This window comes from Bufo gargarizans, chromosome 1, assembly GCF_014858855.1.
Source record: "Bufo gargarizans isolate SCDJY-AF-19 chromosome 1, ASM1485885v1, whole genome shotgun sequence".
Classification (NCBI taxonomy): Eukaryota; Metazoa; Chordata; class Amphibia; order Anura; family Bufonidae; genus Bufo; species Bufo gargarizans.
The window spans coordinates 748,524,134-748,663,401 of NC_058080.1; the positions used below are offsets into that span (position 1 = coordinate 748,524,134).

Genomic DNA, 139,268 nt, shown 5'->3' on the forward strand with positions numbered 1-139,268 from the left:
AGAGGGGAGAGGTGATACAGAATGGGGGACAAGGTTCCGTTAATTCTCATCATTGTTGAGGGGCAGGAATACAGTGCTAGGACTAGCTTGAGAAAGGTTTCTGATAACCAAAATTTGCATAATGCTGCTTGCATGTAGTCAACCCGATCAAATGCTTTTTCAGCATCAGTAGATAGAAAGGCTAATGGTGATTTTTTCTGTCTAGCCAACTGAATCAACTGAAAGACTCTGAGGATATTATCTTTGCCTTCCCTGGTCTTCACAAAACCCACTTGCTCATTGTCTACCAAAAAAGGGAGGAGCCGATTAAGGCGGTTTGCTAGGATTTTTGCAAATATTATTTTTTTATCTCAATAATTTTTATTGTTTTGACATAGCAAATTAAGATAGTAGTCATTTGTGGGCGCAACCACACCGGATAGCGACAGATGTAACTAACAAACATGAGAGTGGGCGCAGCCACTGGATAAGACAGTAAACAAAGATCTATCATAACTCAAGTTCTACGGCACCCGCTTGGGTGCTGCCTACGTAGAACAGCGACAAATAAGAACAGGAAACATATGGAGAATAAACACAGAGGAACACAATAACACAAATAAAATTAAATTAAATAAAGTAAAATAGAAATAAAGTACACACGTATAATCGATATGTGGGCCCATCTTCACCAACATGTTGGACTAGAATAAGGCCTTAATCTAGCTTTAAACCTAAGGATTAAAGCATATAGGAATAGGGAATTTTGCAAGCCAAGGAGACCATGCAAAACGGAACTGCCGCAGTCTATTAGCCCGCAGAGCCCACAGGTGTTCATATATAGCATGAGTGGATATTTTATCTTTGAATTCACATAAAGTAGGGCTTGCAGGAGATTTCCAAAGTTTAGCAACTAAAACTTTGGCAGATAGAAGAATATGACATGTTATTAACCTATGCTGACGTGGAATTAACTCAACATCTAAGGAGAGGAGTGCCAAAGCTGTGGATAATCGTATATTGAAGCCAGTTACTTCTCTCACCATTTCTTCAACCTTCAACCAGAAGGGTTGCAATAACGCACAGTCCCAAAAGATATGGATCAGGTTGCCTGGTACATTCTTGCAACGCCAACATACGTTTTCTGAATTGGAGTAGAATCTATTGAGCTTAGCTGGAGTAAAATACCACCGTGTAAGTATTTTGTGATAACATTCTAGTAAGGCAGAACACTTTGTGGCTTGATACGTAATTCTTATCGCAGTTTGCCATTGTGTTATGGAATATGAGCGCTTCAGGTCTCTTTCCCAATTCAAAAAGTGGGCTTTTTTAGTCATTTGCATATCACCTATCACCCTTTTGTAAACCGAACTAGTAGGGAACTGGAAGTCGCCATTTGAACTTATCAGAATATTCAGGAGATCAACCGGAAGCAATAAATCTCTCTGTTGCCACTTAGCTAAAAAAGTGAGCAATCCTGGTATAGTGATAATGAAATGAATCTGGGATGCCAAAAGAGACCTGTAGACTTGAGAAGGACCTCAACACATCATTATCATAAAAATCATTTAAAACCTGTATCCCAGCTTTCCGCCACCCCCCCCCCCCCCAAGATATCTTCTATATAATACTGCAAGATCTCTATGGAATCTGAATTCTTTTCTTTGGAGCTGTCGTATCAGTGTGCTGAACAAGTAGCTTCCATGTATGAATGGATGTTTTCAGAGTCAACGCTGAGGGAGGCGGGAAGCTGGGATCAACAGCGTGCACCAGGAGTAGCGAATAAAGCGATCTTCTCTTATTAAGATCAACTTTTATCTGTTTCCAACTAGGTGACGGACCACGCTCGCACCAAAATCTTAGCTGTTTGAGAAAACAAAGGCTTCGTAGTATCCATAAAGATTAGGCACTCCTAGTCCACCATGAGACCTGTGATTGTAAAGTATGGAGGCTGCAATTCTATGGGGGCCTTTATTCCATATAAAAGCTAGCATTTGAGATAAAAAAAAAATTCATAACTGAGGTGGGAATAGGAATGGGTAAAGTGCGAAATAGGTATAAGATCTTTGGTAGCTCCATCATTTTGTACAATACTATTCGCCCTAGCCAGGATAAGTTTATTTTTGAGTAGCGGTCAAGGTCATCTTGTAGGGAATTGTACAGTATTCCATAATTACATTTAACTAATTGCTTGAGGGGATAGCATATTTGGACTCCCAGGTAAGTAATTGAGTCAGCTGCCCATTGAAAAGGGAACTCTCTTTCAATTTCCGACCGTAGTGAAGGCGCAACCTTTATCGCCAGGATTTGGGATTTAGATTCATAAATTTTGTAATACGACACTTCCCCAAATTCTCATATAATCCGCAGAATGGCTCTCAGAGAAGGAAGGGGGTCAGTTATGGACAAAATAACATCATCCGCAAATAACCCTATTTTATGCTGACGACCACCAGCCGGGATACCCCGTATCAGATCTGACATCCTTATCATTTCTGCAAAAGGCTCCATAACCATTAGAAAGAGGAAAGGCGAAAGGGGGCAACCTTGTCGGGTACCGTTTGTAATTGCAAATGGAGAAGAGAGGGAACCATTCGCTAAAACTCTAGCTGAGGGAGTGGAGTATAACGCCTGGATCGCGTTTTTTATAGGGCCCAGGAAACCGAACTTATCTAATACTGCCGATGCAAATCCCCAATGTATACGGCCGAACGCCTACTCTGCGTCCAAGGTAAGAAGCAGAGAAGGCGATCCCAACCCCCCGGCCTTTTGTAACAGACCTAATATCCGACGTGTACCATCAGGTGCCTCTCTACCTCTAGTGAAACCCACCTGGTCACTATGAATAAGCGTGGGCAGAATTTTCAAGAGCCTATGTGCTATCAATTTTGCGTATAATTTTACGTCGCAATTGAGGAGAGAAATCGGGCGAAAGTTTGCAGGGGAATCCAATGCCTTACCTGGTTTCGGGATGGTAACAATCGTTGCCTGTAACATTTCAGAGGGAAATTGTTCCCCAGCTAGAACCTTATTAAACAGCTTAGCCAAATGTGTATGTAGAAGGGCTGAGAACTGTTGATAATATTCATTAGAATATCCGTCAGGGCCTGGTGATTTATTCGGTTTAAGGGATTTAATCGTAGCATCAATTTCGGAAATAGAGATAGGGGAGTTCAGTTGTGTAATTTGCTCTTTATTTAGAGAAGGGAGATGAACCTTGTGGAGAAACGAATCAATTTTCTCCAGGGATGGCTGGTGCTTGGCTGTGTCATTTTTCAGGTTATATTGTTTAGAATAATAATGATTAAAGGCCTCTGCTATCTCATTTGGGTGCGTGATTCTAGAGGATTTGTCAGGAGCAAGCATGTAGGGTATATTTACTTTTTGAGCTAAAGGTTTGAATTTCCTCGCCATAAATCTACTTGGTTTGTTGAAGGAATGATAATAAGCCATTCGCATAGAGGTTATTTGACGGTCATAATCAATTTGTAAAACGGAGTGGATTTACAAGGATAGGATAGACTTATGGAGAGACGCGGATAAGTCCAATCTAATCTGATCTTCAAAACTAGCTGCCTGGTCCAGAAGGCTTGATAGTTTCGCCTCTCGGGACTTTTTGAAGTATGAACTCTGTTTTATCAGTTCGCCTCTAATAGTAGCTTTGTGAGCTTGCCAGAGGGTAAAGGTATTTATGTTCTCGGTGTCATTAAGGGAAAAATATTCTGTTATTGCGGATTTTATCAGTGGCTTGTATTTAGGATGGCGTAACAGGAAGGTATTATTCCTCCACGATTTCTGTGCATTGAAAGACAGGAATTGGGAAATTGAACATGATATTGGAGCGGGGTCAGACCACGACGTAACCCCTATAGACGACTTAGCAATCCTGGGTAACAATGGCCTATCTGAGAGAAATAGATCAATTCTAGAGAATGATCTATGTCTTGCAGAATAAAAGCTGAACTCTTTTGAGTTTGCATTTAAACACCGGAAAGTATCATAAAGTTGATTGTCTCTCAACCATCGGCCTAAAGATGGGGCTGCTGTCCTGGTAGAACCCAGGAGTCTATCCGGTACTATATTGAAATCCCCACATAATAACAGAAAACCTTTTTGGATACTGCGTGTTTTCCGCAAGATTTTGTTCAAGAACCTTATAGGGGATTTATTGGGGGCATATAAATTGACCAGGGTCAGTGCCACTGAACCTACTAATCCCACTAGGATAATGTACCTCCCACCTTCATCGGTAACCACCTTTTCAATTTGAAAACTTAGGGAATCCTTAACTACGAAGGCCACTCCCGCTTTTTTCTTCTTTGAATTGGCTAAAAATACAGTGGAGAAACCTTTACGCTTGAATTCCGGATGTTTGTTGTGCAAGAAATGCGTTTCCTGGACACATACAATATCAGTCTGCGAGGAGCAAACATCCTTCCAGAGCGAAGATCTCTTATAGGGGGAGTTTAATCCTTTGGCATTAATTGACATTACTTTAACTGCCATTAAAATGGACTTTATCTGAAAGCTGAGTACCTACTAAGAACCCTACGCGTCGTGACCTATGTGATATGGGTATTGCAAGCATGAGACCATCAACAAAATAAAAAGTAAAAGAGACATAAAACATAAACAATAGAAATATTACAACTTGTGAAGTAAGCATAGTTAGCTAAACAAGAATAATTAGGTCTGGTCTAAAAAGAGAGGTTGTATGAAACCAAGACCAGATATAAATGGGGGTTAACAGTTCGGCCTTACTCCGCCATCCCTATCAATAATAACAATTAGACAAGAAGGACTGAACGGAAAATGTATGACATATCACCAGAGTTATTCCCCCACTGAAGACCAGTCCTGGGCCACATGGGAGGTGTTCTTCTTTCTCACTGGAACCGGTGAATTGGATCCTCCAGCCTGCCAGGATTTTAAAAGGGTTTCTCCTTCTTCAGGATTTTTAACCACAAAGGTTTTCCCCTCTCTATGGATCAAAAGCTTCATCGGGAATCCCCATTTGTATGGTACTTGTAGATCTCTTAACGCTTTAGTGATTGGGGAAAGTTGTTTTCTTCCCTGCAATGTAGCCTGAGAAAGATCCGCAAATATCTGGATATCTTGAAATGGAGCAGGCAAGGTGCGATTCTTCCTGATATATGAAACCAGGTCTTCTTTCACACAGTAGAAATGGAAGCGTGCTATAACGTCTCTGGGCACCGATGCTGGAAGATGTTTAAGTTTAGGTAGATGATGAGCTCTATCTATCAAGAGCAACTGGGGATCCTGGTCTGGAAAAATCGCCTTCAACATATCACCCAGGAATTGCTGCAAGCTAGTTGGGGGTATTTTCTCTGAGATCCCCCTGAATTTCAGGTTATTACGCCTATTTCTATCTTCTAGGTCGGCCATTTTGGCTCTCAACCCTGCTACCTCCAGAGAATAGTGGGCATCAATAAGATCATTATGGGAACTTGTTAATTCTCCCATTTTATTTTCGATGTGATTCACTCTGGAGCCTAAATCATCCACTGAAGATGTAATGGAGGCTGCTACTTGCTGCAGCTGTGATATAAGCGAGTGATGAACCGCCGTCATCATGGCTTTAAGTGAGTTCTCTGTCACTGTCTGGTCATTACATATAAAGTTCTGCAGAGGGTCAGCAACTGCAGCTGGTGCAGGGGATTGGGACTTTTGTGAGGGGTTACTGTTGTTTGCCACCTCGCCAGCTATGGAGTCACTCACCGGCGGTAGATTAATCATGGCGTCCCCTTGTTCACGGCCAGAGGCTCCGCGATCCTCTCTGTCCCTTGTGCTGGGTGGCTGGATCCCTTGTGCACGCTCATTCCGACCCATCGAGTCAGCGCTGTTTGAAAACGCAGTAGGAGACATTCTCCTAGACGTTGGGGCCAAGCGTTCATCTTTCCCCTGATCTGTTGGTGATGTGACTGAACGCAGTGGCGGGAAGCCGCCATCAGGCTCCTGCGCTGAGAAGAAGTCTGTGAGGCGACGGATACCTGGACGAGAGGCTTTCTTCCTGGTCATCATGACACTGGTAGGGTAGGAGAAGGTTTACCAGCTCAATTCCTCCTTCCTCCTCTGTTACTGTGCTGTATGTCGCTTAATAGGGATGGTGAACCTGAGCTCTCTCACTAGGCAGCCATCTCGATCGGCAGCAGGCCACGCCCCCTCGATTTTTGCAAATAATTTAACGTCAACATTGAGCTAGGAGATTGGCCGGTAGCTACTACACAATTCAGGGTCCTTCCCTTCCTTTGGTAAGATCGTCATATGGGCTTCTAGAGTTTGTGGGGGAAAGGAGTTCCTGGCAATCAATGAGTTGAAAGTCGAGAGCATGTGAGGGAGTAGGATATCTTGGAATGATGCATAGTACATGGCCGTTAGTCCATCTGGACCTGGACTTTTGCCCTTGGGGGATTCCTTTAGGGCTGATTGTAATTCAGAGAGAGTTATTGGTGCGGCTAGCTGGGCACTTTGTGAATCATTTAGGGATGGCAGGGGTAATTTCTGTAAGAAGACTTGTATCTCCTGCTGGCGAAGTTGCAGTTCCTCTATAGATTCCCCTGATCTCAGATTGTATAAGGCTTCTGTTGAGGGAAGTGTCATATTTAAATATATGTGTATATATGCCTTGACATATATACACATATATTAGCCCTTGTCCATAGGCTCGTCCAGGTGGGATCTATAGATATGCACGGAGATGTATATAGGCCCCTTTTTGGCCTACATCTCCGTGTATATGTATAGATACATGTATTGATGGACTTAGTGTATTGATGGCCCTGTGTGTGGGTGTATATTCATGGATGTGCCCCAAACATCAATGAATATACATATGATCCCCCCCTCACTATGTATATATACATTTATATATATGGATATAGATATATATGTGTATGGATGTGCCCCAAGCATCCATACACATATAGTATCAGACATAATGTGTATGCTGCTGGGGATAGTTAACATAACGCCGCGGGACGGGCGGCCTCGGGAGCGAGCGCTGCTGGACTTAAATAGTCCGGCAGCGCTACGCTGGGCAGAGGGGAACAACCACCGGCATTAAGAGGATCATCCCTGGACAAAACGAGCCCCCCCTGGACGACGAGCAGAGAAACCATAAGTATCAACCCCCCCCCTCTATACCACCAACGATATATAATAATCCTCCCTCCTATACCCTACCTACACCCCCTATATAATCCTCCCTCCTATACCCTACCTGCACCCCCTATATAATCCACCCTCCTATACCCTACCTACCCCCCCTATACCACCAACGCCACCCTCCTATACCCTACCTACCCCCCTATAAACCCTCCTAACCCTATAGAATCTACCCTGCACTATATCCCTTATTTCCCCCCATACCTTGTTGCCCTCCCATAATATACCCTCATCTCTTATACCCCTGGTAACCCTCATTTTCCCTTGACCCAGGTCATGATATCCCCGGTATTAACGTCCCCTGTTCCCCGGTGTCTCTACCCCCGCAACTGTCCTGCTTACCCCAGCAGCACAGTTTATGTAATAACCCCTGATTTTACCCCTTAGGGATAGTATATAGTCAGGCTTGGGTGGGCGACCGTTAAGGTGTATGAATGTGTATGGTCATTGATGCTAGTTAGATCTTGGGGTGGATTTGGGACTGCGTTAGTGTAGTCAGTGCCGTGTTAGTGTATTGTATTAGTGTGTGTATCTATATTATTGTGCATTGTTATAACAATATATATCTATCCATCTGTTTATAGATATATATAGTTATAAACCTATAATTCCTTTATAATTGCAAGGAATCGCTGCTGTGGAGGTAGCATATTGTTGGCACTGTATTACTTGTGTATTAATAAATACTGTGTCATTTGTATCTATTGTATAACGTGGGAGTACTAGCGGTAGTCAGTAAGGCGCATGCAGTAAGTGTAGTTGGTGATTAGACAAAGGTAATCAGCTGTAAATTGTTGTTCTTAAGGCATAAATAGGCGGAATCATCACCAGACGATTACGCCTATTTATGAATATTAATTATTGAGATTTGTATAAATATCAATAATTAATATCCCCTTTAACATTGGCGAGCCAGGCCCACTGCTGTGAGTTTGTATCTGTGGTTGGTTTTGGAACGGAAAAATCGCTTACGCTGTAAACTAATCAGGTGGGAAGGACGCGGTCAGTGGATTCTGAGCGTCCATAGCCTGAAGGTTCGGACAGGTAGAGCGGGTTTTTTCTCGATCAGAACCGGACACAGAGCAAACCCTACAGCAGAGAATCTAAAATCTTTCCTGATCTTTGTGTACTAATATTTTCTGATTCCCTTACACGCCAACTGGAGAGAAGTCATTACATACACCACTGAAGAGAGAACCATCATCATTGAAACAGAAGTCGTCTGGCTGGTCGGGAGAAGGCGTTCCGAATATTGAAGGACCTCCTCCACGCAGCAACACAGTCAACGACACCAATGAAGATGGCCTCTCGTCAAAAAGTGAGTATGAACTTCACCACACTACAACACCTCAGCAAACATAGCACATACAACCCCATCATCCCCACCACTTACAAATCCACTGAGCTGCTATGGTCCACTTTATTGGACCAGGCGTACGCTCACGATAAACTGTGCATTAATCGTAGTGTGTTCAAAAAAACAAAAAAACGACTCCAAATGTTAGCCAAATTGGTTCATACCTTTGAGGATATCATTTGGAAGCCAGAACATCTAGAAACGCTTAACAGCACAACAAAGGCAGAGGAGGTTTCCAACATGGCAAACTTTCACTGCAATTGTTGTGTTGAAAACATTAAACAGTTGCACACATTACAAACACAACTACAAGAGAAGTCCCAGTGTACGGCCGAGAGGGGCAGGGAGATTTGCGTGTTAGAGTCTAGACTCTCGGACAAGGAGAGTTTCTACTCTGACATGGACAAGGAACTGCTCAGACTGTACACTGAGATAAATCAGTTCAGGAACAATACGGTATCTATGGATAGCATGATTGTTCAACTTCGAGAGGACCTGGCTGCAAAAACGCAAACCATTGCGGATTTGCAGCAGGTCATCTCGAATCTGTCACGGCCTGGTGCTAACAGCATGGTGCCCACGAAACAGGTTTGTGTTTCGGGAACGGCACATGGGGAGACAGCGGCGACAGCGCCAATATCTTCCACGGATCAAACACCCGAGGCAGTAGACACCAGGGGACATGTGGAACGGACGCTACCTTTTACCCAAACACCCAGGGAGAATAGGGGTAGCAACCGATTCCAGGAACAGGACAACGATTGGAGAGAGGAAAGTGGTTGGCCATTTACCACTTCCAATCCGCCAACGCGTCCGGAAAGACAGGAAGATTTTTACCCTAACCATTCCAGTATGGAAAGGATAAACTTCCTGTTACGGATTTGCAAGGAGATCCCAAAATATGATCCCATTGTAGATCCGTTTACTTCATGTGATATTTTCGAGGGTCACTGTAACAAGTATTCAGTGGCTCACGAATATCGCATGGAGTTATTCAAGTTATGGTTACCTACACACCTAAACCAAAGGTATGAGGTAACGGGGAGGACACAACCCATGAATGGACAGTTTTATGACAAGGAGGAACGTCTCTCCATACTCATGAGACTGGCAACGGGCCATTGGGACGTCACTCCAGATATCCTGTCCAAGTTCAAACCCACTATACATGACGAACCTTTGTCTATGTGTAGTCGGTTTGAAGCCATGTATAGAAGGGTTACAAAGGATCACGGTGTCGGAATTCCACAGGGTATGATACGTATGTTTGTGGAGAAATTCCCATACCTTGATACTGCAATCCGGTTGAGCGCAGCCAGGGAACCATCCCTCACGGATGCTGCTATGATTATTGAGCAGTGCAGACAGGATACACTGCTCAATAAGAAATTTGTCAAAGTGACGGAGCGTGCGCCTGTACCTGATATATCTCAAGATGATCGGGTACAGCACACAAAGGGTAATTCAACTATTCGCCCCACGGCCCCGCCACTGGAAAGGATGGGAAGCATTCGATGCTTTCTATGTTTACAATACGGGCACATAAAGAGGAATTGTCCACAATGGTCACGTAATAACCAGACAAATCCTGAGAAAACGGGCAATAATAACGGTTTCAAGATGAAACCTAATTATGCCAAACCAGTGGGGGAATATCTGGGACATTCACAGGTCCAGACACCAAAACGTGTGGCTGTTGTGAATGACCCAGCGCGTTCGGTAAGGAGTGTGGAATCCCTGGAATCCACACTAAGGGTCTATAACAAGAACCCACAAGTGGCAGTATGTACCTCACAGGTACCTACTGGGAGTCTGGTAGAAATTGATTGAAGATCAGGGATCCCTAAAGAACTGGCGCCAGTATGTCCTATCATACTGGATTCTTCAGGGAGACCCCACATAAAAGCCAAGATCAAAAATCAGGACGCCGAAATCATGCGTGACACTGGTGCGGAAATTTCCATTACCAATGTAAAACATGATTTGCATCCTAACAGCCCTCAGTGTGTGGTGATCGGATTTGATCACCAACAAGGGGGGGTGAAGGCCCACAGAATAGAAGAAGTAATTGTCCAGATTACCACTCACACGACCCTTAGGATCCCCATGTGGTATTACCCCGGTTCTGACAACATTATTGGAACTGACGTAATGACACAAAATGGGTGGATCCTAGATCTGGCAAATAGTATCGTATGGAAGGGTCCCAGACAATCCAAGGTGTTTGTCATCCAACGCCAGTTTCTGGGACCACCATTGCCAACAGTAGATGACTCTACGGAAGTACTTGAACACAAATGGCCTGAGATCTCGCATAATCCAGATCTTGAGCCTATTGTGTATGAGTACCCCGATCTGTGGGCCCAGGGAAAAAACGATTGTGGTAGACTGATTGGAGTTCAGGTGGATATTCAAGGTCCCGACCCTCCACCTCAACGCCAATACCGCTTTCCGCCAGAAGCCACCCATTCGATTTTGGACACCATCCAAGAATTGAAAACTAGGGGGGTGGTCATAGAGGGCAATTCTAAATGCAACAATGCCCTCTGGCCAGTAAAGAAAAAGGACACCAATGCATGGAGGCTCACCATAGATCTCCGGGTCCTCAACAAATACACCCCAATATCCGCTCCAGTGGTGGCACAGACCACCGACATCATGGCCAGAATAAGCGGCAAAAGTCGCATATTCTCAACCATAGATGTTGCCAATGGGTTCTTCTCAATTGAACTCACTGAAAACTGTAGGTACAAATTTGCCTTTACAGTAGGGGACAAACAGTACATGTTCGGTGTACTCCCCCAGGGATTTCACAGTAGTCCCACGTATTTTCACCAGGCATTGGCGGCCGTTCTGAGTGTATTTTCACGGCCAGAATGCCTTCTGCAATACGTAGATGACCTGCTCTTACAAACAGAAACCATAGAAGAACACTTGGTTCTGTTAAAAGAGCTATTGGGACTCCTGGCCAAGTCAGGACTCAAGCTGAGTCCCCACAAGGCAAATTTGGCCAGAACGGAGGTGACTTTTCTTGGAGTCCAAATTTCTTTTGGAGCCAAAGGAATCATGGCAGCCAGAGTGGAAGCCATGGTAAAGTTACCTAGGCCGGGCACTCTACAGGATTTAAGAAAATTCCTGGGAATCGCTAATTTCATGAGGGAGTTCATAGAGGATTTTGCTGCCAAAGCGAAACCCCTCTATGAACTCCTCAGAGGAGAAGACCCTTCAATCAAAGGCTGGTCTGATACACAGGAAGAGGCCTTTTCTACTTTGAAAAGGGACCTCTCCTCTGCCCCTGTATTGGCTACCCCCCATCCTGAAGGGGAAATAGCCATACAGGCGCATGCAGGGACGGAGTCTATCTCAGCGGTCCTCCTACAGCAGATAGGGTATGACACTAGACCGCTGGGATACTTCTCCAGGTTACTTTCGCCTGTTGAACGAGGGTTCGATGAGTGTGCCAAACAACTGGCAGCCATACACTATGCCGTCAAAACCACTGAGCATATTGTAGGCTTCAGGCCCCTCACTTTGCAGACTCCACACTCTCCATTGGCCCTCCTGCTCCGTGATACACTCCCTGGAGTCTCCCAACAGAGATTCGGGAGATGGATTATGGATCTCAGTGGCCGGAGTCTGCAGGTGAACCACAAAGCCAAGTATGTTCTGTCCCAGTTACTGAACCTAACTGGCACCGAACATGACTGTGGCCAACCAGCGCATATCAACGCGCCACAAATTTTCAGGACCGATAAACATCCAGAAGACAGAGTCATCTTCGTTGATGGCTCTCGATTTTTCATGGATGGGACTTATGTCACAGGTTTTGCTGTGCTGGATGAGACCACAGGTACCCAGAATCTTGTCAAGTTACCGGGTCACATGTCGGCACAACGGGCGGAACTGGAGGCGGTCAAGGAAGCCTTGCTTCTTCAACCCCCAGGGAAACGAACTATATATAGCGACAGTTCATATGTAGTTCGCTCTCTCACCCTGCACCTGGACACATGGAAAAGACGAGGATTTGTGGATAGCCAAAACAAACCTCTGGCGCATTTGTCGGTCCTGAAAGAACTTTGGGAATGGGGCATGGCACACCCGGCGGAAGCAGCCATCATAAAAATCCCTGCGCATCAGAAAGGGGATGAGCCTTTGACGCTAGGTAACAACAAGGCGGATGAATTGGCCAAACTAGCGGCAGTGTCTGGGATCCTTCAGGAAACAGACACTGAGCCGCTACCGGCCTACCAGATTGCAGTTCGTACCAACCTGAGTAAAGGCCCGGTGTCATTTGAGGAGGAACAAGCAAAAGACCCTCTTCTAATGACACACCTCACATCTCCACAGCATCCCTGGTCAAGACAGCAGGGGATCCTGTGTTATGATGCCGGTACACAACAGCTTCCTCTTCCCGTGGTTCCACAGCATCTGCAAGCAGAACTGACCAGATTGAACCACCAACTGTTTGGACACCTGGGCCGGGATAAACTCTTGTCTCTCCTGAGAGACAAATTATACTGGCCGGGAATGTCCAACACGGTAGAGGAAGTAACACAACAGTGCCTGGTATGTGCTCAGGTTAACCCAAGGGCGTCAGCCCTGAAGCCGGTGTTGCAGCGAGTTCCTCCTGCAGATGGTCCATGGTCCGCACTACAAATAGATTTTATAGGACCTTTACCAACAGGAAGTCGTAACTATCGTTACGCACTGGTGGTAGTGGATGTTTTCTCTAAATGGGTAGAAGCCATCCCCACGGTCAACGATTCGGCTACAACCACTGCCCGTGTTCTCTGGGAACAGGTTCTGTCACGATGGGGTATTCCCAGATTGATAGAGTCAGACAGAGGGACCCATTTCACGGGTAAGGTAATGAAAGCGCTTTGTGGTCTTTTAGACATAAAGCAAAGGTTTCATGTGCCTTACCACCCTCAGTCAGCGGGCATCGTGGAGCGGATGAACCGGACCATAAAAACACGACTTTCTAAAGCACTACTGGAGAAAGGCTCCTCATGGGTAACCTCTCTGCCAGCCGTGCTCATGGGAATCCGAGCTACCGAGGCTACCAGTACCGGTATCACCCCGTTCGAACTAATGACCGGACGCAAAATGCCCTTATGCCTGCCCAATGAACCCCTGGTGTCAGAACCAGTGAAGAACGCCATCGCCAGAGACCTGTTTCTCCAACAGGTACAACTAAACCTGAAGGAGTTATTGCCTCATGCAGCAATACGGCTACACAGACCGTATCTACAGGGGGAAACACCAATGCCCTCTGTAGGAGAGCTGGTGATGGTGAAAATCTTCCGTCGGGCCGGCCCCTGGGATGCAAACTGGGAAGGACCCTATCAGGTCCTTGAAGTAATGGGTGACACCATGCTAAAGGTGCAAAGGCCGATGACAACCAAGAAAAAGTCACGTAGGCGACAGGGAGTTTTATGGATCCATATCGACCAGGCCAAGGCCACCCGAGCCTCCCCAATACAATAACATAACCCTCACACAGTTGGGTAAACGGGGGGGGGGGGGGTTTTGGTGGGTCGAGGGTGGATCCATGAAACTAATTACATACACATTGAATTAACAGATCACGGGAGGGAGACTCACCAAGGTTACGACTAGCCTGAAAAGATATAGAAATCCTCTGAACATGGCATATCCCCAACTTGTGGCACTGGTGGTAAGCATGATGATGGCGGGCTCAACCTCTTCGGGGGAGGGCCTGGGAGTTATGAATAAACCCGGCCTTTTAATGGTGGAATGTTTGGAGGGCAAAATAATGAAACCATACGAGAACTTTTCCTTTACACCAGGACAGTGGTATCTGTATGGTTTCCAGAGGGAGAGTTTTGCCCAAGGTGTAATTCAACATTATACCCCTGTGGAGAATGTGTCTGCCATACAACATGATTTACATGCCCTCTGCCTCAAAGAATTCAGACATTTTCGGGACTCTGACCCTACTCCTATGAGTTCCTTAAGATGGGTGTCTAGGGACCCTCACTTACATCCTTACAAACAAGTAGAAGCCAACACTACCACAGTGTTGTGTACCAAGGAGGGGGTTCTGAGCCCCGAGGATGTCACGGGTGCAGAATATAGTGGCTGGTATATCCTTAAAGCTACCTTCATAAGGAGGGATAGCCAAGATGGGCTGAGGGTAAGGACATATTTTGACAGACCCATTCCGATAAAGGGCACCCTAAAAGCTTATTGTATGTTAAGAGATTCCCAGATGATTATCACTAGGGAATCCAGTTATGTTCAGGGACATGTGTCCACAGATTACATACGAACCAGTATAATGATGCTAAAGTTAAACTGCAGTAACTCTGGCCAGGTCCTATGGAATGACCAGAGTGGTCCGGTAAAACTGGAAGGCTTTTACCGAGCCACCATTTTAAAAGTACGGACAGATGCCAAGGATCTCAGGTATGCTCAGTTAAGGGGATCTCCATCCATACGGTCTTTTATGATCACCATCATGAGAGACAAGTGTGTTCAGGAGGTGACTGGATATTATTTCATCACCTATGCCCACTGGGAACAAGATACCCAGATGGTAACCTTGGACACTAATCCCTGGAGATGGGATTTGGTGTGCAATGGAGTGGATACCCCTACAGTGGATGTATGGATGGACGGTACCCCTATGAATGAGGAATACCGGGGGAGGTATGTGTCTTCCGATTGGAAAGACCCCAGTGGCAGGGATATTAACTTTGACATCAATATAGATGGTTCGTTTAGATGGCCTTTTTGCGAGGCAGTAGATGAAGGGTGCTGGACCTTTACACAATGGGTCTATCTGTCTAAATCCAAACCCGTAGGAAAACTAGTGCTACAGGTTGGAGAAAGTGACCAATGGTATCCGTTCAAAGGTAGAGGGCAAGTTTGTGTAACCGTGGTTAGGATCCCCTATGAAGCAACAGGTCTCCAACCTGTAAAAATGCATTTAGACTCTTGCAACGCCCCTATCCATCAATTGGCAGATCCTATAGCTCCTCAACTGTCATCCCCATGGAAGATCATCACGGGGACAAAATTCGTCCTTTTTACTTGGAGAATTTCCGTAGATGACTTCCGAGTCGACCAATGGGATCACAGATGTGGGGAGTTTGTGAGGAACCAAATTGACATGATAAGAGGTTGGATAGAGGCGGGGCAAGAGGTAAGAAAGGATGATCTCATACACAGGAATCAAAGGGGAAGAAGAGATCTGATAGCCATGGGACTAGGCGGAGGTGCATTGGGAGTGGGCGCCCTGAACACTATGGATATGGAAGTCCTGAGAGGTAAACTTGGGGATGTTGCGCGACACGCCGGAGAAGGATTCGAGACCCAGCTTGATGTAAACCACGTCTTAGAGGGTTTGCAGCATTCGCACATAGATGCCACTACCTCTCTATCTTCTGCTTTACGAGAGAAGTTTAGAAGGTTAGTTGTGGGTCTCTTGGAAGAACAGGATAGAGCTCAGCTCGCTCTGGCGTGTACGCAAGTCCAGAGTGAACTCTCAGGCAACCTTAAACATATTGTATCATCGTTGTACGGCGGCCACTTTCCATTTAACCTCCGCCAACGGGTAAGTCCTCTTATATCTCCTTTTGCAGCCAATCACACCAACTGGTGGGTAGTACAGTGGCACGGCTGTAGGAATCTCACTTGCACTGCGTCATCCTTGGCTCCGGTATCTGGTCATCTTAGACAGGGTTACAGTGCAGTTAACCTAGGGATTGTCATAAATAACCAGACGGTGCTTCATCCACAGCTCCCCTCGGGCGTTCTAACCTATGAGGGAGGCCAACCTTATCTGTTAGACACAGAGGGATGCTGGAAGAAAGAGGATGCCATCCTCTGTCAAGGTGGTCAGGATCGGGTGTTAAGACACCAGTGCTGGAGCACCGAGGGGTCCTGTGAGATGAAGGCCAGCCCAATGCCCTCCTCCCCTAAATACTTGGGGCAAAGGTATTGGTGCTGGTACCAGAGGCAAAATATGTCTTACACCATTTATGGAACTAATTGCACCGAGAGAGGAGAACTCCTCCCTGGAGCGTATTGCACCCTTAGTCCCGTCCTAGGTTTAGATGTCGCAGAGCTACAAGGAAGGACACCAATCACCCCGGAGAAGAGACTCGACATCCGCCCTGACGTTCCGGTGAGACTCCAGAGGATTCCTCTGGGTTTTGGGATAGAGCTCAAACACCTCCTACTAGACTTCAGCCAAGAAGACGAAATACTTCAGAATCTTCGAGAAACTGAGAAACGGGCCACCATCCAACTGACCCACGACAAGAACAAAATAACGGCAATCACTACCGCCTTGGACAAAGACTCCAAAGTTTCCTGGTGGGAAAGTCTGTTCGGCTACAGCCCCAAGGCAACATCCTTCTTTAATCTATTGATACACCCGGTGATAGTTCTTCTGGTTCTGGTAATCATCATGTACACGGGACTGTGTCTAATCTACAGGAGGGTCAAGAGACTTGCGGACCAACTAAACCAGAACCAGACAGAGCTTCATGAAGTTAATCGTAGGAGGCTCAGGACTTAGCTCCAACAAAGTCCTGAAGCCAGAGACTGAATGGACATACTGTTTCCTATGAGGATCGGGATGAAAATCCAAAGGACATTCTGTAACCTCATAGCATTATATATATATATATATATATATATATATATATATGTGTGTTATAATATAGTAGAGTTTTGTATAAGGGTTCGGGATGTATCCTAGGCCACTCTGTAACCGTTATACTGTGTATAGATTCATATTGATGATAAGCATGTGAGTTCCTTGTGTGCCCGTGGAGGCTCTGGGTGCAATTGTGCGACAGCCATACTACATTATGGTTGAACGCACACTTGCATCCTATAGTCATTTCCCAATGACACGGAAGTCTGTTAACTACCGGCATCTTTGGAGGTGTAGAGAGATAGGCCAGGTTGCTGGAGCCTCTATGGGTACACACTAAATTGAATTAGGCTGTATTGGGAGGGATGGGACCTGTTTGTGTGAGTGGGGAAGAGTAGATTCCCTAGGGTCAGGCCCCTCATTACCAAAGCATTTGCCACTTTAACATCGACAATGGTGACTTTTCGTAAGGGTTGGACTGAATGGTGGTAGTGCGGGGTTCCTTCCCGCAGTTAGAATTTAGGTACTATGACATCACCTCTCACCAGAAATTCTGTCCTGCCTTATAAATATCTACGTATCTGTCCATGGGAGAACCTCTCGAACAACTACGTTTTCAATCAAGATAATTCGTAATTGTGTTAAAAGGCCAACCTACGGCCGTCAGTACCCCAGAAGAAGGTGCTACATAAGGGTAAAGTCATTCCAGAATCATTGGGAGTGACTGACACCGAAGGACAGGCACTGACATTGCGGGGGACTGACGCCGGGAAAGCAACACTGGCAAAGAGAAAGAAAAGACCATTCACGGTCGCTGAGTGGAATGATCAAAAGACTGCAAGGGTGAAGCCGTTCCGGAGTTTGGGAGTGGCTGTCGCCTGAAGATCATAAGATACCAAGAAAGTTATCCAAGGAGAAGAAGATGGTGTATTCGGTGGATGGAGACCTTTTGATGAGAGGCAGGATGGAGATGTTATACACGATGAGTGATGTCTAGGTACCTAAGAGTCAGATTACTTTAGTCCTCCCTGAACTGTCACCAAGGGTACGATTGAGGAGGCAAATGCCTCCCAACCCTTCCCCCAAAATGTTTATTGTCGTATTCCCGACAACAGGGGGATTGTTGAGGGAAGTGTCATATTTAAATATTTGTGTATATATGCCTTGACATATATACACATATATTAGCCCTTGTCCATAGGCTCGTCCTGGTGGGATCTATAGATATGCACGGAGATGTATATAGGCCCCTTTTTGGCCTACATCTCCGTGTATATGTATAGATACATGTATTGATGGACTTAGTGTATTGATGGCCCTGTGTGTGGGTGTATATTCATGGATGTGCCCCAAACATCAATGAATATACATATGATCCCCCCCTCACTATGTATATATACATTTATATATATGGATATAGATATATATGTGTATGGATGTGCCCCAAGCATCCATACACATATAGTATCAGACATAATGTGACCCCCCCCCCCTCCTGCATCCCTGCAGGGGATGAGGAAGGTCACCAGATGGCTGGACAATCATGTCCAGCCTCTGGTGACATCAAAAGGCATGGGATCAATAGAGATCCGATGCCTTTTGGTGTTTAACTATCCCCAGCTGCTGGGGATAGTTAACATAACAGAGAGAGGGAAACAAACATCCCTCCCTCTGTTATCTGCATACCTCCGGCGCGATAATTATCGCACCGCAAGGTATGCAGAGGACTACAGGCGGAGGATCAAAGGAATCCTCCGCCTAGAAGCGCACTCTGGAGGCGCGGGCCGGCGCGGTGACGTCATATCACCGCGCCGGCCCACGTGTTCGGGCAAGCGGCGCGCATGCGCGCCGCGGGACGGGCGGCCTCGGGAGCGAGCGCTGCTGGACTTAAATAGTCCGGCAGCGCTACGCTGGGCAGAGGGGAACAACCACCGGCATTAAGAGGATCATCCCTGGACAAAACGAGCCCCCCCTGGACGACAAGCAGAGAAACCATAAGTATCAACCCCCCCCTCTATACCACCAACGATATATAATAATCCTCCCTCCTATACCCTACCTACACCCCCTATATAATCCTCCCTCCTATACCCTACCTGCACCCCCTATATAATCCACCCTCCTATACCCTACCTACCCCCCCTATACCACCAACGCCACCCTCCTATACCCTACCTACCCCCCTATAAACCCTCCTAACCCTATAGAATCTACCCTGCACTATATCCCTTATTTCCCCCCATACCTTGTTGCCCTCCCATAATATACCCTCATCTCTTATACCCCTGGTAACCCTCATTTTCCCTTGACCCAGGTCCTGATATCCCCGGTATTAACGTCCCCTGTTCCCCGGTGTCTCTACCCCCGCAACTGTCCTGCTTACCCCAGCAGCACAGTTTATGTAATAACCCCTGATTTTACCCCTTAGGGATAGTATATAGTCAGGCTTGGGTGGGCGACCGTTAAGGTGTATGAATGTGTATGGTCATTGATGCTAGTTAGATCTTGGGGTGGATTTGGGACTGCGTTAGTGTAGTCAGTGCCGTGTTAGTGTATTGTATTAGTGTGTGTATCTATATTATTGTGCATTGTTATAACAATATATATCTATCCATCTGTTTATAGATATATATAGTTATAAACCTATAATTCCTTTATAATTGCAAGGAATCGCTGCTGTGGAGGTAGCATATTGTTGGCACTGTATTACTTGTGTATTAATAAATACTGTGTCATTTGTATCTATTGTATAACGTGGGAGTACTAGCGGTAGTCAGTAAGGCGCATGCAGTAAGTGTAGTTGGTGATTAGACAAAGGTAATCAGCTGTAAATTGTTGTTCTTAAGGCATAAATAGGCGGAATCATCACCAGACGATTACGCCTATTTATGAATATTAATTATTGAGATTTGTATAAATATCAATAATTAATATCCCCTTTAACAGCTTCATAGAATTGTTTAAAGTGTTCTGCAATGTGTTTTGTGTTGGTGGTCCTCTGGCCGTTGGGAGCCTTAATGGATTTAATAAAGGTTTGCTCTTTAGCTTTTTTGGCCATAAGAGCCATAAGTCTAGAGCCCTTATTCCCATGCATATACATCTTATGCTTAGCATAAAGATACGCTTTAGAAGCTTTTAAGTTGAGGATTTGTAGCAATTTTTCCCTTTGGACAGATAATTCCACTTTTGCAGAAATCGCTACTGTTCTTTTGTGTTGTCTCTCTAGGGCTTCTATTCATGTATAGTGAGATCAGATCTCCTTGTACTACTGTTTTATGGGCTTCCAATACCAACGTTTGAGTACTGTCTCGATGAGAGCTTTGTGTGAAGGATCTTGGAGAATCGTCTCATTGATATGCCATGTGAAAGAGGGGGCGGGAAGGGACTTTATGACTACGGACAATGAGACAAGGGCATGGTACGATACTGAAATGTTGTGTATTGAGGATTTACCCATCTCCCTCAAATGATAGGAGGAGAGGAGGATGTAATCTTTTCTTTGGTAAGAATCATGTAATCCACATCATTTGGGTTTTTTGTGCACCAAGTGTCTATTAGTCTGTAGGATGACATGGCCTTCTTAAGTGCTTTAAGTTTCCTGTAGGAGCCATTTTGATTCGGGTTAGAGGAATCAAGTGTGGGGTCTAAAGTGATGTTAAGATCTCCCCAGACAATGCAAATGTCCTCTTGGAAAGATTCCAGGGGTCGAAATGTCTCTATCAACCAGGACACTTGTACGTTGGGGTGTGTATATACCTGCAAATGTAACTGGTGTATTAGCTATGTGGCCTCTCAAAAACAGGTATCTACCCTCAATATCCACTAGGCTAGATAGTAAGGTAAAGGGAAGTGAGTTTTTGATAGCAATGGTTACACCCCTGGTCTTGGATGCAGAGTAGCAGGAATGGAACCATTGTGTGAAATAAGTTTTTTGTAGAGTGGGAAGCTTACCCTGTTTAAGATGGGTTTCCTAGAGTATCGCAACCTCTGTATGTAGGGATCTGAGCAGTTGAAATACTCTGGATCTCTTGGCGAGTGAGTTTAGTCCCGCACATTCCATGATACCACATTAACAATTGACATGTAACCTGCTCTCCTAGTAGCAAAACAAGAAGATGATCAGTTATAAAACAAATATGAAACACAAGTTGCAAGATAAGATGCAATATAACAGCAGCAACAGAACCATTCAAGGAAAGAGAGTAGTGAAAATAGGGGGTAAAGTTGAAATCTCTGTTTCCCAGTTCTGGGGTACTTCAAGGAAAATTCTCGAACCTAGGGACAGGAAAAGATGGTGAGATAGGGCAATAACCCCCAGAGAAAGGCAAGGTTGGTCTCACCGATTAGTCGGTGGAGGGGGTATTAGCGCTAAAGCTCCCTTAGATAGAGCTTGGAGCGGGCAAGGGAGAGGGGGGAGGGACCAGGGGAAATTGATAGGGGGAAAGAATGGGGGGGGGAAAAGGATGGGGGGGGGAAGGGATGGAGGGGAAAGGGATGGGGGGAGAAAGGAGGGGGGAGCAGACGGGTGTGAAGTCGGAAAAAAGGAGGGTTAAAGAGGGGGGTAAAGGTTTTGCATTATAAGCGAAAGGATAAGACCTAAAGCCCGGTACATGGGGGCTTTAGTATGTTGTGAGTGCTGTCTTGAACTCAAAGCTGCTGGATAGAGTTTCAGTCCGGTTTGGCAGCTTGTCTTTTCCTGGTCTGCTTCCTGTTCCATGGGACTACAGTTTGGAGATCTGGAAGATCCGCAACATCGGAGATAGGGTCCCAGGTTGGAGCTTTTGAAGGGTCCAGGTTGAAGAGCTCATAGATAGGAAATAAGTCCATTGGAGATAGTACTACTTTATCTGCTCCCTGATAGGTAAATGCAATTCCAAACGGGAATAACCATCTGTATGGAATGTCCATTTTCCTCAAGATGTCCAGGAAGGGTTTAAGCTTGCTTTGTTTGGACAACGTAACCCGAGACAGATCTTGAAAGATTTGGATTGCAGAGCCCTCATATGAGAGATCTTGACTGTTTCCGGTCGCTTTGATGATTATGTCCCTGTGGTGGGAGTTAAGCACTTTGCAAATTATGTCCCGGGGAGCTTCTCCATCTTTAGGCTTTGGCTGGAGTGCTCTGTGCGCCCTTTCAAGGACAAATTGGTCTCTCATGGTGGAAGGCAGTAATGGTTTCAATATATCTTTGGTGACGTACATCACTGATAACATAGGCACCGATTCCGGCACTCCTTTTAAGCGAAGGTTGTTACAGCTCCCTCTATTGTCTTGATCTTCCACATATGATATTAAATTATTGAGATGATATTAGCATTTTAAGAGGGCTGAAGCTGTGGCCTCTCCAAAGGACATTATGGAAGCTTGGTTCTCTTCTAATTGTTCAACCCTGGCACCGATCTCTCTAATATCTGATTTTATATCTGAAAGTTCTTTGAGGACAGGAGCTATTGCTGAATCAATAATCTGTTGTAATGTTTTCTTTGACATTTAAATAATAGGATCTCCCTCTTTTCAGTCTTCAGATTCTGAGCTCTCACGGTCTGACATCTCTGCGGCAGTTGCCGTGGGCTGATTCACTGGATGGCTGGGTGGGTGAGGAGCTGAGGACCTTTTATGGAGAAACTTTTCATGTCTGGGGGGTGGTGCTAATGAATAAGCTTAGAGCACTTTACCCCTGGTTCAACCCCTATGCATCTGGTAGTATTGTAGTGATCTATTTATAGAGGAAAGGTGAGTCTTTGGCCCGGTATAAGACTAGATGAACTTTTAGACTGTTTCTCTATGCGGTCCACTAAACAGGTGAGGCCCGAGTGGGGGATGGTGGCACTAAAGTGTAGTGTGTGCCTTATGCTGAGAATAAAATCACTGACCGCTGTAGCTTGCCAGGTCTGTGGTATCTGTGGGACTCTGGGTCGTCTCTCGCCGACGTTTCCTGCTTCTGCTGCGGTTGGCACGGCTAGAGTGATCGCAGAAGCCACCGCTTGGCATCAAGTGCAGGCCCCTGTCTTGCTCACGTGCTGTGTCTCCGTACCAGTCCACCTACCTGTCCAATTTCACCGGGCCGAGCTGATCGATGGCCTCCTTATACAGGGCTTGTGATTTTAGGGGAGAGCTTGGTTGTGAAGCGACACGTGTCCCGCTACTTTAGGTCAGGGATTCAAGCATGTTCCAGTTTGTATTGCTGGTGTGACCAGTTTGTGGAAAGTAACTATTCCTGAATCTGGTGGTTCTCGGATATTCTGAAACCTCTTTCCGGATGGCAGAAGCTGAAACAAAAAGTGATTAGGTTGTGTACAGTCAGAGGAAATATTCTGAGCTTTCATCAAACATCTCATTGTAAACGTCTGGTATGGATGGTGGGGAAACTTCAATGATGTTCTGAGCTGAGCCCGCCACCAGGGCATTTGTAGCTAGGGACACAGTGAATATTGAATGCATTTGCTCTGTTCATTCACTTGTGGCCGTCCTCCGTTGTCAGAGACATATTGTGTGTTGCGGGTTACGCCTACTTTTTATTCAACAAACAAGGTTCCATATGATGTTCTTGGGTGGTCCAGTCTGCTCTTCTTCCTCAATGTCCGCTTCTCCAGTTTTACGCCAGTTAACGGCATATATGCAGTCTGTTCCTTGATGCAACTGCCCACAGTTGGTATTGTACTGTGTGTGCCTGGTCCCGGCGGTGATATGTGCAGGATTTTAGAAAGCTCAGCCAGTGACGTAGGGAGGACATTGAAATGTCTTATGGAAAGAAAGGGGAGGAACCGCCAACAGCTACCACAGTGTCCGACTAAACGCTGTTAGTGACTGACTGTTTAATCATGTTTTACACAGTTTTTTGCTGATGTGATATTGTTGTATTGTAACTTTAAATCCATGTTTGTCTGATTCACATGACTGGCAATTCCTTCTGAGATGTAGCTAGTAGGAGGGTTGTCTACAAGCTAGTCCAGCTCCTCCTCTTCCTCCTAGTGCTGGAGTTTACTACAGACTTCTCAGGAAGCAACACTTGCCTGCAAGTTGGTCCAGCCATTCTGACCCCACAAAAGCTCAATTCGACTTCTATGAAACATACCCTGCAGGGGTGGTGCAGGGGTCTGTCTTTGGGAGAAACATAAGTAGTACAGGCCCCAATAGCACTTGGCCATGTATATTGTAATGGTCTCGGCCCTTGGTCACACACAAAATTGCTGGTTGCAGTACATTGTAAAGTTCTCACCCCCTGTTTATATCCTTGCTGCTTGAGAGAATGAGTCTACTGCTGGAAAAGCAGATGGATTATTGGGCTTGTGACACACCCGTCAGCTGAAGTGGAACATATAGAACAGTTTATATCAAAGTGTATCTGCAGCAAGCCCCCTGAGGAGCTGTTGTGGAGGATGGGAGTAGCAGTGGCTCTGGCTGCAGATAGTCTATCACAGTGACTTTCCTCACACCCTGGTTCTGGGGATCCTGCCTGATGGTAGCTTTGGTGCTCATCATGTTGAGTGATTGGAGGGGCTGCAAGGCAGTAGAGTGCAATCTCCAGCATAAAGAGTTGGAGTCAGTAATCAGGTAGTAGAACAAATGTCTCTCAAGTGCAAAATTATAGCTGTAGTACATCCAATGATAGCAAAAACATAGTTCCAACAGTACACAGTCTAGTTCTTTCCAGATAACAATGTATGGATTTAGGCAAGGATAGGATTCATGTCCCTCTTCCCTCTCTCTGTCTGAAGTCTCTTCCTGCAGAATCTATGGCGTACAGTTGTACTGTTGTAATGTCCATTGAAGGATACAATGTTTTAGAGACATGACTGGCCAGGTCATGTCCAGGCATAAAGGGTGTCTTAACAGTGTCCCTCACAGCAGTAAAGTCTTAACAGCTTTAGTAGCAGGTTAGCTTACCGATTCCAATGCTAGGGCATACAGACTCTTAGTTCTCCAGTTGTCTCCATCTTTCTCCTTCTATAGATAATGCAGAGATTGATGATTTTATGTACCTCGAGGCCTCATAGGAGGGAGCAGAATCCACAGCTTCCGTCCTCAACAAACTTCCCCTGTACATTGACTAACTGAGCTGCGGGTGGATCCATCCATACATGGCTATTCTTGGTGCAATACATAGCATGACATCACATTACATAAAGAAATAAACAATTTGCAGATGTGGTCATGTAAAAAATGAAAAAAGAAAATAAAGAAAGAAAGAAAATTGCCCATTCATTGAAGGGTTAGTCATGATTTACACACATATGCAGCTGGCTCGGGAAGGGGTGGGTAGCGTAGAGCATAGGAGTGGTGGTAGTGGCTGGCTATGATCGTGACAGTCCTCCGGCGCTCCCTTGGCCATGCAGTGAAGGGAGGTCATTATTCTTATCTTTAAGGCTCTTACTGGCCAGCCACGCAGTGGAGTACTTTGATGCATGCGATGGGGCATTGTCCTGCATAAAAGTCATGGTTTTCTTGAAAAATGCGGACTTTTTCCTGTATCACTGCTTAAAGAAAGTGTCTGGCCGTAGGTTTAGGAGTTGATTTTGAGTCCATCTTCAACACGAAAAGATCCAACTAGCTCATCTTTAATTATACCAGCCCATAGCAGCACCCCAGTTCCACCTTGCTGGCGTCTGAGTTGAAGTGGGGCTCTCTACCCTCTGTACCCTGATGCAGCCAAGGGCCCATCCATCTGGTCCATCAAGAGTCACTCTTATCTCATAAGTCCATAATACCTTTTAAAAATCTGCCTTCAGATATTTATTTTTGACGTTCACCTACTGTATCTTGTTCAATGGTGGTCGTTTGATGGTTCTGTGGTCAAGCCCCAATATCTTAGCAATTAAAAAAAATGCCTAATAATTATGCTCACCTTATAATAAGGTCTTTATCTCCTTAGGCCACCCCTTCCCTCATTACGCAAATACACATTGCCTGACATGCTTCAATCCAATAAGCATTTATACAGCTTGGAGTTGGAAAATATGCATAAAAATGATGATATGGTCAAAATACTTGCCCAATAATGGTGCACACAGTGCACTACCACCAGTTTTTTCACTGCAGCTGGTACTGGAGATCAATACTGCCTTCCCTTGTATGCCTTCCTTCAAGTCTTCCAGTTGATGTTGTCTAGCGAGCATTTATTTATGTCTAGCTGCTTTTTTGTATCCATAGCAGCCATTGATCCTTGTCTTCCCTGTTCTCGTTCAGCCAGCAGGGACTCCCTATCTTCAGCATTTGGTCTCATGCTAACAGCCCTGGCATGAGCAATGTCGGGAGGTCATCTTGTCTGGAAGCAAACTTAGCCTCTCTTGATTGTTGTGTGACAGATAACTAAGCTTTATTGTTCTTAAAGGGGTCATCTGGGAAATGATAATGATGACCTATCCTCAGAATAGGTCATTATCAGATTGGCAGGGGTCCAAGTCCCGGCATCCCTGCCCATCGGCTCTGGTGAGCGCCGCCGTCTCCCGGCATCTCTCCATGCACAGCATAGTATATAGTACAGCGTACATAGTGTGTTTAGTATCACAGCTCAGCTCTAGTCTATGAGGCTGAGCTGCAATTAGGCCATGTGACCGATGTATGGTGACGTCACATGGCCTAGGAAGAGGCTGCAGCTCTCACGGAGCCTCTTCTAACAGCTGATCGGTGGGGGTCCCGTGTGTTTGACCTCTGCCCTATATCTAATATTTATGAGCTATCCTGGGGATAGGTCATCAATATTTATCACTGGATAACCTCTTGAAGCAAACGCCACCCTTTGAGAAAAGTTCTGCATGGGGGACTTTTTCCTTTGCTAAAAAATAAGACTCCTGTACGGAAACCGAATGGACCCCATTATAGTCAATAGGATATGTTTGGCTTTGTTATGTATTGAATCCAGCACTTCCATTACTTTCATTGTTCTGCTCCTATAAAGGACCAGGACAACGGAAATCAAAAACACCGGTGTGAAAGAGGCTTTACTACCAGTTAATTCAGTCACAGCACAGAAGAGGGGGTATCTTTTTGCTACTGCCATATCTCACTAATGTAACGGAAATCATACATACTCCATTTTGTTCCTGTCTCCTCACATTTGGCTCTTCCCCTCCTTAATTCTTATACTCAATTATGTTCATGCTGTTGCTTGTATTGTTTTTTATAATCTTAAGAATACAATGTTCTAAACTCAAGGCCGAATGTCCGGTCTTCACTTCTGTGAGGAACTCTGTAATAATTCCACTCCTTTCTGGTCTAAAGCCATAATGATATGCTGTTGGTATATACAGTATACACGCATGTTGAAATTAAATTGAAGGTCATTTTATGGAGCACGTACCTCCCTGTGTCTTTATGATTATTTCTTTCCCGAGCCGCTCTACTTAACCCTTCATTTGGCCCCATCGTCACATCGGTAGAGCTGATTATGCTCAAACTAACACTTAAAGGGGTTAACTGGGAATTAATATTGATGACCTATCACCCGGCACCAGGCCGATCAGCTATTAAAAGAGGACAGGCACTCCATGACTGCCACAGCCTCTTCCTAGGCCATGTGATGTCACCGTACATCGGCTACAGGGCCTAGTTGCAGCTCATCACTATTCAAGTTAGCGTGCAGTGCTGTGCTTGGTAAGCGCCTGGAAGGCTGCCTCGTTTACCAGAGCTCCGGTGAGCGCCACAGCTTCCTAAAACAGCTGATTGGAGGGGGTGAGGGACTCGGCGCCCGCCAATGTGATAATGATGACCAATCTTGTGGATAGGTCATCAATATTATTTTCTGGATAACCCCTTTAACATGAATACAGTGGAGTAGATTTATAAAAAGTGTCTCAAACAAAGACTGTCCATAGCAACCACTCACCGCGGGGATCACATTTCATACATAGACATTTTTTGTTTAAGATAGACTTTTCATAAATCTACCCTAGTGTGTTAAGCATTGTCCATTCACAGCAGCACTATATAGCACAGGCTTCTAGTGATGACATTACACGGTTTAAACATGTCTCGGCATGACAAGAAATTAAAGAAGTCAGCCTTAAGCAGCACCCACTGCCCATCATCTTGCTTTTAGGCGAGACAGGAACTCACAGAAGAAGGCACTGCGTGACTCATTTGATGATGTCAGCGGACTCTTTTGCAAACAATAAGCTTACTACACAGGAAATGCCTCATTATGACATCATCTCTGATGTCAGTAAAATGTTGTCAGTCACAGTTGAATGATATCTGATGGAGTTACACGGTCACATTGTCCACAGGTCACAAAATTCTGCAGTGTAAATATGACACTGGCCCATTATAAATTCTGGATGTGAAACCTTGAAGAATCAATGTCTCCAAAACATCAATGCCAGTGAGCTACCAGGAAATATTCTTCAATGAAGGCATTTTGCCAAAATGTTTTCTTCACATGCACAAGCAAAACTAGGGGTAGTTGATATTTACTAACTGAAAAAATAAGCTCCACCCTATTGAGAGCACCTTTCTCTGTAGATACATGACAAATGCTTGTGGTGGGATGAATTAGAGGGGTTGTCCCACAAAAAATATTCTACAGTTTTCAAGCCAGCACCTGGATCTGAACACTTCTGTACCTGAATGTAATTAAAAATGTATCATAGCCCCTGAGTTATTCCATAAAATGTATCTGTATAGCACCACCTGCTGTTTTTTTTCCTTATTTCTTTGACCTGCTCACCGAGAAGGCCGCACATGCTCAGTTTCATCCTTAAGCTGTCTCCTGAGCTGTAATAGAGAGCATGGACACGCCCCCTGAGCTGTGATAGGGAGAGCTGAGACACACTTCCTGAGCTGCAGTAGCAAAGACACTCCCCTTAGCTGCCAGCTTGATATAAATCTAGCAGAGCAATGAATAGGGAGATCTAGGGATCCAAGAGAGGTACAGGGATGGTTCTAGCTTTGTAAGAAAGAGGTTGTCATGTCCTATGTGATGTAGGATTTTATTTTTTTACATTAGTTATGGGATAAGCCCCTGCACTTGGTCAGTGCTCCAGATACGATGATAGAGGCCGAAGCTTCCTCTCCTTCCCAGGAATGACAGTCCACAGTTGTTTATGCAAAACCACATTCAGAACATTAGCACATAGTTCAAATCAACATGGCATCAGACTCCAACAACCCAAGTCGAGTTTTGCAATCAACAAGCTTTTTTCCGGGCCGTATACTTCACTTTTTGGAGGAAAATTAAATGATTCTCACCTCTAGGCAGCATTCCGGGACCAAAGCTCAAACCCGATACAAAGCTCTGAGATATTTGCCTTTACAAGGTGGCAGGATATTTATAAGATTAGCTACCCTGATGACAGAGGTCACCTGTTTCTCTCATGCACACAGTAGGCTCTGTATAGACAACCTCCTCTCCAGGTACACCGAGATCAAATACCTCACCAGATCATGACATCAGCTAAAGGGTGCCAAGAGTCAGACCCCTGTCCATGTTAATATTGGATACATAGCTCATCTATAACTAAATCCCGGGAAACCCTTTTAAGGCACAGTATTAAGAGTATACACTATGGGGAGAATGTATCTAAAACCGTACAAAAGTCGAACAGTTTTGTGAAGGGATCATATTGCTGAAACATTTTGACTTTCTGTAGTTTTCTAACGCTCCCATAACTTTTCGAAGAAATGTGTGGGGCTTAACAGAAGCGGCATGGCCTCCACAGTCCAACAAACTAACTATAATTTCCAACAGAAAGTGGTGCAAATAACAGTGAAAACCATTCATTTTCAGGCACATGGACTTCCAGAAGATGCGCCAAACTTATTACAAGACCCGCGCTACGTTATACATTCGGCACATCTTACACCAACTCACTTCATAAAATACTGCAGTATACAAGGTCCACATTAATAAAATCTCCTCTTTTTCTCTAAACTTGAAAATCTCTGTGCAGTGTCAGCAATTAATACATTAAGAGTACGTCCACACAGGATGTATATGTTGAGGATTTTTGCTACAGCACCAGCAAAGCAGGTGACATTTTAAGAAATCTTATGCACATGCAGCAAAAAAAATATATAATAATCAGTGTCAGTCAACCAGCAGTGTGGTTTTAAATAATGACAAGTTACAGATCTCTATTGCAAATTTCACTATGTGCAACGCACAGAATACGATCAATGGAAATCCACAGTAAAATCCACTATAAATTTAAAACGGAATTTACTTTGCAAAAATCTGCTGCAGAATCTGCTCTTATAGCTGTACCCTAAGAGAGGCCTATACCTCCTGCCTAGATCACTCCACACCATCTAATAAAAGCAAGTGGACAGTGTGTAGGTGAGTACAGAGACAGTTGAAGCTGTTTTCTCTGATCTAAGCACAATTGCTCTTTGGGATCCTCCTGTTTCTCCTCGCCTGGAGGCTCCACCAGCCCAATTCTCCTCTCTAATCTAGGAGCTAGAATATGCAGATTTTAATACAAACTAATAAAATTTACTTTTAAACTTTCGGTTGCCTCCACCAACTCATTACATTATAGGTCTCTCTTTCTTCTCTGATGGAGGAGCTTGTTGTTGAATAGTGACCTCACTAAGGAAATTAAGACAACTATTAAAGGCCCACACAGTGATAAATCTCCTGGACCCCGATGACTACACATTTGGAATTTATAAAGTACTAGTAGAACAAATTAATTGTTGATCTTTCACAAAAATGTCTGTCAAACAGGCTTGGTGCTGGATTCCTTTTAAGGACACTTACAGCAAACTGCTACCCAAAGATGGAGAAATTCCTAATGATTCCAAGTTCATATCAGTTGGTTTCCTTGATGGACCTTGACTTGAAACTATTTTCAAAATGCTAGCTAATATAGTATAGTCTTTCCTGCTTCTTAATATAATCAGTACATCCCAGGTATAATATGCTGGGGGATGAGTGGCTCTTATGAACATCTGCAAGGACCGGACAGCTCTAGACATGGTCGGAAACCATCCTTGGGCTACCTTCACACTTGTGGTGTTAATTCCAGCAGGCTTTTTCAGCAGAGAACAGCCTCTCGGAGTTCACCAGATCCGGCACTGCTGGATGTGGACAGAATGTCCGCCGGCCCCATTAAGTATAAGCTGCAAGCTGTGGATTGTGTCCGGACAATTCTCCATTTGTCTGCTGGAACAGCGTGCCAAAGTTTCACACTGGAGGTGTAAAACTAGCCTCAGTTGGGTGAGTATACCACATTGCTAGCATTACAAGCAGTTTTAATAGTGTAGCTGGGAAGGTTCAAGACAAGTGTGAAGGGCAATTTCAGAGTATTCATTTTGGATCTATAAGAAAATACTACAGTTAACAAATTCCTGCAAATTGTTGAATGGAAGAATTTTAGGCCGGTATTACACCAACAGATATCACCAATATATGTCCTATCAGACCAATAGTTGGTGTGTATAACAAGAGATCTGTATGTGTAATAGGCCATATAACCAATGATTGGTCAGAAAATCTGTCAAATAATCTTTTGGTGTAATACTGGTCTTTGTGTTGCTTCTTGACACTGGACTATCTGAAAGACTCATCCCTTTATCAGGGAATTAACCCCCAAGCTGAAAATGAATAGCACAACTGTGTATGGAAGGGTTAAATTAGTGGTTTATCTACTTTGCTCATCCTAGCGGGGGCACTTAGCCATATAAATAATCCCTGTAAACTTCAAGCAAAGACATTTTTAAAACGCTACCCTGGTTCTTCATTATACACCAACTTGGGTGTTGCTGCAATGAAACAAGAGCTGGCCAAGAACTGACAAGTGATAATTTCTTTACTTTATATGTTTTTTTTATGATAACTGCTGCTGTATCTGCAGGTACCTTTTATATCACTGCTGCAAATCATTTATTCACTTAGACATTGTTTAAGCCTATTGATTCTCGTAACTCAGAATCCACAGTAAAACAGTAGCTACAGAAATCGTTGGGTCTGGAGAGGACATACATGGAACAACACAAAGAAACAACAAAAATTATTTGGCAAAAGAAACTCCTTTATTGTTCAAGGACAAAAAATAGTCAACTATGCATGAGTACACTCAATGGTTTGTTACAGATAACCTTGAGGAACTCTGAGCGTCCTTAATCTAAAGTCTTTCTTGAGTAGTAGATAGTCATGCAGGATTTCACTTTAGAGCAATGCTACAAAGTGTTATCTTCAATATCATTAAAACATAAAAAGCAGTTTCATTCTCATTTCAGACATTTATGGTATATCTGAGAGGTGGGTGCCGACTCTGGGATCTGCACCTTTCTCTAAAATAAGGGCTAGTTTGACCTTGTTCCACTGACTGCCATTTACAAGCTGAAAGATCTGCTTGAGTTTACAAAAACAGCCAAAATCCCTGCCCCACTGTTCCTGTAATGCCCATAGAAGTGAATGGAGGTTAACTACCTAACTGTTTTGCGCAAGCTCAGCCCGGGCTGTGGGAAGAGTACTTAACTGCTTTAGCTGCTGATATCTTCTGAATGGTAGCAGCTAGAAGCATGGAACTGGTCTTGTTTGAAAGCTGGCAATGACAGCATTAGCCCAAGCAACAGAGTATATATCACTGTTAGAAATCGAGTCAGGAATAATCTTGGGTAAAACCTGCTTTCACTTTCAGCAGCATTCACTGCAGCCGAATTTCTAACAGTGATATCTTCCCATATACTTAAGATATTGCTGTTATTCTGCCTTTGTCTGAAAGATTGGAATGTCAGCTTTCAAACAATACAAAGCAAATATCTCTGGTACCAAACCAGAGATATGAGCAGCTAAAGCAGCCCCCCCCCCTCCCTGTTAGTCTGGAGGAGAATGAGGGAGCAGCTAACAGGTTGCAGGAGGAAAGAAAAAATTGTAAACAATATATATATAAATGTGACATTTTCATCAGTGTAGTGACCCACGTAATAAAATTATGTTATTTTTACCACACAGTAAACGCCGTAAATAAATTCCACAAAGTAATGTAAAAATGATTTTTTTTTCTTTCCCCCCTAAAAATAAAAAAGTTATTTAATACACTGTATATACCCGAAAATGGTTCCTTGAGTTGTGCGCCTACAAGATTTACCGCAGACTAGAGTTTTTGCGATACAAAATTTTTGATTCGGTTTTGATACCATGAAAAAGTATTGCGATACTCGATACCATTCGATACCATGCGAAAAAAATAAACCAAAAAAGCCACATGCATTCCGCATTTTTAAAAATGGTGAATCGCGCAGTTTTTATTTATTTTTTTCTGTTCAGGCATTAACCACCTAGATTTTTTTTTATATTTTAATAGTTTGGACTTTTCTGACGTGGCGATATGTAATATGTTTATTATTTATATATTTTATATGTGAAATTGGGAAAAGGGGGTGATTTATACCTCATATTTTGGTGGGGGTTTTTTTACTTATTTTTTTTTTTACACTTTTTATTTAATAACTATTTCCCCCCTTAGGGGCTAGAACCTGGGATCTTTCATCCCTTGTCCTATTCAGCCTGATAGAGCTCTATCAGGGTGAATAGGACTTCACAATGTCCCTGCTGCTCTGTGCTTTGTGCAGGGATGTTACCATGGCAACCAGGGCTTCTGTAGCGTCCTGGCTGCCATGGTAACCGATCGGAGCCCCAGGCTTACACAGCTGGGGCTCCGATCAGAAGCTGCCACTGCACCACCAATGAGGGGGAGGGGAGAGGTCTCTGTGGCCACTGCCACCAATGATTTTAATACTGGGGGGTTGAGAGGGGCCGGCGCACTGCGCCACCAATGATAATTACCCCTTTATACAGGAGGCGGGTACTGGCAGATCAGTGGGTCAGGGGCAGGGTGCCGGCAATGCGATTCTGCTGCCGGCACCCGCCTCCTGTATTATGTGTTAAAGACGGACTACTTTATATGGGACTCAAGACTTTCACTATTAGGCTACACAGAGCGGACTAATGGTGAGTGCTGAGACATCACTGTGCGCCGCTCTGTGTGGGAATAGTCCTATCATTGGTTGTGCAGTGCGCCCGCCCCTCCTCCGCCCCTCTCTTCTCATTGGTGGCGCAGTGCGCCCGCCCCTCCTCCGCCCCTCTCTTCTCATTGGTGGCAGCGGCAGCAGCACAGGGGGGAGGGAGGACAGCTTCCTTCTCCCCGTGCTGCTGAGAGAACATGAGCGCGCCGAAGCGCAGCCCAGTATCGAAAAAACTGAAATCCCGGGACAAAAGTATCGATTGGGTATCGAAATTTCGATACCCGCAACAACCCTACCGCAGACACGCATTTAAAATCTACAATAAAAAACATAAATTATTATTTTTTGTTGGGGGGGGGGCAATTTTAAAGTGACTGTTAAGAGGTTAAAGAAACCGCATAGCACAGTGACCCTGACTATCTGTAACCAGGCCTCCTCTCTCAGCCTGTGGATATGTCAGAAATGTCCGAGATGAGAAAACCCCTTAACTGTAAGATTTAAAATACAAGTCATTAAAAGCTATGGGGGACATTTATCTAATGAGATACCGTCGTTTGTGGCTTTTTTATGTTTAAGATACAAAAAATAGATTAGATCTGGATTAAGGCACATTTACTATGTGCGACTTTTACAAAAGTCACATCTCCACACCAGGCAACCCTCTGGTGTACTTTTAAACATTTAGGTCTAAACCACATTGCCACCATGCCAAATTAATTATTAAAGGTGCACCATTTCAGAAATTTGGCCCAGACACAAAAACCAAAGACAGATTTAAAAATATGACACAAAAGGTACCGCAAATGATAATGTCCCCCTATGTATCTTCCTAGGACTTATCAGATGTTTCCTAGAAGTCGTCATGTGGCATCATTAGAGCTTTTATATCCAAAAATACAACCTGAAATAAACTTGTGAATCACCCAGAGATATGTTGTTTGGCTTTACTGTATAAAGCTGTACAGGTCCTTCTCAAAAAACTTAGCATATTGTGATAAAGTTCATTATTTTCTGTAATGTACTGATAAACATTAGACTTTCATATATTTTAGATTCATTACACACAACTGAAGTAGTTCAAGCCTTTTATTGTTTTAATATTGATGATTTTGGCATACAGCTCATGAAAACCCAAAATTCCTATCTAAAAAAATTAGCATATCATGAAAAGGTTCTCTAAACGAGCGATTAACCTAATCATCTGAATCAACTAATTAACGCTAAACACCTGCAAAAGATTCCTGAGGCTTTTAATAACTCCCAGCCTGGTTCATTACTCAAAACCGCAATCATGGGTAAGACTGCCGACCTGACTGCTGTCCAGAAGGCCATCATTGACACCCTCAAGCAAGAGGGTAAGACACAGAAAGAAATTTCTGAACGAATAGGCTGTTCCCAGAGTGCTGTATCAAGGCACCTCAGTGGGAAGTCTGTGGGAAGGAAAAAGTGTGGCAGAAAACGCTGCACAACGAGAAGAGGTGACCGGACCCTGAGGAAGATTGTGGAGAAGGACCGATTCCAGACCTTGGGGGACCTGCGGAAGCAGTGGACTGAGTCTGGAGTAGAAACATCCAGAGCCACCGTGTACAGGCGTGTGCAGGAAATGGGCTACAGGTGCCGCATTCCCCAGGTCAAGCCACTTTTGAACCAGAAACAGCGGCAGAAGTGCCTGACCTGGGCTACAGAGAAGCAGCACTGGACTGTTGCTCAGTGGTCCAAAGTACTTTTTTCGGATGAAAGCAAATTCTGCATGTCATTCGGAAATCAAGGTGCCAGAGTCTGGAGGAAGACTGGGGAGAGGGAAATGCCAAAATGCCTGAAGTCCAGTGTCAAGTACCCACAGTCAGTGATGGTCTGGGGCGCCATGTCAGCTGCTGGTGTTGGTCCACTGTGTTTTATCAAGGGCAGGGTCAATGCAGCCGCTATCAGGAGATTTTGGAGCACTTCATGCTTCCATCTGCTGAAAAGCTTTATGGAGATGAAGATTTCATTTTTCAGCACGACCTGGCACCTGCTCACAGCGCCAAAACCACTGGTAAATGGTTTACTGACCATGGTATTACTGTGCTCAATTGGCCTGCCAACTCTCCTGACCTGAACCCCATAGAGAATCTGTGGGATATTGGGAAGAGAAAGTTGAGAGACGCAAGACCCAACACTCTGGATGAGCTTAAGGCCGCTATCGAAGCCTCCTGGGCCTCCATAACACCTCAGCAGTGCCACAGGCTGATTGCCTCCATGCCACGCCGCAGTGAAGCAGTCATTTCTGCAAAAGGATTCCCGACCAAGTATTGAGTGCATAACTGAACATAATTATTTGAAGGTTGACTTTTTTTGTATTAAAAACATTTTTCTTTTATTGGTTGGATGAAATATGCTAATTTTTTTAGATAGGAATTTGGGGTTTTCATGAGCTGTAGCCAAAATCATCAATATTAAAACAATAAAAGGCTTGAACTACTTCAGTTGGTGTGTAATGAATCTAAAATATATGAAAGTCTAATGTTTATCAGTACATTACAGAAAATAATGAACTTTATCACAGTATGCTAATTTTTTTAGAAGGACCTGTATATTATGTTGTTCTTGTGCAATTATATATTATATATAATCTTCATTATAGTTTTATTATTCCCCACAGCCGGGGTTTAATGTTATATAGAGAAAATATAATAAAATGTACAGGAAAAACAATTATAAAAATGCGTGTTACAAATGAAATAATGCAGGAAGTGTATTCATTATTCGACAAGCAGAGCCCTAATCTGAGACATACAAGATACTAATAATTCACCAGTATGTCTCCATTCATGTTCTGCAGGTAATAAAGCAGGAGGCAGGATACATATGAAACACATATATGAGCATCACTTGGTCACTGAATTCATGTTGGTATTAATCAGGGGTTAATCAACAGATGTGACATCACAAGCGATTCCTAACACCGATATACAGTCCTGATCAAAAGTCTAAGACCACTTGAAAAATGGCAAAAAAATCATATTTAGCATGGCTGGATCTTAACAAGGATCCAAGTAGAGCTTCAACATGCAACAAGAAGAAATGGGAGTGAGACAAAACATTTTTTGAGCATTCAATTTAATGAAAACAACGAATAAATTGAAACAGGTTGTTTTTCAGCTGATCAAAAGTTTAGGACCACATGCCTTTAAAAGGCCAAATCTGTGCAAAGATGTGGATTAATTGTCATTTTCTGTCAGGTAGTCACACGTTGGGATGGCAAAGGCAAAAAAACTCTCCCTTTTGAACGTGGTCGGGTTGTTGAACTGCATAAGCAGGGTCTCTCACAGCGCGCCATCGCTGCTGAGTTGGGACGCAGTAAGACAGTCATTTGGAATCTCTTAAATGATCCTGAAGGTTATGGAACAAAAAAGTCAAGTGGAAGACCCCAAAAAATTTCATCAGCACTGAGCCAGAGGATCCAATTGGCTGTCCGTCAAGACACTGGACGATCCTCGACCCAAATTAAGGCCCTTACTGGTGCTGACTGCAGCCCCATAACCATCAGACGGCATCCGAGACTGAAGGGCTTCAAAAACAAAAAACATCTTCAAAGACCTCGTCTCCTTGAACGCCACAGAACTGCTCGTTTGGACTTTGCAAGAGTGCACCAAACATGGGACATTCAAAGGTGGAAGAAAGTTTTATTCTCTGAAGAGAAAAAATGTAACCTTGATGGTCTCCAATGTTACTGGCATGACAAGCAGATCCCACCTGAGATGTTTTCTACGCGCCACAGTGGTGTGGGGTGCTTTTTCCTTCAGTGAAACAATGGAGCTTCAGGAAGTGCAGGGGCATCAAACGGCCGCTGGCTATGTCCAGATGTTGCAGAGAGCATTCCACATGACTGAGGGCCCTCGTCTGTGTGGTAACAACTGGGTTTTTCAACAGGACAAGGCTACAGTACACAATGCCCGCAGGACAAGGGACTTCTTCCAGGGGAATAACATGACTCTTTTGGCCCATCCTGCGTGTTCCCCTGATCTAAATCCAATTGAGAACCTTTGGGGATGGATGGCAAGGGAAGTTTACAAAAATGGATAACAGTTCCAGACAGTAGATGGCCTTCGTGCGGCCGTCTTAACCACTTGGAGAAATGTTCCCACTCACCTCATGGAAACACTTGCATCAAGCATGCCGAAACTAATTTTTGAAGTAATAAACAATAACAGCGGAGCTACTCATTACTGAGTTCATTTTGGAAGTTGGATTTCTGTTTTGGGGGGGGGGGGGGGGGTTTAGTTTTTTTTTGGAGGTGTGGTCCTAAACTTTTGATCAGCTGAAAAACAGCCTGTTTCAGTTTATTCGTTGTTTTCATTAAATTGAATGCTCAAAAAATGTTTTGTCTTACTCCCATTTCTTCTTGTTTCATGTTGAAGCTCTACTTGGAACCTTGTTAAGATCCAGCCATGCTAAATAAGATTTTTTTCCATTTTTCAAGTGGACTGTATCCCTCAGCTCCAGTATCTAGATAGGTTTACCATTAAACCGCAGGAATGTACATACGGGGTGTTAATTATCACCGGTCAGATAAATCAGTGATATAGTCATCATGCCACCATTATCACTGTCTCAGCACAGGGGGGATAGTGTGTAGGATCAATGAAGGTCACAGCGCTAGGAGAAAGTATAATATGAGCCAAGAAGAAAATGTCTGTCAGTGACAATGGTGATGCGGTTGTGGAGAAAATAGATTTTATTTCATCTTTGGGCATTTAGTCTAAGTAGTGAATGGTAGCTTTTTTACATAGGACTTATCCTCCCTCACTCCCCCAATGCTGCCATCTGCACTGCACTGTTGTGTGTTCTTCCAACAGGATGTGGCCACTTTTCCTGTTGAGCTGCTTGGACTAAAATGCAGACGGCAGCCTCAGGGGAGCAAGGGATGGTAGGTCCTATGTTAAAGGGCTGCCCCTCACAGATTAGCACTGTTCACTAATTAGATCAAATGCATGAGAACACCTTTAAATACTAAATGAAGATGACATATTAATATGTCCACATACGTTATAAAACAATTACATGGAGCGCCATTACTTTTCTCCATTTTTACTCTGGACTCTCCCACAGTGTGGGTGGAGGTGTGAATACAGGGATTAGAAACAAGGTTCATGGGGACAGTTCATCTTCACTGCTCTAGAAGTAAACAAAGTTTTCTTCTAAGCATTACATTGTTTGATAGAGCCAGGATAATTCTATAAAAAAAAATAACAGCCAAATAACAGCTAAAAAAGCTGCATGACAGCAAGTTGCAGAAAAGTTGCTCAACTATTAAGAGATTTGCTAGGGAGCAACTGAAGTTGCCATGTAGCCCCAACTTTGTCTGTAAGTAACATGGAATTTTTTTTTTTTTTTTTTACTTTTATAGAAATTCAGCTTTACAGTCTCTCTCTGTTTTGCAAATTCGCTCATGTGTAACAACATTTGATTTCTGTGCAAAACCTTTCCCACGTTCTGAACATGAATATGGCTTCTCTCTTGTGTGAATTCTTTCATGTTTAACAAGATCTACTTTCTGTGTAAAACATTTCTCACACTTTGAACAGGAATATGGCCTCTCTCCTGTGTGAATTCTCACATGTGTAACAAGATTTGGTTTCTGTGTAAAACATTTCCCACATTCTGAACATGAATATGGCTTCTCTCCTGTGTGACTTCTTTTGTGTAAAACAAGATGTGATTTTCGTGTGAAACATTTCCCACATTCTGAACATGAATACGGCTTCTCTCCTGTGTGATTTCTCTCGTGTAAAACAAGATGTGATTTTCGTATGAAACATTTTCCACATTCTGAACATGAATACGGCTTCTCTCCTGTGTGAATTTTCTCATGTATGCCTAAAGTTGACTTCTGGACAAAACATTTCCCACATTCTGAACATGAATATAGTTTCTCTCCTGTGTGATATTTCTTATGTATAACAAGATATGATTTCTGTGTAAAACATTTCCCACATTCTAAACACGAATATGGCTTCTCTCCTTTGTGAATTTTCTCATGTGTAACAAGATCTGATTTATCTTTAAAGCACTTTCCACATTCTGAGCAGGAGTATGGCTTATTCCCTGTGCGAGTACTTCTGTGTGTAGAAAGACCTGAACTTTTTGAGAACTCTTCACCCCCTTTCTGGCCTGTACTTGTGGTAACAATCTGTGATTGATCAGTAGAAGGTTCCTCATGATTGGGATTATATGACAGATCTGTGCTGTGAAGTCCCTGATATAAATTAAGGGTAATGAGGTTTTCTCCTGAAGAGCGCAGCATGATATCTTCATCTTCTAAATTATAATTTAGTGATAACATGACATTTTCTTCTAAATTCTTATTGGGATTCTCTGTGAAGATAAAAATTGGAATTTGCGATTTATTTTCAATTGACAGAGAAGACAGACCTATAACATTCCCATTAGGCTTGAAGTTGATCCAGCAGAAACTAGAAGTATACAGTAAGTCATTAATTTTGAATGTACTTCTGGTTTTGGTTAAAAAATAAATAAAAATATGCACCAAAAACTGCATGTGTGATTCCTGCCTTATAAATCTTTCTATAACACTGCCTCACAAGGTCCATGATTCTGGTGTACACCTGCTAACCTTTTATTACACAAGTATACTGTAGCCTAAAAATTTGAAAAGCCCAACTACACATGGCAACCAATCCTGCCTTCTACCAACAAATGTTGTCCTTTAATGACAAGTGAGCATCATATCAATATAACAAATTTACATAGTATCTGTCCCCACATTCCTCAACACAAACTGCATTAATTATTAAACAGATCTTTTAAATCTGATAAAGCTGGTGGTTTCATTAGAAAAATCCATGCCAAAATGCCTACCTAGAGCTTAATTGTCAAGCTGATTCCCTGCTGATACTGAAATCTCATTGGGGGACACAGAAGGCCACGGGTATAGCTACTGCCACTAGGAGGCAACACTAAGCTTAAGTGTTTTCTACTCCTCTCAGCTATACCCCTCCTGCAGACACTGAGCTAATAAGGTTATATGACAGCAGTAGGAGCATCCAGGAGAAACAAACAGAAAACAAGAGTAAGAAGAGAGCTGGAGATGGGTCAGAACCGGTAGGACTCATCTGGAAGAGCCAGCAATGTACTTAGTGGGTGGGAGCTGTGTCCCCCAATGAGCTCTTGTTTGTATCATTGTGGCGAGTACAAAAGACCATGGGACGTTCTAAAGCAGTATCATTGGGAGTGAACAAAAGACCAGAACAAATCTAAGGCTGGCCATGAGGTCCCGCAAATAAATGCAAGGGAAGAATACAATGGAAACCCTGACTAGGACAGGAAAAGCATGTACCAGGAAGGCCAGCCAGAGACAGCGTAGAATACGCAGTGTCTAATGCTGGGCAGAAAAGAGGTAAGCCCAGTTAAACAAAGCCATGGGGCTCGAAAGACTTTAGAAGATGTGGATAGCAGCACAGAATATGCACAAGAAGAATAAGCATTTCTGACAACTGAAAATGAAGCCCGGAAGGTACATCTGGATATCGAGGACCACAGTAATACAGTGGAAGTCCAGACTGGAAATCCAGGATGTCTTGCATGACAATAGGCCCGTGAAAAACCGAGGGAGATCTATCCAATAGAAAACAGTCTGTAGAATCCGGGTACATATGAGAGCCGGCCAAACAGGTGGACCCACACAAAACCTCAACAAATGTGTAGGTTCTAGGAAGGGATATTTCGAAATATTTGTGCACTAATTCGTAAGAGAAGATTTCAATTACTTACCGGTAATTGGTTTTTCCTCTAGCCCCCACAGCGGCACGACAGGAGGATACCCCGCCTCCCCAGGGACAGGAAACAACGTGGAGATCTTTAAATACTCCCCTCCCCTTACCTGCTCCAGTAAATAACCGAGAAAACTCTGGAATGGATGCAACAAAATTAATCTTTATGTGTTATTGAGAATTAGACAAGGATACTCTCCAAGAAAGACAAAACAACTCTTTTCCCTCTTTCATCCTTTTTTTTTTTTTTAAATAAAAGTTAGAATAATCATTGGGAGGGAAATTCCCCGTGCCGCTGTGGGGGCTAGAGGAAAAACCAATTACCGGTAAGTAATTGAAATCTTTCCAAACACCCCCACAGCGGCACGACAGGAGGAATAACATAGGAATCCCATATCAGGGGGGGACAACAGCAGATAACACTCTGCGAGCAAATGATAATTCCCTGTTCTTCAACACATCTAACTGATAATGTCTAAAGAAAGTAGAAGGTGACGACCAGGTGGCTGCCTGGCAAATTTGTTGAACCTCCGCTGATTCAGCCCAAGAGGCTGCTACAGATCGGGTTGAATGGGCCTTTAAGCCTGCCGGGGGAGGAACCCCCCTTAAGTCATAACAAGTCAAGATTGTCGATCTAATCCATCGACTAATGGATGCTTTGCTTGCCGCGTTTCCCTTATTTGGGCCTGCAAACTGAACAAATAGTCTGTCCGTCTTCCTGAGATCTTCTGTAGCCTTTAGGTAGGTAAGAACGGCTCTTCTTACATCCAGGTTATGGAAGCGTCTTTGTTCCTGACTGCCTGATGGGGATCCAAAGGAAGGCAGGGACACTTCCTGAAGACAGTGGAACTTAGAGATCACCTTGGGTAAAAAAGAGGGAGAATGTCTCAGTACTATCCTATCATCCTTGATGGACAGGTATGGGGGCCTGCACGAGAAAGCCTGTATCTCCCCCACCCTCCTAGCCGAGGTGATGGCTATTAAGAAAACTGTTTTAAAAGTAAGCATCTTTAGAGATATTTCAGATAAGGGTTCAAAAGGGCTGTCTGATAAGGCTGCTAAGACTAGATTTAAGTCCCAAGGCAAGGAGGGACAGTGGACCTCACTATTGGCTGTTTTTCTCCGAGCTCCTTTCACAAATCTCTTAACAAGGTCTATGTCTGCTAATTTTATATCAAGTAAGGCACTCAAGGCCGATATATGGACCTTTATAGTGCTTACTCTTAGCCCCTTCTGAAGACCTGACTGGAGGAACTCTAGGACCTTAGTGATTATAAGGGGACCTCTGGTATCCCCCCGTTGTAAATCTTCTGAAAGACTGCCAGATCCTGTCATAGATCTTAGAAGTCACCTTTTTGCGACTAAAAAGAATCGTGGAAATTACCGCGTCCGAGAGGCCCTTCCCTTTTAATATTTCCCGCTCAGTCTCCATGCTGTCAACTGAAGTTGTGTTGTCTTGGGATGCCATACTGGGCCCTGGTGAAGGAGATCCGGGATGTTTGGTAGATGCCACACGTCTCCTGCTGACATCCTCACTAGGAGAGGGAACCATGACCTCCTGGGCCAGTAAGGAGCAATCAGGATCAGATTGTGGTTCTCCTGAAGTACCTTTTGCAGCACCTTGGGGATTAACGCAAAGGGAGGGAAGGCATACAAGTTTACTCTTGGCCATGGGTGGGAGAGAGAGTCCACTATAAGAGGGTGATCTGAATAAGCCAGAGAGCCGAACTTCTCTACTTGTCTGTTTTGACGCGTGGCAAACAGATCTATTTCTGGAAGAAACCATGTTTGTGCTATCTGATGGAATGTCCTTGGGTTTAAGGACCATTCCCCTTCTTTCAAGACATCTCTGCTGAGAAAATCCGCCACTGTATTGTCTTCTCCCCTTATGTGAACTGCCGATATTGATAGTATGTTTCTTTCTGCCCACTGGAAAATCTCACTTGAGACCCTCGCCAAGGATGGGCTTCTTGTGCCCCCCTGTCTGTTCAGATAGGCCACCGTTGTCTGAGAGTATTCTCACTTCTTTCCCGTGGACTTCTGAGTGAAGGGCCTTCAAGGCCTCCCATACTGCCCTTAACTCCTTCAGGTTGGAAGAGGCTAGGATCTGATTTTCTTGCCAGCCCCCTTGTATTACGGACCTGTCTGAAAAGGCCCCCCAACCGTTCTTGCTGGCGTCTGTAGTGATAGTGACTACATCTGTTTGCTGCCACGGGACGCCTGTGTTTAGGTTTTGGTTGATCAACCACCAATTTATGGAGTCTCTTACATATTGAGGGACTCTTACTCTCCGTTCTAGAGAAGCTTTGCTCTTGTCCCATTCCCTGAGCATGAAAGCCTGGAGGGTTCTTGAGTGAGCCTGAGCCCACTTTACTGCTGGGATAGCTGAGGACATTAGACCCAAGATTCTCATTATTGACCTGATTGTCACTCTTGAACTGCTGCGGAACAGCGTAAATTCCTGCTTGATAGTCTGGACTTTTTCCTGTGGGAGGAAGGTCCTCATGAGGCCTGAATCCAGCAGCATTCCTAAAAAGATCTTCCTTCTTTCGGGCTGGAGGTCTGACTTTTCTATGTTTATTAGCCACCCCAGGTCTGTTAGGCTCTGCTTCACTATTTCTATCTGTTCTAATAGGAGACTTTCTGATGCAGCGGCTATAAGGAAGTCGTCTAAGTACGGCACAACTAATATGCCCCTTAGATGAAGATCCGCTATCACCTCTGCCATCACTTTGGAGAAGACTCTTGGTGCTGACGTAATGCCGAAAGGGAGGACCTGAAATTGATAATGGAGTACCCCCGAACCCCGTTGTACTGAAAATCTTAGGAATTTCTGATGCTCTCTGCAGATTGGAATGTGGTAGTACGCGTCGGTAAGGTCTAGGATTGCCATAAAGGTGTTTCTCTGTAACAGACTTATAGTGGATTTTATGCTCTCCATCTTGAACCGTTTGTAGAGTAGATGTTGGTTCAGTTCCTTTAAGTTTATAATGACTCTGTATGAGCCGTTCGGTTTTTTGACTAAAAATAAGGGGGAATAATAACCTGTTCCCTGTTCTACTAGGGGAACTGACGCTATAGCTTCTTTTTGTAAAAGGATTTTTACCTGATCTAGTATTAGAGCTTGGACTGGACCGGCTTTTTTGGTGATGTGGAACACCTCCTGGGGAAGAGTGGAAAACTCCAACTTTAGGCCTGATGAGACTACGTCCAAAACCCATGGGGAATTGGAGATATTCTCCCAGGCTGGAAGGAAGTACTTCAGCCTTCCGCCTACCCTGCATCTGGCGTCATTGCTTTGATGACCTTTGGGAGGAGTCAGAGGGGTTGAATAAAAACCCTCGACCTCTTCCTCTTCCCGAATGCCACCGGGGGGAAAAATCCTTTCTCTTTTGGTCCTGTCTGCCCCTAGATGTGGTAAAAAACCGTCTCTGACGAAAATTCTTTTGTTCCGCAGGAAACCCCTTCTTTCTGTCTGTGGCTTTTTCAAGGATGTCGTCCAGTACTGATCCGAACACCCTATCACCTTCGCAGGGGATGCCGCAGAGTTTGTTTTTGGATGCCGCATCACCTGACCAGGACCTAAGCCACACCGCCCTTCTGGTAGAGTTTGAGAGGGCCGCAGACCTGGCTGCTAACTTAATAGAGTTGACCGAAGCATCGGCCAAAAATTTTGCCGCCTGTTTAAGAACTGGAAGAGAATCTAAAATATCCTCTCTAGGGGTTCCTGATACTAGGTGCTCCTCCAGCTGGTTTAACCAGATAGACATGGACCTGGCTGTATATGTTGCGGCTACGCTAGGTCTAAGGATGGACATGGAAGCCTCCCAAGATTTTTTTAGTAGGGCCTCGCTTCTTTTATCCATTGGGTCTTTTAAGAGACCTAAATCCTCAAAGGGTAAGGCTGACTTTTTCGTAATCTTTGCTACGGGGGCATCCACCTTAGGACATTTGTCCCAAGAGGACGTATCTTCCTCAGCAAAGGGATATTTTCTCTTTAGGACCCTAGATACGCTTGGTCTCTTTTCCACATCGGTCCACTCCTTATTAATTAACTTTCTAATATTAGAGTGGAGGGGGAACACCCTCTTCATTTTTTCGCCTAAGCCCTTAAACATTAAATCTTGTATAGTTTTGGACTGTTTAGACTCCTCTAGGTTTAGAGTTGCCCTAATGGTCTTTAATAATACTTCGGTCTCCTCAATGGAACAAAGAGGCTTCCCGGACTCATCTTCAGAGGAAAGAGGTTCAGACTCTGAGAGTTCCCCTTCATCAAAGTCCACTTCCTGATATAAAAAAAAAAAAAAACATATACCCATAAACCATACCTAAATGGGAGGAAAAAACTGTGCCCTCAGGATCAATAACATCCCAGCCATGCAGCAGAGAGTAATGCAGCATAAGAGTGTAGCCACAACAACCCCAGTCACTGGTCAAAAGGAAGATTGAGTGATTCTGGGCCAAGGACAATATCATGACTGGCACTAGACAGGCTGAGGAAATTGAGCAGAGACAGAGCAACTGCACTGTGAAAAGAGAGCAGGCTAGAACACATGAGAGAGCACTTACGCTCACCAAGAATATCTAGATGTGTCACTATGAGGACACTCATGGAAGCACATCCAAAGTTACGAAACCGCAGCGTACACCACTGCTTAAAAATAAAAGCTCCTGCTCTAACAAGAACCCTAAGTTCACACCTGAGCGTTTTACAGCGCGTTCAAACGCGCTGTAAAACGCTCAACACATGAAAACCAATGCTTCCCTATGGGAATGGTTCTCACCTGGGCGTTTTACAGCGCGTACGATCGCGCTGTAAAACGCCCGACGCATAATCAAGTTCTTGAGCTTCTTTGGGGCGTTTTGACGTGCGTTTGTGGCCATAGGACACTGCAGTCAATCACACAAACGTGCGTCAAACGCGCGTTTACTATTACAAAAAACGCGCATAAAAACGTGCGACAAAAACGCGCGACAAAAACGCTCAGGTGTGAAAGCAGGGGAAAGGAGAGAAGCTGCCTGATATATCACAGAAAAAAAACTGTCAGGACGGGCCAGACCCAACAGTAAGGCCACATGCACTCGACTGTGGTGCGTTTTCCGGTCTGCAAATAGCGTATCCGCAAAACACGGATAGCGTCCGTGCACGTTCTGCAATTTGTGGAACGGCACAGACAGCCTTCAATATAAATGCCTATTCTTGACTGAAAAGCGCGGACAAGAATAGGACATGTTATATTTTTTTAGCGGGGCCAAGGAACGGAGCAACGGATGCGGACAGCACACGGAGTGCTGTCCGCATCTTTTGCGGCCCCATTGAAGTGAATGGGTCCGCACCCGAGCCACAAAAACGGCGGCTCGGATGCGGACCAAAACAATGGCCGTGTGCATGAGGCCTAAGCTGAAGAAAAAATACATGGCGATAGGTAGAAGCAAGGCAGAAACATCGGAGGTGTGTGGACTCGTCAGAGACCATCTACTGCCTTAGTGTAGCAACTCTGCCTGAAGGAGAATGTGGTTATCATAGGAATGCACAAAGTGGCCAGAGATGGGATAAATACTCCACCAGAAGGGTAGTGTGATGTCGTTGTCCAAGGCCACAAAAGTACCAGAAAAAAAATGAATAAATAAAAACAGTGTCTGTGGGGAGTGCAACTACTCGCCTTGTGGAAGGGGAACAAGTAGAAAGGGTGTTACATTTCACCAACGAATCATCTAATAATGGTGACAACAAGTGACAGCACAATCGCTCCTCAGGTGAGGGGGGAGTAATGTAGGCAACTCACAGCATGTTATGTCCACTACAGAAGGACATGTCAGAGCCATTACTCAATCTCTTAAGAGAGGCAATGCTGAAGCTGTCACAGCATGAACTGTTAGCGCCAATGTCGAACTTGTGAAGGGAACAATGCGGTGGACAAGTGCCAGCTGAATAAACCCGTACTAGAGCATACCAGAAGTGAGGGACTCATTAGCTCCTGTATCCTATGCTAATGCAGATGACCAGTGCCATCAGGAAAGACTGGACTTGTGAGCTATGGCAACAAGTGCCAACATAAAGACAACACCTGGCAGAGCTACGGCATTGATTGGTGACAAAGTGAGCAAGATTTCCACCTGAGAAGAAATGTACATACAATCACCATACCTAGAACCAGCACGAAGGCTCCATCTATAAAAGGGGGAATGCGATAGAATCTATAGCATGCAAATCCAGGGCCGAAAACATGGTGTGAAGTAAAAGGCAGTGTGGTAGAAACCACAGCTCCAATACCCATTACAAATGCATCATGGGAGGAAGGAAGCAAGACGGTTGCCATCACTGCTTTCAGGGTGAACCTAAACACTGCACCTGAGAAGGGGTCCATACAGTAGTAGAGAATGTATAAGGCTAACGCAAATACTCCACCTGAGAAGGAGGCCATACAGCAGTATATGAATCTTATGAACACTAAGCTAAAACTGATTAGCTCAGTGTCTGCAGGAAGGGTATAGACATGATAATTTGAATATATCCCAGTCATCACGTATATCAACTGGTCTCTATAATAGAATAGTATCCACCCAGAGCTTAAATTAAGACGTTTGATCAGGGAAAGAGGGAAAAAAAACTGCCATATGCTTATTGCCAGCACCCCATACATACAAATTACATTAATTACATTACTTCAAGCACTGGGGAATTGAACTTTTTTTAGAAACCAATTTCTATTTTTCTATTTACCGTTGTAATTGGGCATCTCAATGCGTGATAGCCGTGTTAGTGAACGCGTTGTACATTGCAGCAAGACAACAGGCAGTTACAGCAACCAACTTAGTTTACATCAGTAATTAAATTTATAACCGGGTTACTAAAGGCATTACTGCATAAGGAGGTGGTCACCTTGTATCATATTGATCTACTTTAAGTTACTCCTAAAAGTAAAGGTCTCAGGAGCCAACCTAAATAGCGAGGTTGGGGCTCAGGGGCTCCCAGACACTATGAGGCACCCAGGTGGATTTTCCATACATTTATGTACCCCAGTGGTCCAATCTGTGCAGTTCTCTCGTCAGTAGATCTGTCAATAGCGCTGCCTGTATTATCTTTATTAACCAGCATATTCTAATAGCTTTAAAGGGGTCATCTCACCTCAAACACTGGAGGAATATCACTAGGATATACCATCAATGTCTGATAGGTGCAGGTCCCAGAGGTGGGACCCACACCTATCTTTAGAACAAAGCCTGCAAAGTAAAGTGCATGCATGGCCGACCTCCATCCAATTCTACGGGACTGCTGAAATAGCCATGTGCTGTCTCAGCTATTTCCGCCAGTCCCATGAAATGTGAATGGAGCGATGGCCACAGTTTCCGAAAATAGCCGAGCTACTTGTTTGTGCTTCATGCCTCCTCATTTTTCTCTTATTCCTCTGCCTGCCCCTCAGCGCTGTATCTCTAGATTCCACCTGTGCACTCGTGTTAACTGTTCCCTCTGCCATGCCAGTCTGTTGCCCTCCCCCTATGCAAGCGAACCTGTACCTTCCCAACCCTCATGCTATGTACCTGCAAGCATAATAAAGAAGACTTTAAATGCTATGGACACCTTTGGGGACAATTTTTTTTTTACTATTTCATTGTACTCATTATGAGGAAAAAAAATATTTTTTAAAATATGGAGTCCTTTTCTCTGTACAGGGCTGAGATGCTCCATTAGCAGGATGTGTGCTTTATCTCTACTCCATCAGTCAGGCAGCTGATGACTCATTATAGCACAACTCTTATCTTACTGATAAGAATGAGGATTAATGGGGTTGTCCGGGTTCAGAGCTGAACCCGGACATATCCCCATTTTCACCAAGGCAGCCCCCCTAACTTGAGCATCAGAGCAGTTCATGCTCCGAAGCTCTCCTTTGCCCTGCGCTAAATCGCGCAGAGAAAAGGCATTTTTGGGAGTTTCGGTGACGTACCGGGCTCTCCATGGGGCTGCTAGGCGGAGGCTTCTGCCCAGCAGTTACCCCGGAGACATCACCGGCACTGATGGGCGGGCTTTAGCACTGCCCTAGCCTGTAAAACGGCTAGGGCAGCGCGCTAAAGCCCGTCCATCAGAACCGGTGACGTCACCGAACACACTGCCGGGCAGAAGCCTCCGCCCAGCAGTGTGTTGTTGTAAAGAAATGAGCCCTTGCCGTGCGCGATCCAGTGCAGGGCAAAGGAGAGCATTGGAGCATAAAATGCTCCAATGCTAACATCAGGGGGGAATCCTAGGTGAAATTATGTGTATATTTCCGGGTTCAGCTCTGAACTCAGACAACCCCTTTAAATAAGCATTTATGACCTCTTAGTAATTTAGAGATAAGGTATATTAGATGACCAGCACAAATTGAAAGCTGTGATCTAAGACACCGAGTAGTCACAGATGAATACAATGGTGGTAAGCTGCTAATTATTTTTATAGAAAACACATACAGTACATCATAATTATTATTTTTTGTTCCTGGATTCCTCTTCATAGAACAGTGTAGTCTATTATACCGGCCTGACAGAAGCCAATAGGAGACCATTTGACATGACGGGTCTTACCTTGTGATATAAGAGGCTGGTGCTCCTCCATCATGGCCTCCTTGTACAGATCCTTGTGTCCTTCTATATACTCCCACTCCTCCATGGAGAAATAGACAGTGACATCCTGACACCTTATAGGAACCTGACAACACAATGACACCGTCATCACCCAGACCCTCTAAGTGCTGTTACTGGAGAATTTCCCAGCATTCCCAGCAGTGTCACCTCTCCAGTCAGCAGCTCCATCATCTTGTGGGTGAGTTCTAGGATCTTCTGCTCATGTATCAGTGGGTGAGGGGGAGGCTCTGTAATGGGGTGAGGTGTCCTGCTCCGCCCTCCTGACTCCTGGAGATGGATGATGGGAGTCACACAGTCCCCCGAAGTCTTCTTCACTATTGTGTACTCCTGTGGATGGAGAGAGACACTTAGGAATAAACCCTTCAAGGGCCATGTGCTCTCCTCTGGCCCTCTCTTCCTGGTACAACGTGCCTACTTACCTTCTCATGGCTCCTATATCACTGGTCACATAATACGTTACTCACCATACTGGGGGCTGATCTTCAGGTTATCCTTCACTTGGAAGGTCTGGAGGCCGTTCTCCAGGACCCTGGACTCTTCCTATCACTTCCTATGATGGATTTTCCTCCCCGATGTCTGACTTGATACAGATAACAATGAAGAGGAGAGAAATCTAGAAAAGTTTACCTCTCCGCTCAGCAGGGAGATGATCTCCAAGGTGAGGTCTAATATTCTTCTGCTGATCTCCTTCCTGTCCATCCTTGGTGGCTTATTCAGGAGAAGGGTCGTATTGCTGGTTTTCTTCATGATGCCTTCAAAAAAAAAAAAAAAAAAGTTATAAAAGATTAATCAGTGAGTTCCATGTACCCTTTAATGAGGGCGAGAAAATGTACAAATCATCCCGCAAAAGTCGATTCGCATAAAAATTTGTTTCAATACTGTACAGAGTAAGCATTCTGTACAGTATTAGAATGTGTTGGCTCAGATTAGCCAAAGTTATTACTTTGTGAAGTCTCGCGAGACTTCGGGTAATAACTTCAAAAATTAATTTCTACTGTTACAACTAGATTTTGTACTTACCGTAAAATCTGTTTCTCTTCCGTTCATTGGGGGGACATGGGCATTGACCATGGGGTATAGCTGTTGCCGCTAGGAGGCAGACACTAAGCACACAAAGTGTAAGCTCCTCCCTCTTCAGCTTTATCCCTTCCTGCAGGAACCAAGCTAATCAGTTTAGTGCAAAAGCAGTAGGAGAAGCCAGACATAAGAAAATCACATTATGTGCAAACCCAGAACCACACAGGCCCGAAAAGGCCATAAACAAAAAAAAAAAATGGGTGGGAGCTGTGTCCCCCAATGAACGGAAGAGAAACAGATTTTACGGTGAGTACAAAAATCTGGTTCTCTCATCAGTCTCATTGGGGGACACAGGCATTGACCATGGGATGTTCCAGAGCAGTCCCTGGGGGTGGGCTTAACTACAACCCTCCTGCCAAGCAAAGAACTGCTGTTTGCAAAACTCTACGCCCAAAAGAAGCGTCAGAAGATGCAAAGGTGTGCACTCTGTAAAACTTAGAAAAAGTATGCAAAGACAACCAGGTCGCCACCTTGCACACCTGAAGGGCCGAAGCCCCGTTAAGAGGCTTCCACTGCCCGAGCCGAATGAGCAGTCACCCGGAAGAGCGGGGCCCAGTCTTTAATGCGGTATGCTTCCACAATAGCCAAACAAATCCATCTGGAAATGGAAGTCTTTGCAGCTGCCAGCCCTCGTCTTGGCCCCTTTGGAATCACGAACAGGGAATCCGTCCACCTGAAAGATGCCGTCTGGGATACGCACTGCACGCACCAGATCCAGAGTATGGAGCGACTGTTCTCAAAGATGAGACGGGTCCGGACAAAATGAAGGAAGAATAATCTCATTTAGATGGAATGTCGACACCACCTTCGGCAAGAAGGACTGCACAGGGCGAAGGACCACCTTTTCCTGATGGAGGATCAGGAAGGGCGACATGACAGAGCCACGAGTTCTGACACTCTACGGATAGAAGTAATTGCAACCAAAAAAAGCCACCTTATAAGACAGGAAACATAGAAACATAGAATGTGTCGGCAGATGAGAACCATTTGGCCCATCACGTCTGCCCAATATACTGAATACTATGAATAGCCCCTGGCCCTATCTTATATGAAGGATGGCCTTATGCCTATCCCATGCATGCTTAAACTCCTTCACTGTATTTGCAGCTACCACTTCTGCAGGAAGGCTATTCCATGCATCCACTACTCTCTCAGTAAAGTAATACTTCCTGATATTACTTTTAAACCTTTGGTCCTCTAATTTAAAACTATGTCCTCTTGTAGCAGTTTTTCTTCTTTTAAATATTCTCTCCTCTTTTACCTTGTTGATTCCCTTTATGTATTTAAAAGTTTCTATCATATTTCCTCTGTCTCGTCTTTCTTCCAAGCTATACATGTTAAGGTCCTTTAACCTTTCCTGGTAAGTTTTATCCTGCAATCCATGTACTAGTTGAGTAGCTTTTCTCTGAACTCTCTCCAAAGTATCAATATCCTTCTGGAGATCTGGTCTCCAGTACTGAGCACAATACTCCAAATGAGGTCTCACTAGTGCTCTGTAGAGCGGCATGAGCACCTTCCTCTTTCTACTGGTAATGCCTCTCCCTATACACCCAAGCATTCTGCTAGCATTTCCTGCTGCTCTATGACATTGTCTGGCTACCTTTAAGTCTTCTGAAATAATGACCTCTAAATCCCTTTCCTCAGATACTGACGTTAGGACTGTATCACTGATTTTATATTCTGCTCTTGGGTTTTTACGCCCCAGGTGCATTATCTTGCGCTTATCAACATAAAATTTTAGTTGCCAGATTTTTGATCATTCCTCTAGTTTTCCTAAATCCTTTTCCATTTGGTGTATCACTCCAGGAACATCAACCCTGTTACAAATCTTTGTGTCATCAGCAAAAAGACACACCTTACCATCGAGGCCTTCTGCAATTTCGCTGATAAAGATATTAAACAATATGGGTCCCAGAACAGATCCCTGAGGTACCCCACTGGTAACAAGACCATGGTCTGAATATACTCCACTGACTACAACCCTCTGTTGTCTGTCCCTCAGCCACTGCCTAATCCATACAATATAGGAGTCCAAGCACAAAGACTGCAATTTATTGATAAGCCTTCTATGTGGGACAGTACCAAAAGCCTTACTAAAGTCTAGATAAGCGAAGTTTACTGCACCTCCGCCATCTATTATTTTAGTCACCCAATCAAAAAAAGAAAATCTAAAATAAGATTAGTTTGACATGATCTCCCTGAAGTGAACCCATGCTGTTTTTTATCTTTCAATCCATGGGATTTTAGATGTTCCACAATCCTCTTCTTAAGTATGGTTTCCATTAATTTCCCCACTATTGATGTCAGGCTTACTGGCCTATAGTTGCCCGATTCCTCCCTACTGCCTTTCTTGTGAATGGGCACAACATTTGCTAATTTCCAATCTTTTGGGACGACTCCTGTTACAAGTGATTGGTTAAATAAATCTTTTAATGGTTTTGCTAGTACACCGCTAAGCTCTTTTAATAGCTTTGGGTGTATCCCATCAGGCCCCCATGACTTATTTGTATTCATTTTAGACAGCTGTTAAGACACATGCATCAAAAGATTCATTAGTCTTCCTTACTAACTGAGGTCCTTTTCCTTAATTTTCCTCTGTAAAAACTGAACAGAAGTATTCATTGAGGCAGTCAGCTAGTTCTTTATCTTCTTCCATATACTTTCCTTCTTTTGTTTTTAATTTGGTAATTCCTTGTTTTAGGAAGCGCATCGACACCTGCTGCAAAGGCTCAAACGGAGAAGATTGGAGAGCATTGAGCACTAGATTAAGATCCCAATGATCCAATGGAGGACGGAAGGGGGGGCAGCATGCACCACCCCTTGTAGAAAAGTCAGAACCTCCGAAAGCAAAGCTAAATTTCGCTAAAAAGGAATGGAAAGAGACGACACTTGTCCTCTTTGAGAGAGCCAGCCCCAAGTCCATGCCCAACTGCAGGAAAGCCAAAAGTCACGGCAAAGAAAAACACGAGAATGACGGGCAGTCCCTTGGACCTGATCTTCCTGAGAAGCCACGGAATGAGCTGAAGAGGTGGGAACACGTAATGAAACGTGAACTGACTCCACGGGATCACCAGTGCATCACATGCCGGGGCCCTGGGGTCCCTGTACCGTGCGACGAAGTCCTCGACCTTGTTGTTGAACCATGAGGCCATGAGATCCACATCCGGCTGACCCCACCTATCGCAGATGTCCCGAAAGACCTGCGGGTGAAGAGCCCACTCGCCGGGATCGAGACCATCCCAGCTGAGAAAGTCCGCTATCCAGTTGTCTACACCTGGAATGTGAACTGCCAATAGCGCCGTCACCTGTTTCTCCGCCCAGCTCCGAGATATTTTCCAACACTCCCCCCCAACCCGAGGCTTGCGTCCGTTGTTGACACCCTCCAACGGAGAGGGAAACACAAACGCCCTGATGTCAATATCGGAGAGGCCATCCACCATCTGAGGGCCCGACGCACTGGGGAAAGGACACACATTGGCTCATTCAAGGAGTCTGGGGAGTGATCCCAGCTGGACAGAATGGTTCGCTGAAGCGCTCTGGTATGGAACTGAGCATAGGGAACTGCTTCGAAGGCAGAAACCATGTGCCCCAAAGCCCGCATGCAGCGACCAATAAGAACCAGAGCTGGCCGCAACAATGAGCGAATCTGAATATGGAGAGTGGATAGTTTTTCTGGAGACAAGAACACCTTGGCCTGACAAGTGTCCAGTACCATGCCCAGATAAGTCAATCACTGCAATGGATAAAGACAAGACTTGTGTCTGTTCACGATCCATTCGAAGTGCTCCAGGGTGTCCAGGACTATGCTCAGGCTGTCTGCCGTCCCTTGGAATGACAGACCCTTCACCCGGATGTCATCTAAATAAGGGATTGCCATGATCCCCCTGGGATTGAGCAGGGCCATGACTGCCGCCAGAACCTTCGTAAATACCCTGGGACCTGTGGCCAGGCCAAACGGGAGGGCTACAAATTGGTACTAAAAATGGGCCCACTGCGAACCGGAGAAACCTCTGATGACTGACGCATATGGGCATGTGAAGATAAGCGTCCTTGATGTCTATTGAGGACAGGTAGTCCCCCGGTTCCATGGACGCAATGTCACGACAGGTAGGTAAGCAGGGAAACAACCAAACATGGGAAAAGAAACTGAACAAAGGACTAGGCCCAAAAGTTAGGGAGAAAGGGTCACCTCCTAGCGATCCCTAAAAACTTTCCCTAAGCTGCTGTGCCCATGTGCATACCCTTAGGGTGGATATGCACATGCCCTTGTACCTAAACCTGAACTCCCTGGGCAAACCCTAAGCAGCAGGCAAAAGGGAAGAGGCAACCTGCTTCTTCAAACCAGGAAGAAGCAAGCGTCTCCCTAGAGGCCTAGTTAAAACACACAAAGGGAAATGAAGGAGAGGACTTATCTTGAGCAGAGCTGGAGCAGACGATCCACCACAAATCAAGAGCTCCCAGGAAAATAACTATAACCCGCACAGGCCACTGGGGGAAGGAGGGATAAATAGCCTCACTAACAATGAAACCCAGTACACCTGAGGGAAGGTGGATCCAGCTCAAATCCAAATCAAAACAAACCAAGACGTCAGACATGTGCAGCCAGTCTGACAGATCTCTGCACATTCACAGGGCAAGGCGTGACACGCAATGACCGACCTCAGTGACTCCATCCAGAATCTGCGGACGCGAAGGAAACGGTTGAGCGCCTTGAGGTCTAAAACGGGACGGACCGCCCCCTCTTTTTTGGGAACTACAAAGACATTGGAGTAAAATCCCTGAAACTGGTCTTGTGCAGGAACCGGGACAATCACACCTTGCTGCAGCAGCGTGTGAATTGCCAGAAAAAAAAAGAATCTGCGGCTGTGGGAGAGGCCGAAGGAGACAACCTAAAAAAAAAAAAAAGGGAAGGAGGGGAGGATTTGATATTCAGCTTGTAGCCCTCTGCAATGATCTTTCTTACCCACGCATCTGAGATGTGAGCCAGCCAAACATGCCAAAACACATGAAGCTGGCCGCCCACCCAAACGGAGGGCACCGGGAGCCGCCCATCATGCAGCGGAGCTCTTAGGATTAAAGGACTTGGAGCCCTGTTGACGGGAATGCCAGGAAGGCCGCGGCTTGAAGGAAGGCTTTCATTTCTGGCCTGCAGTCGACTTATCGGACGCTCCGTTGGGGCCGGAAAAACTCTGAAAAGCATGAAAACCATATTACTTACCTGTAATTTCCTTTTCATGAATCCTCCATGATGGCATACGATGAGAGATGACCCGCCTCCAACCAGGTAGGGACATGAAGTATAAAATAGACCCTCCTCCAGCATATCCTCAGTGTCTTCTGGACCGACAGCCTAGAGAATCTATTTTTCCAAGATATATATATATATATATACACAAAAATAAAAAATTCCACAGCACATCCAAGTAGTAAAAAGTTGAAAAACAACTTTATTCACCAGACATGCGACGTTTCGATGCGCTCACTGGGATCTTTCTCAAGCAGTGACAAAGTGGGCAGTGCATAGTGCATATTTATGCAGCTTGACATCATTAAATAATCAACAAGTCAAGTACATTCATCAAAGTGAATAAATTCAAAATAATAATACAGACAGTACTATCAATGTATTTGTACAATCACATCCTATGACAAGCTTAAATGTGATAATATGGCATCATTCCTTCTTATGAAAATTCAACGTGAACATAAAAATTAAGCATAATACGTTAATTGTGATAATAATAAACACAGGTGTAGGTCTTCTTGATAACCTAAAGTGTACAGGTGTACCTTCAGTGAGGAGATGAGATGGGTCACAGGAGTGTGCGATGGAGTCAATACACGTGGATCTCGGCGTATCAAACATTGCAGTGCGCATGTCAGAGGACCTTTCCAAACACCCCGGTCACATGATCGCGTGTTGATCCGATCCTTAAAGTGCGCATGTCCAAGGACCTTGGAACATGTGATCGTAACATGTGATCACACATCCGATCATGTGATTAGGTGTATCACGTCACAGAGAGCAATACAAGGTTCTGAGTATTCTATAACCCTGTGAAGACATCAGAAGACATGATCGCATATCCGATCATGTAATCAAACGTATAATCGCCTCATCAGAGACATTGTGAGATTATAAAGTGCTTCACAAGTGCTAAGTTACACAATCGCCGAAGTAACTCCTGTAACCCGGCACATGAAATCGCCAATATACACAAGAGGCGGTGCGATTGTGGTCATGGACACTCATCAGTACATTGCAGAAGCCAATAGACAGTTGGAAGACTGAGGTTTATCAGAAATTACATACTGACCCTAGATGGGATATTGAACGGAAGATACAGAGTTTGCTACAAGAGGCCAGCAACGCTGTCATCATTGATGACAAGCTCAAAGAATTCCTTTCAGTCTCACATCCCATGACACCGTTCCTATACCTATTGCCTAAGATTCACAAAAATCTTCAAACTCCCCCTGGGAGACCTATTGTCTCTGGTCGGGGATCCCTTTTGTCTAATATCTCTATCTTTTTAGACAGGGTATTACGACAATATGCAATGTCAGCCCAATCTTATTTTCAGGACACCTCAGATTTTTTTAATAAACTGGCAGAGATTACTTTACCACCGAATGCAATTTTAGCATCGTTAGACATTACCAGTTTTTATACTTCAATCAGACATAATTTTGGGATTGAGGTGGTCACCAAGGCCCTGACTCCACCTTTTCAGCCGAATGTCAGGACTTTATTTTACAACTTTTACATTTGGTACTGACATGCAATTATTTTTTGTTTGGTGATTACTTTTATCTCCAGAGGAAGGGGACCGCCATGGGGTCTAATGTGGCCCCTACTTACACCAATATGGCGGTCTCCTTCCTCGAGGAGACATACATCTATGTATCGCCCCACTTCCGACATGTTCTAAAGTGGTGGCGATACATAGATGAAATTTTTTTGATTTGGACTGTGTCGGAGGACTCACTCATGGAGTTCTTTCAATTTCTGAATACCATTGATGCAGACATTAAATTCACCTTGGAACATTCAAGTGAACAAATACACTTTTTGGACACCGTTGTGACTGTTAAGGAACGTGTGCTGTCGACGGGCTTATATTCTAAGCCCACCGATCGCAACACATTATTAAGTTACAACAGTGCACATACCAGAGCCATGGTCAAGTCGCTTCCTCTGAGCCAATTTTATCGTGCAAAGCGCATAGTGAGCAACGATGATGAATTGTCGGATACTCTAAAACGCATGACACAGGCTTTTATAGATAGAGATTATCCTTTAGCTCTACTAAATGAACATCTCACCTCTATACAGGAGAAATCACGCATTAATCTTCTCAAAAAGAAGGATAAGAATAATAATAAACAAATGAAGAGTATTTCCCTAGTTACTGTCTACACAGAAGACAGCACACATGTTAGACAAATTGTTTTAAAACACTGGCCTGTCTTGAAGAGTGGACATGGGGGAATTGAAGAATTTGCTCTTCCTCCTCTCATGTCATACAAGAGAGCCAGGAACCTCAAAGATAAATTAATTCATACCGATATAGGTCCACAAAAAGAATCTGGCCAGACCTTTCTACGCTGCCCCAAATTGGGAAGTTTCCCCTGTTTGAACTGTATAAATTGTCGATATATGCAGAAAGGCAGTTTCTTTCTGCATCCATTGACACAGAAAAAATATATCAAATACTATTTAACATGTGATTCCTCATTTGTCGTATACATTCTTTGGTGCCCATGTCAGTTATTATATGTTGGCGAGACCTCACTGGATTTTAAAAGTAGAATGAATCAGCACCGATATACTATTCGTAAAAAACGTATGGATCTTCCAGTTCCAAAACATTTCACTGACATGGGCCACAAAGAAGGGGATCTCAAATTTATGTTAATTGACCATATTCCCACTCCCCGTGGAGGTAGTAATAGACACACTTTACTCAAGAAATGTGAGATTCGGTGGATTGCTAGATTAAACACATTGAGACCCCAAGGGTTAAATGTGGACTATAGGCCCTGGCTATTGTCCTGAGTGGTGACATTGGGATTCCTCTCGCCTGTTTCATTACGGAGTTGTATGTGGTAGTGCCCCCTTGTTTATCAAACAAGGTGATTTTATACATTGTTTTTATTACCTTCAGGATTATGGTGAAGATTGGGCTTGTTCTTGCCAGGAGTGAGGGGTGGAAGGCTAACCTACTGGATCATGATGGGACCTGGATTATTAGCATTACAAGTTCTTATATATTTTTTTCAATATACATTATAATTTTTCTCTAATTTTTTGGTTGACAACAGTGGTTGAGCTTTGTGCATTATCATTTTTTCCTGTACCTTGCACATGAATATGACCATGCACAGTATTACTATGGGGTATCTACGATGTCCATTCATGTGATCTGCATATTCTGGTTAGATGTGTGAATGTGCTCTTGGAGTTAGTAATATCAGAGAGATAGGTGACATTAAGGGTTTTCTAATGGGCTCTTATATGATTGCCCCCGTAGTCTAGAGGATGATCCCGGGTCTGTCACGCTGGATTTCCAGGAATGGTATCCCGCGGACAGGGGGGATATTCCAACCTGTGGTTTTGTGGTGACAACACGAGCCACAATGGTTGGGCTCCTCGTTAAGACTAGGGGGTATCTTAATAATAACCATTTTGAGTTAAACACTCGATTTGGTAATTGGCGGTACTACCGCGCATTATGTACCTTCTTTTCCCTCACAGTGACGGTACTTCTGTCTATTATGTCACCTTTCTACCTCCCTGGCTGATTACTGACCCACATCCATATATTTTTAACATCGGAGCTATTATATTGCTGATCGCAATGGGACTTTGTTGAGAGCCATGATATGCTTGTGTATATTGGCGATTTCATGTGCCGGGTTACAGGAGTTACTTCGGCGATTGTGTAACTTAGCACTTTATAATCTTACAATGTCTCTGATGAGGCGATTATACGTTTGATTACATGATCGGATATGCGATCATGTCTTCTGATGTCTTCACAGGGTTATAGAATACTCAAAACCTTGTATTGCTCTCTGTGACGTGATACACCTAATCACATGATCGGATGTGTGATCACATGTTACGATCACATGTTCCAAGGTCCTTGGACATGCGCACTTTAAGGATCGGATCAACACGCGATCATGTGACCGGGGTGTTTGGAAAGGTCCTCTGACATGCGCACTGCAATGTTTGATACGCCGAGATCCACGTGTATTGACTCCATCGCACACTCCTGTGACCCATCTCATCTCCTCACTGAAGGTACACCTGTACACTTTAGGTTATTAAGAAGACCTACACCTGTGTTTATTATTATCACAATTAACGTATTATGCTTTATTTTTATGTTCACGTTGAATTTTCATAAGAAGGAATGATGCCATATTATCACATTTAAGCTTGTCATAGGATGTGATTGTACAAATACATTGATAGTACTGTCTGTATTATTATTTTGAATTTATTAACTTTGATGAATGTACTTGACTTGTTGATTATTTAATGATGTCAAGCTGCATAAATATGCACTATGCACTGCCCACTTTGTCACTGCTTGAGAAAGATCCCAGGGAGCGGATCGAAACGTCGCGTGTCTGGTGAATAAAGTCATTTTTCTACTTTTTACTACTTGGATGTGCTGTGGAATTTTTTATTTTTATACTTTGGAGGTGGATCGCCCCCGCAGCCGCTGGCACTCCGACCGTACTCTACAGATAGTTGTGCTGCCCACATCCTTCTACCTGTGCTATATATATATACACTCACCTAAAGAATTATTAGGAACACCATACTAATACGGTGTTGGACCCCCTTTTGCCTTCAGAACTGCCTTAATTCTACGTGGCATTGATTCAACAAGGTGCTGATAACATTCTTTAGAAATGTTGGCCCATATTGATAGGATAGCATCTTGCAGTTGGAGATTTGAGGGATGCACATCCAGGGCACGAAGCTCCCGTTCCACCACATCCCAAAGATGCTCTATTGGGTTGAGATCTGGTGACTGTGGGGGCCATTTTAGTACAGTGAACTCATTGTCATGTTCAAGAAACCATTTTTCCAGTCTTCAACAGTCCAATTTTGGTGAGCTTGTGCAAATTGTAGCCTCTTTTTCCTATTTGTAGTGGAGATGAGTGGTACCCGGTGGGGTCTTCTGCTGTTGTAGCCCATCCGCCTCAAGGTTGCGCGTGTTGTGGCTTCACAAATGCTTTGCTGCAGACCTCGGTTGTAACGAGTGGTTATTTCAGTCAACGTTGCTCTTCTATCAGCTTGAATCAGTCGGCCCATTCTCCTCTGACCTCTAGCATCAACAAGGCATTTTTGCCCACAGGACTGCCGCATACTGGATGTTTTTCCCTTTTCACACCATTCTTTGTAAACCCTAGAAATGGTTGTGCGTGAAAATCCCAGTAACTGAGCAGATTGTGAAATACTCAGACCGGCCCGTCTGGCACCAACAACCATGCCACGCTCAAAATTGCTTAAATCACCTTTCTTTCCCATTCTGACATTCAGTTTGGAGTTCAGGAGATTGTCTTGACCAGGACCACAACCCTACATGCATTGAAGCAACTGCCATGTGATTGGTTGACTAGATAATTGCATTAATGAGAAAAAGAATAGTTGTTCCTAATAATTCTTTAGGTGAGTGTGTATATATATATATATATATATATATATATATACACACTCACCTAAAGAATTATTAGGAACACCTGTTCTATTTCTCATTAATGCGATTATTTAGTCAACCAATCACATGGCAGTTGCTTCAATGCATGTAGGGTTGTGGTCCTGGTCAAGACAAATCTCCTGAACTCCAATTGTCAGGCTACAATTTGTACAAGCTCACCAAAATTGGACTGTTGAAGACTGGAAAAATGTTGCCTAGTCTGATGAGTCTCGATTTCTGTTGAGACATTCAAATGGTAGAGTCCGAATTTGGTGTAAACAGAATGAGAACATGTATGCATCATGTCTTGTTACCACTGTGCAGGGGATGTTTTCTGGGCACACTTTAGGCCCCTTAGTGCCAATTGGCCATCGTTTAAATGCCACGGGCTACCTGAGCATTGTTTCTGACCATGTCCATCCCTTCATGACCACCATGTACCCATCCTCAGATGGCTACTTCCAGCAGGATAATGCACCATGTCACAAAGCTCGAATCATTTCAAATTGGTTTCTTGAACATGACAATGAGTTCACTGTACTAAAATGGCCCCCACAGTCATCAGATCTCAACCCAATAGAGCATCTTTGGGATGTGGTGGAACGGGAGCTTTGTGCCCTGGATGTGCATCCCTCAAATCTCCATCAACTGCAAGATGCTATCCTATCAATAAGGGCCAACATTTCTAAAGAATGCTATCAGCACCTTGTTGAATCAATGCCACGTAGAATTAAGGCAGTTCTGAAGGCAAAAGGTGAGTGTATATATACCTAACACCTACTTTTTCTAACAGTTTTTGTTTATTTATTTATATAATTTTTTTTTGTGGGGGAAATCCCTGCCGTCATGGAGGATTCATGAAAAGGAAATTACCGGTAAGTAATATGGTTTTTCCCTTTCATCCTCCATGACGGCATACCATGAGATATATCAGATCAATACTAACCTAGGGAGGGACAACGGCTTCTAAAACTCTCGTACCGAAGGAAAGCTCCTGCTTTGACCGAGTGTCTACCCTATAATGCTTTATAAAGGTATGAGGGTTGGACCATGTTGCTGCCCTACAAATCTGTTCTATTGAAACATTAGCCTTTTCTGCCCATGAAGTGGAAATCGATCTTGTGGAATGGGCCTTGTAAGTTTCTAATATTGCTGACTTAATCCACCTGGCTAAGGAGTCTTTTGTGGCTCTATGACCTTTAAATTTTCCTTGGAATTGGACAAACAAATAGTCTGATTTCCTGAAATCTTTTGTGGCCTCTAAATAAACTAAGATGGCTCTGCACACATCAAGTTTGTGAAATTTTTCTTCACCTTCGGATTTTGGATTGGTACAAAAGGAAGGAACCACAATCTCCTCCTGTCTATGAAAATTGGTAACCAGGTAGGAAAGAAGCATCCAACCTAAACACCATTCTGTCTGGAAATATCATGAGAAAAGGTTCCACTATCTTCAGTGCCTGAATCTCACATATTCTGCGAGCTGATGTGATAGCCACTAAAAATAAGACCTTTAGTGCGATATATTTTAAAGACACATCTGACAATGGTTCAAAGGGGGCTACCGTTAACCCTGAAAGGACCAGATTAAGGTCCCAAGGAGAGACATAAGGTCTAGAAAAGGGTTTCAATCTATCTGCTCCTTTTAAAAACCTGATGATCCAAGGGTGGTCTGCGATTTTTATATAAAAAACTGAACTCAGCGCTGATACATGCACCCTTAAAGTATTAGGACGTAACTCTTTGTCAAAACCAGATTGTAAGAATCCTAATACCGTCTGAATGGAAAAAATCTGGCATGAATTTTTTGATTGAGAACACCAGGCACAAAATTTTGACCAGAGCCTGGAATAAATCTTTGAGGTCACTACCTTTCTGCTAGCCGCCATTGTATTAATTATATCATCTGAAAGTCCCTTGGCTTTTAAAGTTAACCTTTCAGATTCCAGGCAGTCAGATGTAGTTTCCCTACCCGGGGGTGACAGATTGGACCATGGACTAGTAGGTTTTTTGTCCAGGGAAGAATCCATGGACTCTATAATGACAGAAGTTTTAACAGAGGGAACCATGATTTTTTGGGCCATAGTGGGGCTATCAGTATTACATGAGCCCTTTCTTGTCGGTGGTGAGGTGATCCCGAAGGGAAGAACCTGGAATTGAAAATGATAACCTTTTCCCCAGAAATACCGCAAACCGCAGATATCGCTGAGCTTCTTTGCATATTGGTACATGGTAATATGCGTCTCCTAAATCTATAGATGCTAAGAAGTCGCCTTTTTTTAATAAGTTTATGGTTGACCTTAGGGATTCAATCTTGAACCTTTCGTATTTTATGAATTTGTTCAATTTTTTTAGATTTAGGATCAACCGGAACTTCCCACTGGTCTTTTTCACCAAAAACACTGTTGAGTAGTATCCTTTTTCTAGTTGAGAAAAGGGTACTGGAATAATGGCTCTTTGAGATGGAAGATTCCAGACACCCTCCTCGAGAGATTCCTGAAGGAGGGATGTCTTTTGAATGGGTGTTACCCTGAAAAAAAATAACGGGGGAAGAAGACGGAAGGAAATATCGAAACCTTCTGCTATGATGTTTAACACCCCTGCATTTTGGATGATATTTTCCCAGTCTTTTAGAAAAAAATTGTACCTTTCCCCCCACTTGAATCTTGGCGTCATTGTTTAGAAACTTCCGTGTTTTTGTGGGTGAACATGAAACCTCTGTTCCTTCCCATATTTTGATATGACCACTATATTTTCCCTTTTGACCACTGTCCTCCTCTGTCTGTTCTTTTAGAATGAAATGGACCCCTTTTCTTTGCCTTAGAAAAAACTGAAATTTTCTTTTATTTGTTTCTTTTGGAAAGGATTTTTTTGAATCCGCTGCTTTTTCTAATATAGTTTCTAAATCCTGCCCGAACATCAAGCTGCCATGAAAAGGCAAATTACTTAATTTTATTTTTGATGCAACATCCCCCATCCAGGATTTTAACCATAGGGCCCTCCTTGCTACTACCGATAGACTAGAGGTTCTGGCAGCTATTCTAACCGACTCCGCTGTCGCATCAGATAAGAAGTCTACCGCTTTTAATAAAAGAGGGAAAGAATCTTCTAGGGTATCATAAGGTCTACCTTCCTTAAGCAGGACTTCTAACTGCTATAACCAATACTGAAGTTTCAGCTAAATTGGGCTTAAATATGGCCGTAGCAGCTTCCCAGGATTTTTTTTTTAGTGGAATCTACTTTCTTGTCCATAGGATCTTTTAATGATCCCATATCTTCAAAGGGAAGAGAATTGGATCCTTAGGGAAACATCGACTTTGGGGCAAGAGGTTAACAGAGTCTCATCCTCATCATTAAAGGGAAATCTACGCCTCATGGTTCTCGAAATAAATAATTTCCTATCTGGAGATTTCCATTCTCTTTTAATAATTTCTAACATTTTTATGTACTGGGAAGACCCCTTTTTTTCTGTGCTCGAGACTCCCCATACATTTCATCCTGAACAGACCTATGAATTTTTTCATCAGAAAGATCCATAGTCGTCCCAATTGCTTTTATCAATTCATTCGTATCTTCCGAAGAAAATAGAAAGCTTCTAAATTCTGTGTCTGAGCCTGAAGAATCATCAGAATCATCACTGTCTGAATCTGAATCCTGATCTGGGTTTGAAGAAAAAGATTCGTAATTTTTACCCCGCGACTTAGTTTTATGCATTGTCGGGTCAGGGTTAGATGTGGACTGTTCCGAAAAAACTGACAGGATCTCCTCTTTAATCACATCCCTTAGTTCCTCTCTAATGGATGGGACTAAGTCCTTGGCCACGTTAGCCGTGCAAGATTTACAGAGTTTCTTGGACCCTATATCTGACAGTTTTGTCAAACAACTTACACACTTCTTAGTATTAAGAGAGGATGTTGGTTTTTTAACCCCGTCTTTATCACTCTACAGGCACACAGGAGAGAGAGAGAGAGACACACAATAAGGGAGGAAGACATTAGTAAAGGTAATACAATTCCATAGTCTTCCCCCACTGGATGTGACTTACTACAGCTGCACCCCTAGAAGGCTCCATCTGTGCTGCCGCAATATCCGATATATTGCTGCTCTGCATGCTCTCTTAAATCTCTCCTTACCTGCAGACTTCAGATCAGCGGACGACTTCCGTCTTGATCTGCCGTGACAAATTAAGCTCCGCCCCTTACAGTCGTCATGCATACCGGAAGTCCCTGTGGAACGCATCGGACTTCCTGTGATGTCATCACTATGCACCGGAGGAAGCGCTGTGATGAGGAACATCTTCCAAGACCGGAGGAACTAAGTAAGTGTCCTGTCAGCACATGGCCCTTCCAAGCCGGCGCGCAAGCAAGGAGGTAAGGAACAGGTTTACATACTTAGACCTTCAGCACCAAAACCAACTCCAATATAGGAGGTTGGTGCTGCCTGCCCCCTCATGTGCCTGCCTACACAGAAGTGGACCCATAGCAAATGCCATGAGTGTTAACCCATCTCCCATCTGGAGGGACAGGAAGACACTGAGGATATGCTGGAGGAGGGTCCATTTTATACTTCCTGTCCCTACCTGGTTGGAGGCGGGTCATCTCTCATGATATGCCGTCATGGAGGATGAAAGGGGGGAAAAAAAAGCTTCCACTTTTTTGCCTTATTAGAACGCCCCCGTTTTGAGGTAAATGGGTGCTCTTACCACCTGTAGCGTCCGAAATGATATCATCCAGGCACTTACCAAAAAGTCTGCTGCCGGTAAATGGGAGGGCCGTCAGGGTCCGCTTTGAAGCATTATCTGCCGCCCAGCATGAGAGCCATAGGGTACGGCGAATAGCCACCAACAGGGCTGGCTAGCAAGCCATAAACCTCCCGAGTCGAGACCCTGACGTAAATTACTTGCCCACTCCCCCATAGCTTTGCTCGCCCATGTAGAGGCAAACACCGGCTGCAGCGCTGTGCCCACTGCTTCATAGGCAGATTTTGCAAACGCTTCCAGCTTCTTATCTTGAATATCAGAAAAAGAAGCCCCATCCGCCATTGGAAAGGTAGTATGTTTAGCCAAGCGGGAAACTGGCGGGTCCACTATAGGTGGAGTCGACCATTTCTTAGTCAAATCCTCTCGAAAAGGATATAGGACGTTAAAGCGTTTTGGCAACATAAAACGTCTATTAGAGAAATTCCACTCCTTGGAGAGAGAGGAATCAAACTTCTGGTGGTTGGGGAAACACTTGTGCGAGCGACGGGACCTTCTAAAGGAAAAACCCAAGCTGGCAGATGATGGAGCTGGATCCTCAACCTGCAACGGCTCAATAACTGCAGTAATTAAATTGTCCACCATGGAGGATTGTTTGGGCGACTGACCCTCCGGTGAGACAACATCCTCATCTGACCCTCACTCTTTGGAACATGCATCTTCAGCTGTCGGAGTAAGACTCTCTAGCAGGAGGAGGAGAGGCCGAGGACACGGGAGACACAGAACCCCTTTTGGGGGAGGAAGTATTGGACCATTTTGTGGGGTGGCCGCGATGGGTACGAGCCCCGTGATCCCCAGAGTCGGACCGGTCAGAGGACTGCCTTGCTGAAAAATGCCCCAATATATCCATAATAGCTTTCTTGGTATTGGAGACATCCTGTACCACCCTAGACAGGGAACGCGCCCATGGGTCCGGAGCCGAGCAGCTTGATGGCGGCACAGCAAGCGCAAAGCAGAGGGAGTCTGACTGAGGGGATTGAAATTTTGCACGACATGCCTGGGTTCAGACATAATGATACCCCTGTCACCCCAATAAGTAAATGGGAAGGTTAGGCCCTGCAAGAAGGGACAAAAAACACTTACCCAGCCTGTGTCCCTCCAAACGCCAGTCAGACCCTCATTTCCAGCCAGGAGCTTTAAAAATCCGGAAGTGGGCGGAGCCCACTCCCCCACTGACAAGAGGGCGGGACGAACACAAGCCCCGCCCAAAAAATGCTGGCGGCTCCAGCGCCCGTCCATCTTTTCAGGCCACGCCCCTCTCTCTCCAGAATCCCCTGCTTTCTCAGATACTGGCCAGGGACAATAAGCCATGGGGGGGGTACCCTGCATGAATAGGCCGCACAGAAGCCGAGGCCTCCATTAACAACGGCCCGGCGGCCCCAGAACCGATGCACAGACCCAGAAGCGGCGCTCAGGGGAGTAAACTCCACCCCCTCCTTTCCCGGTGCGCTCCAGAGGACGCAGTCAGCCCGGGAAGCCGCAGCAGACGTGCGGCGTGTACAAAGAAAGCAGTCACCCTGCTGCAGCAGCGTCCCAGGTAATGTTAACCCTTAAAGGAGATTGCTGCCAAGTCCACACGTGGGGAGGAGAGAATACTGGCCGAGGAGCACTAGAGGTGGTACTTAGGGGGTTACTGGAGGGAAGGTGGAGGGGAGCATTGCTCCTACTCACCTGTCCGACGTCTTCTGCCCCCCTGACTCTAGCCGGATCACCACCTTCAGTGTGGGGCCCCTTGGTGAGGGACGCTACGCCGAAACAGAGGGGACTTTTGCTGGTGTGGCCGTGGTGATGCGCTTGCTGGCGGGAGACAGAGGTCTTTACAGGGACCTCTGGTCCTCCTTTTCTTTTAGAGAGTGGGTGACCCCCTGGTCTCCCATCTCCTGGGTGGGAGTGCAGGCAGTTTTTACCCAGACTTCCCGCTAGAAGGAAAAAAAAGAGACAAAATTAGTAACTAGCAGACCTGCAACGCAGGAAGGTCTGCCTCCTACAGACACTAACCTAAAACTGATTAGCTTGATCCCTGCAGGAAGGGATATAGCTGAAGAGGGAGGAGCTTACACTTTGTGTGCTTAGTGTCCACCTCCTAGCGGCAACAGCTATACCCATGGTCAATGCCTGTGTCCCCCAATGAGACGGATGAGAAAAACCTTTTCCCGAACTCAGAATGTATCATCCGAAGTTGATTCGCTCATCCCTACTCCTGGCAGTGAAAACCTCATTCACACGGAACAGATTCTCTCATCCGGCACAGAATGATGACAACCCCCACTATCCCCACTACTACCCTGTCCACACTGTCTCCTCACAGCTCATCTTACCTGCAGGCTGGAGCAATGAGAGCCCTGACTACCGACCAGGACCTGCCCAGTATCTGCTGCACTGTCAGAGCTGAAGGACCTGGGGTGATGTCACCATCATGTGATCAACTGCTTGAGCCCCGCCCCCTGCACTGATCACATGACGGTGACGTCACCCCAGGTCCTTCAGCTCTGGCAGTGCAGCAGATACTGGGCAGGTCCTGGTCGGTAGTCAGGGCTCTTGTTCTCTCTGGTATCAGCCATTCCTCCAGCCTGCAGGTAAGATGAGCTGTGAGGAGACAGTGTGGTGGAGAGCTCAGACATGTCACCTCTGGAGATTCTCCTCCATTACACACAAGGAATCCTTCTCCGCTCCTCAGCTTAGTATGATGGGGGGAGTAGTAGTGGGGATAGTGGGGGTTGTTATCATTCACTGCTGGATGAGAGAATCTGCTCTGTGTGAATTAGGTTCCAGGCATAGTGAGTGAATCGACTTCGGATGAAACATTCTGAGTTTGGGAAAAGGTTTTTAACAGTAGAAATTAATTTTTGAAGTTATTACCCGAAGTCTCGCGAGACTTTGTGAAGTCATAGCTTCGGCTTATCTGAGCAAATACATTCTAATACTGTACAGAGCGCTAGCTCCATACAGTATTATGTTCCATCCAAAGTCGATTCACTCATCCCTAGCCAGGAGCTTAGATACACACAGAACTCAGAGTCTCCTGCCTCCACACCCTGCACTGCCAGGAGCTTAGATACACATGGAGCTCAGGGTTTTCTCATCAGTGCAGCTTTATGAGGGTCTGAGTTTATTCCTTTTTTTGGAGGGGGATGAAGAAAACCAGCAATACGAACCTTCTCCTGAATGAGCCACCAAGGATGGACAGGAAGGAGATCAGCAGAAGACTATTAGACCTCACCTTGGAGATCATCTCCCTGCTGAGCGGAGAGGTAAACTTTTCTAGATTTCTCTCCTCTTTATTGTATTCTGTAACAAGTCAGACATCGGGAAGGAGAATCCATCATAGGAAGTGATAGGAAGAGTCCAGGGTCCTGGAGAACGGCCTCCAGACCTTCCAAGTGATGGAGAACCTGAAGATCAGCCCCCAGTATGGTGAGTGATGTATCATGTGACCAGTGACCAATAGTCATGTTGTAGGAGCCATGAGAAGGTAAGTAGGCACGTTGTACCCAGGAGGAAAGGGCCGGAGGAAAGCACATGGCCCCTGAAGGGTTTATTCCCTAAGTGTCTCTCTCCATCCACAGGAGTACACAATAGTGAAGAAGACATCGGGGGACTGTGTGACTCCCATCATCCATCTCCAGGAGTCAGGAGGGCGGAGCAGGACCCCTCACCCCATCACAGAGCCTCCCCCTCACCTCCTGATACATGAGCAGAAGATCCTAGAGCTCACCCACAAGATGATGGAGCTGCTGACTGGAGAGGTGACACTGCTGGGAATGCTGGGAAATTTTCCAGTAACAGCACTGGAGGGGTCTGGGTGATGATGGTGTCATTGTGTTGTCAGGTTCCTATAAGGTGTCAGGATGTCACTGTCTATTTCTCCATGGAGGAGTGGGAGTATATAGAAGGACACAAGGATGTGTACAAGGAGGCCATGATGGAGGAGCACCAGCCTCTTATATCACAAGGTAAGAGCCGTCATGTGCAGTGTGTACACGTGTGTGCAGTGACATGTAATGGAGGAGCACTAGCCTCTTATATCACAAGGTAAGACCCGTCATGTGCAGTGTATACACGTGTGTGCAGTGACATATAATGGAGGAGCACCAGCCTCTTATATCACAAGGTAAGACCTGTCATGTGTAGTGTATACACGTGTGTGCAGTGACATATAATGGAGGAGCACCAGCCTCTTATATCACAAGGTAAGACCCGTCATGTGTAGTGTATACACGTGTGTGCAGTGACATGTAATGGAGGAGCACCAGCCTCTTATATCACAAGGTAAGAGCCGTCATGTGCAGTGTATACACGTGTGTGCAGTGACATGTAATGGAGGAGCACCAGCCTCCTATATCACAAGGTAAGAGCCGTCATGTGCAGTGTATACACGTGTGTGCAGTGACATGTAATGGAGGAGCACCAGCCTCTTATATCACAAGGTAAGAGCCGTCATGTGCAGTGTATACACGTGTGTGCAGTGACATGTAATGGAGGAGCACCAGCCTCTTATATCACAAGGTAAGACCCGTCATGTGCAGTGTATACACGTGTGTGCAGTGACATGTAATGGAGGAGCACCAGCCTCTTATATCACAAGGTAAGAGCCGTCATGTGCAGTGTATACACGTGTGTGCAGTGACATGTAATGGAGGAGCACCAGCTTCTTATATCACAAGGTAAGAGCCGTCATGTGCAGTGTATACACGTGTGTGCAGTGACATGTAATGGAGGAGCACCAGCCTCCTATATCACAAGGTAAGAGCCGTCATGTGCAGTGTATACACGTGTGTGCAGTGACATGTAATGGAGGAGCACCAGCCTCTTATATCACAAGGTAAGAGCCGTCATGTGCAGTGTATACACGTGTGTGCAGTGACATGTAATGGAGGAGCACCAGCCTCTTATATCACAAGGTAAGAGCCGTCATGTGCAGTGTATACACGTGTGTGCAGTGACATGTAATGGAGGAGCACCAGCCTCTTATATCACAAGGTAAGAGTCATTATTAATCCAGTTAAGATTCAGGCGATAAAGGACTAAGCTCCTCGAAAATATCTTAAAGCCTTGCAGACATTTTGGGCTTTCCCAATTATTATAGAAAATTTAGAAAAAAAAATCGGGTTTGCCAAACCTCTCACAGATTTAACCAAGAAAGGTGCAGATGTTGCTAATCAGAAGCTGGACGCTATGATTGCTTGTGAGACATGGAAAAAATGTTTTGTTGAAGCTCCCATTCTTACCCCACCAGATCAGAATAAACATTTCGTAGTGGAGGTCAACGCTTCTGAGGTTGGAGTCGGAGCGGTTCTATCTCGGGGTACCTCTATCTTCACCTCTATGAAGCAATGTGGATATTTCTCCAGAAAAAGTTCTGCTCCTGCAGCTAACTATGACATTGGCAGTCAAGAGACTTTGGCTATCAGTGGGCTTTTGAGAAATGGCGTCATTTCCTAGAGGGGGCTAGACGCCAGGTAGTGGTCCTCACTGACCATAAAAATCTTATGTTACTGGAGTCTACCAAAAGACTAACCCTAGACGGGCATGCTGGGCTTTGTTTTTTAAACGTTTAACTTTGTGGTTGCCTACAGGCCAGGTTCCAAAAACTTCAAGGCTGATGACTTGTCCAGCAGCTTTTGTGCCTCTCATGCTCCAAAGTTCCGATTTTACCTCACGTGTGCTCATTTAGGTCATCGGTTTCTGATAATCTGGAGGTGAAAGTTGTATCTGACAAACTGTGCACAGTCTGGGCCCAGGCTCATACGAGCCCGCGGCATTCCCAGGGTGTTCAACAAAGAACCGCTAACAGAAGAAGATTGACAGGGGCTAATTTTGCACTGGGCTAAGTACCAAAAAAGGTACCGTCCTAAAATTTTGCGCCATATTTCATTTGTCCATACAAAATTCTAGAGGTTGGTAATCCTGTACCTTTTTCCTCTGAATTTGCCTGATTCTTTCGAAATTGACAATGTTTTTCTCAAGTCTCTGTTAAAGAAACCTCCTGGTCCGGTGTAGGTAGAAGGTGAAATAGAATTTGAGGTAGGAAGAATTCAGTATTCTAGAAGGGTTCGTAATAGGTTGCAGCATTTGATTCACTGGAAAGTTTATGGTTCTGAGGCGAGGTCCATGCGGATCGGATGATTAAGAGATTTAATGTGTTGCACCCTGACAAAGCTACTCCTAATGGGGGTCTGGTGGCCCCTCCGGAAGTGGGGGGGGGGGTACTGTTACAGTTCCCCGTAATAGTTGCTGGGGGAACCAGGGCTGTTGGGCGGCCCCTTCTCACATTGGAGCCTCAGGCCATTGAGGCGGCACAGGGCGTTCCGGAACGTCAGAGCGAGTGCTCCTCACTCACTATAAAAGGCCGGCACCTGCTGTTCCTTTGTGGTATTGAAGACTCCTTTTGGATTAGTATTGCGACTACTTTTTTGGCTTCTGGCAATCTGGCATTTTATTGATCTCCTGGTTGGTTTTCTTGTTTGTCTCTGGTGTTTTTGTACTTCATTGTCCCACTGGCATTTGACGCCTTACCATATCACTACTCTTTGTGTTTTTTTTGTTTATTGTTCCCTGTTTTTGCATTGCTCTTACAACACATATTCCGGAGTAGGGACTGCTGCCCAGTTGTGGGGTCACTGCCTTGGGTGACCGTGCAAGTAGGTAGGGATAGTGGCTGTTCAATTCTCAGAGATGAAGGTTATCTGAGCTCGGGCCTAGATCTTAGGAGGTTGCACATGTAGCTCTTCACTAAAACACTGGTAAGAACAGACAAACTCTTTCACTTATCAGGGGGCAGACCAAATTCCATCACCTGGTAACCTAACAAGATGAGCCAAGGTTTTAACAGTGCCATTAAGTACCCAAATTAAAATCTCTGCCCTCAACCATCCCCACAATAGATGACGTCTCTATAATACACAACATCTACAGTACTTGGAGAAGACAGAGCGTGTCAGTGCTACAGACCTATAGTAACACATGGTGCACAGAATCCTGGTGCCATGTGTTACTATGGTAACAGTCCCCAGCTATTCAGCAGTGACCTGCAGGGGGCAGTCCAGGGGCTTCTATAAGGAGCGGCCAGGTCCTGTCTACATGAGTATGGGGAAGCTTGGGTTCTGCTCCGTCTCAGAACGTATTATCACTGAGCTGTAACTCCATGCTGGGGTCAGTCCAGTGACATGGCGCTAAGATCGGAGACTTGGAGTCCATTGTCAGGTGGTAAGATGTAAAGATTCATCGTCTCCATACTATGGAGCACATTAGTTGAGAGGACGGGTTTATGTTTCCTGTATTGACCACAAGTGTTTGTCGATAACATCGTGAAATTACATGGTATCCCTCTGATGTGGTGTCTGATAGGGGGACTCAGTTTGTTTCCAGATTCTGGAAGGCGTTCTGTACTCGTCTGGGGGTACAATTGTCCTTCTCTTCGGCCTTTCACCCTCAGTTAAATGGACAGACTGAACGCACAAATCAGAATCTGGAGACTTACTTGAGATGTTCTTCATTTTTGACTTTAGCCGAGTTTGCCATAAATAACTGTAGTCAGGAGTCCACTGACAAGTCGCCGTTTTTGGGGGGGCATATGTGTTCCACTCGCAATTTGGCATTTTTTCTGGTACGGAGACTTCTGGTATACCTGAAGAGGAACGATTTTTCTCTTCTTTGTCATCTATTTGGTGGAAAATTCAAAATAATCTGAAAAAAGGTGGGTAACAAGTATAAACGTATGGCTGACAAGAGATGCATGATGGTCCAGACCTGAGAGTGGGTGATTCTGTGTGGCTGTCCACAAGAAACATTAAGTTGAAAGTACCTTCTTGGGAGTTGGGCCCAAGGTTTATTGGTCCATATAAGATCACGGACATTATTAACCTGGTAGCCTTGCATCTTGAATTTCCTCAGGCTTTGAAGATTCATAATGTGTTCCATAAGTTGTTGTTAAAGAGATATGTCGAACCTGTTGAACCGTCCTCCTTGCCTCCCGCTCCTGTAATTGTGGACGGCAATCAGGAATTTCAGATCGCCAGGATAGTGGACTCCCGAAATCTCGGTAGATTCCTTCATTCACTGGAAGGGTTATGGACCAGAGGAGAGGATGTGGGTTCCAGCGGCTGATGTTAATGCTAGTCGGCTGGTGAAAGCCTTTTACAGAGCTCATCCAGATGAAGTCGGTCCTGGGTGTCCGGAGGCCACCCGTAGAAGGTGGGGTACTGTCACTGTCTCTAATGTGACAGGTGTCAGAAGATCTAAGAGACTGGTGGCATGTGATGTGATCAGACAACCACCTTTTGTCTCAGGTGTAGCTTACTGGTCATTACTACTTCCCTATTTAGTCTGGCTTCACCCATCATGCTATGTGGTTGATGGCTTCAGTTTTGTATTGGAAGAGCTGGTGTGTTGTCCTCTGAGTTCCTGCTCGTCCATTTACTCCAGAAGTTAAAGGGGTATTCCCATCTTAATGATCACTGTTAAATCTGTTAATGATTTAACAGTGATCATTTTTCTAAATATATTTAATTAACTAATTCCCACCCCTTAGAAGAAAATAAACATATACTTACCTGACTGTTGTCTTCCGTCTCCCCTGGTTACGGCCACCGCTCTTCTCAGGAATCGCGATGGCCGCGCTTGCGCAGACGACTTCTCTTCCGGCCGGCCGTGCGTAGTCCCGAAAGCGCACGCCGAGGCCACGCATGCGCTATGGTGATTTCTTCCTGGCCAGTATAGTATACTGGCCAGGAAGAAGTCACCAGGGCGCATGGGCGGCCTCGGCGTGCGCGTTCAGTCCAGCATGCGGCCCGGCTGGGAGAAGACTTCAATCAAGATGGAGCCCGCCCCCCTGCCGAGTGCCGAAACCAGGAGGTGGACAGCTCGCCGGGAGCAGGTAAGTATGAAATAGCGTGTTGAGAATACCCCTTTAAGTGTTACTTCCCTTTTATATTTAGTTGTTTCCCCTCTGTGTTTTGTTACTAGGCCTCAGGGAGACGCTTGTTAATTCATATCGGAAGGAACAGATCATCTTAAGCCCTGACTCTATTCCTGGGCAATTCAGGGTTTCCAGGGTCATAGCTTCCAGTGTATGAACATTCCTACCCTCAAGGTCCGTTCATACTGATAGGAGTCAGGGCTAGGCTTAGTGTTTCCATAGGTGGTGACCATTTCCCTTTCCCTAGCTTTGAGGCCTAGTTCCTTTTCCCTTCCCTCCTGTTGTTGACACTTTAGTTGTAGTAGTTGTTTTACTTACTCCTTGTACTCCTTTACTTACCCTACAAATTTATTTTTTAGTTGTTAGGGTGCTGCAGAGCACTCTTAAAGGGGATCTGTCAGCAGATTTGTACCTATGACACTGGCTGATCGTTACATGTGCACTTGGCGGCTGAATGGATCTGTGTTGGCCCCATGTTCATATCTTTGCGCATTGCTAAGAAAAATGAGGTTCTGTTTTATGCAAATGAGCCTCTAGGAGCAACGGGGGCGTTGCCATTACACCTAGAGGCTCTGCTCTGTCTGCAACTCCAGGCAGTGTAAACATCATCACATCTGGTCCTGTCAATTAATGTGCAGAGAGAGCAGAGCTTCTAGGTACAAATCTACAGACAGATGCAATTTAAAAGAATCCCCCCAGCCTTCACATGTATAACTGTATCCTTATCTTTAGAATGTGTTACTGTAAAGAAGGAAGCTGTCGGCCCACTGTCCGCCATTCACTGGTGGTTACTTCGGGCCTGCGGTCTGCTAGGTGCTGAGACAATGCTGCCCAAACCCCTGATGAAGCCAGATTAGCTGGTGAAACATGTTGGGGGGCAGTATTAGGTTTTAGTTTGCTGACCTCTTATGTTTATGTGCCTTCAAGTATTTGATTAATACACAGATACGGGCTATGCTATAAGCGATCGGTGTGTGCCAGTGCGCACTTCAATCAGAGTGGTGGTGTGGGGAAGTTCACTCCGAGCCACCGTCTAAAAACGAAGCAATTCAATAACATAGTGATCTGGCACTAATAATGAGCATCAGCTGGTTTTAACCCACAGTGTTTAGAGCGCTCTTATAATAGTTAATAGATGTGCTGACTTCATTTTAAGCGAATCATTAAAAGTTAAATTTTATTATCTCGGACAAGAAAGGAAATTAGCCTTGTAGCTATGTGATTGTGTATTGTTATATCCTTTCCCAGATAGGGTCTAATTTATTCCTGTGCTGGGCCCTCGGCACAGGTGGTGAGGAGCAGAATATTGTTATTTCCCCTGATAACTAAACCTAGAAGTGAAGGAGCTGAGAGAAGTGTCTGATCTATAGACAGCTCTACAGGAGGCCATGTATTCAGTCACTGTGTGCTTGTGTCTCCACAGATGGATCCCGGAGGAGAAATCCACCAGAGAGATGTCCCCGTCCTCTGTATTCCCAGGACTGTCCAGAGGAGAAGGTCCCGGAGAAGTCTCAGGTAGATGGAGCTGAGCCCTATACACATCTATATAGGGGGGTCCTGCAGTCATAGAGGGGTCATAGATTGTGAGGGTCTCTTATGTGGATCTGGTATATCTCCCACCTGTCTGCTGTATTGTACTGAACTGTTACAGATGAGAAATCAGAGAGAAGATCTGACTGATATTAAAGTGGAGGATGAAGAAGAGCGGATAATGGGCGATCCCCCGATTGAGGTGGAGGAGGACATTCCAGGAGATGTCACCACAGGTATGGAATCATGAATGGAGAAAGTGACTTCAGATTCTGTCCTTGGTGCCTTCAAGGCAGGAGGAGAATCTGATCACCGGCTGCTGCGTTGCTCTTTGATTGGAGATGTCCCTATCACATCATGAAGTGTTCCCCTTATCCAGCTGACGGTGATCTCTGATCAGATTCTTCTCTGATCCCGACTGTTCCTGCAGGACATGACGGTCAGTCACATCCACACACCCTGTGGGGATTATGGGGGCACAGCTTTTGTATCTGTGCTGTCATGATGGATACATGTACGCCAGTGTGCAGGAATTACATGCCGCCAGTGACTAAGGGGGACATCATTGTGCGGGAAAGGCTTAAGCATCATTTTGAGATTGTAAAGAAATATTAAACTACAATCCATACAGTTTTGTGATTTCCATTGTAAAAGTTAAAGAGGGTTTACTAAATCACAATAAAATATAATACAGCTCTAAAACTCCTCATAGGAGAAGTCAATTTCATCTGCTGATCATGTGACTTCCCCACTTTGTGGCTCCGCCCCTTACAACATGCCGTTTATTTCTTTAACCACTTAACAGTTTTGCTTGAGCTCGACCTTTTGAGAAAAGGATTTAAAAATTAGCCCCCCAGAGCTCCGGCAGCCGGGTGGTGGGGGGCTGCTTTAACTGCTCATATCTTACAATTGGTAGCAGCTAGAGATATGGTCAAGCTTTCAAACAAGATGAGAATCACCCATAACTCTAGCAGCTACCAATCGCCAGATATGGGGGGTAAAGCAGCCAAAAAATGAAGACCACTCTTCCTGATTCTCCGAGACAAAACATCTCCAGTAAGTCTCCAGATTCTGGTTAGTGCGCTCAGTCTGTCCGTTCGACTGGGGGTATAAGGCCGAAGAGAAGGACAATTGTACCCCCAGGTGAGTACAGAACGCCTTCCAGAATTTGGAAACAAACTGAGTCCCCCTATCAGACACCACATCAAAAGGAATACCATGTAATTTCACGATGTTATCGACAAACACTTGTGCGGAAGTTTTAGCATTAGGTAGACCTGGCAATGTGTGCCATCTTACTAAAGCGATCAACAACCACCAGAATAACAGTTTTTGTTGTGATAAAATCCATGGTTAAATGAGTTCAAGGTCGGGACGGGATGGGCAACAGAAGTAAAGATCCGGAAGACCGAGTATGTGTCTCCTTAGCACATGCACAAGTACTACAGGCTGACACATAGTCCTCAACGCTTTTACGCAACCCCGGCCACTAGAATCTATGAGAGATGAGATCAACTGTGGATCTGCTCCCATGGTGTCCTGTAAGAACTGTACAGTGATGTTCCTCGAACACTTTGTGACGTAATTCAGAAGGAACAAACAACTTCCCCAAAGGCAAAGAATCCAGTGCATCCCCCTGGGATTCCAACACCTCTGCCTCAAGGACGGAATATAGGGCGGATATTACTACCCCTTCAGACAATATCGAACCAGGATCTTCCGAACCACCTTTCCCAGGAAAGCTACGTGACAAAACATCAGCCTTGACGTTCTTAATCTCAGGGTGATAGGTGACAATAAAAATTAAATCTGGTAAAAGATAACGACCATCTGGCCTGCCTTGGGTTCAGTCAACACTTTGGATGCGTCAACTTCTACAATGAATGGCTGTGACACATTCGGTTGCACCAGTATAGGAGCAGAAGCAAAGCATTCCTTCACCCTTGAAAAGGCTTGTAATGCATCATCAAACCAGACTGAGACATCCTAACCTTTCCTAGTCATGTCCGTTAAAGGTTTAACCACAGTCGATTAGTTCAAAATGAAAAAACTGATATGCTGGCTCACTCCACAATAACAAGGAAGGTGCTACCGAGAATAACCGAGAACTCGCATCCAGATTGCAAGGTAAAATATACAACGCGAAACTATACCAAGAACATTTGTATATAATTGGCGCGAGATAAAGTCTACTCTCTATGTATACCCTATATGTTTATATTTTATATATTTTATATCTGATAGGAACCACATTCCGTGTATGGATGCCTCTTGGCTGCTGTGAGACCGGAGGTGCTTAGCTTCACGCACTCTTGGTCTCCCTTTACCATGAGGCCTCCCTCCACCAACCATATATTAGATATGGGGAATCAATACCCTTTGATCCTTAGTACAGAGGTGATGTTTCAAATTATAATCTAAGTTCCTTTGTGATGATTGAAAAACTGTTCATAGAGAACCATATTGAGGTTATTTAAGCAATATTGAGACAAAAAACGCAATTTGCAGAAAAAACGCATATGCGTATATATAGTTCCTTTAATTTATCATCTTGCAAGTGGATTTTAATGTACAAAGTAGGAATACAAGATGGCAGATATACTCCATTTCAGATTTAGAAATTAACGTATACTCCAGGTTTTTAAAATAGCCCAAATTCAATATAAAAAGGAGGGATGATCATTATGGCAGGTTACCACTGAGGAAGGGGCCAAGCGTGGTACCCGAAACGCATATGGTTGATACCTGTCTACCCAAGAAGGACTTTTTATGAATTTTCTATGAAGTTTAATCCTTTACTGGACTTTGTTGGCTAGCCAAACGAACATTCCACCTGGAAGGAATCCGCCCTCAAGCTCACGTCACGTGACACAGCATGTGATGCACCACAGGTCCTACGATTGCTGAGGACACGGACACACTTCCTTACCTGCTCTGCTTGTTGGGAAAAGAAATGAATACGAAAATCATCTGGAGAGGTAATTGTGGTATTGGAAGTCCAGGCCTAGTTAGACGCCACAGAGAGCCGGACTCTATGCCGTACCACGTTGTGTTATAGAACTAACATTTATGCCAGTATATTTGCACATGCTGTGGTTGAGCTTTTAAAAACGGGTCAAATCAAATTTTCGGTTTTCTGAAGAAACGTCATTACTTTGCTTTTAAAGGAATATACCCATGAAAGTGGACTATATGTGCCAGTTAGGACTATTCTGTGATATCAAGTGCACAAAATACAATTTTGTCTAGAGCAAGACATTTTATCTGCCATCTTATATGCACCTGTATGTGCCTGCAGTAACATTGTTTGAATTTGTAGTGATTACCTCCGGCTTCTTGTTGGAATGAACGTTCCTTAATTTTTATGTTTTAGGATTTTTTTTATAAATTGTTGTTATTTTACCTTGCAATCTGGATGTGAGTGCTTTGTCCTTACTAGCTGTTTTGAATAGTTAAAAATGAATTTACAGTATTAGTTGGTGAACCCCAAAAGCCGCATAAGCGCTTTCAGATTTTCGGGTCGATCCCAGTCCAAACATAGCACGAACCTTCTCTGGATCCATACAAAAACCTGAAGATGAGAGTAAGTAACCCAGGAATTGGACTTCCTGAACTGCAAATACACACTTCTCCAACTTACATACGATGTATTCTCTCTTAGGATCTGTAACACCTGTCTCATATGATCCTGATGAGTCTCCGTGTCTGGAGAATAAATTAGTATGTCATTCAAATACATGACAACAAACCTCTCCACCAGATAATGAAAGATATCATTAACAAAATGCTGGAAAACCACAGGAGCATTAGTTAACCCAAACGGCATGACCAGATTCTCAAAATGACACTCTGGGGTATGAAACGCCATCTTCCATTCATCCCCTTCCTTGATCCTGACCAGATTATATGCCCCCCCTTAAGTCCAACTTGGAGAACACCTTGGCACCAACAATCTGATTAAACAAGTCAGGAATCAAAGGAAGGGGGTACGGATCACAGATCATAATCTGATTGAGCTGACGGAAGTCCAGACATGGCCTAAGAGTTCTGTCTTTCTTCTTTACAAAGAAAAATCCTGCTGCCAGTGGGGATTTGGAAGGTCTAATATGTCCCTTTGCCAAACTTTTGGCAATATACTCTCTTGTGGCCGCTTTTTCGGGTTCAAAAAGGTTATATAACCTAGATTTGAGCAACTTCGATCCGGGAATAAGATTGATAGGACAGTCGTATTCCTGATGTAGGGGTAAATCCTGGCAACCACTCTCAGAAAATACATCAGAAAAATCAGAAATGAAAGTGGGTACAGCTTTAGCGGTCAAGACAGAAAGAGATGTATTAAGACAGTTGTCCATGCAATAATCACTCCAATCGAGAATCTATCTCGCTTGCCAGTCAATGGTAGGATTCTGTTTGCTTAACCAAGGTAAACCTAGAACCAACGGAGCAGGCAGACCCTCCAGCACAAAACACGAAATGGATTCCTGATGAAAATCGCCCACTCTTAAATGGATGTCCTGCAGCATCTGTGACAAACATGAGTAAGTGGTGCGGAGTCTATTGCAATTACCTAAATGCTTTTTTCTAATTCACTTGTTGTGAACCCATGCATACGGACGAACTGACCATCGACCAGGTTAACCACTGCCCCACTGTCGATAAACACCTCAATTCACACAGTTTTGGACTCTAGCGCCACGTCGGCAGACAGAAGAAATCGGGTACTACCAGTAAATTACAAAAGTAAATTCTCTGACTCCCCACCCACACCACCAAGAGTAAGATGGGGATTAAACGTTTTTTTCTTGTTTTCACATTGACGCTGAACGTAAGGACAAATATTAACAAAATGTCCCCTTTTTCCGCAGGAAAAACATACTCTCTTCTTATGACTAAAACTCTTTCAAGCAGGCCCAGGGGTAGCTCCACCTAACTGCATAGGTTCGTCACCAGACATAAACTCAGGAGTCTCTCCACCTAAAGTGTCAGAGGAAGCCGCCACGTTATATGATGATTCATCCTGAGAGGGAGGGACCTCTCTCTCAGGCGTCTATCAATATGTATGGCAAGGGACATAGCCGATTCCAATGACTCAGGATTTTCATGAAAGGCCAACGTGTCCTTTAGCCTCTTGAATAATCCCTGACAGAATTGGCTACGGAGAGCTTGATCATTCCACTCTATATCCGTAGCCTATCTCCTAAATTCAGAGCAATAGATCTCCACAGAACGCTCTCCCTGCCATAAACTACATAACTTAGTCTCGGCCAGGGAGATCCGATCCGGATCATCGTAGATCAGACCTAGAGCTCTGAAAAATTAATCTACCGACTGGAGGGACTGTGATCCGGTCGGTAGAGAAAAAGCCCAAGACTGAGTGTCCCCTTTAAGCAACAAAATGATAATACCAACTCTTTGACTCTCATCCCCAGATGAGAGCGGACGTAACTTAACCACTTCAGCCCCCCTAGCTTAAACCCCCTTAATGACCAGACCACTTTTTACAATTCTGCACTACACTACTTTCACGGTTTATTGCTCGGTCATACAACTTACCACCCAAATGAATTTTACCTCCTTTTCTTCTCACTAATAGAGCTTTCATTTGGTGGTATTTCATTGCTGCTGACATTTTAACTTTTTTTGTTATTAATCGAAATTGACCGAAATTTTTGCAAAAAAATGAAATTTTTCACTTTTTTCAGTTGTAATTTTTTTTTTTAAACGACATTTCTATATAAATTTTTCTCTAAATTTATTGTTATGTCTTTGATAAAAAAAAAATGCAATAAGTGGATATTTATTGGTTTGGGTAAAAGTTATAGCGTTTACAAACTATGGTACAAAAATGTGAATTTCCGCATTTGGAAGCAGCTCTGACTTTCTGAGCACCTGTCATGTTTCCTGAGGTTCTACAATGCCCAGACAGTAGAAACACCCCACAAATGACCCTATTTCGGAAAGTAGACACCCTACGGTATTCGCTGATGGGCATAGTGAGTTCATAGAAGTTTTTTTTTTTTGTCACAAGTTTGCGGAAAATTATGATTTATTTTTTTTTCTTACAAAGTCTCATATTACACTAACTTGTGACAAAAAATAAAAGCTTCCATGAACTCACTATGCCCATCTCGAAATACTTTGGGGTGTCTTCTTTCCAAAATGGGGTCACTTGTGGGCTAGTTATACTGCCCTGGCATTTTAGGGGACCTAAAGCGTGAGAAGTGGTTTGGAATCCAAATGCGTAAAAAATGCCCTGTCAAATCCTAAAGGTGCTCTTTAGAATTTGGGCCCCTTTTCGCACCTAGGCTGCAAAAAAGTGTCACACATGTGGTATTGCCGTACTCAGAAGAAGTAGGGAAATGTGTTTTTGGGGTGTATTTTTACATATACCCATGCTGGGTGAGAGAAATATCTCTCTATAAGTCAACTTTTCCCTTTTTTTTTTTTTATACAAAGTTGTCATTTTAGAGAGATATTTCTCTCACCCAGCATGGGTATATGTAAAAATACACCCCAAAACACCTTGCCCTACTTCTCCTGAGTACGGCGATACCACATGTGTGACACTTTTTTGCAGCCTAGGTGCGCAAAGGGGCCCATATTCCTTTTAGGAGGGCATTTTTAGACATTTATATTCCAGACTTCTTCTCACGCTTTAGGGCCCCTAAAATGCCAGGGCAGTATAAATACCCCACATGTGACCCCATTTTGGAAAGAAGACACCCCAAGGTATTCCGTGAGGGGCATGGCGAGTTCATAGAAGTTTTTTTTAATTTGGCACAAGTTAGCGGAAATTGATTTTTGTATTATTATTTTTTCTCACAAAGTCTCCCTTTCCGCTAACTTGTGACAAAAAGTTAAATCTTTAATGGACTCAATATCCCCCTCAGCGAATACCTTGGGGTGTCTACTTTTCGAAATGGGGTAATTTGTGGGGTATTTATACTGCCCTGGCATTTTAGGGGCCCTAAAGCGTGAGAATAAGTCTGGAATATAAATGTCTAAAAAATGTTACGCATTTGGATTCCGTGAGGGGTATGGTGAGTTCATGTGAGATTTTATTTTTTTGTCACAAGTTAGTGGAATATGAGACTTTGTAAGAAAAAAAAATAAAATAAAATTCCGCTAACTTGTGCCAAAAACCCAAAATCTTCTATGAACTCGCCATGCTCCTCAAAAGTGATCTTTTTATAGCGCCGCAGTGATTTTACTGTGTTTTTGCAGTGATCAGAAAAAAAAAAATTCTGTCACTGCGGTGGGGCGGACTGAACGCAAGTGTGCGCACAAGATCAGACCTGATCGGGCGAACACTGCGTTTTTTGTAGAGCCTATAGAACATGTCCTATTCTTGTCCGCAATTGTGGACAAGAAAAGGCATTTTCTATATAGTTCTGGCAATGTGCAGATCCGCAAAATGCGGAAAGCACATTGCCGGTGTCCATGTTTTGCGGATCTGCGGTGTCCGTGTTTTGTGGATCCGCGGATCCGCAAAACACATATGGATGTCTGAATGGAGCCTTACACGGGGGTGATCAATGACAGGGGGGTGATCAGGGAGTCTATATGGGGTGATCAGGGGTTAATAAGTGACGGGGGGTGTAGTGTAGTGGTGTTTGGTGCTACTTACAGAGCTGCCTGTGTCCTCTGGTGGTCGATCCAAACAAAAGGGACCACCAGACGACCAGGTAGCAGGTATATTAGACGATGTTATCAAAACAGCGTCTAATATACCTTTTTGGGGTTAAAAAAATCACATCTACAGCCTGCCAGCGAATGATCGCCACTGGCAGGCTGTAGATCAGCTCGTTTACCTCCGGTTCCTGTGAACGCGCGCTCCTGTGTGCGCTCATTCACAGGAAATCTCGCGTCTCGCTAGAGGACGCGCCGGCGGGTCCAGGAGGAATAACAGGGCCGCCGCCAGGACGCAATCCTGCGTTCGGCGGTCCTGGGATGGTTGAAGTACAATTTACACGACTCCCTGAACCGAATGAAATTATCGCTTCCCCCCGAAAATCTGTCTAGAAGTGCAACCTTAGGTTCAGGACAGGCCTGGTAACTACTAACGGCACCTGCAGCCTGTGATTCCTGGATCTGCATGCGGAGGTAGACTACCTCCAAAGACAGACCCTGCAATTGTCCAGCCAGCGCAGTGATCGAATCCATAGCCTCACTGACACAAACAAAAATGACAGTTTTTAGGCGGTTGATAATGTCAGGGCTTGAGAAGACCTGCTCCTTCCCACATGTAAGAACAAGCGTCTCTCTGAGGCCTAATAACAAAACTCAGAGGGGGAACAACAAAATATGAAAGGGAAGTAACACTTAACTTCTGAAGTAAATGAACGAGCAGGAACTCAGAAGAGGACCATACACCAGCACTTCCAATACCAAACTAAAGCTATCAACCGGATAGCATGATGGGTGAAGCCAGACTAAATAGAGGAGTAGGAATGACCACTAAGCTACACCTGAGACAAGAGGTAGTGGTAATTACCAGCAACAACACTTAAAACAAGTGAAACCAAATAGGCTGTCAGATCATATCACGTGCAGCCAGTCTCTTAGATCTTCTGACACCTGTCACGTTTAGAGACCGTGACACCACCCAGAGCCTCTGTAGGCCTCTGCTTCCAAGGTTTCTCTTCCCCACTCTGACGCACAGAGGGTGGGTTTTATTCCTCCTTGATTACAGCAGGCCTCACCTGCGATGACCTCAGGCTAGGGGAAAACCTGCCGTGGACTGGGAAGGTCCCACTACCAAACCTACCTTCCCAGCCCTCCAACAAAACAAATAGTTACAGCAACTATGTTTGCTGAAGCCAGTGCAATCCTCCTGGATTTTACCTATCTCATCCAGTTGAGGAACCTGGGTAAGATATACACCCCTTCCAGCACTTTTACTGTACACATCGCCACAAACCCCCCCCCCCCCCTTCCCCTTTTCTCCAGACCGGAGGTCTGGGCATTTCTCAACGACATACCATGCCCTCTGGAAGATGTGGTCAATGTCACATTTTTCTTCTTTATTCTGCTACACCCAGGCCAGCAGAGCTCGGTTTGTCACAAACACCCACTTTCTACCTAGTAGATAATACCTAAAGGCCTCTGGTGCCCATCTAATGGCCAGGCACTCTCTTTCTGCACTCTCGCACTTTTTGATCTCTCGCTCTTTGTCTCTCTCTTTCCTCAAAAGATTGCATCTTTCTTTTTTCTTTACTTTCAGCGTTTCAATCTTGGCTTCTGATACTTCCTTCAGAAGATATTTTTTTTTCCAAACAGGCTCTCCCATTAACTTCTCTGGCTCTTGCACATACTCAGGCCCTTTTTTGGACTGCTGCATCTCTTGACTGAACTGTTCGCACAGTTGTTTCCAGCCATGGTCGTGTCCAGACACTTTCTCCTTTGCTTTGTGGAGCTCCTTCAGCAGAGCATGCTTTCCCCCGTTCGCTTCTTTTAAGTTCCTCTAGTTCACTTCCTTCTTGTCAGTGGTTTCCTCAGATTTGACAGCAGCTTCAGACTCCTCTGCTTCATCAGTGGCTTTTTCCACTTCAACAGACTCTCCTTCAGCCTCTTCTTTGAGCTCTGCAGCATCTGAGGATTACTCCAACTCATTGGCTTTAGCTTCTTCAGCCTGTGTCTCTTTGGAGTCTTCATTCACTTTGTTAGTCTTCTCATCTTTCTAGGACATGGCATCTTTTAATTCCTCCTTTTCTTTCTCATTGAGGCTGGAGGCACTGGGGATATTAGGGTCCTTATTAGAGTCTTGCTGCTATTTCAAATGCTGCTTGTTATAAGTGCATTGGAGATATTCAGGAGACTAACAGTCTAACTCAGAGTTTTTCCACAGCAGCAGAACTTCAGTGGTGTTTCTGGTGAATACTCAGACACTGTGTTTCAAAAGAGGTAAGGAATTTTCTAGACACCGTATCTTGATTGTCTGATTGCAAATGAGCATAGGCAAGTAAGGTGTTCATTTGCTGTTGGGGGAGGAGTCCTTTGTGGGAGTGTGTGTATATATATACATCCACACAGTATTAGCTTGCTAATTATAGCTTGCTGCTATTTCAAGTGCTGCTTGTTATAGGTGCATTGGAGATATTCAGGAGATACTCAGGAGGTAATCTGGAGGTGGATACAATCTAAACAAGTAAGATTTGTTTGTTTAAAATCTTTCCCCTCTTTACAATGGCAGACCTGGTTCTGTGCAGGAATTGTTGTGCTTTTATTTCAGGTTCCACTCTTCAAAGGTTTGGATACTGTCTGATCTGTAGACAGCTCTCCATAATGCAGCAGGAAATTACCTTTTTGAAATATGAGATTTTTAAATTAACCACTAAACAAACTCAGGCTGAGAACATTACAATGCCACTGCCACAGAGGCCCCCTAGAAATGGAAGATGGGTTACTGTAGGTTCAGGTAGACTGAGAGTTGTGGATAGAAGGCATGTCCCACAGTCTGTGGCTCTCCATAATTCATTTGCAGCACTTTCAGAGTGCAAGAGCAACATGGAGGATGGCTCAAGCACAGTGGGTGAGAAACAATCATCTCCCATGCCTAAAGTATGTAAGACTGCAGCCAAAGACTAAAATGAGAAGGTGAGGATTGATAGTAAGCAGCTGTTGGTGGGCGATTCCATCATAAGAGTTGTGAAGTTTGAGGAGAATGGTGTTGTGAGATGTCTCCCTGGTGCTACCGCTAGCAGGGATAGACGACGGATCCTAAATATTGTTAGGCAAGCAAAGCAGGAAAGGGAAGTGGATGTTATTCTCCATCTTGGGACAAACGATCTGGCTTGCAATGAGGTTTCAAAGATTGAAAGAAGCTTTTCATACACTTGGAAAGGATATACAGGAGGTTGCATCAACTGTTTCATTCTCTGCAGTTTTGCCTGTGCAGAACCTTCAGCATGACAGGAAGATGCGCATTAAGGAATTCAATGTATGGCTTGGTAAATGGTGTCTGAACCAAGGGTTTGGCTTTGTGTCTCATGTTAGCTCTTGTTGGAATGGAAAAGAACTGTACAAGAAAGATGGTTTGCATCTTTCTCTCAAGGTACGAATGTCCTCGGTGAACAGTTCCAAGTATTTGCTAAGAAGCATTTAAACTAGGAAAGGGGGGCAAAAGAGTGATAATCCAGCAGTCCAACTGCCCCCCGGAACAATGCCAGAAGAGGCCAGTAGCACAAAGGTTAAGAAATGACAAGCTCAGAGTCTTGTCTACAAATGCTTGCAGTCTAGGGAATAAGATCAATGAACTTGAGGCTATAATGGCATCTGAGAATATAGATGCAGTGGCTGTTACTGAGACGTGGTTCAAGGGGAGTAATGACTGGGATATATCAATACCAGGGTTCTCTCTATACAGGAAAGACAGAGAAGGCAAGAAGGGGGGAGGGGTGGCCCTGTATGTGAAAGATAGCATAAAATCTAATTTGATACAAGTTAGCTAGAACAATTTAGACTCAGTTTGGGTTACCTTGCAGCTTGATAATCATAAGGTAACTCGTGTGGGTGTGATATATAGACCACCTAGCCAAGTCAAAGAATTAGATGATCTACTAGTTGAGGAAATAGCTAAAATGACATTGAAGGGGGAAGTTATCATTATGGGAGACTTCAATCTTCCAGATGTAAACTGGAAAACCAAAATAGCTAGTTTTGCCAGGAGTACAGATATTCTAAATTCCCTACTGGGATTATCTCTACAGCAAGTAGTGGAGGAGCCAACCCGGAAGGAGGCCATTTTAGATTTAGTATTCACAAATGGGAATTTGGTATCTGATATTACTGTAGGGGAAAGCTTGGGATCTAGTGATCACCAGTCAGTGTGGTTTACTATAAGTACAGTGACTGAGTCACACCACACAAAAACAAAAGTTTTAGATTTTAGAAAAACAGACTTTTCTAAAATTAGATTAGTGGTATACGAGTCCCTATCAGACTGGAACAGTTTCATTGGAGTCCAGGAGAAATGGGACTACTTAAAAGTGGCACTATTAAAGGCAACAGAAAATTGCATTAGGCTTGTCAGTAAAAGCAAAAAAAGGAAGAGACCACTGTGGTACTCAGCAGAAGTGGCCAAAATCATTAAAAACAAAAAGATAGCATTTAGGAATTATAAAAAAAAAAAAAAACGAGGATGACAGACAAATTTATAAGATTAGGCAGAGAGAGGCCAAACAAGTTATAAGAGCTTCTAAAGCACAGGCAGAAGAGAAATTAGCTCAGTCAGGGAAAAAAGGCGATAAGGCATTCTTCAGATACATAAATGAAAAAAGGAAACTAAAACAAGGAATTACCAAATTAAAAACTAAAGAAGGAAGGTATATGGAAGAAGACAAAGAACTAGCTGACTGCCTCAATGAATACTTCTGTTCAGTTTTTACGAAGGAAAAGGAAGGAGAAGGACCTCAGTTAGGAAAGAAGACTAATGAATCTTTTGACGCATGTGTCTTTACAGAGGAAGAGGTTCTAAGTCAACTGTCTAAAATTAATACAAATAAGTCACAGGGGCCTGATGGGATACACCCAAAGCTATTAAAAGAGCTCAGCGGTGAACTAGCAAAACCATTAACAGATTTATTTAACCAATCACTGGCAACAGGAGTCGTCCCAGAAGATTGGAAATTAGCAAATGTTGTGCCCATTCACAAGAAAGGTAGTAGGGAGGAATCGGGCAACTATAGGCCAGTAAGCCTGACATCAATAGTGGGGAAATTAATGGAAACCATACTTAAGGAGAGGATTGTGGACCATCTAAAATCCCATGGATTGAAAGATGAAAAACAGCATGGGTTTACTTCAGGGAGATCATGTCAACCTAATCTTATTGATTTTTTTGATTGGGTGACTAAAATAATAGATGGAGGAGGTGCAGTAGACATCGCTTATCTAGACTTTAGTAAGGCTTTTGATACTGTCCCACATAGAAGGCTTATCAATAAAGTGCAGTCATTGGGCTTGGACTCCCATATTGTTGAATGGATTAGGCAGTGGCTGAAGGATAGGCAACAGAGGGTTGTAGTCAATGGAGTATATTCAGACCAAGGTCTTGTTACCAGTGGGGTACCTCAGGGATCTGTTCTGGGACACATATTGTTTAATATCTTTATCAGCGAAATTGCAGAAGGCCTCAATGGTAAGGTGTGTCTTTTTGCTGATGACACAAAGATTTGTAACAGGGTTGATGTTCCTGGAGGAATACACCAAATGGAAAAGGACTTAGGAAAACTAGAGGAATGGTCAAAAATCTGGCAACTAAAATTTAATGTTGATAAGTGCAAGATAATGCACCTGGGACGTAAAAACCCAAGAGCAGAATATAAAATCAGTGATACAGTCCTAACTTCAGTATCTGAGGAAAGGGATTTAGGGATCATTATTTCAGAAGACTTAAAGGTAGGCAGACAATGTCACAGAGCAGCAGGAAATGCTAGCAGAATGCTTGGGTGTATAGCAAGAGGAATTACCAGTAGAAAGAGGGAGGTGCTCATGCCGCTCTACAGAGCACTAGTGAGACCTCATTTGGAGTATTGTGCTCAGTACTGGAGACCATATCTCCAGAAGGATATTGATACTTTGGAGAGAGTTCAGAGAAGAGCTACTAAACTGGTACATGGATTGCAGGATAAAACTTACCAGGAAAGATTAAAGGACCTTAACATGTATAGCTTGGAAGAAAGACGAGACAGAGGGGATATGATAGAAACTTTTAAATACATAAAGGGAATCAACAAGGTAAAAGAGGAAAGAATATTTAAAAGAAGAAAAACTGCTACAAGAGGACATAGTTTTAAATTAGAGGGGCAAAGGTTTAAAAGTAATATCAGGAAGTATTACTTTACTGAGAGAGTAGTGGATGCATGGAATAGCCTTCCTGCAGAAGTGGCAGCTGCAAATACAGTGGAGGAGTTTAAGCATGCATGGGATATTCATAAGGCCATCCTTCATATAAGATAGGGCCAGGGGCTATCCATAGTATTTAGTATATTGGGCAGACTAGATGGGCCAAATAGTTCTTATCTGCCGACACATTCTATGTTTCTATGTCTTCATCTTCCTCTTCTGGCCTTCTCTCCATTCATGCAAGCTCCAGGAGAGCCATCCCAGAGAAGTAGACAGCATCTGCATATTGGTCATCCATCTTACTGTATTTCCTCCCCAGAAGGCTGTGGACTTCCTGGAAAGCGACGGAGCGGATGTCTATCATAAACAAGTCCTGACCACTCACTGCCATGAGTCTCTTGGCTTCTTCATCCATATCAGCCCTTTCAACTTGTTCAGCAGAAACTTCTTCCACCTTCTCTGCCTCGGCCGGCACCGCAGCGCCACCCTCTTCAGACCCCTTCTTAACAGGTGCTGACTTAGATTTCTTGTCCTCTTCTACCTGGTTCTTCAACTGTTCAGCATTGCGCCTTTCATCTTACAGTTGCATTAGCACATCCTTCAGCTTTTTCTCTGAGCGAGAGACTTGTTTACTTGCAGCCGGACGGGCATTTTCATTCTTCTGAGCATTACTACGTTCGGCCTTCAAATCAGCATTCATCTGGTCAGTCTGGAGAGTAGCCTTTCTCAGTCTGTCGTTAGCCAGTTCAGTATAACCCTGTTGGGCCACTCTGCCGTAACAAGCTCCTCCTGCATATGGATCATCTCCGCCTCCAGACTTTTAAGTTTCTTTTTAGTTTCTTTAGACTGACTTAAACTATCATCTCTGGACGCTTTAGTGACTTCCAACTCTCTCTGCTAATCCTTCATTTGTGCCTGCACTTTAAGCAGTTGTTTGATGGCTTCTTCTCTATTTTGGTTTGCAGAGTTAATTTGTTCCTCTAAGTCTTTTAGATCCATCTTGAGCTTCTTTCTAGCTGCTACGGCCAATGAACATTGCTTCCTTTCATCTACAAGCTCCGCTTCCATTTATTTTACTTGTCTGACCAGTTGTATCTTCTTGTCTTCACTCTGCTCATATTGTGCCCTCATAGCTTGCAGGTTAACTTCTAAGTGCAACTTGGCATCCTTTGTAGCTTGTTATTCATTTTCATCTACCCTGCCCCCACGCTCACTAACCATAGAACACTGTGGAGACTGCTTACCCGCACATGGTACGTGTGGTACACCCTCTAACACTGCCACACTTTCCTGCATATTTACCACAGTCTGTTCTCTCAGCTTTGTGCTACCTTATTAATCAGCATTGTCAAATCACATATATTTTCACCAGCAGGGGGAGCTTCTTCCACAATCGCAGCCTGCAAAGGAAAAGGGGTGTCATCATCATCTCAATTACATATTTCATATAACTTCACATTTTCATTAGGCATTTTCTCAGTAACCACATCTGCTTCAGATTTTACAACAGTTTTGTCGACCTCGGGTTTCACTATCCTACTTCCTCTGTTGTGGAAATTTTATTAGGATGTGTTTCTAATATATTGCGTATTGTCATCATGTCTCTCAGTCAGGGTAAACCATTGGAGTGGATATCTTCCTGTGTATGTGGAGACACAGCTGCCGGGCGCAGAGGTCTCCTTCGGCGAATGGTCCATGTGCTATGCACTGGGCTGTGGGCCGGGGGAGACTGATGTGTTCAGCAGAGCAGTGTTTTCTTGGCTGATGTATGGACGCCGGCTAGGGCCCCCGCGCAAGACTGCAGATTTATTGGCTTGGCGTGGATGCATTTGTTAAGAGAACAGTATATGAAAGGAACGTGCGTTTGTTGTCTCTAGTGCGCCTGATCAGCCTCTGGAGAAAATGACGTTGTCCTGTAAATAAACATGCATGAGGATCATAGTAACTTTATTTGGCATTGATCACTGAGCAAGGCTAGATGGGGTTCGCTCCAGTGGTAATGGGTGTTAGCTGGCTATGTTATTCTAAATGATGGTGTCTTGTCTTCCCATGTCATCACTTCCTGCATCCTTGTTACATGAAGTAAGTGGTCGGGTGATGGGCCAGACCCTTTTTTATTGTTACACCTTTTGTGAGTAAACAATAAAAGTGAACAGACTGGGCGGGAGGAAGGAGTTGCTCAGCAGAACTGAACATGATAACACCTTGGTCTTACTCTGACTGCAGTTGAGAGATTTACCTTTCCTTACACAAAGTCTGATGCGAGCGGATTTCTACTATTAATATTTCTATTATGCCTCTTACACGGGTTAGCATAGGATCCCTGAGTTTAGCCATCCCAAAGTTACTTTGTGTAACTGACAATTTACTTGTTTTCAATGGGTCATTTCACACCACAGTTCGTGGCTTCTGAGGTATCAGGGCAGTGGTCAGCAGTGTGTCTCCACTCATGGCACCTCCAGCACTGGAGCATCCCCAGTCTCCGTGGGACTGTCTTTAGTCCACGCCCAACCTCTTGAGCCTTGCTCAATTTGTCTGCTACACAAGCAATAACAGGAACGCTCTTACCCATTGACGTCACAGGTTCGGCACTCCCGGGAGAGGAGGGTGCTCCAGGAACATCTTCCTTCTCCTGGATCTTTTTATTTTTTTATTTAAATCATTTTTATTGATTTTATAGCAATTTACTTCTCCTGGATCTTAGGAACCTCCGGCCCTGGGTTCCTGGTGCCCCGATCACATACAGACTCCTCAATGCAGTGGTTGCCATAGGAAACGCCTTGGCCTTAAATCCTGTCTTTTTCCAGACTGCGAGTTACACACTCTGAAGACTGTTCCTCGGATTCTCCAGCCACATCACCGACACCCTGGACCTTCACAAAGTGTCCTCTCAGTGTCGAAGACCCCCACTTCAGGGCCAACTGCAGTTGTGCCTCCAAAGCCTCCCGATCTGCATCAAACCGCATTCATTCACTTTGGGTGTAACCAGTCAGCATGGCCATCTCTTCCTGCTGTTTTCTCTGCCACAACCGCCTGACATATTCCTCCATGAGACCCATGGTAACAGACAGTCCTGTAGCAACTAGTTACCCCAAGAAAAAAAAAATCCCCACAGAACAGTCTCTTTACTGGGGCTTCTGACCCTTTAAACCACTGCAAGATTTCCTTGCAACAGTGCATGAATTGTCCAGATCTGCAACAACAACAGATTCACCTGAGAAACCGGCTTCTGCCTCTTTTGGTCAGGTCGTTGCCCTTGGCAACACTTTGCCTTTTCAGCATGGACACTTTGTTGCCCCTAGCAACAACGCTGTGTCCTTTTAGCATGGACACTTCCCGCATCCTCCAACTAGTGTAAGGGATCGCTCTCTCTCAGGGGGTCGCAGTCACAGACTTCTTCACAGACAACCGGATTTCATGTCCAAACTGGTGCTTTATTGTGGCACTGCAGCACCCGCACAAACAGAAGCATCAAAATGAAATAAACACCTGCCCATCTTGGCTCTAACTAATACACATTAGTTTTCCCTGACTCACCTCTAAGTACAGGTTCTACACAGTATCTAAGGCTCCAAGCCTTAGCAGATCCAGTCATCAAACACCTCAAGTCCATACGGGAAAGAGATCTGGCTACATGTATCCTCTTGGCCCCTCAGCCCTTCTGGCTGAGACCACCCAGTGCCTCTGTAGGCCTCTGCTTCCAAGGTTTCTCTTCTCCCTGACTGACACACAGAGGGTGGTGTTACAGCATGGTAAAACCATTTAGGCGATCTTCCCCTTCCAGAGCTACAGGCACAGCTACTTACAGAACACCAATCTCCCGAACTGGAAACTATATGAATGCTGCATACAGCTGAATAGGAAAAACCATATAAAAGGTTTACACTCCTAGCAGTCGACTAGAACAGCAGACAATCCCTCCAAGAACGAGACCAAGCTCTGTGTTGAGGGTAAAGCAGTGGACAGCCGAGCATGACAAGCCAGAGGGAGAGGAGTTGGATGGTCTTGGCTTGTTGTGGGAGACTTTTTCAGAGCCGCAGTTTGGGAGCCCTACACAAGCCCGGTTCAGGGACCTCTTTGAGTGGTGGGAGAGCAGGTATGACTGGGACAACACTCACAAAATTGAGCAAGACCTGGTCCACCTGGTGACCCGGGAGATGGAGCTAGAACAGGACTACCAGCAGCTGTTCCACTCCAGTGAGAGGGCTCAGCGAGAGAGCAGAGTGTCAGATCCAGAGCCCTTCAACTGGGAGGATATTGTGGAGGTTTACTGGGAAGAACCCCAGGTGGCCGGTGGAGGTGGGACCGAGGTCTCTCCACCGGTCCTGCAGGGAATTGGGAGCCCAGTCGTCATTCCCCAGCAGCAGGCTGAGTTACAGGGGGCAGAGACAGTCGGTCCTGTCCCCCAGCGGCAATGTAATTTATTGTGAATTGGGAGCCCAGTCTCCATTCCCCAGTGGCAGGCTGAGTTACAGGGGGCAGAGACTGTCGGTCCTGTCCCCCCCGCGGGAGAGTGTCCAGCAGGGAATAGAGAGCTCAGTCTCCTTTCCCCAGCAGCAGGACACTGTATTGGGAGCAGAGACGGTCGATCGCCCTCCCCAGTGGCTGGAAGTATGTATGGGAGAGGAGCTCGTTACCCCCTCTCCCCAGCGGCAGCTTAACGCACTAGGGGGAGACAGTAAGCCCCACAACAGTGCAGATGGGACCGTGGTGTCTGCACTTACAGCACAGGGGGTAGGGACAATCAGTCCTGTCCCCCAGCAGCAGGGCTGTTTAGCCAAAGGGGAGACAGTCGGTCTCCCCCTCCAGCAGCAGAGCTCGGTATCCAAAGGTGAGACAGTCGGTCTCCCCCTCCAACAACCAGGCTCCAACAAGGCTTCTTCCGTGGTAGCGCTGGCACCAGGGCATAGTACTGCTGATCCCTGCCCACAAAGCAACCTCCACTCCAAGCCAGGGAGCAACACAGAGACCGGGAGTACCAGTTACCAACATAACCTTGGTGGACTCACTGGACAGAGACAGGCTACCAAATTCAACAGGTCCAGTATTTAGTTGTGGGTGGACTGCCAGACTAACTCAGATACCGACCGGCGTGAGGTCAGGTATCTGGTTAGTCTTCCCTGGGAGGGGGAGATGTGTGGTGACCTCTCCACTGGGTTTTGGAGGGGCCTGTTTGCCAGCCTCTTGCATCAGGATTATGGCCCATATACTAACTTTGAAGGAGAAGACAGACCGGCCGCACAGCCTAAATCTGTGGAACTGTTTTGGGCAGGAAAGCCATGCTTGCGGTCAGCCAAATGTGACTTCTATTGAATTCGGGAACCCCAGCTCGAATCTGGGTGATTTGGGGGATTTGTTGTTCACCCAGATCAGAGCTATCCATGGTTGTATATATTATGGGAATATGTGGGTTTTTGAGGTGTTTTCTGTGTTTTGGAAAAAATGTGTGTTTTCTGCCTGTGAGTGATTAAGTTAGCCCATTATGTTTGGTAATTGTATCACAGGCAGAGCCCAATGACTTCCATGGAATTCGGGAACCCCAGCTTGAATCACAGGCAGAGCCCAATGTGTTTTGGTAATTGTATTTTGCTTGTTGTGGGGCTTACTGCGTCACAGACCATGCCATTGTGTTAGGTAATTGAGTCACAGACCATGCCATTGTGTTAGTTAATTGTGTCAAAGACAATGCCATTGTGTTAGTTAATTGTGTCAAAGACAATGCCATTGTGTTTGTTAATTGCGTCACAGACAATGCCATTGTGTTTGTTGAATAGGTTTAGTTTTTGTGTTTAAACCGTAAAGCTGTAAAGGATTGGCTGCTATGTCATGTCCTCAGTTCTAAACCAGGTCCACGGGGGTGGTACCCTTGTTGGAAAATGTGTATATAAGTCAATGCTGGTGTGTTCAATAAAGAGTTCCTGTTTTACATTCATCATAGAGCCTCGTCTCGTGTGTGGGGATTGCTATACGTGTATACTCCCCGGGCTATAACTCCTAGCTCTTGTAAGAGCTGTTCCTGTTCCTGGTTCCTGTGGTGGTATCGGTGTCGATTGGAGTGCTTGGAGTCCTACTGCAAAATTCAAGGTCTCACAGTTAAATTGAAGAAAAAGTAAAACCCTTAAAAGGGTTGGCAAGATTGAGAGAGTTTTTGGAAAACCCCCCCATTCATCGGGACCTAGAAAGGGAAGCTTACATACCTGCTTCCCGATGCCGGCTTCCTGCTCCTGCTCCCGGCCTGGGATGCTCCTCAGGATGTCAACATCTAGTTTGATATTGCCGCAGCAATCACCTGCCGTGCCGGTGTCAGGGTCCCCTTGTAACCAGATGACACTACTGCGGCTAGTAATTGGCTGCTGTGATGTCAAACCGGATGTTGAAACCACTGAAGCCCAACGGAGCATCACAGGTCTGGAGAAGAAGGAATGGGAAGCAGGTAAGCAAGCTTCCCTTTGCAGATTCTGCAGTGTGGAGACAGGGGCAGTTGTTCATTCTTGCATAACCCCTTCAGGGCTAAAAATAGTTATGTCACTAAGGGGTTAAAAATGCACTAGTTGTACGCCAACTATATTTATTTAGACCAGTGTTTCCCACTGATTTAGCCGTATATAAAAATCAATAAAACAATTTAAAAAAGTGATGTATTGGGGATTGTTTTTTCCAATTAATTTTGACTGTTAAGAGGTTACACTCCCTTAATGACAGCATCCCCCGCTGCCCCCCTCCCCCCCAAAAAAAGAAAGTCCTTGTGTATGTCACTGGAAAAAGAAAAAAGTTGGGTCTTGGAATGCAAAAGTACATAAAATGTCTATTTATTTCTATAAAATAGGTTTTAAAGTGCAAAAATACATGGTAAACAGTAAAAACTACCATTTCTGGCACTTTGTGTTCATTCAACAAAGAAATGTAATACAAGCTCAACAATAAATTACATGTAAATGTCGCCATTGAAACGTACAACTTCACACAAAAAGCAGGCCCTCATAGAGCTGCATTGACAGAAAAATATAATCGTTTTAGGTCTTTAGAATGTGACAATGAAAATGCAAAAAGAAGTGCATGGTCATTAAATAACTACCAGACATGGTCAGCCTGGTTCTTGAGGAATTAAAGATATTTGGTGGTTGTATTTTTTTTCCTTCCTTTCGGTGTACTCCAGTCTTCAGCTGCATGATTATCAGGAAGCTCCGATGTCACATGTGATTATTGTACAGACACAGACGTCTCGGTGATGGTGACCTGCACTCACAGGACACTTCATTAGCTCCACCTTCTTAATTCTTGATAGGACCCTCCTTCCCCTTAGAACACCCTGAGTTCTTAGTGTAATGGACCCAACAAGGTTCTGGAAACCTTTATTCCAGATTCTGATTGATGACCTCACTCTGTCTATTCCACTGTATCCTAATGATGTCTATAAACCTGAGATCTGGTAACTGTGCGGCCATTAGACTATACAGGCCTCATTGTTATGTCAGTAGATTAAGGCGTTTACTTTACATCATGGCACATCACCTTGTTAAATGTAGACTGTGCTCATAATCAGATTGTCCATACCAATAGGGTCTCTTGCTAGACTCCACAATACACACTGCTTGTAGTATTAAATAGATCTCTTGTAACTGATGAGGCCGGTGTACTTTGAAACTCCATGTCAGAATGGCTGTGTAATAGTTTTTGAACAATAAGCATATTATGACTACAGCTAGAGAGTCCTCATGAGTCCTGTATTGACAAGCTAAATGCAGTCTCCGTACATCTATAGCTTAGTTGACAAGCTCCTTTCAGTGCACCTCCTCCTTTGTTGCTGTCTCACACATGCTCAGTACAGGCTGCAGTAAAATAAAGCTGAAGATGGAATTAGAATCTGTAATACCACACTGAAACTGCTTCTGGAGGATCTCTTACTGCAGAGCCAGGGAGACTACAGCTTGTACTGAGTGTGTGAGATTTCAGCAGCAGCAGGGGATCAGCTTGACAATTAAGCTCTATGTTGACATTATGGCATGGATTTTTCTAATGAAACCACCATCTTCATCAGATTTAAAATATCTATTTGATAATGAATGCAGTTTGTGTTGAGGAATGTGGGGACAGATCCTCAATAGATTTGTTGTATTAATATGATGCTTACTTGGCATGGGAGATCAAAATGTGTTGATATGAGGCAGGATGTCAATTGAAAAAATCACAAATTCTATTTTTTATCTTCACAGAGAATCCCAATAAGAATTCTGAGGATGTCATCTTATCACTAAATTATAATGTAGAAGATAAAGATATCACGCCACACCCTTTAGGAGGAAACCTCATTACTCTTAATTTATATCCAGGACTTCACAGCACAGATCTGTCATGTAATCTCTCTAATCACAAGGAACCTTCTCCTGACCAATCAAAAATTATCACAAATGCAGGTCAGAAAGGGGGTAAATGTTTTCCGCATGGTAAAGAGTTCACAAAATGTTCAGGTCTTTCTACACACAAAATGACTTGCACAGGGAGGAAGCCATACTCCTGTTCAGAATGTGGTAAGTGCTTTACAGATGAATCCCATCTTGCTACACATAAGAAAAGTCACACAGGGGAGAAACAATATTCATGTGCAGAATGTGAGAAATGTTTTACAGATAAATCAAGTCTTGTTAGACATGAGAAAATTCACAAAGGAGAGAAGCCATATTCATGTTCAGAATGTGGTAAATGTTTTACACAAAAATCATATCTTGTTACACATCAGAGAAGTCACGCAGGAGTGAAACCGTATTCCTGTTCAGAATGTAGGAAATGTTTTGCCCAGAAATCAACTTTAGTTATACATGAGAGAAGTCACACAGGGGAGAAACCATATTCATGTTCAGAATGTGGGAAATGTTTTGCAGATAAAAGAAATCTTGTTACACATGAGAGAATTCACACAGGACAGAAGCCATATTCATGTTCAGAATGTGGAAAATGTTTCACACAAAAATCTAATTTTGTTTTTCATGAGAGAAGTCACACAGGAGAGAAGCCATATTCATGTTCAGAATGTGGAAAATGTTTCACACGAAAATCACATCTTGTTTTACACGAGAGAAGTCACAAAGGAGAGAAGCCATATTCATGTTCAGAATGTGGGAAACGTTTCACACAAAAATCATATCTTGTTTTACACAAGAGAAGTCACACAGGAGTGAAACCGTATTCCTGTTCAGAATGTAGGAAATGTTTTGCCCAGAAATCAACTTTAGTTATACATGAGAGAAGTCACACAGGGGAGAAACCATATTCATGTTCAGTATGTGGGAAATGTTTTGCAGATAAAAGAAATCTTGTTACACATGAGAGAATTCACACAGGACAGAAGCCATATTCATGTTCAGAATGTGGAAAATGTTTCACACAAAAATCTAATTTTGTTTTTCACGAGAGAAGTCACACAGGAGAGAAGCCATATTCATGTTCAGAATGTGGGAAATGTTTTGCAACAAAATCATATCTTGTTAGACATGAGAGAAGTCACATAGGACAGAAGCCGTATTTATGTTCAGAATGTGGAAAATGTTTCACACGAAAATCACATCTTGTTTTACACAAGAGAAGTCACAAAGGAGTGAAATCGTATTCCTGTTCACAATGTAGGAAATGTTTTGCCCAGAAATCAACTTTAGTTATACATGAGAGAAGTCACACAGGGGAGAAACCATATTCATGTTCAGTATGTGGGAAATGTTTTGCAGATAAAACAAATCTTGTTACACATGAGAGAATTCACACAGGACAGAAGCCATATTCATGTTCAGAATGTGGAAAATGTTTTACACAAAAATCTAATTTTGTTTTACACGAGAGAAGTCACACAGGAGAGAAGCCATATTCATGTTCAGAATGTGAGAAATGTTTTACAACAAAATCATATCTTGTTAGACATGAGAGAAATCACACAGGACAGAAGCCATATTCATGTTCAGAATGTGGTAAATGTTTTACACGAAAATCATATCTTGTTACACATCAGAGAAATCACACAGGAGTGAAACCGTATTCCTGTTCAGAATGTAGGAAATGTTTTGCCCAGAAATCAACTTTAGTTATACATGAGAGAAGTCACACAGGGGAGAAACCATATTCATGTTCAGTATGTGGGAAATGTTTTGCAGATAAAAGAAATCTTGTTACACATGAGAGAATTCACACAGGACAGAAGCCATATTCATGTTCAGAATGTGGAAAATGTTGCACACAAAAATCACATCTTGTTTTTCACGAGAGAAGTCACAAAGGAGAGAAGCCATGATCATGTTCAGAACGTGGGAAAGGTTTTACACAGAAATCAAATGTTGTTACACATGAGTGAATTCACGCAAGAGAGCGAACCTGTAATGCTGATTTGCTATCTGGCAGCACATGTGTGCAAGCATTACTACGAATCTGGCAGGCTGTTCTCCTGCCAGAACAGACTGTCGGACAAACCTAACACTAATGTTAAAGTAGCCTTACAAAGTTGGGGCTATATAGTAACATGATTCGCTCCACAGCAAGTCTCAGAATAGTCAAGCAACTTGTCTCACACAGATTTTTTTAGCTGTTATTTTTTTGGATGGAATTATCCTGGCTCTATAAAATAATGTAATGCTCAGAAGAAAAGAGCCTTGTTTACTTCCAGAGCAGCGAATATAAACTGTCTTCATGAACCTTGCTTCTTATCAGTGTATTCACACCTCCACCCACACTGCGGGAGAGTCCAGAGTGACATGGGGAGAAGTAACAACGTTCCATGTAATTGTTTTATAACGTATGTGGACATAGTAATATTTCATCTTCATACAGTATTTAAAGGTGTTCTCCAGCTTTTGGTTCAATTAGTGAACAGTGGTAATCTGTAAGGGGCAGCTCTTTTACATAGGACCTACTATCCCTTGCTCCCCCAATGCTGCAGCAATAGTGCAGTGCAGATGGCAGCATTGGGGGAGCGAGGGAGGGTAAGTCTTACGTGAAAAAGCTTCCCTCCACAGGTTAGGACCATTCACTACTTAGACCAAATGCCAAAAGATAAAATAACATCTTCTATTTGCTCCATGACAGCGTCACCATTTTCACTGACAGACAATATCTTCTTGGCTCATATATTTTCTCCTAGCGCTGTGACCTTCATTGCTCCTACAGAGTAATCCTCCTGTGCGGAGACAGTGATATTAGTGGCATGATGACTATATCACTGATTTATCTGATCGGGTGATCTGTGATAATTAACCTCATATGTACATTCCTGCGGTTTAATGGTAAACCTATCTAGATACTGGAGCACATTAGGGCTCTGCTTGTTGAATAATGAATACACTTCCTGCATTATTTCATTTGTAACACGCATTTTTATAATTTTTTTCCAGAATATTTTATTATATTTTCTTTATATAACATTGAATCTTAGCTGTGGGGAATAAAAAAACTATAACAAAAATAATATATAATTGCACAAGAACAACATAATATACAGCTTTATACAGTAAAGCCAAACAACATATCTCTGGGTGATTCACAGGTTTATTTCAGGTTGTATATTTGGATATAAAACTCCATTGATGCCACATAACGACTTCTAGGAAACATCTGATAAATCCTAGGAAGATACATAGGGGAACATTTATCTTTTGTGGTACCTTTTCTGTCATTTTGAAATCTGTCTTTGGTTTTTGTGTCTGGGACAAATTTCTAATAATAATATATTTGGCATGGTGGCAATGTGGTTTAGACCTAAATGTTTAAGAGTACACTAATTTACTCCTCTTAATGTAATTACTAGTATGGAGTATATAACTCATAAGCTGAAGGCATGGGTGACACTTCCACTGTCGTTGATAGGATGATAATATAGGGCAGCCCCAGTGATCCTTCAGAAATCCCACTTTGTGGGTGATAGACTACTTACCCCATTTCTCTGGCCTAACACCCAACCCAGGATTGCTAGTGATACGCTAAATTACCTTATTTTAGGGGAGGTCTGGCCTTGCCCAATTTATATACCAGGCTGTCCAACTAATGTATGCAAGTTGGTGGATTCGGGCAGATGCCAATAACCCGGCATTTGTGCTAGAGGCAGCACTCTTGAGATTATATGAAGCCTTGGCAGATTTCCTGTATTGAGCAGTCAAATACCAAGTCAAGTGTCTCACTTCCAATATGTCAGCAGTGATCAATATACCCTGACAGGTGAGACAGTAATGGGCAGTGGAGGGTGGTCCCCGATGCTCCCTTTGTGACCAAACACTAAATTGCCTGTTTTGTTTAACCTAACTGACTTTTGGGCGCAACACGGCATTAAGTATGTTACACTTTAAGTAGGATTCTGAGCGGCACACTCCACGTCTATCCCCCAACAACCCGTTACCCAGTTAAATCTTAATGATAATTATAAGACCTTCATGGTCTTAAAGAGAGAATTGCAGTTCCCCCAGTCCATCCTTTTTAGGTACTTCCAGCTCAGACACGTGTGTGCAGAGCAATTTGGAAGAGACCCGATCAAGCTGGAATACAGAGAGATTGAAAAAATGGCAAGACAAATAAATCTGTGCAAGCCGGTGTCTTCCTTTTATTTGCTCCTTTTGTCACAGCTTTCTTTACCACTGTCCAGATCTCTGGTAAAATGGAAGGCGGATATTTCGGAATTTTAAGATAGACATGAGAAGGAGATAATGTATAACTGGAGGACTACAATTATTAGTGCTAGGGATCAGATTCGGATCAAATGGTTCCATCGTATCTATTTAACTCCAGTTAGACTGAAGTGTATGCACAAACGGGATAGTGCCCAGTGCACTAGATGTGATGGAGACAGAGGGACTCTTATCCACATGATCTGGAGCTTTACAGTTATTGCTGCGTACTGGTTGGAGGTACATAAGTTTCTAAATAAGAAACTGGGTCTACCAGCAGTCTGTTCTCCGGAGAACAGTCTTCGTGGACTAATCAGTGATCTGATCCAGACCAAACATTTTAGGATGTTTTGCCGGCTCCTAATGTTCTATGACAGGAAAATCGTCCTATTAAACTGGAAACCCCCTAAAATCTCTTCTGTCCAGCACTGGATGCAGGTCATTGATGCCGCTCTGCCAATGGACAGATTGACCTTCTTCGCAAGGGGCAAGTAGGAGAAATTTGAGAAAATCTGGGAACCTTGGTTGGGAAATTAATCCCCTAGTTCTGGTGTGAGCCTGCGGCGCTGTGTTTGGATGTGTGTGAAGAAGTGGGGATGGAATACAGTGGGGATGTGGCTGTACATCCTCATGTACTGGAAGAGAGATGTTTCTATTGCTGTATAAAATTGCCATGACTGTGTTATCAGTGAGAAGGAGCAGTTTTTGAGACTTGTACTGTAAGTCTGTTATATCTCTGAAAAACTAAAATAAAATGTAAAAAAAAATACATACTTTAAAACTTGTGCTGTTTTTTTGTCTCGATCCATGAACACCATGCTTCTGTGTCTCGGTATAATGTTACATGCTACGTGGGCTGGTTTCTGGCCCGATATAATCCCGGTAATGGACTGGACTTATATCTAACGAGGAACTGGTGTCAGTCTACTGGGCGGGCAGGGCTCTGTGTCACTGTCAGGGGTGTGAGCCAGTGTTGTGCACTGCAAGAGCTGAAGGATCTGGGGTGACATCACCATCATGTGATCAGTGCAGGGGGCGGGGCTGAGCATTGGAGAGAAGTTGTGAAGGACCTAGGACGACGTCACTGTCATGTGATCAGTTTCTGCCATCCTCCTGCTGTAATTACATGATAGTGACATCACCCCAGGCAGGGCCGGACTGGCCAGCCGGGATACCGGGAAATTTCCCGTTAGGTCAGCAGGCCTCAGTACTGCAAGGCCGCGGCCCTGGTGACAAGTGGGGGCGGCAGGGCTCAGGGAGATGAGAGCTTCCATTGTGGAAGCGCTCATGTACATAGTCATCTGTATCGCCGTCCTCAGGACGGCGATACAGATGTCTATGCTACGGCAGGGGAGGGAGAGGTGTGTCCCCTCCTGTTCCTCTGATAGGCTGCCAGCACTAGTGCTGGCAGCCTATCAGAGGCCGGTGCAGGCGGCACAATGACGTCATCACGCCGCCTGAACCGTATAGCGAGGGACACAGGCCGGAAGAGGCCTGCATCGCATCGCTGGAGGTAAGTATACGTTTTTTTGTTTTTTTTTATATAGGTACAATAGTACAAGATGGGGGTTACTGGAACATGATAAGGGGGGCTACTGGCACATAAGGGGGGCTACTGGCACATGATGGGGCTACTGGCACACGATAAGGGGCGGCTACTGGCACATAATGGGGCTACTGGAACATGATAAGGGGGGCTACTGGCACATAAGGGGGGCTATTGGCACATGATAAGGGGGCTACTGGCACATAAGGGGAGCTACTGGCACATGATAAGGGGTGGCTACTGGCACATAAGAGCGGCTACTGGCACATGAGAGCAGCTACTGGCACATTAGGGCGACTACTGGCACATGAGGGCGGCTACTGGCACATAAGAGGGACTACTGGCACATAATAATGGGGGGCTACTGGCACATGATAGGGGGCACTCTGGCTACTGGTACATGATGGTTGGGGGCTCCTATTACTGGCACATGAACGGGGGGCATCTATAGGGGCACATCTTACTGGCACATCATTGGGGGGCATCTATGGGGGCACATCTTACTGGCACATTATTGGGGGCATCTATTGGGGCACTTATTACTGGCAGATTATTGGGTGGCACTATAGGGGCATCTACTGAGGCTAAAAAGAAGGGGTATTTTATATGGAGGGCTCTGTATAGGGGCATTTTATACTGGGATACATTATGGTGGGTACTATGGGGAATGGGGGGGAGCACTATGGGATCATCTACGGGGGCACTGAGAAGGGGTATTTTATATTGGCACATTATGGGAACATTAGCTCAATTGGGGGCATTACAAAGGGGTATGTTTTGCACATTATAATGAGAATTATTACTACTGGGGGGCATTATGGTGGGCTTTATTACTCCCCCATGGTATGACCCCCTAGTAGCAGCGTAGTAGACCAGTGTGGCACACTAGGTGGTGCTGCATGGAGTCAGGATCCCACCCCGCATATATGGTAAAACAAAACTCCAGCAAAATTTGCGTTGATATTCTTGGTATTTATTGTGATGCGGCAAAGTTACACTTTGTGTGACGTTTCGGCTAAAATAGCCTTTTTCAAACAACAGCCGCTCTGGAGGAAGTAGCCAGTCAGTGCTGCACTGGGGAAATGGATAGCGTGAAAAAGCATGCAATGGGTATAAGCGCCTTATACCCATTGCATGCATTTGCACGCTATCCCCTTTTATAAACAAGTAAATAATGACGCAATGCTGTGGGGCTGGTGTGCAACTTTTTCCAGGGCTGGTTTTTATCCCCAGGTCCTTCAGCTCTGGCAGTGCAGCAGATACTGGGCAGGTCCTGGTCGGTAGTCAGGGCTCTTGTTCTCTCTGGTATCAGCCATTCCTCCAGCCTGCAGGTAAGATGAGCTGTGAGGAGACAGTGTGGTGGAGAGCTCAGACATGTCACCTCTGGAGATTCTCCTCAATTACAGACAAGGAATCCTTCTCTGCTCCTCAGCTTAGTATGATGGGGGGTGGGGATAGTGGGGGTGCCAATGAGATTTTCACTGCCAGGTGCTTAGATACATACGTAGCTCAGAGTCTCCTGCCTCCGCACACTACACTGCCTGGAGCTTAGATACACACTGAGCTCAGAGTCTCCTTTCCTAAACACACAGCACTGCCCGGAGCTTAGATACACACAGAGCTCAGTCTCCTGCCTCCACACACTGCACTGACAGGAGCTTAGATACACCCGGAGCTCAGGGTTTTTCCCATCAGTGCAGCTTTATGAGGGTCTGAGTTTCGCGGAATGAGTTGTACATTTTCTCAGCCTCATTATCGTGGACATGGGACTCACTGATTAACCTTTATGCATTTTTTCTGGAGGCATCATGAAGAAAACCAGCAATACGACCCTTCTCCTGAATGAACCACCAAGGATGGACAGGAAGGAGATCAGCAGAAGAATATTAGACCTCACCTTGGAGATCATCTCCCTGCTGAGCAGAGATGTAAACTTTTCTAGATTTCTCTCCTCTTTATTGTATTCTGTAACAAGTCAGACATCGGGAAGGAGAATCCATCATAGGAAGTGATAGGAAGAGTCCAGGGTCCTGGAGAACAGCCTCCAGACCTTCCAAGTGACGGAGAACCTGAAGATCAGCCCCCAATATGGTGAGTGATGTCTCATGTGACCAGTGACCAATAGTCATGTTGTAGGAGCCATGAGAAGGTAAGTAAGCCCGTTGTACCCAGGAGGGAAGGGTCGGAGGAGAGCACATGGCCCCTGAAGGGTTTATTCCCTAAGTGTCTCTCTCCATCCACAGTACACAATAGTGAAGAAGACATCGGGGGACTGTGTGACTCCCATCATCCATCTCCAGGAGTCAGGAGGGTGGAGCAGGACCCCTCACCCCATCACAGAGCCTCACCCCCTGATAAATGAGCAGAAGATCCTAGAACTCACCTACAAGATGATGGAGCTGCTGACTGGAGAGGTGACACTGCGGGGAATGCTGGGAAATTCTCCAGTAACAGCGCTGGAGGGGTCTGGGTGATGACAGTGTCATTGTGTTGTCAGGTTCCTATAAGGTGTCAGGATGTCACTGTCTATTTCTCCATGGAGGAGTGGGAGTATATAGAAGGACACAACTATGTGCAGTCCGGATCCGCACTTCCGATTCTGCATTTCCGATCCCGAAAAAAATAGAACATGTCCTATTCTTGTCCACAATTGCGGACAAGAATGGGAATTTTCTATTAAGTGCCGGCGATGTGCGGTCCGCACAATGCGGAACGTACATTGCCAATTTCCGTGTTTTGCGGATCCGCAAAACACACACAGATGTGTGAATGGACTCTTACTAAGAGGTCATAAATGTTTATTTAACCCTTTCAGGTCCGGAGTTTTTGTTTTGTTTTTGCGTTTTTGCTTTGCTTTCCCTGCCTTCCCAGAGCCATAACTTTTTTATATGAGGGCTTTTTTTTTGCGGGACAAGTTGTACTTTTATTCTACAGGTCAGTACAAATCCGGCGATACCTTTTATATGTATAGTTTTTCTTGCGTTTTGCTAAAAATATCAAAAAGTGTGAAAAAAATCAGTTTTAATTTTTTTGTCGCCATAGTTTGACCACTATAACTTTTTTGTAATTATGTGTACGGAGCTGTATAGGGGCTAATTTTTTGCGGGCGATCTTAACTTTTCATTGATACCATTCTGGAGTGTGTGTATGACTTTTTGATCACTTTTTATTAAATTGTTTAGTAGAAAATGAAGCGACCAAAAACGGCGAATCGGCCATTTGGATGCTTTTTGCCGTTTGCCATATGGGGAATATATCTTTATACTATGGGCGTTTTCGCACATCGCGACACCCATGATGTGTATTTTTTTCATTTTTTTTAGTTCTTTTTTTTATTTTGTGAAAAGGTGGGCGATTTGAATTTTTATGAACTTTTTTTTTTTTACACTTTTTTATAGTTCCCATAGGGAACTATAACATGCAATCATTAGATTGCTATTCTCATGGACCCCAATGCACTAGCATTGGAATCTATGAGGCAAGGGCTCCATAGGAAATACTATGCAACAGCCTCCTGTCATTCACAAAGACAAGGGCTGCTGCATACACACTCCGGCTCTCCGATCTCCACACGGGGGAGCCGGAGCATCACCGGAAGCACACGCTTCCGGTGTTTCACACGCTCAGATGCCATGGTCAGGATTGACCACGGAATCTGAGGGGTTAAATGTCCGCAATCGGCATTACTACCGGTTGCGGACATGAGCCACGGGTGTCTGCTAGAAGAAGCAGACAGCCACCCTGAGCGGAGCGGGCGCCATCTTTAAAGACCCCGCCAGCGCCGTACATGTACGGTGCTGGGTGTTAAGGGGTTAAAGGGGTTGTCCGGGTTCAGAGCTAAACCCGGACATACCCATAATTTCACCCAGGCAGCTTCCCCCTGATGATGTGTTTAGAGTTAATTGGACGGCACTCCTCTGGTTCTTCAGTACGGTGCTCACGGCCTGGGATAAAGTGAAAAATATGGTACACATGGGTATTTATGCATAATAAATTGAATATTCCTAGATCTAGTTTTCAATTAGTAGCATGTATACATATTTCAGAAAAGTCAAGCAAGATATACAAATGCAAATCGCATTGGAGTGTAATATACAGAGGGGCAGCCGCTGTTAGTGCAGTACCAGCTGTGGATAGATGTAATTGCACGAATAAGAAGGGATTGTATAGCATCGCAAGCTATTTGCGATCCCAAGAGTGATTTTGATGTAACCTGTAGGGCACAAGAAGTGCTGATTTGAGTATGGAAACACATATATTGGCGAATAAGGAATCTCTGTATACACTTGTGATGGTCAGAGAACATATGAGGTGCACAGGTGCCTGAGACAGCTCAAGTATGGGGCATATGCTCAACGGAATTCATAAGTAAATACAAAGAGAACTGGGCACTCTCGAATACTGGAACCAACATTAAATTTATTAAACCAATAACTGAATAAAATCACAATAAGCAGAAAATGATAAAATCGATAATAAAATCGAAACGCAAAAGTGGTAAAATCGATAATAAAATCGATACGTAGAAACAGGTAAACTCGATAATACAAATACTATAAAATCCTGCTAGATAAAAATTGGGTATGGTACCACAAGTGGCGCAGTTGGGGATCCCAACTGATTGTAAGGTGCACCTAGTGAGTGGTAGCCTGTTGTGGCTTAGTGATCGATCAAAACAATGTCTAGTGCTCCAATGGATAGGTTATTATTCTGATGATTGTGTTATAGTGTCTTTTACTATAGAAATTGAAGTAACAAGGTCCATTCGTTCCGAACTAAAGTGCTTCCAAAAGATAATGTCTCTCACTTCTTCACCATATAACATAGGCAGCGGCGTCCCGCTGTGTTAAGGTGTCAACGGTGTCCCGCTGAAGTAAAGTGAACTAGTGCTTTGACAATGAAAATTTCTTGCCGGCATACAATAAAGAACGTTCTTACCATATGAGGTGTCTGTGCACGAATATTGCTCTAGACGTTGGTCGTGTATTCGAAAGGCCGGTGTCTTACGAGCGATTCCCGTCCGACCTCCCACGCTGGCGGCTTGTATACACGTGGACATTCGTTTTAAATAACTGTCTCTGTAACACTTCAACACAAACTTATGGCTCCATCCTCATTTAATGGTGGTCATTGGGGGTCTAAACCAGACGCGTTTTGGGGCAAGAATGGCCCCTTCCTCAGTGGTTATCAGTCCCCCCCCAAAAAAAAACTCCTATATAGGGGTTACGGAATCCTACAAAATCTGGTCTGGAACATTTTTGTGGGTACTGGGTGGTCATGCCAGTTTGCATAGTTCCTAAAGTTAAAATGCCTAATATATCATCCATAAGTGGTCCCAAGATGTTAAAAGTATATAATCAGATATCTGTAGTCCTTATATCAAAGATCATAAAGCCACAATAAGAAATTCATAAAAACACAATAAGAAAGTTAAAATAAGGGTGAAAGCAATGTTGTAGATTAAAACCCAGACATACAATTAAACACCTACACTTGTGGTGTCCACTGGTGTAAAAAACGCATCGGGGCTGGTGCTGTACCAGTGCGGTTTTGATGCGGTTTTACTTAAAAATTGGCAAAAAAAGGATCCGATTCAAAATTACTCCTATATAAAGAAAGAAAGACCCATTATGCAGAAGTGGTGTCGCAAATTAAGAGCATACCTTAGTTTCGGAGGCACATTGTCTGCTGGATGGCGTTCTGAATGATCGCATAGCTCCAGTTTAAATGCTGCAAGTGTCGGCATTCACAACGTGTGACGCCGCACATCCAGCGTCATCACATCAGTGCGCACCAGGATGCCGCGCGTGTGACGTCACCGCACAGGTGCGCGTGATGTCACAGCGAATGCGCCGCCGCCGAGCATGCGCGATCGGCAGGCAGCGGTGTGATTATAAATATGGGTACTGGCAAAGATGTTAAAATAGAGAAAGGCATACCATAAATATAATGTTGGCTGTGTCTATGAGTATAGCTCAAGTTAACTGTGGAGCTTTTTTGTGTGAAGATTACATCAGAAAAAAGTGACAGGGGCTGTTATGTTAATATACTGTAAACTACTGTATAGTGGGGTGCTGTATATTGTGTGGGGGCCTGTATACTGTGGGGGGCTGTATATTGTGTGGGACTGTATACTGTGTGGTGGGCTGTATACTGTGTGGGGCTGTATACTGTGGGGGGCCTGTATACTGTGGGGGCTGTATACTGTGTGGTGGGCTGTATACTGTGTAGTGGGCTGTATACTGTGTGGGGGCCTGTATACTGTGTGGGGGCCTGTATACTGTGTGGGGTCCTGTATACTGTGTGGTGGGCTGTATACTGTGTGGTGGATTGTATACTGTGTGGGGGGGCTGTATACTGTGTAGGGGCCTGTATACTGTGTGGTGGTATGTATACTGTGTGGGACTGTATACTGTGTGGGGGGCTGTTTACTGTGTGGGGGGCTGTATACTGTGTGGGGGCCTGTATACTGTGTGGGGGCCTGTATACTGTGGTGGGCTGTATACTGTGTGTGGGGGGGCTGTATACTGTGTGGGGGTCTGTATACTGTGGGGGTTGTATACTGTGTGGGGGGCTGTATACTGTGTGGGGGCCTGTATAGTGTGGGGGGGGCTGTATAGTGTGTGGGGGCCTGTATAGTGTGGGGGGGGCTGTATAGTGTGGGGGGGGCCTGTATAGTGTGGGGGGGCCTGTATAGTGTGGGGGGGCCTGTATAGTGTGAGGGCCTGTATAGTGTGGGGGGCTGTATATTGTGGAGTGCTATACTGCTGTACTGTATACTGTGGGGGTCTGTATACTGTGGGTGCGGTATAGTGTGGAGTGCTATACTGCTGTACTGTATAGTGTGGGGGGCTGTATCGTGTATAGTTTGGGGTGCTGTATACAGTGAGGTGTTGTATACTGTGAGGTGTTGTATACTGTGGGGTGCTGTATACTATGGGCTGCTATACTGCTCTACTATATACTGTGGTGTACTGTATAGTGTAGGGTGCTATACTGCATACTGTGTGGTGCTGTATACTATAGGGTGCTATACTGCATACTGTGGGGTGCTGTATACTATAGGGTGCTATACTGCATACTGTGGGGTGCTGTATACTATAGGGTGCTATACTGCATACTGTGGGGTGCTGGGGTGCACTGTAACACTAGGGTGAGCCGAGCCCTGGTCTCCTTCCTGCAGAGTGGTGCCCACTTCCAGCCTGAGCCCAGCTGCCCAGAACACTGATCCTGAGCCGCTGGAGTCTTTCAGAACTGGAAGTATTTACAGTCATTCACTGTACTCTACCAGGTGTTCGGATTTTTTGTGTGTGTGTTGTGGTGGAGGGCATGATTGCCTGCTAAGGTGTGGGAAGGCGGGATCCAGGGGGCCCAAGTAAATTTTTGCCCAGGGTCCAATCAATATTAAAGACGGCCCTGCCCACAGGGACTCTTTCTGGCCACAATAGTGATGGAAAAGTTGTTTTAAGGGGACTAACACCTGGACTGTGGCATGCCGGAGGGGGATCCATGGCAAAACTCCCATGGAAAATTACGTAGTTGACGCAGAGTCGGGTTTTAATCCATAAAGGGCATAAATCACCTAACATTCCTAAATTGTTTGGAATAACGTGCTTTAAAACATCAGGTATGATGTATCGATCAGGTAGTGTAAGGGTTACGCTCGCTTCACAGTGACAGACCAAACTCTGACAGACCAAACTCCCCGTTTAACGCACCGCAAACAACCGCAAACAGTCCATTTGCACAACCGCAAACTCCCCATTTGCACAAAGTTGGATACCATGCTAGCCATGTCCCGTTCCTTGTCCTCACCGACATAATTGAAGGTCTCTTCCTCCACCCAGCCACGTACAACACCAAGGGTCCCCGAAAGGTGACAACAAGCCCCCTGGGACGCCTGCTGTGTTTGGTCTCCCACCTCCTCAAAGCCACCTTCCTCCTCTGACTCCTCTTCTTCAGACTCCTCTCTCTGCGTTGCCGCAGGTCCAGCAATCAACGACAACAAGGCTGCTTCTGGTGGTGATGGTGACCACAACTCTTCCTCTTCATGCTCATCTACGGCCTGATCCAGCACTCTTCGCAGGGCACGGTCCTGAAAAAACGCCTATGGGATGAGGTCGATGATGTTGCCTTGGGTTTGACTGACCAGGTTTGTCACCTCCGCAAAAGGACGCATGAGCCTACAGACATTGTGCATGAGCGTTCAGTACCCAGCTCTGCAGAGGCTGTACCTTTTTTTTTTTTATTTAAAAAAATCTGTTCTTACCAGTTTAATCTCTGTTTTTTCCCCTATCAGGAGCCGGTGTATGGAATAGATTTTAGGAACCGGGAGATGGAAAAAGATGGTTGGTTGGTCCTCTTACTTCCAATTTATGGCACTGCGCGTGCGTTGTGCAATGTACTGTGTCACCCTATATGAGTGGTGTGTTAAGTAGTACTATTCCTATCAGTTTAATCCCTGTTACGTCCCCTATCAGGGGCCGGTGTATGGAATAGATTTTAGGAACCGGGAGATGAAAAAAGATGTATGGTCGGTCCTCTTACTTCCAATTTGGGGCACTGCGCGTGCGCCGTGCAATGTACTGTGCTACCCTATATGAGTGGTATGTTAAGTAGTACTATTCCTATCAGTTTAATCCCTGTTACGTCCCCTATCAGGGGACGTGTACATGGAATCGATTTTAGGAACCGGGAGATGGAAAAAGATGCTTGGTCGGTCCTCTTAATTCCAATTTGGGGCACTGCGAGTGCAATCTACTGTGCCACCAGATAGGAGTGGTGTGTTAAGTAATACTATTCCTATCAGTTTAATCCTTGTTATGTCCCCTATCAGGGGACGTGTATCGAATAAAGTTTAGCCAACCGCAAAGAGTTGTCAATAGTTGACACACTCATGACATAAATGTTATACCTCTATGCGTCAATCTTGGTGTAGTGATGACTGTGCTCGTGCGCACGTTTGGGAGATTGCAGGCGATGGCGGTTTTTCAAAGCCTATGGTCGTGCTGAGGTATTTCAGTGACAGTTAAGTGACCCAGAAAACAATGATTCTGCAGTGTGAGCCCATTGTTGGCCTAGTAGGCTTTAATGATCACCTTAGATGATCACAAAGAAAATAAATGTTTTTTCTATGTAAATTATCCAGCCGATCGCTTTTGGTCTGTTCACAATGAAGCAACGACCTTATCATCTGGGGTGTGCCAACATTGCCATTGCCAACACACTCATAGAGGTGATCGCTTCATTGTGATACGCAAGCCCCTTCACCACAACAAGGTAACGATGACGAAGGGGAATTGACACATGTATGTGCCTTTTTTTTTTTTTGCAGCACCAGAGGCCAGAAAAATTAGGCATGTACACATGCCTGAAGAAAAATTTATGTTTTCCAGGCGGAAGGTGCACTAAAACATTGCGGCTTGAACCCTAGTTGGTGGCGGATAAGTCACGCAAGTCATCCGACATGCAGAGATTAAATACAGCAGCGTGTGGACCATTTTTACTCCAAGGCATCTCATCAGGCTTTTTTTAGTCAAATGCATCCCCCACTGTCAGTCCCTTCGGGATCCATGCCTCATTCATCTTAATAAAGGTGAGGTAATCTAGACTTTTTTGACCTAGGCGACTTCTCTTCTCAGTGACAATACCTCCTGCTGCACTGAAGGTCCTTTCTGACAGGACACTTGAAGCGGGGCAGGCCAGAAGTTCTATCGCAATTTGGGATAGCTCAAGCCACAGGTCAAGCCTGCACACCCAGTAGTCAAGGGGTTCATCGCTCCTCAGAGTGTCGATATCTGCAGTTAAGGCAAGGTAGGTGCTGTCGGTCGAGTCGTTCTCTGAGGGTGGACCCCAAAGGGCTGTGGCGATGCGTAGGACTTAAAAAGCTCTGCATGTCCTCCATCAACAACACGTCTGTAAAGCGTCCTATCCTTGCCGGCATGGTCGCGGTAAGAGGAGGATTACTTTGACCTCTTCCCCTGTTAGATTCCCGTTGTGCTGTGACATCACGTTGTGTAAAGCATACTTTTTAACTTGTTTTGGAACTGCTGCATCCTTTTGCAACTTCTGGTAATTCGGTAACATTTCAGCCACTTTCTGCTTTTACCGGGGGTCTAGTAGCGTGGCCACCCAGTACAGGTCGTTCTCCTTCAGCCTTTTTATATAAGGGTCCCTTAACAGGCATGACAGCATGAAAGACCCCATTTGCACAAGGTTGGATGCCAAGCTACTCATGTCCCGTTCCTCGTCCTCACTGATCTCATTGAAGGTCTGTTCTTCCCCCAGCCACGTACAACACCAGATAGGTGACAACGAGCACCCTGGGATGCCTGCTGTGGTTGGTCTTCCTTCTCCTCCTCAAAGCCACATTCCTCCTCTGACTCCTCTTCCAGCATTGCCGCAGGTCGATCAAGCGATGCTGATAAGGCTGTTTCTGGTGGTGATGGTGACCACAACTCTTCCTCTTCACGCTCATCTACGGCCTGATCCAGCACTCTTCGCAGGGCACGCTCCAGGAAGAAAACAAATGGGAAGATGTCGCTAATGGTGCCGTCGGTGCGACTGACTAGGTTTGTCACCTCCTCAAAAGGACGCATGAGCCTACAGGCATTGCGCATGAGCGTCCAGTAACGTGGCAAAAAAATACCCAGCTCCGCAGAGGCTGTCCTAGCACCCCGGTCATACAAATACGTCTTTTTCTTGTTGGAGCAGGCGGTCGAACATTAGGAGTGTTGAATTCCAACGTGTCGGGCTGTCGTAAATCAAGCGCCTTACTGGCATGTTGTTTCGCCGCTGAATATCGGAAAAGTGCGCCATGGCCGTGTAGGAACACCTGAAATGGCCACACACCTTCCTGGCCTGCTTGAGGATGTCCTGTAAGCCTGGGTACTTATGCACAAAGCGTTGTACGATTAGATTCAACACATGTGCCATGCACGGCACATGTGTCAACTTGCCCAAATTCAATGCCGCCAACAAATTGCTTCCGTTGTCACACACCACTTTGCCAATCTCCAGTTGGTGCGGGGTCAGCCACTGATCCACCTGTGCGTTCAGGGCGGACAGGAGTGCTGGTCCGGTGTGACTCTCTGCTTTCAGGCAAGTCAACCCCGAGACGGCGTGACACTGTCGTATCCAGGATGTGGAATAGCCCCTGGGGAGCTGGGGGGGTGCAGTTGATGTGGAGCAAGACGCAGCAGATAATGTTTTATCTGCAAGCTACCGTGCCACCAGATATGAGTGGTGGGCACTGGCAGTGGGCACAGTACACTCTGTGGGCCTGACACACACTGGCAGGCAACTGCAATTATATTACAGAGAAAAAAATGTTTCACTGTTTTATCTGCAAGCTACTGTGCCACCAGATATGAGTGGTGGGCACTGGCAGTGGGCACAGTAAACTCTGTGGGCCTGACACACACTGGCAGGCAACTGCAGTTATATTACTGAGAAAAAAATGTTTTACTGTTTTATCTGCAAGCTACCGTGCCACCAGATATGAGTGGTGGGCACTGGTAGTGGGCACAGTACACTCTGTGGGCCGGACACACACTGGCAGGCAACTGCAATTATATTACAGGAAAAAAAATGTTTCACTGTTTTATCTGCAAGCTACTGTGCCACCAGATATGAGTGGTGGGCACTGGCAGTGGGCACAGTACACTCTGTGGGCCTGACACACACTGGCAGGCAACTGCAATTATATTACAGAAAAAAAAATGTTTCACTGTTTTATCTGCAAGCTACTGTGCCACCAGATATGAGTGGTGGGCACTGGCAGTGGGCACAGTACACTCTGTGGGCCTGACACACACTGGCAGGCAACTGCAATATATATATACAGTACAGACCAAAAGTTTGGACACACCTTCTCATTCAAAGAGTTTTCTTTATTTTCATGACTGTGAAAATTGTAGAGGCAACACTGAAGGCATCAAAACTATGAATTAACACATGTGGAATTATATACATAACAAAAAAGTGTGAAACAACTGAAAATATTTCATATTCTAGGTTCTTCAAAGTAGCCACCTTTTGCTTTGATTACTGCTTTGCACTTTCTTGGCATTCTCTTGATGAGCTTCAAGAGGTAGTCACCTGAAATGGTCTTCCAACAGTCTTGAAGGAGTTCCCAGAGATGCTTAGCACTTGTTGGCCCTTTTGCCTTCACTCTGCGATCCGGCACACCCCAAACCATATTGATTGGGTTCAGGTCCGGTGACTGTGGAGGCCAGGTCATCTGGCGGAGCACCCCATCACTCTCCTTTATGGTCAAATAGCCCTTACACAGCCTGGAGGTGTGTTTGGGGTCATTGTCCTGTTGAAAAATAAATGATGGTCCAACTAAACGCAAACCGGATGGAATAGCATGCCGCTGCAAGATGCTGTGGTAGCCATGCTGGTTCAGTATGCCTTCAATTTTGAATAAATCCCCAAAAGTGTCACCAGCAAAGCACCTCCACACCATCACACCTCCTTCTCCATGCTTCGCGGTGGGAACCAGGCATGTAGAGTCCATCTGTTCACCTTTTCTGCGTCGCACAAAGACACGGTGGTTGGAACCAAAGATCTCAAATTTGGACTCATCAGACCAAAGCACAGATTTCCACTGGTCTAATGTCCATTCCTTGTGTTCTTTAGCCCAAACAAGTCTCTTCTGCTTGTTGCCTGTCCTTAGCAGTGGTTTCCTAGCAGATATTCTACCATGAAGGCCTGATTCACACAGTCTCCTCTTAGCAGTTGTTCTAGAGATGTGTCTGCTGCTAGAGCTCTGTGTGGCATTGACCTGGTCTCTAATCTGAGCTGCTGTTAACCTGAGATTTCTGAGGCTCAAAGCAAAAGGTGGCTACTTTGAAGAACCTAGAATATGACATATTTTCAGTTGTTTCACACTTTTTTGTTATGTATATAAATCCACATGTGTTAATTCATAGTTTTGATGCCTTCAGTGTGAATCTACAATTTTCATAGTCATGAAAATAAAGAAAACTCTTTGAATGAGAAGGTGTGTCCAAACTTTTGGTCTGTACTGTATATATATATATATATATATATATTAATAAAAAAAAAGCAGACTGATGTACTAGCCCTAAAAAGGGCTTTTTGGGGTGCTGTCAGGACGCTGTCCTTACAGCAGATCAGATGAGTCTTTCAGGACTGTAGTGGACACTGAATACACTTGCCTAGCTAACGATTTCCCTATTAAATCAGCTGCAGCTGCAATCTCCCTGCTCTCACTAACACTGCAGCATCAGAATGAATCTAAGATGGATGCTGTCCTTGCTTTTGGTAGAAGGTGGGACGGTCTGGGAGGGAGGGTATGCTGCTGATTGGCTGGAATGTGTCTGCTGATTGTGAGGTACAGGGTCAAAGTTTGCTCAATGATGACGTATAGGGGGCGGACTGAACATCGCATATGTTCGCCCGCCTTGGCGAACGCAAACAAACGATGTTCACTGGGAACTGTTCGCCGGCGAATAGTTCGGGACATCTCTATATAGGATCACTCATACTACCTGGTTGGGATGGACTTTAGGAGTCATTTTGTCTGTTGGGGGTAGAAAAAAAGAAAAATTCATATTAATAGCCACATCCTATATAACAATTACCGCTTAGAAGTTAACATATGAGTACAATAAAGGTCACATTGGCATAATGTCCAGTCCCTATATTCAATTAGATATGGTATTATCATCATGAGGCACAAAAGTCAAAATCCCTGTTCATACCATGTGGTGACAGGGTATTCAATTCAAAAATCCAAAAGTATTTGCGTTGTTTAAGACGCACAATCTGGTTGCCTCCTCTTCTTGCCGCGGGTATGTGTTCCAAGACTTGAAATCTGAGTTGGTTAAGCTGGTGTTTTGCCAAAATAAAATGATATGGAATTGGTTGTTCTGTTTCATGGCATCGAATGTCCGATTTGTGTTTTGAGATCCGATCGCGTACGTTCTGAGCTGTCTCTCCCACATATGCTAGGCCACATGGGCATTTAGTAACATAGTACATAAGTAACATAGTACATAAGGCCGAAAAAATACATTTGCCCATCCAGTTCGGCCTGTTATCCTGCAAGTTGAAAACCTGTGAGGTAGAAGCCAATTTTCCCTCCTCTTCACTGTTTACCTTCTCGCCGTGGCCTCTGCAGCGGTGAGCAGGTGTAATTACACCCAGGCCGTCCCATTCATTTCAATAGGACAGATTGCTTCTTTACAAGTGTATAGGTGTAATTACACCTGCTCACCGCTGCAGAGGTGACGGCGAAAAGGTAAACAGTGAAGAGGAGGCAGCGCTGGCACGGCGCGCCCCCTCTTCAAACAGCTGATCGGCGGTGGTGTCGGACCCCGCCGATCTGATATTGATGACCTATCCTGAGGATAGGTCATCAATATTAAAAGCCCGGAGAACCCCTTTTATATCAGCTCTGGGTGGATACTATTCTATTATAGAGACTTGTTGATATACGTGATGACTGGGGAATATATGCAAATTATCATGTCTAACACTTACTGGCATCAAATCAAATTTAAACCCATATTAGGGGCTCTCCATAATGAGAAAGAAATAGTTTTTCTTGTATTGTAATGCTGAAAAAAAATTACTTTGGAAAAAAAAAATAATTCTCGCTCGTATCATTGGGGCACACAGAAGACCATGGGTATAACTGCTGCCACTAGGAGGTGACACTAAGCTGAAAAGTGTTAGTGTCTCCTTTCAGCTATACCCCTCCTGCAGACACTGAGCTAATCAGTTTTAGCTTAGTGTTGATAGAATTCAGACCTCCCTGCTTTGCAGAGCACCTTCTGTCATTTTCTTTTATTATTTTGGTTTGTTATTTTACCTTTTTCCTCTTTAGATATGGGAAACAAAGACGCTTCGCCTCTTTGTTTACCCAGGGAGGAAGGCCGTGTTGGTTCCTCTCACCATCCGTCTTCCCCCAAGTAGACCAGGGCAGCACAGCTTCCCTGCATCCCACAAGCCATGAGGTCACCTGCATTTCTGCAGTCCATCCCCCCTCTACTCCCCCACCTCCATACCACCTAAGTGCTAGCGGCTGAAGAGGTGAACCCTGCTGGTACCCTGAGGGGAGGAGAAGCGAAGATGGATGGATAAAAATAGAGTGAGTATGGTGGCTCCAGGTTTAGGGGGCGGAAACTGTCCCCTGGGCGCAAAATCTTCACACCCATATGTTACCATCTTCCAGCAGCCTGCTGACCTCCGTCCCCCAGTCTTCAAATAAAAAAATATATAAAAATCAATCCTTGCTCCTTCAGCTAATTGAGACTGGCACCTAATAGAGCATGGGGCTTGACCTTTCAGTGAATAACAAATTAAACAAATAAAGAATTACAAATTAAAAAAAAAAAAAAATCCTGGCCTGTTCACCTAATTGAGGCTGGGGCTTCAGATTTCAATAAATATGTTTCTTACCATGAAAACCAGGCAGTCTGACCTTTTGAATGTCTGGTTTACTCTGTTGTTATGTCTGGAAACTTGTTTTTGTCTGGAAAAACTGCTGTGTCATTGCCATTGAGTATCATTAAAGCTCTAATGTAAATCTATGACAGACGGGAGTTGTAACATTGTAACTATTTGTGCTGAGCTTCTCCACTCCAACCCTCTCACTAGAAGGTTCTAATTTATCCAGAAACCGTATATAAAAAGAGAGCAATCAGCGGTTAGCAGCCAGTGCTTGGAGGGGAACACTCTGCCGGTCTGCATGAGTGACCAGAAAAAGGTGCTGAGATGGGTCGCTGAGCCACAGACCATGGGTCACCAGCCCTGTGGCCAAGGAGCAACCTAGACTACTGAGCTACAGACCCTGGGCCACCAGCCATTGGCCAGGGTACCAGCCTTCTGAGAAAGAGAGGGACAGCTAGCTCAGGCCTTTCCTCAGCATCAAACCCTTCTTCTGCCAGGGAGGAGACTGGAGAAGCCAGCCCTATGCCTCACCTGTATTGTTTTGCACCTGAATTCCTCTACTAAAGAAGCACACTGGTTTACTACAGACCCTGTCTCTCTGCACTTATTTCCCATTGGGGCGCTCCATGCCTTACCATTCCTTTCTGGAGAGCAGCAACACGTGGTGATCCCTCGACGATATCAGCGTAGTGTTGGGGCCACCCCAAACCCGGCCACTGCATTTACTCTAACACTGCATACCATAGCTATTACTATATGGCCTCCTTCTCAGGCGGAGTATTTACACTAGCACTAGAAACTGTGGCTACTACTGTGTGGCCTCCTCCTTAGGCCTCAGGCACACAGCCATTGTTTTGGTCCGCATCCGAGCTGCAGTTTTGGCGGCTTGGATGCGGACCCATTTACTTCAATGGGGCCGCAAAAGATGCGGACAGCACTCCGTGTGCTGTCCACATACGTTGCTCCGTTCCGTGGTCTGCAAAAAAATAAAATAACCTGTCCTATTCTTGTCCGCGTTTTGCGGACAAGAATAGGCAGTTATATCAATGGCTATCCGTGCCGTTCCGCAAATTGCGGAACGCACACAGACACTATGCGTGTTTTGCGGATCCACGGTTTGCGGACCGCAAAGCACACAGCGGTCGTGTACATGAGTCCTTGGGTGAAGCATTTACGCTAGCACTACATACCATGGCTACTGCTGTATGGCCTCCTTCTCATGTGAAGTATTGCACTAGCACTGGATACTGGGCCAATTATATGGCCTCCGTCTCAGGTTTGCGTTAGCCTTATACATTCTCTACTACTGTATGGACCCCTTCTCAGGTGCAGTGTTTAGGTTCACCCTGAAAGCAGTGATGGCAACCGTCTTGCTTCCTTCCTCCCATGATGCATTTGTAATGGGTATTGGAGCTGTGGTTTCTACCACATTGCCTTCTACTCCACACCATGTTTTCGGCCCTGGATTTGCATGCTATAAATTCTATCGCATTCCCCCTTTTATAGATGGAGCCTTCGTACTGGTTCTAGGTGTGGTAATTGTATCTACATTTCTTCTCAGGTGGAAATCTTGCTCACTTTATGCCACCAATCAATGCTGTAGCTCTACCAGGTGTTGTCTTTATGTAGGCACTTGTTGCCATAGCTCACAAGTCCAGTCTTTCCTGATGGCACTGGTCATCTGCATTAGCATAGGATGCAGGAGCTAATGAGTCCCTCACTTCTGGTATGCTCTAGTACGGGTTTATTCAGCTGGCACTTGTCCACCGCATTGTTCCCTTCACAAGTGGGACATTGGCGCTAACAGTTCATGCTGTGACAGCTTCAGCATTGCCTCTCTTAAGAGATTGAGTAATGGCTCTGACATGTCCTTCTGTAGTGGACATACCATGCTGTGAGTTGCCTACATTACTCCCCCCTCACCTGAGAAGTGGTTGTGCGGTCACTTGTTGTCACCATTATTAGATGATTCGTTGGTGAAATGTAACACCCTTTCTACTTGTTTCCCTTCCACAAGGCGAGTAGTTGCACTCACCACAGACACTGTTTTTATTTATTAATTTTTTTTCTGGTACTTTTGTGGCCTTGGACAACATCACACTACCCTTCTGGCAAAGTATTTATCCCATCTCTGGCCACTTTGTGCATTCCTATGATAACCACATTCTCCTTCAGTCAGAGTTGCTACACTAAGGCAGTAGATGGTCTCTAACGAGTCCACACACCTCCGATGTTTCTGCCTTACTTCTACTTATCGCCATGTATTTTTTCTTCAGTTTACTGTTGGGTCTGGCCCGTCCCGACAGTTTTTTTCCGTGGTATATCAGGCAGCTTCTCTTCTTTCTTGTTAGAGCAGGAGCTTTTATTTTTAAGCAGTGGTGTACGCTGCGGTTCTTAACTTTGGATCTGCTTCCATGAGTGTCCTCATAGTGACACATCTAGATATTCCTGGTGAGCGTAAGTGCTCTCTCATGTGTTCTAGCATGCTCTCTTTTCACAGTGCAGTTGCTCTCTGCTCTATTTCCTCAGCCTGTCTAGTGCCAGCCATGATATTGTCCTGGACCCAGAATCACTCAATCTTCCTTTTGACCAGTGACTGGGGTTGTTGTGGCTACACTCTTATGCTGCATTACTCTCTGCTGCATGGCTGGGATGTTATTGATCCTGAGGGCACAGTTTTTTCCTCCCATTTGGGTATGGTTTATGGGTATGTTTTTTTTAGGTCAGTACTACCGATAGGTTTTCATTATGGCTTTTCATCTCCCTTGGCTATACCTTATCTCTTTTTTGATGAGTGACTATAGTCCATCATTTTTATCCTCTTCTCATCCTGGATCTTTCACAAGGGAGTGCCTACTCTCCAGTTTTATCTTACGAATTAGTGCACAAATGTTTCATAATCTACCGTGGAGGTCCTCTGTCATCTGCCCAGTTGATTCCTTCCAGATTACCAAGTTTTTACTATGTTGAAATATCCCTTCCTAGTACCTACACATTTGTTTAGGTTTTGTCTGGGTCCACCTGTTTGGCCGGGTCTCATATGTACCCGGATTCTACAGACTGTTTTCTATTGGATAGATCTCCCTCGGTTTTTTACGGGCCTATTGTCATGCAAGACATCCTGGATTTCCAGTCTGGACTTCCACTGTATTTCTGTGGTCCTCGATATCCAGATGTACCTTCCGGGCTTCATTTTCAGTTGTCAGAAATGCTTATTCTTCTTGTGCATATTCTGTGCTGCTATCCACATCTTCTAAAGTCTCTCGACCCCCATGGCTTTGTTTAACTGGGCTTACCTCTTTTCTGCCCAGCATCAGACACTGCGTATTCTACGCTGTCTCTGGCTGGCCTTCCTGGTACATGCCTTTCCTGTCCTAGTCAGGGTTTACAGTGTATTCTTCCCTTGAATTTATTTGCAGGATCTCATGGCCAGCCTTAGATTTGTTCTGGTCTTTTGTTCACTCCCAATGGTACTGCTTTAGAATGTCCCATGGTCTTTTGTGCTCCCCCAATGATACAAACAAGAGCTCATTGGGGGACACAGCTCCCACCCACTAAGTACATTGCTGGCTCTTCCAGATGAGTCCTACCGGTTCTGACCCATCTCCAGCTCTCTTCTTACTCTTGTTTTCTGTTTGTTTCTCCTGGATGCTCCTACTGCTGTCATATAACCTTATTAGCTCAGTGTCTGCAGGAGGGGTATAGCTGAGAGGAGGAGAGAACACTTGAGCTTACTGTTGCCTCCTAGTGGCAGTAGCTATACCCGTGGCCTTCTGTGTCCCCCAATAAACTCAGGAACACGGCTTGCACTGAGCGTGTGTGAGATTTCAGTATCAGCAGGGGATCAGCTTGACAATTAGGCTCTAGGTAGGCATTTTGGCATGGATTTTTCTAATGAAACCGCCAGTTTTATCAGATTTAAAAGATAGCAGCATTGGGGGAGCGAGGGAGGGTAAGTCCTATGTAAAAAAGCTTCCCTCCACAGGTTAGCACCATTCACTACTTAGAGCAAATGCACAAAGATAAAATAACATCTTCTATTTGCTCCACGACCGCGTCACCATTGTCACTGACAGACATTGTCTTCTTGGCTCATATTATACTTTCTCCTAGTGCTGTGACCTTCATTGCTCCTACAGACTAACACCCTCCTGTGTGGAGACAGTGATAATGGTGGCATGATGACTACATCACTGATTTATCTGACCGGTGATAATTAACCCCGTATGTACATTCCTGCGGTTTAATGGTAAACCTATCTAGATACTGGAGCTGAGGGATATATCGGTGTTAGGAATCGCTTGTGATGTCACATCTGTTGATTAACCCCTGATTAATGCCAATGCATTTTTATAATTTTTTTCCAGAATATTTTATTATATTTTCTTTATATAACATTGAATCTTAGCTGTGGGGAATAAAAAAACTATAACAAAAATAATATATAATTGCACAAGAACAACATAATATACAGCTTTATACAGTAAAGCTGAACAACAAATCTCTGGGTGATTCACAGGTTTATTTCAGGTTGTATATTTGGATATAAAAGCTCCAATGATGACACATGACGACTTCTAGGAAACATCTGATAAGTCCTAGGAAGATACATAGGGGGACATTATCATTTGTGGTACCTTTTCTGTCATTTTTATATCTGTCTTTGGTTTTTGTGTCTGGGCCAAATTTCTGAAATGATGCACCTTTAATAATATATTTGGCATGGTGGCAATGTGGTTTACACCTAAATGTTTAGAAGTACACCAGAGGGTTGCCTGGTGTGGAGATGTGACTTTTGTAAATGTGCCTTAATCCAGATCTAATCTCATTTTTGTGTCTTAAACATAAAAAAGCCACAAACGACATAAAGTTATCTCATTTGATAAATGTCCCCAATAGCTTTTAATGACATATTTTAAATCTTACAGTTAAAGGGAACCTGTCACCAGGATTTTTTGCATAGAGCTGGGGACATGGGCTGCTAGATGGCCGCTAGCACATCTGCAATACCCAGTCCCCATAGCTCTCTGTGCTTTTATTGTGCTAAAAAAACGTTTTTATCGATATGCAAATGAACCTGATATGTGTCCTGTATCCGGAGATGAGTCCAGCGGAAAGGAGCACAGCACCGCCCCGCGTCCTCTGAATCTCCTCCTTGCTGGCTGACGTAACAGAGCTGGAGCGCCGAAATCTCGCGAGCTAGCGCATGCGTAGTTCGTTCCCTGTGCTGATGCCAGCACAGGGAATGAACATGATGCCGACACTGCGCATGCGCTAGCTCGCGCATCGCGAGATTTTGGCGCTCCAGCTCTGTGACGATCAAAAACATTTGCATATCGATCAAAACTTTTTGCATATCGATCAAAACATTTGCATATCGATCAAAACTTTTTTTTAGCACAATAAAAGCACAGAGAGCTATGGGGACTGGGTATTGCAGATGTGCTAGTGGCCATCTAGCAGCCCATGTCCCCAGCTATATGCAAAAAATCCTGGTGACAGGTTTTCTTTAAGGGGTTTTCTCATCTCGGACATTTCTGACATATCCACAGGCTGAGAGAGGAGGCCTGGTTACAGATAGTCAGGGTCACTGTGCTACGCGATTTCTTTAACCTCTTAACAGTCACTTTAAAATTGGAAAAACCCTCCTAAAAATGTCACTTTTTTCATGTGTGTCTGCAGTAAATCTTGTTGGCGCACAACTCAGGGGACACTATTGCATTTTTAGCCTTAAGGACCAAAAATATTTTCCTCTTTTGTGTTCTAGCAGTCATAACTTTTTAATTTTTTGTTAATTTTTTTTTTTTTGCGGGATTAGTTGTAGTTTTTTTTAGGAACCATTTTGGGGTATATATAGTGTATTAAATAACTTTTATTATTTTAATTTTTGGGGAAAGATAAAAAAACTGCAATTTTTACATTACTTTGTGGAATTTATTTATGGTGTTCACTGTGTGGTAAAAATAACATAATTTTATTACGTGGGTCACCACACTGATGATAATGTCACATTTCTATATATTGTTTACAATTTTTTCTTTCCTCCTGCAACCTGTTAGCTGCTCCCTCATTCTCCTCCAGACTGACAGGGGGCTGCCTTAGCTGCTCATATCCCTGGTTTGGTACCAGAGATATGTGCTTTGTATTGTTTGAAAGCTGGCATTCCAAGCTTTCAGATAATACCAGAATAACAGCAATATTTTAAGTATATGGGAAGATATCACTGTTAGAAATCCGGATGCAGTAAATGCAGGTGAAAGTGAAAGCAGGTTTTACCCATGATTATTCCTGACTCGATTTCTAACAGTGATATCTCCTCTGTTGCTTGGGCTAATGCTGTCATTGCCAGCTTTCAAACAAGACCAGTTCCATGCTTCTAGCTACTACCATTCAGATGATATCGGCAGCTAAAGCAGAACAGTTAGGTAGTTAACCTCCATTCACTTCTATGGGTGTTATAGGAACAGTGGGGCAAGAATTTTAGCTGTTTTTGTAAACTCAACCAGATCTTTCAGCTTGTAAATGGCAGTCAGTGGAACAAGGTCAGACAAGCCCTTATTTTAGAGAAAGGTGCAGATCCCAGAGTCGGCACCCACCTCTCAGATATACCATAAATGTCTGAAATGAGAGTGAAACAGCTTTTTATGTTTTAATGATATTGAAGATAAAATTTTGTAGCATTGCTCTAAAGTGAAATCCTGCATGACTATCTACTACTCAAGAAAGACTTTAGATTAGGGACGCTCAGAGTTCCTCAAGGTTATCTGTAACAAACCGTTGAGTGTACTCATGCATAGTTGATTATTTTTGTCCTTGAACAATAAAGGGGTTTATTTTTCCAAATAATTGTTGTTGTTTCTTTGTGTTGTTCCATGTATGTCCTCTCCAGACCCAACAATTTCTGTAGCTACTGTTTTACTGTGAGTTACGAGAATCAATAGGCTTAAACAATGTCTAAGTGAATAAATAATTTGCAGCAGTGATATAAAAGGCACCTGCAGATACAGCAGCAGTTATCATAGAAAAAACATATAAAGTAAAGAAATTATCACTTATCAGTTCTTGGCCAGCTCTTGTTTTATTGCGGCAAAACACCCAAGTTGGTGTATAATGAAGAACCAGGGTAGGGTTCTAAAAACGTCTTGCTTGGAGTTTACAGGGATTATTTATATGGCTATGTGCCCCCGCTAGGATGAGCAATGTAGATGAACCATTAATTTAACTCTTCCATACACAGTTGTGCTATTCATTTTCAGATTGGGGGAGGGGGGTTAATTCCCTGATAAAGGGATGTCTTTCAGATAGTCCAGTGGTTTGAAGGCCATATCACGTAGTAACAGTGTCAAGGAGTAACCCAAAGACCTGTATTACACCAAAAGATTATTTGACAGATTTTCTGACCAATCATTGGTTAGATGGCCTATTACACATACAGATCTCTTGTTATACACACCAACTATTGGTCTGATAGGACAGATATTGGTCAGTTAATCTGTTGGTGTAATACAGGCCTAAAGTCCTTCCATTTGACAATTTGCAGGAGTTTGTGAGCTGTAGTATTTTCTTATAGATCCAAAATGAATACTCTGAAATTGCCCTTAACACTGGTTTTGAACCTTTCCAGGTACACTATTAAAACTGCTTGCAATACTAGCAATGTGGTGTACTCACCCAACTGAGGTTAGTTTTAGACCTCCAGTGTGAAACTTTGGCACGCTGTTCCAGGAGACAAATGCAGCTTATACCTAATGGGGCCGGTGGACATTCTGTCCACATCCAGCAGTGCTGGATACAGTGAACTCCAGGAGGCTGTTCTCTGCTGAAAGAGCCTGCTGGAATTAACCCCACAAGTGTGAAGGTAGCCCAAGGATGGTTTCTGACCATGTCTAGAGCTGTCCGGTCCTTGCAGATGTTCATAAGAGCCGCTCACCCCCAAACATATTTTAGCTGGGAAGTACCGATTATATTAAGAAACAGGAAAGACTATACTGTATATTAGCTAGCTTAGTATATAGAATATATTAGCTAGCTATTATATATTAGTATATATTAGCTTAGTATGTATTAAAATCTGCATATTCTAGCTCCTAGATTAGAGAGAATTAGGCTGGTGGAGCCTCCAGAAACAGGGGGATCCCAAAGAGCAGTTGTGCTTAGATCAGAGAAAAACGTGTCAACTGTCTCTGTACTCACCTACACCCTGTCCACTTGCTTTTATTAGATGGTGTGGAGTGATCTAGGCAGGAGGTATAGGCCTCTCTTAGGGTATAGCTATAAGAGCAGATTCTGCAGCAGATTTTTGCAAAAACTCAGCTTAAAAATTATAGTGAATTTTACTGTGGATTTCCATTGATCGTATTCTGTGCGCTGCAAAGAGTGAAATTTGCAATGGAGATCTGTAACTTGACATTATTTAAAACCACACTGCTGGTTGATTTTCATAGATTTTTTTTGCTGCATATGCAAAAGATTTCTTAAAATGTCATTGACTTTGCTGGTGCTGTAATAAAAATCCTCAACGTATACATCCTGTGTGGACGTACTCTTAATGTATTAATTGCTGGCACTGCACAGAGATTTTCAAGTTTAGAGAAAAAGAGATTATTTATTTCATGAAGTGAGTTGGTGTAAGATGTGCCGAATGTATAACGTAGCGCGGGTCTTTTAATAAGTTTGGCGCATCTTCTGGCAGTGCATGTGCCTGAAAATCAATGGTTTTCGCTGTTATCTGCGCCAGTTTCTGTTGGAAATTATAGTTAGTTTGTCGGACTGTGGAGGCCATGCCGCTTATGTTAAGCCCCACACACTTCTTCGAAAAGTTATCGGAGCTTTAGAAAACCACTTGCTTGCCGGCTGTGCGAACAAGTGGATTAAGGTGAGTTAAATTATTAAAAAAAAAAATTTAACCCCTCCAGCCCTATTGTACTATGCATTCTGTATTCAGAATGCTATTATTTTCCCTTATAACCATGTTATAAGGGAAATAATACAATCTACACAACCTTGAACCCAAACCTTAACTTCTGTGAAGAAGTTCGGGTCTGGGTACCACATTCAGTTTTTTTTATCACATGCGTGCATAACGCATTGCACCCGCGCGATGAAAACTGAAAACAGAACGCAATCGCAGTCAAAACTGACTACAATTGGGTACCTACTTGCGCGGGTTTGCCGCAACGCATCCGGACCTTGTCCGGACACTCTCATGTGAAAGAGGCCTAAAACTGAGAAAAACTTTGCCTTAGCATTCAATCGTGCCGTCATGTCATGAGTATCTGCAACAATGGGTGCCACATTTGGGGTATACTTATTCAGCAGCCTTAGGTCCAATAACATTCTGTATGAACCATCAGGCTTCACAGTACACCACAGGGGATTGTTCATTACTGAATTAGCCTTTCTAATGACACCTTGATCAAGCAGTTCCTGTATGATTATAGACATGGGACCAATTGATTCAGGTGGCAATTTGTACTGCTTTTGGGGTGGAGGATCTCTCCCTTCCACATTTACAAGTAAGTCTTTCATTGTGCCAACTTCATTTCTGAATTGTGCCCACAAAGAGGTAGTACAATGTACAATTCCTTTTAAAACTTCATCATCCCCAGTATCTGGCCACAAATGTTCTGAAGAAACAACTTCTGTTAAGCAAACTGTACCGACATGACTGTATTCAGTGGGATCAATGACTACAGGTATAGCTACATCAACATCTTAGCAGATCACCTTATTTCCTAAGTCAATGACCCAACCCTATTTTTCCATTCTGTCAGTTCCTATGATGTTTTCAGAGTTAATACTATGCCAAATGTCAATTTTAGTTTTCAGATAGCCAGGTATTTTTCCAACCAACATTCTGAGCTAAAGTCGCTTTAGTACCGCCGCTCTTTCCACTAAAACCAACAATTGTACAAACAGGTGCATTTGGGGTTAGAGGCAGGTCCTGATTAGTCACGCTTAATTGAGCTCCTCTGTCAATGAGAAATGTCACCTCTTCGCTCTGTAAGGGTCCCCTTACAAATGGTCTCCCACACTCATCCAATGCAACTGGAGCTACTAGTTCTAAAGGCCGAGGGGTCATAGTTCGTCCTAGTCACAGGGAAGCTAACAAACCAGTTGTCCCCTCTATCTCATCACCATAAGATTTCCCTTTGTAAGTTGTTATTAAATGTTAATTTCCTAATTTGTCTTATTAAAGGTGCATACGGTGATTGTGACTGATCCTGCTCTGGAGGAGGAGCTGTTGGTACAAAACCATTTTCTTTCCCTGAATTTTGTGTCTCACTAAAGAATTTCCTACATTGCCATTTTAAATGTCCTATTTTCCCACAATGATAACAAGTAACTTGTCCTCTGTGAAACGACACTTTTCCTTTCTGTTTCCTTTCATAGGAGGGTTTGATTTAAGATGATTTGAATTGGTTACCTGTTTTTCATCCTTTTTTTGGACAGCAATAACTTTGGCCTTAACACTACTTTGTTTCATCGATCTCCTAATCTGATCAATAAATGTTGCTGCCTCCTGTAACATAGGCTTTCCTAATGCTAACTCACCGGAGACTGGATCAAGGTATTTAAATTGTTTCACAAAGATAAAAACATCCTGCACGATATGATAGATAAATGTGTGGATGTCCCTGGCCATATTCATGAAAAAATATATATATATCACAGAAAAAAAGATAATAATGCACCTAATAAAGTAGATGCAAGCATTATATATGGACCAAGCCCTCACTCTGATGTAATAAAATCTGAGACACTTAGCCAATATATTGGGATCAACACACATCTGAGCCCGCCTACCAAGCGCCAAGGTGGTCTCAGGTCAGACGGGTCTTACGCTAAACCTACCTAAGCCGTTGGGCTTCTATGTTCAGGAGCGCAGACGCCGCACATATGGTGTGCTGCTCCTAGTCACCTCCATGTGCATCAAGCAACCGATGGGAGGAGGAGCAAGCACAGCTATATGTACCACCTAATCAAGGCGCTCTATTGGATAGGAAGGGCAAAAGTGCAAAGGAATGCTACTCCCAAGATAAGATAGGAGCGCATTCACACTTGAAAGTGCTACTCCCTCAAGCATATACTACATAAACAGAAAAATCACTGAAAGAACTAAGATAAAAAACACCCTGCACGGTATGATACATAAATGTGCGGATGTCCCTGGCCATATTCATGGGGAAAAAAAAATACAGAAAAAAGATAATAATGCACTTAATAAAATAGATGCAAGCATTGTATATGGACCAAGCCCTCACTCTGATGTTCAGGAGCCCAGACACCACACATATGGTGTGCTGCTCCTAGTCACCTTGATTAGGTGGTACATATAGGTGTGCTTGCTCCTCCTCCCATCGGTTGCTTGATGCACATGGAGGTGACTAGGAGCAGCACACTATACTTTATGTGTGGGGTCTGCGCTCCTGAACATAGAAGCCCAATGGCTTAGGTAGGTTTAGCGTAGGACCCGCCTGACCTGAGACCACCTTGGCGCTTGGTAGGCGGGCACAGATGTGTTTGGATCAAAATACAGGGTGGGCCATTTATATATGGATACACCTTAATAAAATGGGAATGGTTGGTGATATTAACTTCCTGTTTGTGGCACATTAGTATATGCGAGGGGGGAAACTTTTCAAGATGGGTGGTGACCATGGCGGCCATTTTGAAGTCAGCCATTTTGAATCCAACTTTAGTTTTTTCAATAGGAAGAGGGTCATGTGACACATCAAACTTATTGGGAACTTATTGGTTTTAACATAACTTTATTCTTTCATGAGTTATTTACAAGTTTCTGACCACTTTTAAAATGTGTTCAATGTGCTGCCCATTGTGTTGGATTGTCAATGCAACCCTCTTCTCCCACTCTTCACACACTGATAGCAACACCGCAGGAGAAATGCTAGCACAGGCTTCCAGTATCCGTAGTTTCAGGTGCTGCACATCTCGTATCTTCACAGCATGAGAGCCGTGTCCTCCAGGCAGGGTCCAGACTAAGTGTCAAGCGGCGCAACAGCTGACTTACCAGTGTGTATGCGGTCTGATACTGAGACCCAGTGTGTGACTGCATGAATGGGTAGGCTGGTGTAGACAGCTGAGTGAGCGTCCACATATATAATAGCACTTTGTGGATGCTGTATGCTGGATTGCTTCTGCAACCAGCTTAATATTCACTCAAAGCTGTTCTACAATTCATGCTAGGTAGGACTGCTCAAATAACGCACCTGTGCCTGGTTCAAATATAAGAACAGTGTCCCGATTCCTTCCCCAGTATTTATTGGCACCAATGTGCTAGCTGGATAGGGATCTAGTCCAGACTTTAGGCTGTGTGGTGGATCCAATCAAACTCCTACACTACATCACCTGAGTCTGGAAGCCTGATAGTCACGGAAAGTGATATACAGTCTTTCCAGTTTTTTAACCAGAGTTTAATAAACACTTTATTATTTTCTTTTAATACGTTCTTCAGGCAGTGATATTTATATATTTAGTGAACGTACAATATAGTATCTTGTTCATGTGAGATAGGTATAGTCAGCATTGTACTCTATCTTATGGATAGAATGTCAGCCTTTACTCCTGGCTTTTGGTATAGCTGGTGTACTGTCTGTCCATTTTATGTTGTGGGTAGGGATAAATGAATTGATAAGTTATTATAGGTAGGTTTGAAATATAAGGAAGGTAAGAACAGGTATAGGTATGATTGGAGAAGTTTTAAAATCATGTTAGTAGTTGAGATTAAAAATGTTAGCGAAAAATGTTATGTACGTAGAAATGGTTATTGAAAAAGAGGTGTATCTTAGTTGTGAACATATTGTTAAGATGTCAAGATGTTTGGCTGTTATACCTTAACCAATGGTATTAGGAGAAGTATGAGGGTTGATAGGTTAATAATATTATACCTTATAAATATGGTAATCTTTTGTAGTGAGAGAACCCCTTTAGGTAGTAATATACTGTACACTCAAAAACTTAAATGACAAACGCAGTGGTTCTGTATTGTTTAAAAATGTTTGGTGTGTCCACTACAATTAAGGAACATTGTTTATGCTGTATTTTTTTTGTCAATATAAAAGTTTTCTGAGAAATATTGGTTTGTAGTGTTGATTTACAGTTGGACCAGTAAACACTAGCAGATTCAAGTGTACAGGGTTCACTTTAGGACATTGTCAGATATCATAGTCAAGTATCAGAATAATGTCAACGTGAGGCAATCTTCACAGGTCAGGGTCAAAGTCAGAATGAGTTATAGACAGACTTCTTTGCGAGAGTTAATAGCACTATAAAAGAGCCTATAGCTCAGAGTTAAAATTGCTGCATTGCAAACCAAAGGTTTTTGGATTCAAGACCCAATAGAAACCTTAATAGCAAAAATTTATTTTTAAACCCTAGCTAGGAGACAAATTGAAATGATGTTTGACTTTGATGACTGACTACTCACTGGTCAGCGTCAAAGTCAAAAAGAATTTGTGCATTTGTATGGAAAATTACATAGCTAGAGAAGATCCATGATCACTACAGGCTGAGCCTATAACTCAATGATAAGATTTCTGTGTATAAGTCTAATAGCTTTCATGTTCAAGACCCAATACAAATCTAAAAAAAAAACAAAAAACATTTTTAAACCCTAGCTAGGAGACAAACTAAAATGATGTTTGACTTTGATGTCTGACTTTCCTCTTTGGTCAGCGTCAGAGTCTAAATGATTTTTAGAGTTCCTGTGTATTTCTCTGCTGTATCACATAGTGAAAGAAAATTCATAACTACTCGGAGTTCAGCTTATACCTTAAAAGGCTTCTGGCTTACAAACACCAGTCTTTAGGTTCAAGACCCAATAGAAACCTTAAAAAACTAAAAATGAAATTTGTTAACCCTAGCTAGGTGACAAATGCAAATTATGTTTGATTTTGATGTGTGACTTTTCTCACCCAACAGTGTCAAAGGAGTTTCAGATATAATGTGTATTTGCTGATAAATCACATAGCAAAAAATCAAACAAAAAAAACCCTGAAGTAAACCCACTTTGTACTTTAAGTGAAACCTCTATTGTATCCTTAAAGGGGTTGTCTCACTGCAGTAAGTCACATTTATCATGTACAAAAAGTTAATATAAGGCACTTACTAATGTATTGTGATTCTCCATATTGCGTCCTTTGTTGGCTGGATTCATTTTTCCGTCACATTATACACTGCTCGTTTCCATGGTTACAGACCACCCTGCAATCCATCAGTGGTGGTCGTGCTTGCACACTATAGGAAAAAGCATCAGCCTCTCTGGTGGTCGGGTCCATGGGAGCGTACATAGGCTGGTGCTTTTTCCTATAATGTGCAAGCAAGACCACCACTGATGGATTGCAGGGAGGTCTGTAACCATGGAAACGAGCAGTGTATAACGTAATGGAAAAAATAATCCAGCCAACAATGGAAGCAATATGGAGAATCACAATACATTAGTAAGTGGCTTGTATTAACTTTCTCTACATGATAACTGCCACTTACTGAAGTGAGACAACCCCTTTAAGTAAGCAAACCCCTGTTGAACCCTAAAGTGAGCTCCCTATTGCACCCTAAAGTAAATGAACCCTTTATTGCACTCTAAATAAAGTAAACCCCTATTGCAACCTAAAGTATGTGAACGAGCAATGCACCCTAAAGGAAGTGAATCCCTTATTGCACCCTAAAGTAATTGAATACCAGGGAAAGATGTGAAGAATTCTCTGCCTTCTTCGCGAACAAAGTGTCTACCACCCGGGCCAGCATTATACCAGCAACATCAATTGACCCTTGGTCCTCGCATGTGCCTATTGCCTTACGACCATGGCAAGGCTTTGACACTCTGAGCGAAGAAGATTTTGGGGTTCTCATCCAAAGTATCCGCCCCACTTCCTGTGACCTGGATCCTGGCCCAACTGGTCCGATAATGCAGTGCCCAGAACTGATCAGACCAGCATGACACAAAATAGCCCAGTGCTCCTTGCAAAGGGGACTATTCCCAGAGGAACTAAAGAAAGCAATCATAAAACCTCTCTTGAAGAAGGGACCAGGTGCTTTATCCTATAGTATCCAGCCTTTGTATATGTTATAAGCTATTTCCTAGGCAGCAGAAGGACCAGGTCCTTTATCCTATAGTATCCAGCCTTTGTATATATTATAAGCTATGTCCTAGTCATCAGAGGGACCAGGTCCTTTATCCTATAGTATCCAGCCTTTGTATGTAGAATAAGCTAATTTCCTAGTCAACAGAAGGACTAGGTCCTTTAGCTGGCTAGGATTTACCCACCCCTGACAGTGACACAGAGCCCTGCCCGCCCAGTAGACTGCCACCAGTTCCTCGTTAGATATAAGTCCGGTCTGTTAACGGGATTATATCGGGCCAGAAAACAGCCCACGGAGCATGTAACATTATACCGAGACATAGAAGCATGTGGTTCATGGATCGAGACAAAAAACAGCGCAAGATTAAAGTATATATATTTTTAAGTCTTTATTTTTGTTTTCCAGAGATATAACAGACTTACAGTACAAGTCTCAAAAACTGCTCCTTCTCACTGATAACACACAGTCATGGCAATTTTGTACAGCAATATAAAAATCTCACTCCCAGTACATGTCAGTAATGTGGACGTACAGCCACGTCCCCGCTGTATTCCATCACCACTTCTTCACACACACATCCAAACACAGCGCCGCGGGCTCAAACCAGATCTAGGGGATTCGTTTCCCAACCAAGGTCCCCAGTTCTCAAATTTCTCTGGCTTGCCCCTTGCTAAGAAGGCTAATCTGTCCATCAGCAGAGCGACATCAATGACCTGCATCCAGTGCTGGACAGAAGGGATTTGAGGGGGTTTCCAGTTTAATAGGACGGTTTTCCTGTCATAGAACATTAGGAGCCGGTACAACAACCTAAAATGTTTGGTCTGGATCAGATCACTGATTAGTCCCAGAAGACTGTTCTCCGGAGAACAGACTGCTGGTAGACCCAGTTTCTTATTTAGAAACTCAACCACCTCCAACCAGTACGCAGCAATAACTGGACAGCTCCAGATCATGTGGATCAGAGTCCCTCTGTCTCCATCACATCTAGTGCACTGGGCACAATCCAGTTTGTGCATACACTTCAGTCTAACTGGAGTTAAATAGATACGATGAAACCATTTGATCTGAATCTACTGATCCCTAGCACTAATAACTGTAGTCCTCCAGTTATACATTATCTCCTTCTCGTGTTTATCCTCCAATTCCGAAATATACGCCTTCCATTTTGCCAGAGATCTGGACAGTAATGAAGAAAGCTGTGACAAAAGGACCAAATAAAAGGAAGACACCGGCTTGTATTCCAGCTTGATCAGGTCTCTTCCAAATTGCTCTGCACACGCGTGTCTGAGCTGGAAGTACCTAAAAAGACTGGACTGGGGGAACTGCAATTCTCCCTTTAAGACCATGAAGGTCTTAAAATAATTATTAAGATATAACTGGGTAACATACTTAATGCCGTGTTGCGGCCAAAAGTCATTCAGGTTAAACAAAACAGGCAGTTTACTGTTTGGCCACAAAGGGAGCACCGGGGAGCACTGGATCTACCAACTTGCATACGTTAGTTGGACAGCCTGGTAGTATCTATATAAATTGGGCAAGGCCAGACCTCCCCTAACATAAGGCGCTTTTAGCGTATCGCTAGCAATCCTGGGTTGGGTGTTAGGCCAGAGAAATGGGGTAAGTAGTCTATCAATAGCCACAAAGTGGGATTTCTGAAGTATCACTGGGGCTGCCCTATAGAAATAGAAAAGCTTAGGCAATATTATCAACGACAGTGGAAGTGTCACCCATACCTTCAGCTTCTGAGTTATAAAATCTATACTAGGAATTACATTAAGAGGAGTAAATTAGTGTAGTTTTACACATTTAGGTGTAAACCACGTTGCCACCATGCCAACTATATTATTAAGGTGCACCATTTCAGAAATTTGGCCCAGACACAAAAATCAAAGAGATTTAAAAATGACACAAAAGGTACCGCATAAGATAAATGTCCCCCTATGTATCTTCCTAGGAATTATCAGATGTTTCCTAGAAGTCGTTATGTGGCATCAATGGAGCTTTTATATCCAAATATACAACCTGAAATAAACCTGTGAATCACCCAGAGATTTGTTGTTTGGCCTTACTGTATAAAGCTGTATATTATGTTGTTCTTGTGCATTTACAGTCAGGTCCATAAATATTGGGACATCGACAAAACTCAAAAATTTTTTGGCTCTATACACCACCACAATGAATTTGAAATGAAACAAACAAGATGTGCTTTAACTGCAGACTATCAGATTTAATTTGAGGGTATTTACATCCAAATCAGGTGAACGGTGTAGGAATTACAACAGTTTGCATTTTGTGTCTCCCACCAAAAGTAATGGGACATAATAATCATAAATCAAACTTTCACTTTTAAATACTTGGTTGCAAATCCTTTGCAGTCAATTACAGCCTGAAGTCTGGAACGCATATACATCACCAGATGCTGGGTTTCATCCCTGGTGATGCTCTGCCAGGCCTCTACTGCAACGGTCTTCAATTCCTGCTTGTTCTTGGGGCATTTTCCCTTCAGTTTTGTCTTAAGAAAGTGAAATGCATGCTCAATCGGATTCAGGTCAGGTGATTGACTTGGCCATTGCATAACATTCAACTTCTTTCCCTCAACTCTTTGGTTGCTTTTGCAATATGCTTTGGGTCATTGTCCATCTGCACTGTGAAGCGCCGTACAATGAGTTCTGAAGCATTTGGCCGCATTTGGCCGAAACACTTCAGAATTCATCCTGCTGCTTTTGTCAGCAGTCACATCATCAATAAATATAAGAGAACCAGTTCCATTGGCAGCCATACATGCCCACGCCATGACACTACCACCACCATGCTTCACTGATGAGGTGGTATGCTTAGGATTATGAGCAGTTCCTTTCCTTCACCATACTCTTCTCTTCCCATCACTCTGGTCCATCTGTCCATAGGATATTGTTCCAGAACTGGGAAGGCTTTTTTAGATGTCGTTTGGCAAACTCTAATCTGGCCTTCCTGTTTTTGAGGCTCACCAATGGTTTACATCTTGTGGTGAACCCTCTGTATTCACTTTAGTGAAGTCTTCTCTTGATTGTTGACTTTGACACACATACACCTACCTCCTGGAGAGTGTTCTTGATCTGGCCAACTGTTGTGAAGGGTGTTTTCTTCACCAGGGAAATAATTCTTTGGTCATCCACCACAGTTGTTTTCCGTGGTCTTCGGGTCTTTTGTTGTTTCTGAGCTCAGTGGTTTTGGCCACGCCTAATGTTTTTGCTATCTCTCTGATGGGTTTGTTTTGTTTATTCAGCCCAA

At 44.2% G+C, this 139,268-nt stretch overlaps 2 protein-coding genes and 2 long non-coding RNA genes across 4 annotated transcripts; 2 read left to right on the forward strand and 2 right to left on the reverse strand.

The window, feature by feature from the left end:
* Positions 1 to 38,500: 38,500 nt before the first annotated feature.
* Positions 38,501 to 50,449, reverse strand: LOC122925064 (gastrula zinc finger protein XlCGF17.1-like). The gene is made up of 2 exons (XM_044276596.1): positions 50,390 to 50,449; positions 38,501 to 40,415 (listed from the first exon to the last, which is right to left on the reverse strand). The coding sequence occupies exons 1-2, from the start codon at positions 50,421 to 50,423 to the stop codon at positions 39,442 to 39,444; spliced, it is 1,008 nt and encodes a 335-aa protein (XP_044132531.1). The 5' UTR covers positions 50,424 to 50,449; the 3' UTR covers positions 38,501 to 39,441.
* Positions 50,450 to 50,727: 278 nt separating this feature from the next.
* On the reverse strand, positions 50,728 to 69,377 carry LOC122925072. The gene is made up of 3 exons (XR_006387506.1): positions 69,322 to 69,377; positions 51,077 to 51,201; positions 50,728 to 50,776 (listed from the first exon to the last, which is right to left on the reverse strand). It is a non-coding gene; the product is annotated as an uncharacterized LOC122925072 (long non-coding RNA).
* A 144-nt stretch (positions 69,378 to 69,521) lies between these two features.
* LOC122925068 lies at positions 69,522 to 70,618 on the forward strand. The gene is made up of 3 exons (XR_006387503.1): positions 69,522 to 69,579; positions 70,131 to 70,254; positions 70,570 to 70,618. It is a non-coding gene; the product is annotated as an uncharacterized LOC122925068 (long non-coding RNA).
* Positions 70,619 to 77,381: 6,763 nt separating this feature from the next.
* LOC122925057 (zinc finger protein 260-like) lies at positions 77,382 to 102,179 on the forward strand. The gene is made up of 3 exons (XM_044276588.1): positions 77,382 to 77,435; positions 77,572 to 77,686; positions 99,509 to 102,179. The coding sequence occupies exons 2-3, from the start codon at positions 77,572 to 77,574 to the stop codon at positions 101,569 to 101,571; spliced, it is 2,178 nt and encodes a 725-aa protein (XP_044132523.1). The 5' UTR covers positions 77,382 to 77,435; the 3' UTR covers positions 101,572 to 102,179.
* The last annotated feature ends 37,089 nt before the right edge of the window (positions 102,180 to 139,268 follow it).

Excerpts from the sequence above, each read along its gene's own strand:
- LOC122925057 (XM_044276588.1), top strand. The coding sequence starts at position 77,572 with ATGAGAAATCAGAGAGAAGATCTGACTGATATTAAAGTGGAGGATGAA. Across the intron at positions 77,687-99,508 it reads TCCAGGAGATGTCACCACAG|AGAATCCCAATAAGAATTCT; the intron begins GTATGGAATCAT and ends TTATCTTCACAG.
- LOC122925064 (XM_044276596.1), bottom strand. The coding sequence starts at position 50,423 with ATGATGGAGGAGCACCAGCCTCTTATATCACAAG. Across the intron at positions 40,416-50,389 it reads CCAGCCTCTTATATCACAAG|AGAATCCCAATAAGAATTTA; the intron begins GTAAGACCCGTC and ends TTATCTTCACAG.